The 144,179-nt window shown below is 38.4% G+C and overlaps 2 protein-coding genes across 4 annotated transcripts; one reads left to right on the forward strand and one right to left on the reverse strand.

Moving 5' to 3' along the window:
* Window positions 1-541: 541 nt before the first annotated feature.
* On the reverse strand, window positions 542-61,772 carry LOC309963658 (uncharacterized protein C9orf85 homolog). The gene is made up of 4 exons (XM_082842152.1): window positions 61,609-61,772; window positions 33,386-33,492; window positions 1,616-1,726; window positions 542-1,125 (listed from the first exon to the last, which is right to left on the reverse strand). Exons 1-4 carry the CDS (start codon window positions 61,708-61,710, stop codon window positions 978-980), a joined length of 468 nt encoding a protein of 155 aa, XP_082698278.1. The 5' UTR covers window positions 61,711-61,772; the 3' UTR covers window positions 542-977.
* A 455-nt stretch (window positions 61,773-62,227) lies between these two features.
* ABHD17B (abhydrolase domain containing 17B, depalmitoylase) lies at window positions 62,228-99,978 on the forward strand. Of its 3 annotated transcripts, none has more exons than XM_082842976.1 (4): window positions 62,228-62,802; window positions 90,920-91,389; window positions 95,344-95,523; window positions 98,454-99,978. In XM_082842976.1, exons 2-4 carry the CDS (start codon window positions 90,923-90,925, stop codon window positions 98,671-98,673), a joined length of 867 nt encoding a protein of 288 aa, XP_082699102.1. In that variant the 5' UTR covers window positions 62,228-62,802; window positions 90,920-90,922; the 3' UTR covers window positions 98,674-99,978. The 3 variants fall into 3 exon arrangements, with proteins under 3 accessions (XP_082699102.1, XP_082699104.1, XP_082699103.1); XM_082842978.1 differs by lacking the exon at window positions 62,228-62,802 and adding an exon at window positions 64,888-65,291; XM_082842977.1 differs by lacking the exon at window positions 62,228-62,802 and having other exon boundaries at window positions 90,658-91,389.
* Window positions 99,979-144,179: the final 44,201 nt, after the last annotated feature.

The raw sequence follows: 144,179 nt of genomic DNA on the forward strand, positions 1-144,179 counted from the left end.
CAAGTTTCATAATAATGAAATAAGAAGAGATACAAATTAACATGCATAGTATAAGTCTGTTCATATAAAGTTTGAAACCAATGCCTGCCACTTATTTTCAAATGGTTCAGCAAATAAAAAATATATCCATATATCTATTCAAATATAAAGAAAATGTGGCAAAATGTTAACAATTGTGAATCTAAGTGAAGAGCATACAAAGGTTCATTGTACTACACTGCTACTTTTCTTTAGGTTTGAGATTTATCAAAACAAAAAGATAGAAAAAATGTTCAAAAATCAGACAAAGCTAACTTATATTGTTTAGGAGTATTTTATTCACGTGGGTGATAAATGTATGATTTTTCTTTATGTGTTAAACTATACATATAGATTTTATGCATTTTTTTCTGTATGTAAATTTCATAAGCGAAAAAAGTTAAAAATGTGATAAGATACATAAAAACATTTTCAAAGAAAAACTGCTATATACTTGTTAAACATTATTATTGAAAAACAAACTTTTTGCTTTACAACAAGCAAGTGTAAGCAAGAGGGCTTTTGTTATGTGGGACATTAACCTGAGATCAATCTATCAAAAGGTACCTCCTGAGGACCAATTTTTGAGGCTAGCAACATAATAATGTCATCTGATTTTTCCATGAGATAGTTTCTATACAAGCATCAATTCTGAATCTTGCTTAATTTGATACTAGATAGTATATTCTTCTAAATAATTCCCATGAACTGCAATATGATACTCCAATACTCATTTTGGCAGATATACTAGCATATGCTACTTAAAAATGTATTATAAGAAAACTCTGGATGCAAGCTTTATCACTATTCAAATATCATACACAATTCATATTGTCCATGTATTTTCTATATGTTTTTCCAATGTCCTTACTAGTATTCCACAGTATTTTTTTTTAAACCCTCAAAATTAAAGTTGTTCAGAATTTCATGCTTCCAAACTGTCTTTTAATATAGTTATATCAATCCATCTGATTGTCTTCCTCTGTGTCATCTAAATGAATATCAAAATCTAAATCATCACTTTCTTCATTTCTTCTGCAGCTTCTTCTGTGGCTGGAATGTTGATTATTTTCAACATTTTCTGTCTTTTCTGGTTCTATATTAAACCTAAAGATGGAAGAAAAAAACTTTATTTCTCAGGATTTCATTGTTTAACTGTGTAGACTGAAAAGACTTTTACACTACATTTCTTGATTAATAGGAGCCTAATGAAATAAAGAGGAAAAGATCCTTGAAGATTAACTTAACTCAAGAGCCAATCAATTATAATACAGTTGTCAATAAAGTATGATCAAAGAAATTAACACATGATGTCCATTAAAGAAAAGAAGTTATATAATGAGTAATTCTTTTGTAATGTGTAATAAATGTGAACCTCATAAATATTTTAACTTTCTAAAAATGATGTTTCACTTTTATTATAATGATAGAAATATTTAACAATTAATTAAGATGTTCTTCCTGTTGGGTAGAACAACGTCTACATTAGTGTGACATTCTGCATCTTAAGACTCTCAGAGCAACTGAATGTTTCCTTAAAAGAAAATTCACATATTAATTAAAAGAGTAAATCCCAAACATAAAAAGAAATACTCACGGAATAACATCTTCTCTCTTTCCACATTTGGCACAAACTTCAAGATCACAGGCACATGGTCTACACATTATGTGATAAGAATCCTTCACTGTCTTTTGTAAACATTTAACACTAAAAGTAGAAAAGAAAATAAAATCTTAATTTTTTACTCATTATCTAAGGTTTATTTAATGAAATAAGGGGGTGTGTGGCTAAGTGTATAGCTGATAAGCCTCAATCTCAGATATTACTCTCATATGTTATTTAGATTAATTACATAGCATTTCTAGAGAACAGTGTACAGCTCAGAATAATAGTAGATTCTTAAAGCTTTTAAAAAATGTCATCTGCAAATATTAACAATTTTACTCCTTCCTTTTCAATTTGGATTCCTTTTATTTCTTTTCCTTATCTGATTGCTCTGGCTAGGACTTCCAACACTATGTTGAATAAAAGTGGCAACACTGGGCATCCTTGTATTGATCCTGATCTTAGAGGGAAAGCTTTCAGTTTTCACCACTGAGTATAACGTTAGCTGTGGATTTATCACACATGGCCTTTATTATGTTGAGAAACTTTCCCTCTATACCCACTTTGTTGAGAGTTTTTATCATATCATTGTGTGAAATGCTTTTTTTTGCATCTATTGAGATGGTCATATGATTTTTATCCTTCATTTTATTAATGTGCTGTATCATATTGATTGATTTGAGGAAATCGAACCATTCTTGCATGCCTGGAATAAACCCCACTTGATCATGGTGAATGGTCCTTCTGATGTATTGTTGAATTCAGTTTACTAATATTTTGTTGAGAACTTTTGCATCTATGTTCATCAGGGATAATGGCCTGTAATTTTCTTTTCTTGTGGTATTTTCTTTTCTTGTGGTCTGGTTTGGTAGCAGAGTAATGCTGGCCTCATAAAATGAGTTTGGAAGCATTCCCTCCTCTTGAAGAGTCTGAGAAGGATTGGTATTCGTTTTTTGTTTGTTTGTTTGTTTGTTTTGGAAGAGTTTGAGAAGGATTGGTATTAGTTCTTCTTTGAATGTTTGGTAGAATTTACCAGTGAAGCTGTCTGGTCCTGGACTTTTGTTTGCTGGGAGATTTTTGATTGCTAATTCAATCTCCTTACTAGTAAGTGAACTTTCAGATTTTTACTTCTTCATGATTCAGTCTTTGTAGGGTGTATGTTTCTAGGAATTTACCCATTTCTTATAGGTTGTCAAACGTGTTGGCATACAGTTGTCCATCGAAGTCTCTTAAAATCCTTTGTATTTCTGTGGTATCTGTTGCAATGTCTCCTTTTTCATTTCTGATTTGATTTATTTGAGTTCTCTTTTTTCTTGGTGATTCTAGCTAAAGGTCTGACAATTTTGTTTATCTTTACAAATAACCAGTTCTGAGATTCATTGATCTTTCCTGTTGTCTTTTCAGTTCCTATTTCGATTATTTCCAATCTGAAGTTTGTTATTTCCTTCCTTCTTCTAACTTTGGACTTCATCTATTTTTCTAGTTCCTTTAGAAACAAAGTTAGGTTGTTTAACATATATATGGAATTTAAGAAAAAAAAAACATGTCATGAAGAACCCAGGGGTAAGACAGGAATAAAGACACAGACCTACTAGAGAATGGACTTGAGGATATGGGGAGGGGGAAGGGTAAGCTGGGACAAAGCGAGAGAGAGGCATGTACATATATACACTACCAAATGTAAGGTAGATAGCTAGTGGGAAGCAGCCACATAGCACAGGGAGATCAGCTCGGTGCTTTGTGACCGCCTGGAGGGGTGGGATAGGGAGGGTGGGAGGGAAGGAGATGACGCAAGAGGGAAGAGATATGGGAACATATGTATATGTATAACTGATTCACTTTGTTACAAAGCAGAAACTAACACACCATTGTAAAGCAATTATACTCCAATAAAGATGTAAAAATAAATAAATAAATAAAGTTAGGTTGTTTAAGATTTTTTTTGTTTCTTGACGTAAGCATTTACTGCTAGGAACTTCCTTCTCAGAACTGCTTTGTGGCTTAACATAAAATATATCCTGGAGAATGCTCCGTGGACACTTGAGAAGTGTACGTATTTTGTTGCTTTTGGTTGGAATATTCCATATGTACCCATATAATATTGTTTAAAAGGCCATACTACCAAAAGCAATCTACAGATTCAATTCAGTCCTTATCAAAATTTCAGTGGCATTTTTCACAGAAATAAAACAAACAATCCTAAATTTGTATGGAACCACAAAAGACCCCAAATAGCAAAGCAGTCTTGAGAAAGAAGAAAAAAGGTAGTGGCAGCACACTTCCTAATTTCAAACTATATTACAAAGCCACAGTAATCAAAACAGTGGTACTGGCATAAAAATAGACACATAGATTGATGGAACAGAATAGAGAGCCCAGAAATAAACCCATTCATATACGGTCAATTAATTTATAAAAAGGAGCCAAGAATATACAATAAGGAAAGAACAGTCTCTTCTATAAATGGTATTGGAAAAACTGGACAGCCACATGCAAAAGAATGGAACTACACCACTATCTTACACTATACAAAAAAATTAACTCAAAGTGGGTTACAGACTTGAATGTAAGACCTAAAACCATAAAACTCTTAGAAGAAAACTGGCAGTAAGCTCTTGACATCAGTCTTGGCAATTTTTTGGAAATCATTTTGGAAATAAAGTCAAAAAAATATATATAAACAAGTGGGACTATAACATACTAAAAAGCTTCTTCACAGCAAAGGAAAATGCCAACAAAATGAAAAGGCAACCTACGGAATGAGAGAAAATATTTGCAAATCATGTATCTGTTAAGGGGTTAATAACTCAAATATACAAAGAACTCATATACCCCAAAGGCAAAAAAAAAAAAAAAAAAAAAAATCTGATTAAAAAATGGGCAGGGCTTCCCTGGTGGCGCAGTGGTTGAGAGTCCGCCTGCCGATGCAGGGGACATGGGTTCACGCCCCGGTCCAAGAAGATCCCACGTGCCGCGGGGCGGCTGGGCCCATGAGCCATGGCTGCTGGGCCTGCGCATCCGGAGCCTGTGCTCCGCAACGGGAGAGGCCACAACAGTGAGAGGCCCGCATACTGCAAAATAAATAAATAAATAAATAAATGAGCAAAGGATCTGAATAGACATTTTTCCGAAGAAGACATACAGATGGCCAACAGGTACATAAAAAGATGCTCAACATCACTAATAATCAGGGAAATTCAAATCTAAACCGAAATGAGATATCACTCCACACCTGTCAGAATGGCTATTATCAAAAAGACAAGAAATAACAAGTGTTGGCGAGAATGTGGGGAAAAAAGGAAAGTTTATGCACTGTTAGTGGGAATGTAAGTCAGTGCAGCCACTATGGGAAACATTATAGAGGTTAATCAAAAAATTAAAAACGGAACTACCATTTGATCCAGCAATTCTACTTCTGGGTATTATTCCAAAGAAAACAAAAACACTAACTTGAAAAGATATATTCATCCCCATGTTCACTGCAGCATTATTTGCAATGGAAAAGAAATGGAAACAACCCAAGTGTCCATTGATGGATGGATAAAGAAAATGTAATATATACGTACACACACACACACACACACACACACACACACACACACACAATGGAATATTATTCAGTCTTTAAAAAAGAAGGAAATCTTGCCATTTGTGACAACATGGATGGACCCTGAGGGCATTATGCTAAGGGAAATAAGTCAGACAGAAAAAGGCAAATTCCATATAATCTCACTTCTATGTAAAATCTTGAATGAATGAATGAATGAATGAATGAATAAATAAAATACCTAGCTCATGGATACAGAGAACAGATTGGTGGTTGTCAAAGGCAAGGGGAAGGGGGTGGGCAAAATGGGTGAAGGGGGTCAAAATGTACAAACTTTGAGTTATAAAATAAATAAGTCATCGAGATGTAATGTACATCATGGTAACTATGGTTAATAATTCTGTATTGCATATTTGAAAGTTGCTAAGAAAGTAAATCTTAAAAGTTCTCATCACAAGAAAAAAATTTTTGTGACTATGTATGGTGACGCATGTTAACTAGACTTATTGTGGTGATCATTTTGCAATGTATAAAAATATCAAATCATTATGTTGTATACTTGAAACTAACATAATGTTATATGTCAATTATATCTCAATTTTCAAAAAATTAAAATTTTTTCTGCATCAAAGGACATTACCAAGAAAGTGAAAACAAAACCCTGCTGAATGGGAGAAAATACTTGGAAATCATATCTGATAAGGAACTGGCATCTAGAATATACTAAAAACTCCTATAACTCAATAATAAAAAGACAAATAACACAATTACAAATAAACAAAGAATCTGAATAGACATTTTCCCAAAAACGATATACAAATGGCCAATAAGCACATGAAAAGATCATCAACATCTTTAGTCATCAGGGAAATGCAAATCAAAACCACGATAAGGAACCACCATATAATGACTAGAATGACTAGTATCAAAAAGAAGGGCAATAACAAGTGTTGGTAAGGATGTGGAGAAATTGGAATCCTCATATTGCTGGTGGGAAGTAAAAAGGTACGGTCACTTTTGAAAACAATTTGGCAGTTCCTCAAAAGGTTATAAATACAGAAGTATCACCTAACCCAGAAACTCTACTTCTAGATACATACCCAAGAGAATTGAAAACACATATGCACGCAAAAACTTGTACATCAATGTTCACAGCAGCATTATTTGTAAGAGCCAAAAAAGTAGGAATAATCCAAATATCTATCAATTGATGAATGGGTAAATAACAATATATATCCATACGATGGAGTATTACTTATTAATAAAAAAGAATTAAGCACTGATAAATGTTACAACATGCTTGAAAAAAATATGCTAAGTGAAAGAAGGCAGTCATAGAAGACATACATATTATATGATTCTGTTTATATGAAACGTCCAAAATAGGTAAATCTATAGAAAGAGAAAGCAAGGGTTGGGGGAATGTTTGGGGGAGAAATGGCGATTGACTCCTAATGGGTATGAGGTTTCTTTCTGAGATGATGAAAATGTTCAAAATTTGATGTGTTTGCAAAACTCTGTGATATATAATACTAAAAGCTGCTAAACTGTACACTTCAAATGGATGAACAGTATAGTATGTGAATCTTAATAAAGATATTTTTAAAAAGTCAAATAGAAATGTATTAGAAATAAGAAAGACATGGAGTGAAAGACACAAGAAATCTACTTTAAACATAAACAGGCATACCTCATTTTATTGTACTTTACAGATATTGCTTTTTTTTTCTTTCTTAAACAAATTGAAGGCTTGTGGCAACCCTGTGTTGAGCAAGTCTATCGTTGTCATTTTTTCCAACATTTGCTCACTTTGTGCCTCTGTGTCACATTTTGAATATTCTTGCAATATTTCAAATTTTTAAATTATTATATTTGTTACAGTTATCTGTGATGAGTAATCTTTGATGTTACTATTGCAAAAAGATTACAACTTGCTTAAGGCTCAGATGATGGCTAGCATTTTCTAGCAATATTTTTTAAATAAGGTATATACATTGATTTTTTAAAACATAATGCTATTGCATACTTAATAGACTACAATATAGCGTAAGCCTAAGTTCTACACGCACTGGAAACCAAAAAATTCATGTGACTCACTTTACTGCAGTGCTTGCTTTACTGAGGTGCTCTGGAATCAAACCCACAATATCTCTGAGATATGCCTGTAGAGAGTTAAAAGGAGAAGGGCAGGGGAAAAAAACAAATGCAGGGCTTCCCTGGTGGCGCAGTGGTTGACAGTCCGCCTGCCGATGCAGGGGACATGGGATCATGCCCCGGTCTGGGAAGATCCCACATGCTGTGGAGCGACTAGGCCCGTGAGCCATGGCCGCTGAGCCTGCGTGTCCGGAGCCTGTGCTCCGCAATGGAAGAGACCACAACAGTGAGAGGCCCGCGTACCGCAAAAAAACACACAAAAAACCAAATGCAAACACTAATCAGAAGAAAGCTACATTATTATTGAAATAGACTTCAAAGCAAAGAAAACTGTCAGGTTTAAAGAAAGGATATTACATGACAATGAAGGAATCAATTTTCCAAAAGCATGAAATAATCCTAAATATTTATGCACCAAAAAAGTGTGTTGAAATAAATGATGCAAAAGCATTGAACTAAAAAGAGAAATAGACAAATCCACAATTACAATTGTGGACTTCAACACTTCTCTCTCTGTAAGTGAAGAAACAAGCAGACAAAAATCAGTAAAGATATAGAACACCTGATTGATAGAAGCCTATCAATCAAACTGACATTTACAGAACACTCCACCCAACAAGAGCAATATATTCCCTTCAAGCACACATGGAACAGAATCTAATATAAACCATATTCTGAGCTATAAAACCAACCTTAACAAATTAAAAACAAAAGCCTAAAATTTATATAAAGTATGTTCTCTTACCACAATGAAATTAACCAGAAATCAGTAACAGAAAAACATCTGGAAAATGCCCAAATATTCAAAAATTAAGCAAAACAATTCTAAATAACCTACAGGTTAAAGAGGAAGTCACAAAGGCCATTAGAATACTTCGATTGAATGATAATGAAAACACAGCACCAAAATTTATGGAATGGAGCTAAAGATGCTCTTGGGAAATTTATATAAATAAATAATTATATTAAGCAAAAAGAACTATCTAAACATCCATCTTAAGAAAGAAGAAAAAGAAGAGTAAATTAAACTCAAAGTAAACAAAAGGGAGGAAGCAATATCAATGTGAACAGAAATTGATGAAATTGAAAAACAGAAAAAGAGAAAACCAATAAAATCCAAAGCAAGTTCTTTGCAAAGATTAATATAATTCATAAACATATAGCTAGGCTGATCAAGATAAAAAAAGAGAGACCACAAATAATCAATTTCAGGAAAGAAAGAGGGAACAATACTAGAGATGCAACAGATATTAAAGAATAATAAGAAAAATATACTAAAAACTCTATGCCTATAAATCCAACCACTTCATTGAAATGGACAAATTTCTGGAAAGACACAGTATAAAAACTTGCTTAAGATGAAATAGATAATCTAAAAACTCCTCTACCCATTAAAGAAAAATTTAGTTATGGTTAAAAACTCTCCCAACAAATAAAACTCCAGGCCAAAATGGCTTTAGAATTGGTGAATTCTACCAAACATTTAAGAGATAATACTAAATTTACACAAATCTTTCCAGAAAATAAAATAGAAAGAAACAGTTCCCAACTCATTTGATGAGGCCCTAACATCAAGATAAAAAAAAGACAAAATTACAAACGAGTATTGGTAATGAACACATGCAAGAAAATGTAACAAAATGTTAGCAAATCAAATCAAGCAATATGTAAAAAGGTTACACATCATGATCAAGTGGGGTTTATCTAGGGACATGAAAGTCTGATTCAATATTAAAATCAATAAACATAACTCATCAAATCAATGTTCTAACGAAGAAAAACCATATGATCATCTAGGTGCAGAAATAGTTATTTGACAAAATTTAACATCTATTCATGAAATAAGTTCTCAGCAAACTATGAATTGAAACTTCCTCAACCCAGTAAAATGCATCGAAAAAGAATCTACAGCTAATATCATACTTAAGGATAAAAGACTGGGTATGTTCCCCATAAGATCAGGAACAGGGTAAGAATATCTGTCCTCATCACTCCTTTTCAAAAACATACTGGAGGCCCTAGGCAGTACAATAAAGCCAAAACAGAAATAAAAGTCATACAGACTGGAAAGCAAGAAATAAAACTGTCTTCATTTTTTATCTTTTTATTTTTTTCCCCCACTGCACGGCTTGCGGGATCTTAGTTCTGTGACCATGGCAGTGAAAGCGCCAAGTTCTAACCACTGGACCGCCAGGGAATTCCTATGTCTTCATTTTTAAAAAAATTCACACAGAGAAGCCACAACAGTGAGAGGCCCGCGTACTGCAAAAAAAAAAAAAGAAAAAATTGTCTATGTAGAAAATATCACAGAATATACAAAAAAAAGTGTTAGAAATAAAATTGGGGCTCGGCTGCATGTTCGTGCGCTGTGCACCCTCCAGCCACTACATGCTGCTCTTCTCCTTGGCAACGCCATGGACCTGGGCCAGATGTACAGCTTCTACATCGGCCTCGGCTCACGCATCAACTGCAACATCTTCTCCTACGACTACTCGGGCCATGGCATCAGCTTGGGCAAGCCCTCTGAGAAGAACCTCTACATGACATCAACGCCGTGTGGCAGGCACTGTGCATCGGAAGTGAGAAGAAGTACAATCCTACAGCCTGTGGAACAAAAACCACATCCACAGAAAGATAGACAAGATGAAAAGGCAGAGGGCTATGTACCAGATGAAGGAACAAGATAAAACCCCAGAAAAACAACTAAATGAAGTGGAGACAGGCAACCTTCCAGAAAAGAAATTCAGAATAATGATAGTGAAGATGATCCAGGACCTAGGAAAAAGAATGGAGGCAAAGATCGAGAAGATGTAAGAAATGTTTAACAAACACCTAGAAGGATTAAAGAACAAACGGAGATGAACAATACAATAATTGAAATGAAAAATACACAAGAAGGAATCAATAGCAGAATAACTGAGGCAGAAGAACGGATAAGTGACCTGGAAGACACAATGGTGGAATTCACTGCTGTGGAACAGAATAAAGAAAAAAGAATGAAAATAAATGAAGACAGCCTAAGAGACCTCTGGTACAACATTAAATGCAACAACGTTCGCATTATAGCGGTCCCAGAAGAAGAGAGAGAAAGGACCCGAGAAAATATTTGAAGAGATTATACACGAAAACTTCCCTAACATGGGAGAGGAAATAGCCACCCAAGTCCAGGAAGCACAGAGAGTCCCAGGCAGGATAAACCCAAGGAGAAACACGCCGAGACACATAGTAATCAAATTGGCAAAAATTAAAGACAAAGAAAAATTATTGAAAGCAGCAACGGAAAAACAACAAATAACATACAAGGGAACTACCATAAGGTTAATAGCTGATTTCTCAGCAGAAATTCTACAAGCCAGAAGGGAGTGGCATGACATATTTAAAGTGATGAAAGGGAAGAAGCTAAAACCAAGATTACTCTACCCAGCAAGGATCTCATTCAGACTCAACGGAGAAATCAAAAGCTTTACAGACAAGCAAGAGCTAAAAGAATTCAGCACCACCAAACCAGCTCTACGACAAATGCTAAAGGAGCTTCTCTAAGTGGGAAACACAGGAGAAGAAAAGGACCTACAAAAACAAACCTAAATCAATTAAGAAAATAATAAGAACATACATATCAATAATTACCTTAAATGTGAATGGATTAAATGCTCCAACCAAAAGACACAGGCTCGCTGAATGGATACAAAACTAGACCCATATATATGCTGTCTACAAGAGACCCACTTCAGACCTAGGGACACATACAGACTGAAAGTGAGGGGATGGAAAAAGATATTCATGCAAATGGAAATCAAAAGAAAGCTGGAGTAGCAATACTTATATCAGATAAAATAGACTTTAAAATAAAGAATGTTATAAGAGACAAGGAAGGACACTACATAATGATCAAGGGATCAATCCAAGAAGAAACATAACAAGTATAAATATACATGCACCCAACATAGGAGCTCCTCAATACATAAGGCAACTGCTAACTGCTATAAAAGAGGAAACTGACAGTGACACAATAATAGTGGGGGACTTTAACACCTCACTTACACCAATGGACAGATCATCCAAACAGAAAATTAATAAGGTAACACAAGCTTTAAATGACAAAGTAGACAAGATAGATTTAATTGATATTTATAGGACATTCCATACAAAAACAGCAGATTACTCTTTCTTCTCAAGTGCGCACGGAACATTCTCCAGGATAGATCACATCTTGGGTCACAAATCAAGCCTCTGTAAATTTAAGAAAATTGAAATCATATCAAGCATCTTTTCTGACCACAATGCTATGAGATTAGAAATCAATTACAGGGGAAAAAACGTAAAAAGCACAAACACATGGAGGCTAAACAATACCTTACTCAATAACCAAGAGATCACTGAAGAAATCAAAGAAGGCATCAAAAAATACTTAGAGACAAATGACAATGAAAACACGACAATCCAAAACCTATGGGATGCAGCAAAAGCAGTTCTAAGAGGGAAGTTTATCACAATACAATCCTTCCTCAAGAAACAACAAACATCTCAAATAAACAATCTAACCTTATACCTAAAGGAACTAGAGAAAGAAGAACAAACAAAACCCAAAGTTAGTAGAGGAAAAAAATCATAAAGATCAGAGCAGAAATACATGAAACAGAAACAAAGAAAATAGCAAAGATCAATAAAACTAAAAGCTGGTTCTTTGAGAAGATAAACAAAATTGATAAACCATTTGCCAGACTCATCAAGAAAAAGAGGGAGAGGACTCAAATCAATAAAATTAGAAATGAAAAAGGAGAAGTTACAACAGACACCGCAGAAATACAAAGCACCCTAAGAGACTACTAAAAGCAACTCTATGCCAATAAAATGGACAACCTGGAAGAAATGGACAAATTCTTAGAAAGGTATAACCTTCCAAGACTGAACCAGTAAGAAATAGAAAATATGAACATACCAATCAGAAGTAATGAAATTGAAACTGTGATTAAAAATCTTCCAACAAACAAAGCCCAGGACCAGATGGCTTCACAGGTGACTTCTATCAAACATTTAAAGAATAGATAACACCCATTCTTCTCAAACTCAAGAAATTGCAGAGGAAGGAACACACCCAAATTCATTCTATGAGGCCACCATCACCCTGATACCAAAAACAGACAAAGATACTACAAGAGAAGAAAATGACAGACCAATATCACTGATGAATATAGATGCAAAAATCCTCAACAAAATACTAGCAAAGAGAATCCAATAACACATTAAAAGGATCATGCACCATGATCAACTGGGATTTATCCCAGGGATGCAAGGATTCTTCAATATACGCAAATCAATCAATGTGATACACCATATTAGCAAATTGCAGAAGAGAAACCATAGGATCATCTGAATAGATGCAGAAAAAGCTTTCGACAAAATTCAACACCAATTTATGATAACAACTCTCCAGGAGGCAGGCATAGAGGGAACTTACCTCAACATGATACAGGCCATATATGACAAACCCACAGCCAACATCGTTCTCAACAGTGAAAAACTGAAACCATTTCCTCTAAGATCAGGAACAAGACAAGGTTGTTCACTCTCACCACTGTTATTCAACATAGTTTTGGAACTTTTAGCCACAGCAATCAGAGAAGAAAAAGAAATAAAAGGAATCCAAACTGGAAAAGAAGAAGTAAATCTGTCACTGTTTGCAGGTGACATGATACTATACATAGAGAATCCTAAAGATGCTACCAGAAAACTGCTAGAGCTAATCAATGAATTTGGTAAAGTAGCAGGTTACAAAATTAATGCACAGAAATCTCTTGCATTCCTATACACAACTGATGAAAAATCTGAAAGCGAAATTAAGGAAACACTCCCATTTACCACTGCAACAAAAAGAATAAAATACCTAGGAATAAGTCTTCCTAAGGAGACAAAAGACCTGTATGCAGAAAACTATAAGACACTGGTGAAAGAAATTAAAGATGATACAAATAGATGGAGAGATATACCATGTTGTTGGATTGCAAGAATTAATATTGCGAAAATGACTATACTACCCAAAGCAATCTACAGATTCAGTGCAATCCCTATCAAATTACCAATGGTGTTTTTTATGGAACTAGAACAAAAAACCTTAAAATTTGTAATGGAGACACAAAAGACCCCAAATAGCCAAAGCGGTCTTGAGGGAAAAAAACGGAACTGGGGGAATCAGAGTCCCTGACTTCAGACTATACTAGAAAGCTACAGTAATCAAGACAATATGGTACTGGCACAAAAACAGAAATAGATCAATGGAACAAGATAGAAAGCCCAGAGATAAACCCACGCACCTATGGTCAAGTAATCTATGACAAAGGAGGCAAGGATATACAATGGAGAAAAGACAGTCTCTTCAATAAATGGTGCTGGGAAAACTGGACAGCTATATGTAAAAGAATGAAATTAGTACACTCCCTAACACCATACACAAAAATAGACTCAAAATGAATTAGAGACCTAAATATAAGACCGAACACTATAAAACTCTTACAGGAAAACATAGAAAGAACACTCTTTGACATAAATCACAGTAAGATCTTTTTTCATCCACCTCCTAGAGTAATGGAAATAAAAAACAAAAAATAAACAAATGGGGTCTAATGAAACTTTTTGCACATCAAAGGAAACTACAAACAAGACGAAAAGACAACCCTCAGAATGGGAGACAATATTTGCAAAAGAATCAACGGACAAAGGATTAATCTCCAAAATATATAAACAGCTCATACAGCTCAATATTAAAAAAACAAACAACCCAATGCAAAAATGGGCAGAAGACCTAAATAGACATTTCTCCAAAGAAGATATACAGATGGCCAAAAAGCACATGAAAAGCTGCTCAACATCACTAATTATTAGAGAAATGCAAATCAACACTACAATGAGGTATCACCTCACACCAGTCAGAATGGGCATCATCACAAAATCTAGAAACAACAAATGCTGGAGAGGGTGTGGAGAAAAGGGAACCCTCTTGCACTGTTGGTGGGAATGTAATTTAATACAGCCACTATGGAGAACAGTAAGGAGGTTCCTTAAAAAACTAAAAATAGAATTACCATATGACCCAGCAAACCCACTACTGGGCATATACCCAGAGAAAACCGTAATTTAAAAAGACACATGCACCCCAATGTTCATCGCAGCACTATTTACAATAGCCAGGACATGGAAGCAACCTAAATGCCCATTGACAGACGAATGGATAAAGAAGGTGTTGTACATATATACAATGGAATATTACTCAGCCATAAGAAGGAACGAAATTGGGTCATTTGTAGAGACATGGATGGATCTAGAGACTGTCATACAGAGTGAAGTAAGTCAGAGAAAAACAAATATCGTATATTAACGCATGTATGTGGAACCTAGAAACATGCTACAGATGAACTGGTTTGCAGGGCAGAAATTGAGACACAGATGTAGACAACAAACGTATGGACACCAAGGGGGGAAAGTGGGGGGTGGGTGTGGGGGGATGAATTGGGAGATTGGGATTGAGGTATATACATTAATATGTATAAAACGGATAACTAATAAGAACCTGCTGTATAAAAAAATAAATTAATTTAAAAAAATAAAATTGACAAGCTGATTCTAAAAGTTATAAGAAAAAGCAAAGTAAATATATTAGCCAAAACTATTTTGAAAGAAAAACAAGGTTGGAAGACTTTCTTAAGCCTGGATTTCAAGACTTATCTTAAAGCTGCAGTAATCAAGGAAGGCAGTATGGTATTAGTGAAAGATAGATACATACATCAATGGGACAGAATAGACTCTTACACATAACTCAACTGATTTTCAACACAGTACACAAAGGGAATTCAATGGAGAAAGTACAGACTTTTCAACAAATAACCATGGAACAGTTGGATATCCATAAAATTAACAGGAAATGGATCATAAACCCAATATAAAACCAAGAATTACATAACTTGTAGAGGAAAACAAAGGAAAAATATTTGTAACCCTAGGCAAAGATTTCTTAACTACAACAAAACCATCATCAATAAATCCTGATAAATTAAACAGATCTTCACCATACATTCACACAAAACTCTGTACATGAAATATTTATGGCAGCATAGTTCACAATCACCAAAAACTAGCAAACCTAAATGTCTATCAACCGGTGAATGGATGAACAGTCGGTGATACATCCTGATTGAATACTACTCAGCAATAAAACCGACCTAACCACTGATCCACACAACAGTGCAGATGAATCTCAAATCCACTATGTTAAGTTAAAGAAGTCAGCCTCAAAAGACCATATACTGTGTGACTCCATAAATATGACATTCTGCAATAAGGTAAAAGTATGGGGAAAGAAAACAGATCAGTGTTTGCCAGGGACTGGGAGTGAGGTAGGAGGAACTACAAAGTGGCATAAAGGAATGTTTGTGGGTAATAGAACCGTCCTATATCTTAATTGTGGTGTTTGTCTCACAATGGTATTCATTTGTCAAAACTTATAAAACTGTTGTTAAAAACAAAACAACTGCCCCCAAAATAGAGTCACTTAAACTAAGCCCCAAATCACCAAATTGAGACAATTTCCGTTTTGGTTTTCCCAGAAATGGAATTTTAAACCAATCAGGACTCATCTAATCAGCACAAGCTAAGTACTCTGCCTGATAGGCCCTCGCCACCCGCTAAAGGAAAGTGACCTTGCAGTAACCAATCTGCTTTTTTGTCTAGTGTGACTTTCTTGTTCCCACACCCTTCTGCCTACAAAAGTCTTTCATTTTCTACAGTTCCTCAGAGCTCCTTTCCATCTGCTAAATTGGATAAAGTCAATAAGATCTCTAAAATTCACTCAGTTGAATTTTGTTTTTCTAACACTGTATACTACAAAGGGTACATTTTACTGCATGTAAGAGACTTGACTAGGAAAAATGAATCAGAATTTTAAAAAAAACTTCACAATCGAAGTGAAAATAATTATGAAAATTTTTTGTTAAATAATTTGGTATGTTTTGTATTTTGACTTTCCAAAAAGCTTTACTTAATTACTTTGCAATAAAAATTAGATTAAAATATTATGCCATTAGAATACACACAAAATTCTAATAATACAAATGGACTAGGAAAAATTTCAGTGTTTTTTGGCTTCAATTTCTTTTTTTTAAATAATTTTAAAGGAAGTCTGTTTTGGTTAGATTTCTGAGGCTTCAAAGAAATTCATTTCTATTAATACGTTGTTTTATAACAGGGACTCCTGGGGTAAACTAATCCTTAAGTATTCAAATTGCTAATTCGTGGATAAAACTGTATTTGTAGAACTGTTAATGTTAAAATTTACATGTAAAATAGGCTCAAAAATGGGATATCCTGTTTTGGAATGCAGAGTTAAAAGATACCAGATTCTACATTTTCTAGCACATCTAATCCTCAAAACATTGACTTTTATCACTGGCTCAAACACCTGTGTAGCTTATTAAAATGCAGATTTCTGGCCTCCACCCATTATTTATATAATCAGAATCTTGGGGATGGGTTCCAAGAATCTGTCTGTTAATAAACTCTTAAAGAAATTCTTAAGCACATTACCACTGGAGAACTCTTGACCAGATCAAAGTACTACTGCCTAGATAGGGGGGTCTTTCAATATCCTTCAATATGGCTGAGAAGAGAAGGAATTTTTTTGCTGAAAGCAATTATGCTCTTTTCAAATTTAAATCCACTCAGAAAAACAGGTTGTAGCTCTGAGTATAAATATACCTATCTTATAAGGAGATACACACACATACACGTTTTTCAAATGACACGTTTCCTTTTTATAAACGTGAAATATTTGTGAAAAGGTAAATTATATACATTTTTAGACGTTTACAACCCTCCAGTTTCTCTGTCACAGAAGTGAGATCTTTGTGCGCCTTCAATTTCAAATCTCTTAACCTAGGCTTTATGTCTTCATGGGGAATACAGTGAGAGAAGACCTGAAAGTAATTGAGTTTCAGCCTCTTTTTCTCACCTAAATACATCACATTCGCCTAGCCAAAGAATCTTGATCTTAAGCATGAAATGGTTTAGACATTATTTTAATGATAAGAGATATACATTCCAAGTTGTAATAAAACTTGTGCAGTATCTTGAAACACCTTTAAAAATAGCTGTAAATTATTTAATCACTCCTGAGTATTTTTTTCTTGCAAAATGTGTAGTAAGGAAAAATTTGAAATTCACCTAAATACAAATTTTACCTAATTTCCCCTGAAAATAGCTACATTTTGAATATTTTGTGAGTTCATTACCAAGAGAACTCCAGAGATGTTAAAATAATGGTGATTTTGCCTTCTTTTCATTGCTCCATGAAATACAATTCCCAGAAATAATCAATCTTGACCATGCATATACCACAACTAATCATTTTAGTGGAAACTGTGCTCCAAAAAAAGCACAGGTTACTCCTATGAACCACGTTTACTAACAAAGGAGACAGTAATACACTTTTTTAAAATGTTATTATATTTACTTTTTTTATAATGAAAAACACAAAAGGAAAGAAAAAGTAATTAAAAGCTAAACAATGTTCACTACCTATTTAAGGATAAAAATCAGAGACAAAATTTGATTTTGAGGACCACTGTAAATACTAGAAAATATTATGTATTTTGAAAATAGCACTGATTTGGGATATCCTGATATCCTTGCCACATAATCATTGAAAGTCACTTTAACTTCTTTGAGTCTCATTCTTTACAATGGGTACTAAAAGTCCTGGCAACTTAGCATGAACAAAGACAGCAGCACCAAATTGTACTAGTAATCACTGTATGTGTCACCTCCACAAATTCATAGCTAAATAACAAAAATGAAAAACCCACAGACTTTCTAATGACATTCTTGTAGTATTAACACATTTTCTATTGTATAATAAAACACAGCAACATTTGGAAGATCTGTATAATTCAATGAACTAATATTTTCCAAATGAGCAAATGCATGATGTTACAAAAGCATGCATGAGTGAAAGATCCATTCAATTGCAAGACAGACCAATGGATTTTAGTATAACAAAGTGTTCTCTGATGTGGTTTCAGATTCTATACCATAACAAACCTTTAGGAAATTACCCTTCTGAGATCTGGTATGGTATCAAAGATGAATTTCTGCAATTATCTGGAAAAGGTTATTAAAATTTACTCATACTCTTTTTGAAATGTACTGTTTCCTTTTCCTTCTACTAGTCAGACACTAATGAAATTCATAGAAATATAAAACAATGCCACTTGTCTCACTAATATTTTTGTTTCAAAAGTTATTTTTTCATAAAAAGTTATTAGTATTAACACTTAATGGGCATGTTGCTTACATTCATATTATTTATTAAATAATTATTTTAAAATGTCTGTTTTCATATCTAATACAATAAATATCATTATATCTAATAAATATCATTAGATATAACCCATAAAAGCCAATATAAATCAAGCTATCAGGGCTTCCCTTGTGGCACAGTGGTTAAGAATCCCGCCTGCCAATGCAGGGGACACGGGTTCGATCCCTGGTCTGGGAAGATCCCACATGTTGCGGAGCAACTAAGCCCACGCGCCACAACTACTGAGCCTGCACTCTAGCCCGCGAGCCACAACTACTGAAGCCCGCCCGCCTAGAGCCCGTGCTCTGCAACAAGAGAGCCACCGCAATGAGAACCTGCTCACCACAACTAGAGAAAGCCCGCGCGCAGCAACGAAGACCCAACGCAGCCAAAAATAAACAAATAATTAATTTTTAAAAAACAAGCTATCTGAGCTCCTCAGTAAATTTTTTTTTTTTTTTGGTGGTACGCGGGCCTCTCACTGTTGTGGCCTCTCCTGCTGCAGATCACAGGCTCCGGACACGCAGGCTCAGCGGCCATGGCTCACGGGCCTAGCCGCTCCGCGGCATGTGGGATCTTCCCGGACCGGGGCACAAACCCATGGTCCCCTGCATCGGCAGGCGGACTCTCAACCACTGCACCACCAGGGACGCCCCTCAGTAATTTTTAACAGTATAAAGAGGTCCTGAGAACAAAAGCTCTGAGAAGTACTGATCTGGACAATAAATACCAATGGGAAAAGAACTGATCTGATATTTTTAGTAACTTCTATAATTAAAAGACTCATTTTACTCTGCCACAACTTTTCTGGTACTGCCTTCATTTCCTGGTTATATTATTACACTTTAACCTTTATCATAGTTCAGCTCCACTTGTAATATTCTGACAGGTGACAGCTAGGTGCTTTTGTAAACAGTGAGCTGTGATACTCCACTCTTGGTGTACAAATAATAGAAACTCACATTAACAGAGTTCTATAAAGTGACATTTCCTACAGTGGCTCCAAGTAACCTGTGCTAACACAGAAAGATCCAGAATCCATACTAAGGAATTATATCATATGCTACTTAGGAAATGTTTTTAAGGAAACAATGTCCCCAAATTCCAAGAACTTTGAGTAGAAGTTCTATTCACTTCCCTGTGTCCCTAAATGATGTATTTGAAAATACGTGGAGAGATTTTACCTCTTCTTATTGCAGTAGATTTGATTAGAATAATTCTTAAAAGATTACAAAATATTCACCTTTGACCAAGAGTAGTTTAGAAAAAAAAAAGAGAAAATGGAAACTACTGCTCAAAACTATTACTTGGAGCAGGTAATTTAAAATCAAAGCTTGCTGTATCAATCAATATTAATGTCAAAAAGTAGGCTTTATGTACAGATGCACTAGTGATGATAGTAATGAAAACTCTTCACTTTTACCTTTAAGTATTAAAGACCAAAGTTCTGGGCAAGAATAAGGTCAGGGTTTACAGTCACTGTATACTATAATATGATGCAGAGTGGCCTGTGACTAAAACTCCACTCTAGGACATTTTAATACTCCTGGAATGTGGTGACGTGACTCTCATATCACTGATTAACCATCAGAGCCTCAAACTATTCTAAGAAATGCTGGAGTTGAAGAGCTAAACCAAAGAGGCCAAACTGGCACTCACTGTCTTTCTCTCATATATAGTTTATTGTCACACACTGGTATACATGGAAGGACTGATCATACTGTAGTATATAACAATGTTTACTTTTGTTTGATAAAAGATCAAAAAAAATTAGTGATCAATACACTTTTTTTAAGGTTAGAAATCTAACCGCTAAACCAAAATTCTGTCTTGTTTTCTCTTTGTTAAATGTATACCCAAAGCAGATCTTTTTGACAAGGAACATTGATTAATGTTTATGAATCACCAAGATTATGTAACAAGAGGAAAGAAGAAATAAGAGCAAATGAATGAACAAATGACAACTTATGTAGAACCCAAAGACAATACATATAGAGACACTTTGAGAGTACCTGCATTGTCCATCAAAGAGAACAGGGGATTCTTGCTCATTTTCCCTCCATTCCCTGGTGCCTTCCTCATAGGGTTTCCTGTAAACATTGTTTACAGCACTCTACTACCTTTTCTAGATCTGTCTTTCCTATCTTCATCTTATTATTCCTCTGCAGTCTTAACTTGTGCCCTTTGGGTCTCTGTCTCCTTTTACTTACAACTAGCACTTCTTGCGACCTGCCAACAGAGTTACCTGTGGGCCCACCTCTCCTAACAGACTGTAAGTTCCTTGGTGTCACAGAGTCATTTTGGTATCTTCTGTAATACATAGCACAGTGTCTTGTACATTGAAGATGCTATTTAAAATAATTGCAGGGCTTCCCTGGTGGCACAGTGGTTAAGAATCCACCTGCCAAGGCAGGGGACATGGGTTCAAGCCCTGGTCCGGAAAGATCCCACATGTCGTGGAGCAACTAAGCCCATGTGCCACAACTACTGAACCTGCACTCTAGAGAGCCCACGAACCACAACTAATGAGCCCGCATGCCGCAACTACTGAAGCCCGCATGCCTGGAGCCCGTGCTCCACAAGAGAAGCCACCGCAATGAGAAGCCCGCACACCCCAATGAAGAGTAGCCCCTGCTCCCGCAACTAGAGAAAGCCCACGTGCAGCAACAAAGACCCCAACACAGCCAATAATAAAAACAAATAAATAAATAAATTTATTTAAAAAATAAATGCAAACTGAACCAAATTTTTTATCTGTTATCCCTAGCAATCCCATTTCTTTGTCAGAAAATAGCTATGTTTGGGATAATATCCTCCATCACTACCCTGGACTCTTCCTAGAGACAATTTTGTTCCTAACAAAACATGTAGATTACACTAAATTATCTTTCAAATACAGGGCAGGTTTCTTGGTTCTTGTAGGTCAAGTAAGGAAAATCTGGTTATACAAAATAAAGTTTTTTAACAGATATGTTTTCATTCTACAAGTGAAAATTTTGTGTTCGTTAATTTAAGGTATAGAAATGGTTCAAGTCATAGTGGATGACTTTGAGTCAAACCTTAGGGATCTGACATTAAAATGAAAGCCAGGGGCTTCCCTGGTGGCGCAGTGGTTGAGAGTCCGCCTGCCGATGCAGGGGACGCGGGTTCGTGCCCCGGTCCGGGAAGATCCCACATGCCGCGGAGCGGCCGCTGAGCCTGCGCGTCCGGAGCCTGTGCTCCGCAACGGGAGGGGCCACAGCAGTGAGAGAACGGCGTACCGCAAAAAAAAAAAAAAAAAAAAAAAAAAAATGAAAGCCAGGAATGAGAGATTATGAAAAAACAAACAAAAAAACCTCTGCATTCTAATTTTGAATCTGCTGTTCACTAGCTGTGCCTACGGTAAGTCGCCTAATTTTTCTAAGGCCACTTTTTCATCTGCTGCTCCTACCTCCATAGGGTTCTTACTAGAAGCCAATATATATAACAAAGCTTTGAAGACATGCAAAGTTCAGTACAAATATCTTAATTATCTACTTACTTAAGACACTATCAGAAAAATGGAAAAACGTATAGTACTAGGGTTAAAGTGAAATCTAGCTTTACGTGATCTTAGGCCAGCTCTAAGTATTTGAGATCTTTTCCTTTCCTTTTACCATGATTCCTCAAACAGTATCAAGTTCCTGATAATTCTCTGAAGAATTCCAGCAATAAATTCTCCCAAGTCTCACCAACAGAATATAATTTCTCCTTTTAAGGGACTTCTTAGCTTTCCGGCTTCTACCTTTTACAATTAAGATTCAAATCAGAAAGAATACATCATTTCAGTGCCCAAACAGTAAAAGTAAAATTGGGGGTTTCCCTGGTGGCGCAGTGGTTGAGAGTCTGCCTGCCGATGAAGGGGACATGGGTTCGTGCCCCGGTCTGGGAAGATCCCACATGCCGCGGAGCGGCTGGGCCCGTGAGCCATGGCCGCTGAGCCTGTGCGTCCGGAGCCTGTGCTCCGCAACGGGAGAGGCCACAACAGTGAGAGGCCCGCGTACCGCAAAAAAACAAACAAAAAAGTAAAATTGGATTTCTAAAATACCAGTAAAGGAGAAGGTTCTATAATAACAAAGCTATTTCTGCATCCCAGAGCACTAAAAGTACTTTACTGATCTAAGACATAGTCTCTGCAATGCCACTCCCAGTTCCTATTCATGGAAGTCATGCTGTCTGAAAGGAAAAAGGCACTCAACTGCAGGGGTTTCCCCAGCTATTCACAGTACACCTTTCCCAGGTTGATGGGGGATGAAGGCAGGAAGGGGAAGGAAAAGAAAGAGTCAAACTACAGTTGAGTCTTTACTATCTTTTAATTCTGCTTGGATTCTGACAGATAGCATACACTGTTAAACTATCTTCATCCCAATCACCTCTGCCATCACAAACTTACTTGAATTTCCAAATAAACTGCATATAGGTACACACACATCTAGAGAGAGGACCTGACTGACAATGAAGGTTTAATCATTAAATATCCTTTTCTCCTATTTTATTTTAGAACAATTTTTCTTCCTAATTTATTACATTCTTTGCAACAGTAAGTAACCAATTTTTCACTGGTCTGGAAACGTGATATTTAATAATGTATTTATTTCAATGAAATTGATTGGGATGTTGCCTAGACCTGGTGTAAAATTTAATTCACCACTTAAAAATTCCAACCCTTTGTGCTTCCCTGGTGGCGCAGTGGTTGAGAGTCCGCCTGCCGATGCAGGGGACACGGGTTCGTGCCCCGGTCCGGGAAGATCCCACATGCCGCGGAGCGGCTGGGCTCGTGCGCCATGGCCGCTGAGCCTGTGCTCTGCAACGGGAGAGGCCACAACAGTGAGAGGCCCGCGTACCGCAAAATAAAAAATAAAAAATAAATTCCAACCGTTTTTGCCAAGCCAATAAAATTTGTAAAATGTAATGAACACAACTGGTATAAACTTCACCTTCTATTTCCACCCAGTCTAATACCCTAAGTTAATAATAAAAATGATGGGGTTTGGGAGGTAAGATTAGAAAGAGCCTAAAAATCTATAAACCAGATAAACAATCCAACTGCTATGTTTATTTTAAATGGTAAAAATAAAAGAATGTATAGAAAGCCAGTCTTTATTTACCACAATAATATATATATATGCTATATACAGGTATATACAATATATATAATACATGGTGCCAGCGAAAGAAAGAAAAATAGAAAGAGAAAAATAGAAAAAAAGAAAAATAGAAAAACAGGAAGGAAGGAAGGGAATAAAAGCCAGTTGTCAGGCAATAAACCCATAAATTAAGCATCCAATTTTTACCAGTTTTTTTTTTTAAGATTTTTTTTGATGTGGACCATTTTTTTTTTTTTAACACTGAAGAGGCTATTAAGTATGTAGTATTATCTATAAGTACAAAGACTTTCCCAATCATGTCACTTAGAGATCATTTTATCCACTGCTCTGTTTGGCTGCCAGTCTCTTGTCTCTCTCCTCAGCAATGGTAAGGCGGATACCCTTTCCACAAGGAACAGAGATCCATGGTTTGTTGCCTTTGCCAATAACGAAAATGTTGGAGAGCCGGGTGGCAAAGCTATTGCCATTGGCATCTTTCACATAAACTACATCAAAAGAACCAGGATGTCTCTCCTGGTGAGTGATCATACCAATTCTTCCCAGGTTAGCACCTCCAGCCACAATTCACAGGTTACCAGTGTCAAATTTGAAGAAATCAGTAATCTTGCCAGTCTCCAAATCAATTTGAATGGTGTCATTCACCTTGATGAGGGGATCAGAGTAGCGGATGGTGCGAGCATCATGGGTTGATGTGGACCATTTTTAAAGTCTTCATTGAATTTGTTACAATATTGCTTCCGTTTTATGTTTTGGTTTTTTGGCCGAGAGGCATGTGGGATCCTAGCTCCCAGACCAGGGATCCAACCTGCACCCTCTGCATTGGAAGGCCAAGTCTTAACCACTGGATGGCGAGGGAAGTCCCCAATTTTTACCAGTTTTTAAGGAATTCAACTTTGTTCGTTAATCTGTAGCCATTTCACTATATAAAATATCACCAAGTCAACAGCCTTCTCTGGCTATGAAATATAATATTTATAAAATATAAAGCTTTTGCATTTCCATCCCAATTAATTTCGTTAAGCACCAATGTTTATTAGCACTGAGACAATTTTTCTATTAGAAGAGTCTACAATAAACAAAGCATTTAATTTTCAGATGTCCTGACATAAATATTTTCTTCAAATTTAAAAAAGGAAAAATTCTTTCTCTAATAATTTATTTAAAAATCCATTTATTTTTCCTTTTCACTTGAATCTGTTTATCTTTCCCATGCATGCAATATAGCTTTAGGCCCATAATGGCTCAGGGACCCCTCAAAGGTGTATTTTAATAACAGAAGCTGTGCTTCTAGAATGCAAAGAGCTGATAAATGTGCTCAGTTTTACAATACATCAAAAGGGAGGCAAGTCAAAATGTTCAAAACATGTGGATTGTAGAATTAGCCACCTAAACAATGGGTCTTCACTCAGACGCTATAAACTCAGATTATATGGAGGAATAAGGGTTCAATTTGGACTTGGTCACGGCATATTGCAAACATTATTTTTCAGGTATCTCACAGTGAAGTAAGTAGTATGCTCAGTTCCTAAGCACTGAAAGCAAGTACACCTTGGATACTTATGAATAGAATCTATCTATCTAAAATGTGATTATAACTCGTTCAAGGAGATTCACGTTACAGTGTTTGAGCAATGAACAAATACAAGTAATGAATGCCAACTCATGGACAAATAAAAGAATTCAGCACCAAGGAATGAGTGCAAGGTACTATCATGATTTCACCATTAGCTGGTGGATATACCTGGTGCTTTCTGTGCATTAATTTGCTTTCTTTGAAAAGTGAGGGCAGTGGTACTCTTTATTAGGCAGAATTTTAAGAGTACAATACTTCTTCCCTTTAAAAAAAAAGGGAGTTAACATATTTTGGCAAGTATGTAGAGAAATTTGAACCCTTGTGCACCACTGATAGGATTATAAAATAGTGTGATCACTATAGAAAAAAGTATGGAGAAGCCTCATGAAAACAGAACTACCATATGATCCACCAATCCCTCTTCTGCGTATACATGCAAAGAACTGAAAACAGAGTCTCGAAGAGATATCTGCCCAACAATGTTCATAGCAGTATTCAAAATAGCCAAGAGGGCTTCCCTGGTGGCGCAGTGGTTGAGAGTCCGCCTGACGATGCAGGGGACGCGGGTTCGTGCCCCGGTCCAGGAAGATCCCACATGCCGCGGAGCAGCTGGGCCCGTGCGCCATGGCCACTGAGCCTGCGCGTCCGGAGCCTGTGCTCCGCAACGGGAGAGGCCACAACAGTGAGAGGCCCGCGTAGCGCAAAAAAAAAAGCCAAGAGGTGGGAGCCACCTAAAGGTCCATCAATGGATGAGTGGATAAACAAAATGTGATACATACACACACACACACACACACACACACACACACACACACAATTATTATTCAGGTTTAAAATGGAAGGAAATTCTGTCACATGCTGCAGCACAAATGATCCTTGAAGACATCATGCTAAGTGAAATGAAAGTAAAAAAAGAAGACATACACTGTATGATTGCATTTATATAAGGTATTTAAAGTAGTCAAATTCAAAACAACAGAAAGTAGAATGGTGTTTACCAAGAACTAAGGAAAGAAGAAGAGGAGAGTTGTTGTTAAATGGGTTATACAGCTTCAAACTTGCAAGATGAAAAAGCTCTGGAGATCTACTGCACGTGTGATTATACATAACACTACCGAACTGTACACTTTTAAATGGCTGAGATAGCAAATTTTATGTTATGTGTTTTTCACCACCACAACAAAAATAGATAGATAGATAGACAACTTAAAAAAAGAACACAGTTGGTCTATAAAAGATTATCTTTAAGGATTTAGTTTGGCTAATTAAAAAAAAAAAGCTTTTAGTAAAGATGGAGCAAACATCTGGTTAGAGAGGTAAGCAATAGGGTAGCATGACCTGTTGAGCAACACCTCACTTTCTCCCCAATAGTACTACGTTTTGTTTTCTCCCACAGTTTAGAAGACCACCCCCATCCATTCCCCCAGCACACTACAGTAAACATACAAAAGCAAAACTTCTGGGGGGACAAAGTTCCACTTAGCTGCCTGCTGCTGGAGACCCAACTCTTCCCCACAAGTGCACTTGAAACATTCATGTGAAATAAGCCCTTTTAAAAACACTATTTTATTCATCTGAGCCAAGGGAGTAGAGATGAGATAGGGGAGAATTTATTTATTTAATGCAATGACGTGTGAAGAGATAAGGGTTGTACCAGGGCAGTCAGTGGAGATAAAAATTAAGAGGCAATATGTTTTAAAATTGTCAAGTAAGAAGTGCAATACCTGGGGACTTCCCTGGTGGCGCAGTGGTTAAGAATCTGCCTGCCAATGCAGGAGACATGGGTTCGATCCCTGGTCCAGGAAGATCCCATGTGCTGCAGAGCAACTAAGCCCATGCTCTACAACTACTGAGCCTGCGCTCTAGAGCCCGTAGGCCACAACTACTGAGCACACGGATCACAACTACTGAAGCCCGCGTGCCTAGAGTCCATGCTCTGCGACAAGAAAAGTCACTGCAATGAGAAGCCCGCACACCGCAACTGAGAGTAGCCCCCGCTTGCCGCAACTAGATAAAGCCCGTGCGCAGCAATGAAGACCCAATGCAGCCAAAAATAAATTAATTAATTAAAAAAGAAGTGAATACCTGGATGTGAGGACCAGGGGGAGTGACTTTGTTTAATGAAAAGCAAACATTGTTTTAGGCATAAAGCACCCACAAGTCATGAAACTGGCCAGACATCCCTAGAGCAATGTGGTTCCAAGGTATGGTACACCAGTTCTTCTCCTCTTCACTTGAAATATGTTTCGGATGAAATCTACTTTCAATCAACATTCTTCCTTCGGCATTTAAGGTCTTCTCTCCATTCAGGGCAGCTCCATTTTGGTCTGTAGCATTCAGTGGACTCCTGGGTAACCTTTTGTTTTATTCAAAAACTCTACAGCTGCAAAGTTTGAAAACCACTGAACCAAATACGTATGACATTTCAGTGGCTTGACCCTGTGGGTATCCACCTATTTTGTATGCAACACGGTTCCTCAACCACGACACTACGGCCAGGTCAGGCGGCTATAGCTTCGTTGTAAGGGCTGTCCTGGGCGCTGTGGGATGTTTAGCCTACACCTGGGCCTCTACCTCCTAGATGCCAGTAGCATCCCTCCCAAATTCTCTAGTCATGACAATCAAAAAGTCTCCAGACACTGCCAAATATCCCCTGGGAGGCAAAATTCTCCCCTCCCAGACTCTAATCTGTTTGTGGTCTGTTGCTATTTTATACTACCTTCTCCTTTCTCTTCTAATGGTTATGTTAAACATGAGCTAACACTATATTATTGGTGATTTCTTTTTAATGGGTAGGAAGAGAAAACAAACAGGCTAGAGACTCTAACAGATATGTGGGTATTTGCCTACCACATTTCAAAATTGACAGGAGAAAAAGGTTGTTTGGTTACCTGAAACACAAGGCATATGAAGTTTCTATACCTTAGGCATTTCAGGACCTAAAAGTAAAATTTGTCTAGATACAGGCATTTCAAAAAAAAAAAAAAAAAGCAGGACTATATATACTACTCAGCAGTAGGAAACTTCCATAAACAAGATAGGTGACTTATAAAAATTAATATAGTATTAGGCTCAGGTGAAGAGGGAAAAAGGACTTTTTGAATGAATAATAAAACACAGAAATCACTGTGGGAAAGTGGAAAAACGGAGCTTTGCAATAAGACAATTTGCATCTGAATCTTAACTCCATTTGCTTTACTTTCTTATCTTGGTAAGACATTTAATCCCTCTGAGCCCAGAATAAAAAAAAAGAAAGAAAGAAAAGAGCCCATTTCATTTCCTTACATTGCTTGAGGAAGGGGACAGTCTTTTAACCATCTGTATTTCTAGTACCCAGAAAATAATATAAATGTCTATACATGAGTTTTAAGTGAAAAATATCAAGATTCCTTTCTTCTTTTAAAAGTTATACAAATCACTTTATATTTTTAAGATTTCTTGCTTTTCCAATAATTTTCAGCTCCACACCTAAAATTATTTACAGTGTTCATGAATGGCTTGTGATTGACCAGGAATGGTAATGAATGGTTTTAATTTATCTTTGGGTTTTTTTTTCCCTCAAAAGTCAAAAACAAGACACTTGACAGAAACTAACACACCATTGTAAAGCAATTATACTCCAATAAAGATGTTAAAAAAAAAAAAAAAAACAAGGCACTTGAAAAATGAGGGGTTTTTGGGGTTTTTTTTGGCCTCGGTGCGTGACTTGCAGGGATCTTAGTTCCCCAACCAGGGACCGAACCCCACCCTTCACAGTGAAAGCGCTGAAAGTGCAGAGTCCTAACCACTGGCCCACCAGGTAATTCCCCTTGAAAAATGACGTTTTATACAAAAAGATTTAGACTCGTCCTGAACCACAATTCTACATCTAGCAGTAATCTTAATAATGATTATACCATTCAGGGGTCAAGGGAGATGTCTGTCATAGCACCACAACAGCCCTCCACCATGGAGTAGTGATTTCTCGCCTTCAAATAAAAAAACATGAGCCAAAATGATGGGGAAATCCTGGTACAACTACGCTGACCTCTGATTAAGTGACAGTGGAAAATAAGGATGGCAGCTCATCTTAGCACTTTTACAGAGATGAGAAGCTGTAAAAAACTAAGCATTATGTTTATGAGCCTTTCATTTTATTTCTATAAAGACCTACAGCTTTGCATACTCAATGACATTTAAATTATCTGATCATATCAAAGGGTAGTATCATATCAGTATCTCATTGTTCACACATCACTAATACGTGACATGCATTTTATCCCCTTCCCCTCACAGCCATCATCCCATCCCTCTCTAGCAAAAACAGTTTTCAACTCTTCCCTCTTTCAGCTAAAGTTAGGACATCTATTCTTTTCTTAAAAGTCTCTGGGAATGGTCCACGGCTGTTTTCAGTTATTGGAAGAAATTGTCATAAAGAACATGCTTATAAAAATCCTGTAGCACATCACCTTACTGAAGGAAAAAGAGAAACATGAAAATATTTTCTGCCACTTACAAACACCGTACAATTTTTGCTCCCCATGGTTGAATGAAGAAGTTTGAAGAGTTTAGATGTCAACCTCTGTTTCTTGGATCTAACTGTTTGGTATCAGATCCCATGGACAATGGAAATTTGCTAGATGTGCGTGGTTTTTGGTGATTCACACGCCAAACAAATGGGAGAAAAGGCATTAATTTTCCCAATATTCAGAATATTATCTCATTCCAAAAGAAATGTCACTTATAAACAGTACTTCCTCCTCCATTTTATGTTCTGCTGAACTTTTCTTTATGTACATCATTTGGTTACATAATTTGTGGCATGAGACAGACAAATGAAACAATGCTCAGCATTTTAACCAAAAGTAATATTCAGGGTGCTGGAAAATGAATCTTTACACAAAAGACACATCTAGTGTCAAAGTAAACTTCTCATATAAATCCTAACAAAGGACAAATTTAATTTATAAGTGATTAGCTTGAACAAAACATTTAAAATTTCAAAACAAGCTACGCTACTTTAAGCACTGTTCATCAATGGATTTAAAAACCTTATAGTATTGGTCAAGTTTTGATATGCAGAGACAGCAAAGTGTACATAGGTGATTTATGCTTTCTATAACACTCAATCTTGGTTTGGAGTTTGAAAGCTAGGCTTTCTAAAATGCCTAATATAATCTAAAATTCTAACGTAGCCTGAAATTCATGATATTCTAGGCCAGGCAAGTTGACCTCCTAAATAACGTGTTCAGACTTGTTTTAAACTAGCAGTTTCTTAGTCTCTCATAAGCTACCATTTTTGTATTAGCTTGGGCTTCTTTATCACTAGAGATCTTCCTTTAGGCTTTAACGTCTTGTTACCTGTACTTCGGTATTTGTATAATATATTTCCTTCATTTTGCATTCAGTGGGAGCTATTCTATGGCTAACCTCATCTGCTTCAGGGTGATATAGAACAGCAGCTCCTTGAGGTCCTCTTCTAGCTCTCATTTCGAAGACCTCTGAGTCACATACTACTGGCTATTGGCAACATCACCATGAGCTTCCCTGACTCCAAGGACTTCAATGACTCCAAGACAGGACAGAGTTGCTGACCTTTGGGTCCATGTGTCCACATTCAACCATTCTTAGGTTGTTGTGTTATAAGTTTTCTGGAACTAAACATAAGATTTGTTACTGTTTCCTTTTGTTTTTAACGGAGTCTTTCTATCTGAATAAAATATCTGTTCTTCTAGGAATTAAAGTATACAAGTTCTTCTGGAGCCATAAAAATATTAAGGCCATAAGTAATACACAAAAAGAATAAAAATTCAAGAGCTGTCTAAAATAACTAAGTTCAGAAATTCTATGGCATGGGACTTCCCTGGCGGTCCAGTGGTTAAGACTTTGCCTTCCAATGTGGGGGGTGTGGGTTTGATCCCTGGTTGGGGAGCTAAGATCCCACATGCTTTGGGGCCAAAAAAACCAAAACATAAAGCAGAAGCAATATTGTAACAAATTCAATAAAAACTTTTTAAAAAAAAGAAATTCTATAGCAAATCACAGCATCTGGAAAATGTATAATAATTGATATGATCTTTTATATACTGGCACATTCAATGAAGATAAACATAAAGGATGCAGCACAAATTAAAGATAACAGATTAAATTGCAGATAATGGATAAGGCACAAATGTTTTTAAATTATTTCCTTTGTTATATCATGAATCTACTAAAACTCTACAGCTACATAAATACTTACTACCTATAAAAATTCTTTTAGGAACTAGCACTACCAAGAGAAAAATGGAGACTGGTGATGAAATCTCAAAATACCTTTATAAAAAGAAAGACCTGTTGAAAATACTCAAAAAACTACAAATCTTGTATTAGGCCTATTAACTAAAACTACACAGTTTATAGTGAATCAGCATCTAATTTCTGTGGTAGGAAACAGAGTTAATCCATTCATGGAAATCCAGCACTGAACAGTACAAACAGTTGCCAAATTTCCCTACTGCTAATTTGGGCCAATGAGCATAAAACTTTAAAATTTTCTTTATAAGTGTTTTCTTTGGGGAGGAAATGCTAGAGAATACAAAGAAAAGACTGGAAGACAGGAGACAGAAACTTGTATAGCTATTTAAAAGGGGGTCAGCTGTACCTGTAATAAATACTAAAAATTTGCTCTGAAAAAGCAATACAGAAATAAAAAGCTGAAGTTAGTCTATCTTTACTTGAGGTTTTTAACCTTTCAGCATTAAAAAGAAGCATCTTAAGCAAACTAAAATGCCCAAACATTCAAAGCTGTTAAAATTCTCAAATAAACAAATTACCCCATAGCTTGAGTTAAAGATCCACAAAAAAGCTGACATAATTTTTCAATAGAAATAAACAGCAAAGGTTATATCATATTTATTTATTATTATTATTATTTTTTTGTGTGTGTGTGTGTGGTACGCGGGCCTCTCACTGCCGTGGCCTCTCCCGTTGTGGAACACAGGCTCCAGACGCGCAGGCTCAGCGGCCATGGCTCACGGGCCCAGCAGCTCCGCGGCATGTGGGATCTTCCCGGACCGGGGCACGAACCCGCGTCCCCTGCATCGGCAGGCGGACTGTCAACCACTGCGCCACCAGGGAAGTCCCATATTTATTATTTAGACTGACTTCCAAACTTTAATTAAAATTTCCTCCCAAAAAGGGAGAGGGAATACATTTAAGGAAGTTGCTACTACTGAATAGCTAAAAGTAAAATAAAGCAACAATGAACAAATGTATTCTAAATAGCTACTATATAGACTACCAAATTAAAACTCATAATTGTAAAAATAATATTGTACATATTAATGCTAATTTTTATATGTAAAATAATCAGTTTTCTCTTTTAGGCAGCAATTACCCTCCAATATGGCCCTTACTCAGCTGAGCCAAAGGATGTAAGGGAGCTGCACCAGCATGTACATAAAGCTGATAAAACAGAATGCCAAAATTACAGAGGAAGGGTAAAGGACAGAGAGGTGAGAAACAAAGTCCAGTGTCTCTTCATGTAGACCCAAAACTTCAAAGGAATGAAATTATAAATTATCAATCTAGTGATTTATTTATGATACTCAATCTAAGGCATTTCAGTAATCTTCATGGGTCAAATTAAAAGGTCAGACCCTTTTTAAGACCCCCTTTGGTAAAAAATATTATTTAATTTAGTAAATTAAATAGTAAACATTATTATCTCATCAGTGGGAGATAGAATTTTGCAAAACAAATTTTCCCTTCTCTGCCTTAAGTCTAGTCTCATTTTATGAACAAGATGCTATAAAAATGGTGCATTATTTATTTAGGGGAGAATGGGGAGAGGGGAATGGTGAATCCACCCTTTCAATCTATTTGCCTTCACAAGCTAGGATTCAGCATGTAAGATGAAATTCTATTCTGCAGGGAATGGAAATTTTTTCTCTATTCACCTTAATATTTATCTGGACACGATTTTGAAAATCAGGGAATGAAGTCATATACTATGATACTGATAGTACTGGTGAGGTAATTAAGAAACTTAACTTACCATTTTTTAGGCTTTGATAAGGGTTTGTACTTGCTGTATTTTACACGCCACTCAAGAACTTCTTTACAACGCTGACATACTCCATCATGAAGTTTTGCATTAATTTTCTTAAAAAGAAACAGAAAAACAAATTGAGAATTTCACTTGTGAGCCAGCATTACAAACCCCAAAAGGTACATGAGAAATTTAAGGTTTTTTTAATTTTAATTTTATTTATTTATTTTTATAAATTTATTTACTTTTGGCCGTGTTGGATCTTTGTTGCTACGCGACCTTTCTCTAGTTGCAGTAAGTGGGGGCTACTCCTTGTTATGGTGCACGGGCTTCTCATTGCGGTGGCTACTCTTGTTGCAGAGCACGGGCTTTAGGCGTGTGGGCTTCAGCAGCTGTGGCACGTGGGCTCAGTAGTTGCAGCTCACGGGCTCTAGAGCACAGCCTCAGTAGTTGTGGCGCGCGGGCTTAGCTGCTTCATGGCATGTGGGATCTTCCCAGACCAAGGCTCAAACCCATGTACCCTGCATTGGCGGGCGGATTCTTAACCACTGCGCCACTAGGGAAGGCCTAAGTGTTTTTTTAAATAGCAACCTAACTTCAACCTGGGTTAACATTTTATGGTATACTATGTATTTCTATGTACATTATCAATTTGGCTCTTTACAAAGGCAAAGATCCTTAACTGGCTGTAGCTCAGAATCATCTAGGGAGCTTTTTAATTTCCTGGAAGGAATATTTTAAGCACATCCCCATTGATTCTGATGCATATTTATTTTACAACTCAAACTGTATAGTTAAGATATATGCATTTTACTGTATGTACGTTATATCTCAAAAAAAGGTAGTAATAAAAAAGAAAGTCTAATTCATATTTTAAGACTACTGTTTTGACAATTCAAATCTTACCACTGAGAAATGAAAAATTAAACTGAGAAATTAGACAGTCCTGAATTGTCAGTCTGCAGGGGACAGCAGAGACTAAGAAACTTGAGAAAGGAGAGCCAGGGAGAAGCAGCTGGAAGCAAGAAGGTATTTGATTATTCAATTTAAACCTTTTGTATTCTCATGTAAAGATGTCTTAGAAAAGTTACCTTGCTAACCTGGTTTCTTCAAAACAGAAAATAAATATGTGCATGTGACTGTGGTAGAAAAGGGGCTTTATGAAGAAAATAAACATTTTTATTATAATATTAGTCTCAAAATGTGTTGCGAAATGAGGAAGGAAAATTTTTAAATGTGTCATGTGTTCTCACAACAGCTTTATATTTTATAACACATTTATTTGACTCAGGACCTAGACTATATATTTTCACTAAGTACTCTGGGAATTCTCTAACTTACTTTGGTTGTGGAAGCCTGGTCTTTGCCTATTGTTGGAATAATGAAGAAAGGACATTTTAAGTTCGCTTCCTTTGTTTCCTTTTTTAATTTCTCAAAAGGAGAAAAAAAAAGCATCCCAAAAGATGCAGATTCTTTGGGAGGTTATTTGATACTGAGTTAAAATCACAATATTTAGAAATCATCTGAAAGAAAACAAAACTTCTAAACAGCATTTGATATTCTTTAAAGTTCTAAACAAGAAGGTAAGATAATGACAAAACGTTTATTCAAAGAGCTATTTCAAGGGTATTTTCAAAAACCATAAATTAAGCTGTGAATACATTATGTATGAATTTAACGCTGTGGTGAAAAACATATTCTATTACTTATGAATTGTGTGTGGGGATTCTTTTCTTCCTGACCTAGAAGGAGAGTCCCTGGGAAGATAAATTCTGCATGCCACTATATTCCCTCTTTTCTGTGGTCCACTGACTGTTGCCAGAAAGAAGGAAGTCTGTGCCTAACACCAAACTCCTCTTCTTATCAACCTTGGCACTTAGTTATTGCATACAGGGCTTGCTAAGAAATATCCAGAATTAAGGTTCACATTTCATCTTTGACTCTCACTGCCCTCTGTTGCCTAGAATATCTTACCGAAAGCATTGCTTATATCTTCCTAACTCTAACAATAATAGAAACAAACTAATGACTTGATCTATGATTATAATATGAATGTGATATAAACTTTCAAATTAGAATGTTCTTAGAATGCACACCATTTTGTTACCTGCAATTTTATTATATACAACACACGCTACTTGTTAACTAGGAAGGATTATTTGGTTTCTTGCTTGTTTCTGTTCCAATTTCCGACCATTTCATCTTGATTTACAAAGCTGTGCATAGTTTGGAAACTGGTTTCTTTAGGGTGGATCGAGAGTAGAACAAAACAGGTCTTTGTGGGAACTTGTCCTGTATGCGATGTGTGAAGCAGTATAAATGGAGACGTTGTACAGCATCCACATGACCAGCAGGCACTACTACAAAATTAAACTTGATTTTCATGTGTTAAGAAATGAATGAGAAAAGAAATGAATGAATGAGAATGAACAGTACTTTCACTTAAAAATAATTGCAGAAAGAAAACAGTGTACCTTGCTTTACTGTCTTTTGGCAAACTAGAAAAAGTGAATTCCAGACAACTGCGCAAAGAAAGCCAAATCCTAGTTCTAGGAATCACTCTGCCTGGAGCAAAGGAGATGGCAATCTTACCTTACACCTATGTTTACAACTAACCCTGTTTTGGCAGTTAATTTTAGCATGTCCCTCATGGTAGAAGATAATAGGTTATTTAAGGTTAAGATTTAAGCATGTTCAAATATAAAATCAAAACTTAGTTTTATAAGTACAAAAGCCTTTAAAGATCATTTAGTTTAACAAGCTACTATCCAGATATCTAAAGGGAAAAAATCATCAGTGGAAGATGCCACTGGACTTAAGAATCTTAGCTAAAAAAAGAAAACCTTCTTTATCAATGAATACTTTTAAAAATTAGAATAGACTTAAGATGTATCAGAAGACACTCCTACTTCACATACACATAGTCTTAAAAACTGTCTAAGCCATTATTAATTCATACAACACATTTTATAGTAAGTGCTGTTATCCCTGTTAAATGTTGTTATCCCACAATGCATCAGTGGTAAAATACACAGCAATCCCCAAAAGAAAACTGGGTGAGGACTACAACCCCAAGAAGGCAGCAAGAGCAAATTGTAAATATAACATCTGTATCAATATGCTGATGCTGAAAAATATTTTATAAAATATAAAGTATCATTTAACAGAAGGAAGGCACTACTATGTTGGGGGGCAAGAATCTGAATAACATTCAAGAGCAACTAATATAATCTTTCGTTAGGATTTTCTGCACATCAAAATTCTTTCAGAAAGGCTAAAGGTAAAACAATGGCATATTTTACTTCCCTTCATTAATGGAAAAAAAAAATCAAATTCTCAAGAAAAATGCCAATTCTAATGGCAGCTTAATTTCCATGGAATGGAATGGAATGGCCTTGTTCTCTCCCCTGCCTTACCAAAATAAGGTATTTGCTGCCAATATAGCTACAACAGTGTTATTTCAGAAAATAGGAATTTTATATTTTAACTATATTTAAAAGTATATATTTTTAAATTTTCTAGTAACACTCCTTTATTCTAAATTTGGTTAGAGGATAAAGGATCTCTGAATTTAGGAGTAAGATATTATATGACTAATAATAATAATGTGAAAGTCTGTATTTTAGGTTGTGACTTTCAAATCATAAACTATTATTTTAAATCCTTTTAATATGGCTAGAACATTGTTGGGCATAAAGTATCTTATAAAATAAATACAACCAAAAATAGATGAGGGAGTCAGATTGAGGGAATAATGAGAGTTGGTAGCGAAAATTACAAAGCAGTCAGGAGTACAGCTGGGAAGTGCACTTGCTAGAAATCGGCCACAAGTGAGATGTGAGTTTTCTAGCAGTCAAAAAAACATGAGCTCTGCTCACCTACCTGATTCAATGTCTGTAACATGCCAAAAATCCAGTTTCTCAGAAGCAGCACAACTATTCTTGTCATTGAAACCCAAAGTTTCATTTTCCCAAAAAGGACACCATATAATACAGTAAACAATGCTCTCAAAAACATCCTTACAGGGCTTCCCTGGTGGCGCAGTGGTTGAGAGTCTGCCTGCCGATGCATGGGACGCAGGTTCGTGCCCCGGTCCGGGAAGATCCCACATGCTGCAGAGCTGCTGGGCCCGTGAGCCATGGCCGCTGAGCCTGCGCGTCTGGAGCCTGTGCTCCGCGACGGGAGAGGCCACAACAGTGAGAGGCCCAAGTACCGCAAAAAAAAAAAAAAAAAAATCCTTATAATTCAAAGTATTTCACAGAGCTGTTTTCTACCCTAGTTCTCAAAGTAGGCCGGTGTTATAGCATGCCAAACACAATGTAGTAAAAAAGTTATTTTCGGGTGTGCAAAGTAGATACAGAGGCCTGATATTCATAAGATCTATAGAAAAGCACTGCAAATCATAAGGCCATCTTCAATAAATACTTTCTCCCAAATGAGTTCTAAAAACATTAACCTCTATTACGAAAAATTCAAACATGCAGAAAAAAGTTAAAACAATAATACTAACGCATAGCCATATACACTATCTAGAGACAACTGTTAACATTTTATGTGTGTGTACACTTAAAATAAGTTGCAAACATCGAGACAATTCACCTGTCAATCATACATATCCTGGAAATAGACTTTCTCCTACTTAACCACAATACCATTACCACACCTCAGAAAAATGAAAAATAATTCTCTAATATCATTGAATGTAGCCTGTCTACACTGAAATGTCCTCAACTGCTCCCCTGCCCCCCCAAATCAGTATTCAAGTTCAGTTTGTTATCTCTCTTTTGATCTAGAAGGGTTTTCCTCTTTTACCCTCTATTACACTGATTTTTCTTCAATTATTTTTAAAAAAATTTTTGTTGGAGTATTGTTGATTTACAATGTTGTGTTAATTTCAGGTATACAGCAAAGTGAATCAGTTATACATGTACACTGATGTTTTTGAAAATACCAGGCAAGTTGTCTTTGAGAATATTCCACATTCTGTATTTGTAAGATTGTTTTCTCTTGGTGTAATTTAACTCATTGCTTTATGTCCTATAGTTCTGCAAGGTGGAAGTTAGGTTTAAAGGCTTGATTAGACCCAGGTTTAAGATTTTTTTGACAAGAATAGTTCATTTGTGCTGCTGCTATGTACTCCATGTTACTCCAAGTCAGGAGGCACAAGATGTCCAGTTCTCACCTAGTCAGTGATGAGAAATTTGACTGATCACTTGGTTAAGGTAGTGACTGTCCAGATCTCTTCAAATTACAAAGGTTAGCAATAATGTATAGGGGTCATGTCAATATGCTGTTCCACAATAACATTTCGCTTCATGGTTTTAGCATCCATTCAAGGCTCTTTGTCTGAATCAATCATTTTAAATGCTAACTCTATCATTCTTTCTACATTAATTAAATTTTTTTAAAAAAGGTTGACAGCTTAAGTCAGTTTTGAGGTATAATACATATAGAGTAAAATTCACCCAATTTAGGTGTATAGTTCCATGAATCTGACAATCAAAATATAGAACATTTCCATCCTTCTAAAAAGTTCCCTCATGCCCCTGTGTTGTCAACCCCCAGACAACACTAATTTTCAGTCTGCTCCTATAGTGTTGCCTTTTCCAGAATGTCATATAAATGAAATGATCAAGTATATAACTATTTGAGGAGCTCATTCCTTTTTATTGGTGAATGGTATTCCATTGCATAGATGTGCTATAATGTTTATTCATTCACCATTTGAAGGACTTTTTTTTTTTTTTTTTTTTTTTTTGCGGTACGCGGGCCTCTCACTGTTGTGGCCTCTCCCGCTGTGGAGCACAGGCTCCTGACACGCAGGCTCAGCGGCCATGGCTCACGGGCCCAGCCGCTCCGTGATATGTGGGATCTTCCCGGTCTGGGGCACGAACCCGTGTCCCCTGTATCGGCAGGCGGACTCTCAACCACTGCACCACCAGGGAAGCCCTTGAAGGACATTTTGAGTTGCTTCTAGTTTGGGGTGTTAATGAATATTTACATACAAATTTCTGTGTGGAAATGTTTTTATTTCTCTTGATTTACTATCTAAGAATGGTATTGTTGGGTTGTATGATAATTTTATGCTTAACTTTCTAAGAAACTAACAATTTTTCAAAGTGGCTATACCATTTTGCATTTCCACTAGCCATGCATGAAGATCCAGTTTTTCCACATCCTTTCCAGTGCTTGAAATTGTAAATATTTTTTTTATTTTAGCCATTTGAATAGGTGGATAGAGTTATCTATTTATGCTTTTAATTTGCATCTCCTTAATAACTGATAATGTTGAATATCTTTTCATGCACTTACACGCTATCATGTATTTTCTTTAGTGAAGTGTCTGTTCAAATCTTTTGCCGTTTTTTTTTCTTTTAATTGTATTGTTTTGTTTGTTTTCTCATTATTTTGATGTGAGGTTCTGTATATATTCTAGATACCTGGCCTTTACTGATACATACTTTGCAAATATATACGCGCAGGCTCAGCAGCCATGGCTCACAGGCCCAGCCGCTCCATGCCACGTGGGATCTTCCCGGACCAGGGCACTAACCCGTGTCCCCTGCATCGGCAGGTGGACTCTCAATCACTGCGCCACCAGGGAAGCCCCCAATCTGTGCTTTTATTTTCATTATCTTAACAGCGTTTTTCTAAGATAGAATCTTTTAAATTTCAAAGAACAATGTTTCGATTTTTTCTTTTACGGACTATGCTTTTAGTGTCAAATCTAAGAAGTCTTTGAAGAATCATGATTTTTACCTACGTTTTCTTCTGGAAGTTCAGTAATTTTAGGCCTTACATTTAGTCTATGATCTATTTTGAGCTCATTTTTGTACATGGTGCAAAATACTGGTAGGAGGTTCTTTTTAAATTATCTATGGGCGGGACTTCCTGGTGGTGCACTGGTTAAGAATACGCCTGCCAATGCAGGGACCATAGGCTCGATCCCTGGTCCAGGAAAATCCCACATGCCGCAGAGCAACTAAGCCCGTGTGCCACAACTACTAAGCCTCTGCTCTAGAGCCCGCTAGCCACAACTACTGAAGCCCGTGCACCTAGAGCCCGTGCTCTGCAACAAGAGAAGCCACCGCAATGAGAAGCCCGCGCACCGCAAAGAGTAGCCCCCGCTCACCGCAACTAGAGAAAGCCCGTGCGCAGCAACAAAGACCCAATGCAGCCAAAAATAAGTAAATAAATAAATAAATTTATAAATTATCTATGGGCATCCAAGTTCTAGCATCACTGAATTGTGTTTGTATCTTTGTCAAAAGTTAAGTATGTGTGAGTCTATTTTGGACTCAATATTCCATCACATTAATCTGTGTCTACTCTTTCTTCAGTACCACCCTGTCTTGATTACTGGAGCTTTAAGGTCTTGAAGTCAGTACTGTGTCTCCTCCAAATTTGTTCTTTTTCAAAATTGTTTTGGCTATTCTAGTTCCTCTACTTTTCTGTATACATTTTAGGATCAATTTCTTAATTGTAACAAAAAAAGCCTGCTATGGACCTACTAGAGAATGGACTTGAGGATACGGGGAGGGGGAAGGGTAAGCTGGGACAAAGTGAGAGAGTGGCATGGACATATATACATTACAAAACATAAAATAGATAGCTAGTGGGAAGCAGCCTCATAGCACAGGGAGATCAGCTCAGTGCTTTGTGACCACCTAGAAGGGTGGGATAGGGAGGGTGGGAGGGAAGGAGATGCAAGAGGGAAGAGATATGGGGACATATGTATATGTATAACTGATTCACTCTGTTATAAAGCAGAAACTGACATACCATTGTAAAGCAATTATACTATAATAAAGATGTTAAAAAAATTTTTTTTAAAAAGCCTGCTATGATTGCAATTAGGATTATATTGAAACCACAAATAAATTTGAGGGAGAATTGACATCTTAACAATACTGACTATTCCAATCCATCACCATTGCATTCCTGGGATAAACCTCATTTGTCTGAGGTATATTATCCTTCTTATTGGTGAATATAATATGCTAATATTTCACTGAAGATTTTTGTGTTTATGTTCAATGAGGGATATTGGTCCATAGCTGTTTGTTCATTTGTTGTTGTTGTTGTTGTTGTTTTTTGCGTTACGCGGGCCTCTCACTGCTGTGGCCTCCCCCATTGCTGAGCACAGGCTCCGGACGCGCAGGCTCAGCGGCCACGGCTCAAGGGCCCAGCCGCTCCGCTGCACGTGGGATCTTCCCGGACCGGGGCACGAACCCACGTCCTCTGCATCGGCAGGCGAACTCTCAACCACTGTGCCACCAGGGAAGCCCTGTTCATTTGTTTTAATAACGTCTCTGGTTTTGGTGTTTAGTTCAGCTGCTAGAGGATTCATATAAAAGGGTTAAAAGGACTTAAAATAGAAGTAAAGATTTTATATATCTTAGAAGAACACTAGAATATTAAAAGTCTTGTAGAATAAGCTCAAGTCCTTATTTTTAAACGTTTAAAAGTACATTTATATGTTAAAAGTGTTTTTTTGGTTACAAACCAAGAAAAAGTTTATCCTAACTAGATGGAGTTCAATTTCTTATAGCTAGCCTTTGGTTTATCATATTATATAACACTTTAGGAAATCAAATTTATCACTCAATAAATATGTACAGGGAAGGGGAAAAAACAGAGTTCAAGCTTCACGTAGATATCTCTTTTGTATTCTGTCCAGCAGTCTGTAAATTTTGTTCATCTCCTACCACCTCATTTGGTTTTACAACTAGTTCTTTCCTTTTAATGCTTTTTTTCCCCACTGTGTATTAACAATGGTATACTATATTGTATAATTTTCTTATGACAAGAATTTATTACTTTTGTAAATGAAAAATAACTTTACTGATCAATTTTATAGATTTAAAACAATATGAGCACTTATATATAAATATTCACATTGTAGAAATTTTTATAAAAATACAGATAAAGAGAAAAAGACAAGTCTTATCACTCAGAGATTCTATACTTTCCAGCATTTCAAGCATATATATTTATAGAAATTTGCACTTTTTAATGTATGCATTGCTTTATAACTTATCAATTTTTTTTCATAAGAGTACATATACTTTTAAAACATGTTTTCATTGGCTGTATTTTATTCTCTCAGAGTAATGCTTTCATTTACTTAACCTATTCTCTTGAGAGTTTGCTTGTTTCCAACTTCTGACTGAATACGTATATTTTTAAATGTACTATGTTATAAATATCAGAAAACTTTTAATGAACATGCAAATTCTCATTTACACAAAACAAGTTCTTATCTCATTTCAACAAAAGAGTAAAAATAACAGGAATTTTATCAGAGGTAAAAACTCATAGTAAAGAATAACTGTCCCTTTCTTAAATCAAGTACATAATTATTTGGACATTAAAGCAAATGTTTCCTAATATTGTCTATAAAAATTTGCTTTGTTTTTTTATCCTGGCAGTTAAAAAGTTAAAGAGAATAGAAGACATTGCCACTTTCCTTTTCAAAAAGGGAATTAAAAATCATTCTTGCTGGGAATTCCCTGGCAGTCCAGTGGTTAGGACTCGGCTCTTTCACTGCCAAGGGCCCAGGTTCAATCCCTGGTCAAGGAACTAAGATCCCGCAAGCCTCTCAGGACAGCCCCCCCCCCCAAAAAAAAAGCATTCTTGCTATAATCAACAATACCACAATTACTATAGATAGGACACCACTATTACATGATCCAGAATATTAATACTGAGTTCTAGTCTCTTAAAACTTTCAAACATACAAACTCTTTTTTAATGTAATAAGAAGTAATAGTCTGAATGTCTATTACTCTCAGAAATACCTTATTTGGATAAGTTACTGAGTCTTACTATTTTTATGTATTTTATTATTTCACAAAATGAGCTAGTTATATAAATAGACCAGAAATACTTTTGAAGTGAGTTCTCCTAATAAAATTGGTTTTATTGTCATTTAAGGATAAATAGAAGACCAAAGTTACTATACGCTTACTTCTTTTTAGGAAACTACATTGGTTTAATGTAGCTAATTAGAGATTAGCTCTCAACATTCATAAGCAAAATATTACCTTAGTGTTCTAAAATACTTGACATACATATATATATACATCACATACATAAACATTTCAGTTACCAATATTTGATTTTTCACTATATAAAATTCTAATTAAAAGATACCTAAGGCATAAAATGAGGTATCTTTCTACTGTAAGTTAAAATAATTAATTTTACTCCCTGAAGTCTAGTCCATCTTCCTCTCATTCACTCTGTATTCATCTTAAGTCCTTAAAACACCAATACCAAGCAGAGGAAAGTGAAAATATATACTAGAAATACTCAAAATTCTCCTCTTGTTCAACATATTTACAATACTAGCTTTTCTAGTCACGAAATAATATTGGATTCCCTCTCCCACTTTTTTTTTTTTTACTACTGAAATGTTTAACAAACGACATCTGCAAAAATAAACAATTGCATTTTCATCCAAAGACTGAATATAAAATGAGTTCTGATCATCCTAAACAGAGGACTATTCTCTCAAAAAGTGGGTAGAGCTATTGTCAGTTGCAATTATACAGAGAGGGTCTATGTACAAACTACCTACTGATTTATTTCAGCAGCCATGCAAACTACTCAGATTTTCACTGACAAGCTGAATGCAGACAGGCATTTAAAAGAAGCCACACCTGCCTACAGGCAGAAACATGCTGTTGCAATATTTTCTGGCAGTAGCAAAACCTATTAAGAAAGCAATTTTTTTTCCAAAGTATATTTCACTCATTTACTTTTAAGGAAAAATTAAAATAAATTGGCGCTGTAAATTTTAACAAGCAAATATTTCTGAAGGATTCTAACAACCAAATCACTGCACTGATAAACCAATCACATCTTTAAAAGGTGTGGTCAGTTGGAACAAAGAGCACTCTGGTATGAAGATTTTTAATTCTCTCCATCTTGTTCTAAAAGGAACAGTTCAGGAGGACATGTTATGAATGTTAAAAAGTATTTCCATAGAAGGACCCAAAATGCAATGCTAAGAACAAATTATAAGCAGAACATAGAATAATCTCCTAAGGACAAGAGAAATTTTGCCTTACAACAATTAAAACATTGGGAATTTAGTATTTTAAGATAATGTGCTTTCAATTATATTTAAGCCATCTTCATCATTAACTATGGGACTTTTTAGTAAATAAATAACCCAAGAATAACTTCTATAAGAGGAAATAGCATTATTGTCAGAGCAGTTTTACAGGAAGTAAGTTTTTTCTCCCTCAAAATTTTGCTGTAAATGGTCAAAATGTCAATGATTTTATCTAGGGATAATCTGTGTCGTTCCTGAAAAAAGATCCGCCTTACAATGTAGGATTGTACCCCAAACTCCATTTGCTCCTTCTTAAGATCCTTTGCTAATACTTCTTCCTCTGATTACCCCTTAAAATTATACATTCCTCAATATTTAGTCATCAACTCACTCACTCACCTGCCCACTCTCTCTCTGTCTTTTTCTCTCCTTCAACTTAGATGTCTACCAAGGAGGTGATACACTTTTCCTTAGAAAGAAAGTTGATTACTATAGTTGAAACACCACTGGTTAGTGTGAGAAGAAATAATAACAATAATGGTAATAATAATAATGACATTTATATAGTATCATCTTAAAAATCAATATTCACAGTTAATCATATCATTTCCTCATTACTATCTTAGGGATAAATAGTATTATTCCTATTTTACAGATGAAGGAACAAATCCAGACAGGTTTAACAATCTGCCTACAATCACACAACTACAAAGTCATACAACCAGGGCTCAAGAGCATGCTGACTCCAAATTCCATATTTTGCCCCACCATTCCATACTGTCTCTCTTTTAGAAACTAAATCTCAGGGCTTCCCTGGTGGCACAGTGGTTAAGAATCTGCCTACCAATGCAGGGGACACGGGTTCAAACCCTGGTCTGGGAAGATCCCACACGCCGCAGAGCAACTAAGCCCGTGTGCCACAACTACTGAGCCTGTGCTCTAGAGCCCACGAGCCACAACTACTGAGCCCACGTGCTGCATCTACTGAAGCCCCCGCACTCTAGAGCCCGTGCTCCACAATAAGAGAAGCCACTATAATGAGGCCTGCGCACCGCAACAAAGAGTAGCCCCTGCTCGCTACAACTAGAGAAAGCCCGTGTGCAGCAATGAAGACCCAACACAGCCAAAAATAATAAATAAATAAATTTAAAAGAAAAAGAAACTAAATCTCAGTCTGATTTCTAGTTTCCCCATTGAGAGCATCATTACTTGGGAAGATGCACTTTGATTTCCAATCGAGTAACTTAGAGAAATCTTTGAAACATACAGTGTTTGTTGAAATGTACAGTGTTGTCCAGAATAACCTCAGAACTGACAGGAAAACCTATGTTAGAGACATAGGTCAAGAGTCCAGAAGAGCTATTACTTAAGAAGCTTTTCCAAAGTTTAATATCAAAAGATATCACCCCTAAATGTAATTAATCCTAGATTCTCAGTCTGTATGTCTAAAGTCCCTTAATTCAGACATGGTTCACAGTGGTATTGCACTGTATAGAAACTATCTGTTTTCTACTCTGACTTTCTCATGGTCAGGAAAAATAGAATTTATAGAAATAGTTTATGGCCTTTATTCCTATTCCTGGAATTTAGGCCAAATCTAAACACTCTGAAAGCTGGGGAATTACTTCTTCACTCTTCCCTATGTTTTAACCCTGCCTTAGTTAAAAGGTCAAACGTCAGACCAAATCTCAATTAGCTATGGAATCTAAGATTAGGAACATGCTAGGAAATCTGGGTAATTTCCAGATCAGTGATACTCAACCTTTGTTTCTCCCTCTGCTGTTCACAACCCCATGTTACTCTCATCATCAAATACAGAAAATAGTACAACTTAATTAACAGGAAAGTTAATGAGTATTTGGGGGAAGCACAGGGAAGAGAGGTCCTGATACATTCTTTTCCAACAGAGGATGTCTCTCAAAACTAGAGGAGATAGAGCTAAATACATGTATTTCTAGCTTCTCGAGAAATCTTCTACTGTACTTATCATTTAACTCCCTGCTCGGTTGTTTACAGTTCTGGTCAATGTTCTTTTGCTTATGCAAGTTCTTGAGTGATTTCATATCTATGGGACGTGTCTGTACTTTGATCAGGTGTCTAGACAAAAGCATGCTTAGGGAAAGGTTATTTATTTACATGGTTTATTATAAAACAGGTCTTTTTGGTTTTCACTATAAAAATAATAGCAAACTAAATAATTTTTATGTAAAAGACTGCTATCATAAATCTATAAACCACATGCCTAATCCTTTATAAAAATTCTCCCTGCTGCTATTCTTAGCCACATTCCTGTGGCTAGGGGCAGGCATAATTATCTTCATTTTGCAGATGAGAAACCTGAGGCTCAGAGAATTAAGAGATTTGCCTGAGGTCACACAATTAATCAGGACAGCAGAGGCAGAACCCATAAAAAGATGCCTTTTAGTTTAGGGCATTCTATTAAAGTTACAAGTAGAAAGTGTTCCCCTATAGCTTTCAAGGTTTTCTAAATAGTAAAGGAAAAAAGAAAAAAAGAAAAGCACAACATTTTGCAGAGTAAAATTCTGTCTATGTTTTTGTCCTATGTTTTGACTCAAATTCTAACACTGGTATGTTCATTGTTTTGCAAATAGGGCCAAACCTGCTGGCTTGTTCCTAAGGTAACCTAGCAGTATTATATGTTATTTGCTTAAAAGGCACAAAACAAAATTCGAAAGTTAGAAAAATTCATTTAAGAAGGAAAATATTACCTTTGCTAAGCAATGTTCTAAAAGAGGAGGATTTACTTTTCTACAATGTTCTTCACAGATTTTCAACACACTGACACCTAAAAAATAAAGTGTAAACTGAAGTAGTGAGCTACATAGGCCAACTATGTATAATCCAATTGGAATGCAAAAAGCCCTACTCAAGCAGCAATTGTGTAGTGTCATGAGGCAACACGTGTTTTTAAAAGCACTCATTAAAAGTTAGTCACAATTTGAGATCCTGTCCAACCAGTATGGTATGCCCCAAGTTAGTGATCTTAAGAGACAAACTATTGACCAACCATTGTTTAGCATGTATTAAACAAAAAAGAACAATGATATTCATTTCCTTCTAATAGCATATTTTAGGAATTTATGGATTTAACTCTTCCAAGCATAATAATTGGCAATGTCCACAAACCAAATGATTTTATCTTTTAAAATAAATCAGCATTGCATGTCATTTACTTGGGTACAGGTATACAAGGACAACTGCCATATTGAAGCTAGTTAATTTCTTCAAAGATAGTTGCCTTGTTCTGGTCACACTAATATATCATAAGAATAGCCTGTATATGCTGACAATTGATTGAGGAGTCAAGTCACAGAAAATTAGGTTTGTGCCATGATTCGTTTAGTCTAGAGCGCAGTATTCACATGTGACTTACCTAACTTCAGTTGAGAGCATTTTCTCATTCTTAAAAAAGAAAGATATTTTTGATGACAAGAATATAAAAAAACTAAGGGATAAAATTAAGGTGTGTTCTGAAGTGAAGGATGCAAATCACCTGTAACAAAACGCTACTACATTTTATTTCCATAGTTTTTTTAAAATCTGAAGTTGTCCTATAGTTCTTATTTTATTCTCACATCAGCCCTGTGTGGAAGGAAGAAAGTAGTATTGTTATTTATTGTTATTCTAATTTGTAGAGAATTGATATAACTTACCTATGGTTACAGAGAGTGGCTCAGTAGCCATACAGGAAGGAATCTGAAGAGTCTACTCCTGCTTTGCCCTGACTCCAAGTTTAGGACTCCTTCCAACAGTCAAATTATAAAATGTATCACAGGTTAGAAGTAAGTACACCATGTACCGTGACCATCTCTCTGCTGTCTACAGGAACAATTCGAAAAAAGTACAAGCTAGTGTGTACTCAGTACTATGCTAGGCATCGCAAGGATTCAGAAGATTTACAATACACAGTTCTTTCCTCACAGTGCTTCACATCTAGTTGAGACAAAAGTAATGGGCATGAAGGAAATCTGAATAGTAAGCAATAGTATTGTTAAGAGTTAAAATAGTGTTTAAAACAATAGATTAACTGTTAGCTTCTTCAAACTGGGCTTTTGGAAGGATTTGGATTGAGGGGTAGGGGAGTCACTGGAGATTCAAGGCTGACTGGTAGCCTTGCAGATTTAAAAACTCTATTGTTTCATTCAGTCCCAACCCAATGGGACAAAGAGAGGGAGTTATCTATCTCTACTACTCAATGACAAATTTGCAAAGGTATCACAGAATGGGGAAGACATCTTATGTTTTCAAAGACCATTGTTAATCTTGTAAAATAAGTCCTCAAAAGGTTGCAGATCAAAGCCTAACGTGACACACGGGTTTAATTTAAAACAGCAGCAATTCATCTTCTTTCATACCTTCTTTGTACTTCTACCAGTCAAGTGTTAAAACCAGAAGTGGGATTTATCCACTAGTAGAAGCAGGAGAGACTGTGTACAGATGGTCACACAGCCCATATTTTTCGGCCTTTCCTGAAGGTGTCAATAAAATTTCTAGTTTGCTCTTACTTCTTGTACACTGGTCTTAACTCCCCAGCTATACTAAAACACCATGAAGGCCAGAACAAGGTCTTATTTTCATCTCCTTATTGCTTAGCACAGACACTAAATAATGGGCACTTAGACTTTAAAACTTTAATGATGGGGACTTCCTGGTGGCGCAGTGGTTAAGAATCCACCTGCCAATGCAGGAGACACGAGTTCGAGTTCTTCTCCGCGAAGATCCCGCATGCCACGGAGCAACTAAGCCCGTGCGCCACAACTGTTGAGCCTGCGCTCTAGGGCCCGCCAGCCACAGCTACTCAGCCGGCGTGCCGCAACTACTTAAGCCCGCGCGCCTAGAGCCTGTGCTCCGCAACAATAGAAGCCAACGCAATGAGATGCCCACGCACTGCAACAAAGATTAGCCCCTGCTTGCTGCAACCAGAGAAAGCTTGCGCGCAGCAATGAAGACCCAACACAGCCATAAATAAATAAATTTATATTAAATAATAATAATAATTGTAGGAAATGATTTTTTTTTAAAAAGAAGAAGAAGCCTTAGTAAAATTTGACTGATTTTTTCTTACTGGGTAGCAAAAAGTAGGCATTAATAAAGGTGTCTCTAGAGAATCCCTAAGATGAGTGTTAACTACCAAGATAAACCAGGATTTTTATTTAAATATACCAGGGAACAGCCAACGAAATCATCATGTGAGGGTCAAAGAACCATCCATGGTTCAATAATAAGGAGTTTAAATTAGAGCAACAGCATCACATATGTAAAAGTAACCATAATATTCTTTCATATGGATGATAAATGACAACTTATCCCATATGACTATTCTAACTTTATTAAAAATTAGATCTAGCATTATGTCCTACAAGCATTCACGTTTACAGGAAACATGATATCATATTACTATAATGTCTTGTGATAAGGGCTAATGATGGTATATAAAACATTCACAAATACAAGTATATACTATGATGTCAAGTATATTATTCAATTTGATGACTTCAAGAACATGAGTAATTTCAAAACAAACAAGTCAGCCACCTGGTAAGACAGGGCTGAGCATTTAATAATATATAAGTCTTTACAGAACAACAAAGCATTTAAAATAATCCCTAGTTTAGCTTGGTATTTCATATGCGTGTTGTAAACGGCCTTCAAAACCAGGTGCAATTAATATAAAGCTACAACAGAATTCTAATGCTGATGGGCCATCACTGAAAATTATTATACATGTATACTTCTATCACCTACAAGAAGAAATACTTCTTTGTTAATAACATATAACTCTGCCAAAGCAAAAACAAAAAAGAAAATGTGTCATACAACTCCGTTCCGTAAGGACAATTTGAATAATTACATTAACTTTAGAATATAAATCTAACTATTCCAATTAGAAATGAACTTGATAAAATATCTAAGAAAATATGCACCATAAAGTTCTAAAAATGTAATTCAACCTCATAAGTAGATAAATTGGAAGACATTTAGGACTGAGGTTGAAATAATCAACTCCAAAGCTAAAGGAAAGTTCAAATTTACTCTTGATAGTTTTAGAAGTCAAAAATCCTAAAGGGACCAAATCAATCACTTGGAAAATCAAATCACACCAATTTCTTTCATCCCAAAGAAGGATTATATCAAGTCGTGTTGTACATTTAAGCAGTTAAGATGATCCATCAGGATGCTTGCCTACATCCACTAACACTATTTCTGTAAAGAAAGGCTGGTCATCCAGGCACCTATAACTCTCTCTCCTTTGACTCCAAAAGCCGTGACTTTAAGGTTATTTAAAAATACTTCATATTCATCAAGATAATGGTTATTAGAGGAGAGAGTTGTGGTGAATAGGAGAGGTCAGTGACATTCTCTTGATCTGAGTTGACTGGGTTCAGTTTGTGAAACTTCATTGAACTCTATTATGATTTTTGCACTTTCTATATGTTGTATGTTATACTTCAACAAAAGTTTAATAAATGAAAATGCTCCATATTTACCTTTTTTCACTTTTTAGAGTAGTTACTAGTCTGAGATTCCTGAATGAAGGATTCATACCATACTCATCTTTTGCAGATGCTTGCTACATAACAATAAGACAGATGTCATGTCAATAAAGACAGATGAATTAACAAAGACCAACAATCAATTATACAATGTCAATAAGAACTACTTGATTTGCATTCCTTCATTCCAGAGCACTGAACTGCTGCTACATATTACGTAGTACACCATGAGTAGTTAAAAAAAAAAATGCTTGAGCCCCTCCCGCCAGAGGTAGATGGCATTTGTGTATGTACACGTAAGAGAGAGAAAGAAGCCAAGACATATATACTAATAACTAATAAGACATGCACTATATGTGTGGTGAGAGCAATAAATGCCACAGGGAAGGAGTGAGACATTCCAGTGGGATTAACCAGGAAGGGCATTACTGAGGGCGTAGTACAAGCATGATGAACATCTTAGTAAGATGAAGGAATGGACCAGCATTTACAGAATACTTAACACTGCATGCCAGGTACCATGTGAGCATTTTCATAAACCTTACTTAACTTTCACAATATAGCTAAACTCACTAAGATCTTGACTAGTTAAGAAATTTATCTAAGATCACAGAGCCAGTACATACTAGAGAATTTGACCTAAATCTTTTCACTCTAAGATCAATGTCTTTCTACCACACCATGCTGCCACTGTCTTGAATAAGAGCTTGATATCTGTGGCCAAAAATCCAAATCTGAAATCTGACAAAAACTGACAAAAAAAATTTTTCCTACCCAATGGATGAACTTCAAAATATTTTTATTCTTCAAAGTAACTGTATCTGGGCTTCCCTGGTGGCGCAGTGGTTGAGAGTCCGCCTGCCGACGCAGGGGACACGGGTTCGTGCCCCGGTCTGGGAAGATCCCACATGCCGCGGAGCGGCTGGGCCTGTGAGCCATGGCCACAGAGCCTGCGCGTCCAGAGCCTGTGCTCCGCAACAGGAGAGGCCACAACAGTGAGAGGCCCGCGTACAGCAAAAAAAAAAAAAAAAAAAGTAACTGTATCAAAACCCAAACAAAACAGACCACATCTATGTATAGGAATGATGGCCTAAATTGACAGTTTTGGAATTCTAATTCACAGCTTGAGATCAACCTATTCGACTATCCTTTTTGGTAAAAAGGTCTCAGTCAACCATAGTCTTCTAACAAAAAGCCGACTACCAAAATAATGAAGTTATGAAAATTAAGATAATTTAACAGTTGACAGTCTTGCTGACAAACTGAAACACAGAATGTGAGAAAAGGCCAAGAATCAAGGGTAATTCTTACATTTTGGTTTGAGGAACTGGGTAAATAGTGGAGTTGTTTACAGAGTTGGGAAGCACAGGAGGAGGAAAAGGTTTGAAAGAGAAAAATTAAGAGTTCTTTCTTTGCCATGTTAAGCTTAAGAAACCTTTTTGATATTTAAGAATAGAGGTCAAGTAGGTAGTTAAATATACAACTTTGCAGCTTAGGAGAGAGGTTGGCCTGGAGTTCCAGATTTGGAAGGTATCAGCATAAAGATGGTAAAGTCATGGACTGAGCTGAATGAAAAAAACTTTTTCAAGACAGTGCTGGAGAGGCAAATGCTGCTGATCAACTGAGTGAGATGAGTACTGAGCATTAACAAAGATTTGGCAACACAGAGATCGATGACCTTGACAAGGGTGCTTTTAGTGGAATGGTATGTACAAAAATTATTTAAATAGGGATAGAACAAAATGGGAGGTAAAGAAATGGGAGATCCAGGAGCTTTTCTTATAAAGAAGAAAGAAGTAGGGTGGGGCCAGAAAAGAACATGGGTTTTATCTAAGGAGGATTTTTTTTTTAATTGAAATAACCCATTACAGATGGAAAGATTGATGATGCAACAGAACATGGACAAATGAGAAGTCTTAGGCCTTTAAGTCCTAAGATAGGCAAGAAGAAATGAGCTCTAGGGTGCAAGGAAAGGGACCAGTCTTAGGCAGAGACAGGCACTTCATCCACTGTAACAGGAAGGAGAGTGTATGGGTGTAAGGCCAACTGGCCCGAGGCAGGGGAACACAATCAGATTCACAGGTTTCCTCAGACCGAAATTCTCCGGACCACCCAGTTCCAGGAACTGACCTGGGGACTTTGCAGCCGGCCCAGCCTTCCCGCCTTTCGAGGGGCGGGACTAACGGTCCCCTAGGATACCCGAAAAGACCACCATATAAGGAATACCCTGCACCCTCCCAGATTCACCACACCCCTTTCCCTTCTTCCCCTATAAAATCTTGCCCAACCCTCGCCCGGGTGCGACTTCTCTGGCCCCTTTCTCTCGGACCAGTGAACCTCGCCCGTTTGTTAAGATCCGACCTTACAATGGGTACAGATGCAGGTAGTTTGGTAGATATGATGGTGGATAGAAAGCTGGATCTAAGCAAGGTTAGGAGTCTGTCAGGTAAGTACCACAGAAGGAAAGAAGGATAAGGGATTTGAAGTACATGCAAAAGAGCAGTTGTACTGATAGAACATGGTCTCCAAGCTAGATGAGGGAAAAAAGGACATGAATGAGGTGCAGTGGAAAGTGGAAAACTTAATGCACATGAGCACCCAGTGGAGTTAAACAAAATTATTTGAGGAATAAGGAAACCAGGTAAGTAGACAGTGGGTTTTTTTGTTGTTCTTTTTGTTTGTTTGCTTGTTTTAAGTTTATAAGAGGAGCAGTTACCAGCAATGAGGTTTAACATTTGACCATGGGAATAGATTTCTGAGGTGGGGGGATCTAAAAGCTGTGAGATCAGATGTTTGATTATCCATGTGGCTGTAGCAATCACTAAGTCTAATGACAGGAAAACTGGAAAAGCAGTGAGCCGGGTACTAACGAGGAGGTAAGGATGGATCTGGAGGGGAAAATAGTCTGATGGCATGCATTTCAGAAGAGCTGGGGTTCTGAGCAAGGAAAAAATGGACTAAAGCAACAAATGGGAGAAAGGGTTCTAAATGAGGGGTTGAAGATGTGGGGTGAAAAAAACATCATTACTTAAAGACTATAGGGAAACAAGAGTTCCCAGGAATAGTCAGGGCAAGAAAGTGAACGAAATTTTATTTTCAACACTGTCTGTTTGATGATAGTAAACTATCAGTTCCAGGAGGCAAATTGGAAGGGTTAGGGGAGGGGACATTGAAAAGTTCAAGGATTGTATCAAGTTAGGATCTACATAAAGCAAATGAGTATAAAATTTCCCAGCAAAAATGGCCAACTTGGGAATTCTCGACACTAAAAATGCAACCAAAACAAATTAACAAACACCTTTTCTAAGCTTCATGAGAGCAGTTCAGTATCTTTCCAATAAATTCCCTTTTTGCTTAAGTTAGCAACTAATGAATCCTAATGATAATCACCTGCATGTAGAGGGCCTTGCATACATAGACAAGTTCAGAAGAGGAATGTTTATTCAATTCATTCAGTATATTTAAGTGCTATTTGGCCTGGAGTGATAAGGAAAATCTCAGAAAGGAATCTTAGGCATGTTAGCTATCCGTTTATCCCCTTTCTCATTTCATTTCTTCCTTTCACTAAAGTCAATGGTGAGAAAAAGTTCAATGACAATTAGGCTGGAGTGAGCGGGCAGCAGGGTTGCTCTGAGGACAAACACAATTCTCTGTACACCTGCCTGTGACCTCACAAAAACACTTGTGCAGGTGTGGAGAGTCCTATAGCTTAAAATAACAAATGCCGCAGCAGTCTGTAACTGTCATCCCTGAGGTTCCTTGTCCAACTGCGCCACTCCGTACTACACAGTGTTTCTCCAAACGGAAAATGACCCATTTGGGGAAGAGTTAATATACATTACGACTTTCTCTCTCTCAGGTGAACTAATTTACCTAGATGAAGAATTCTGAGAATACTTTATTTCTAACAGGGTAGTATTTAACTTTATGTAGAAACAAGTGTTGACAATGTAATTATAAAATTTTATAATCCAACAGTGAGTATGGTAGTATTCCTTAACACATAGACCAAATCAAGACAAATTAATTTCAGTTGTCATTCATTGTACATAAAATGAAATGTCTACAACATACGGTTGATGTAGAAAAAACCAACTGTAGCAGGCATCAAAAATAAGAAACATGCAAAATCAATTTATTGGCTTCAAGTGGAAGCACCTTGGGAATGTAGGTATAATGAAATATCCCAAAACATGGATGAGATTATTTTGTGTAAAAGACAGGGAATACTATACTTCAAAACATTCAAAATAGTGAATATTCACTAGCACTATGACTTTTATTTAGTACAATACTCTTATGTATCATAATGCCCCGCACACCATAGATTAAATCACCTTGTCAATTGAAAAAGTATGTTGAATTTAATAAGAAGTCAATTGGGGGGAGGATACATTTAATTTCAATCCATGTAATAGACAGCCTTGGTGAAATATATCAAAGAGCACTTCCCAATCTGGAAAAAAGATCAAAGGGGGTCCCAGGTGATCTCCAGAATGCCAAAGATGGTTACCTTGAAACTACAGTGGAATCTATTTCTGCCCAGCTGCAGATTTGTTTAATGGCTACTCACTCATTTAAACCTTAATTGTTGAAATCCATTAAGAAATAACACTTATTCCCATGACTGGCACTTCATAACTCATACCAAAATTACTCACATCAGAGATAACATAAACCAATCTGAGACCATTTCCTAAATTACAACATCTTTGGGCTAGAGGAGATAGGACAAAGATCCCATATGACTTGATTCCAAGCTACCTGAACAAAATGAGCCTTACCAATAGTATCTTTTCCATAGCAAGGTTTTATTCATTCATCTTACAGTGTCAGGCATCATGGCCAACTAAATTATTATGACTCTATCCTGGAGTCAATCTAGGAAAAGTAAGATCCAAGCTCAGTAATCTTTTTTTTGTTGTTGTTGTTGTACGTGGGCCTCTCACTGTTGTGGCCTCTCCCGCTGAGGAGCACAGGCTCCGGACGCGCGGGCTCAGCGGCCATGGCTCACGGGCCCAGCCGCTCCGCGGCACGTGGGATCTTCCCGGACCGGGGCACGAACCCGTGTCCCCTGCATCGGCAGGCAGACTCTCAACCACTGCGCCACCAGGGAAGCCCCAGGCTCAATATTCTTATGAACAAGATCCACTTTGTTTTTTGTTTGTTTTTTATTTTTTGCCACACCACATGGCTTGTGGTATCTTAGTTCCCTAACCAGGGATCGAACCCACGCCCTCAGCGGTGAAAGCAGCGTCCTAACCGCTGGACCACCAAGGAGTTCCCAAGATCCACTTTGTAACGACCATCTGTATTTCTCTTACAGAGAGACAATATTTAACTTAAGGGTCATGACTGGAGTTTGTAGATAAAAGCTTAAAATATGGGAAAATATTAGAAGACAACTATTAGAATTAATTTGACTTATGGTTAGCTAACATATTCAATATGACAGAATGTCAACCTGTCATTTGTTTTCTTTCTGGAGAAGTTAAAAAAATAGTTTTCTTTTTAAAACATACTGATAATAGGTAGTATTTCTACAACTTCCCCAAACAAAAAGCAAACAACAAAAACAGAACTTCATGACATCTGAGTAGTTAATCAGTCATTCTGCTGTCATATCTGTTTATAATTGAGGTAAAATTTATATCAGTGTCATGCACAGACCTTAAATGCTCAATTCAATGAGTTTCAATAAATGCTTGTGACCTTCATGTTTCCGTCACTCCAGAAAGTTGTCCTGAACCCCTTCCAGTCAATTCCCCCACCACCCAAGGCAACTACTGTTCAGATTCTATAGATGTGAGAAACACCTGACTTCTTTCCTTCCACACAATATTTTTGAGATTTACCGACATGCTTGCATGTGTCAGTAGCTTTTTTTTTAAATAGCAGAGTATTTCATTATATGATTGACACAATCTGTTTATCTATTCTCTGTTGAAGGATATTTGTGGGGGGTTTTGTTTGTTTTTTTGTTTTTTTTTGGCTATTGTGAATAAAGGTGCTTGTAAACACAGAATCCTGTTCTGCTGTATAAATGTAATCATATCACCTTAAACTTAAGACAGCTTTCTGCCTAAACTAGGAGCTGAGGGTCTTGAAGGAATTAGCATCGGCTTTCATACAAAATGAGTGAGGAGCCCCACCCCTGCTCCAGAGCCCTGGCTGATTAGATGGGACCTGCTCCAACCAGCCCATATCTGTGATATGTGACACTCCAGGGGGCCACACTTTATGAGAATAGACTCTTTCCCCCGAACATTTCAAACAGGTAGTGTTTAGGGGTAGTGTCAATAAAGCTCATCTCTGTTCCAACCCTAATCTGGTATCACATTGCTTCTATTATAGACAAAAACACAGTATTCAAAAACAACAACCAACACACAGACACAAAAAGGGACTTTTAATTTACCCGTTCTTTAAGGTCTCCCAGCACAGGCTATACCTAATCAATGCATAGCCAGCCACATGCTATTAATATAACTTTGGGCACATCATTCACCTCTGAGTCCTAATTTCCCAAGATGCAAAATGGGATAACTGTAGCACCTGTCTTAGGGTTATTTTTGAAGATCAAATTAGATAATACATATCAAGTATTCACAGATGCTAACATACTTAAGTACATAGCATTAGCTATTATTAACAAAACTTTATTTCCAAAACTATTTAGAGAGTATAACCTCAGATTTTCCTTTTCCTTTTCCATTTCAAGGTAGTAACAAGAGTTGCCCAAAATGAGTGTGTTCCCCCCAAAATTAATTCACATTTAACTGGTATTATGTAAACCAAAGTCTACAGCCAGGGAAGTTTTGGCTAAATAATTTTTTTTAAAGTGCAAAACATCTAAGTGTTTTATGCTAATGTACACTATGACCCCCTAAAAGTGAGATCTAGTATTGACCACGAAATTGACTTCTGCCCTAACAACATCATGTGATCCTGTGGCTCTAACACTTTCAGACATGCTAGTAAAAACAATGCTGACTACACATATGAAACAAACAGCATCCTTAAGAAGATAATATATGCTCTTCCCATTTCATTTAGTTAAATGCTATCCATCCTTCAGACCTCAGGGAAGCCTTCTTAAACCCTCCAAACTTACTCAAGACTTCCTGCTAGATACTCTCAAGGTTCCCTTAGACTTTTCCTTCCTAGCTCTTACTGCCATTTGTATTAACATACTCAAAAAGATTATTTGATTAATGCCTGTCACCTTGCCCACCAAACTATAAGCTTCAATTAAAGGCATGGCTGTATATTATGCTCAACCTTATACCCCTAGTATCTACCACAATGTCTGGTACCAAATAACTGACATGGAACAAATATGTGAATACAAGAATTCACTGCAACTTTATTTGTCATAGTGAAAAATTGAAAACAACTCAAATGTTTATTAATAGGAAAGTAATTAAATAAGCTACTCTACATATATATTATAGAATATTATACACCCATTAAAAAGAATGAGCTTAATCTCTATGTTCTGACATACTCAATTTTCTAAATGAGAAAGGGAAAATGCATTTTATTTCATATGTACTATATTGTGCATAGATGTCTAAAAACATACACATCTAACTCTTAACAGTGACTACATCTGAAGAGGAACAGGCCTGGAAAAAGGTACTTTCACTTTTACACTTTATACATTTCTCTGTTGTTTCAATATTCTTCAACAAACATGTATTTCTTTTCTAATTAATTTTTTAAGCTTTGAGCAACTGCAAGTCCACATAAATTATCATATGCTTTATGCTTCCACAAAGCAAAAAAACCCAACAGAACTGGGGCTAAAATGTGGCTTTTTCTTGGTCCAGTGTTCCTTCCACTACACATTATTGCCTTTCCAATAAGGGACACAAGCTTGATATCGATACAATCAATATTTTAGTACCAAATGACTAGAAGAGATTTAAACCTACTCCCCTCTCCACCTCACCTCTGCAAGTCATGAGAGGGCACTGCAGGCCAATGGCCATAGAGGCTTCTTTTAATAACCCCAGTGACGGGGAGGTTACAAAATTCTAGTGCATGCTCCTCACTATTAAGACAATTCCCTTATATTGAGCTGAAACCTATCTCTTTTACTTTGACCCGTTGGTTCAAGTTTGGCCATTTGGAATACGAAGCTTCTCTCCTCTTCTGGAATATATTCAAGTATATGAAGACAGTTATCACCTGTGTCTTTTTGGGAGTGGGTGCTTTACTTAGATAAACTTTCCAATAAAACAGCTGTCATTATCCAACTTCTAATTTCAGTCCTGACAAACTGCTTGGCAGACGAGGAGACGGAGAACCATCATGTAAGACTATGTCAAAATAATGAGGTACAAGTAGTCAATTGTTACTACAATCCTTCAAGGAGAGTTACAGAGAATCATGCACATCTTACCACTCCTTTATTAGATGTTGCTGAATAAAACATCTTTCTGGTATAAAGCACAGGAATGAAGACAGGGTCAGATGCTTCTGACAAAATCTTGGCTTTAGACAGCTACACATAGATGGTTCAAGAATTTGCCATGAATGCAGCCAATTATTAGTCCTCCATCAGACAGATGAACAATCAACCTAATGATCTTCCTCAGTAAAATATTTCTTGCTGTTTTTGTTAGAACCTCCAATAACAAAGCACCTGGTGGTTCTACCAATGGACGAATGAGACTTCCTCACTATTTAAAAGAGACAAAGGAATTAATGATAACAGTGATAAACAAAATGAAACTCAGGAACTGAACTTGAGACTCATGAAAACATTTCAGACCATAATGACATGGTTGTTAGATAACACCAGAAAATACACGATGAAAAGTACAGGAAGTCTAGGACGAAGTACTAGAACAAGAAGTACAAGTTGAAGAAGTCCTGTACTTAAAAGGACAACAAGCACAGTAAGCGACACTGTAGCTAAATACTTATTAAAACTGCTTTTTATCACTTGATGAAAAACAATCAGCAGTAAATGCTTGTGAAAAAACTTAAGAGTAAGAATACAGGGCAAGATAGACATCTATTTGGAATAGCACAGCTTTTTTACTCTGGTTTACCTATTGATGACAAGCACAAACTTGGGAAAGTCTTCCCAAACGTTGCTCCAGGTTTTCCTTCTGAATCTGAACCTAATTAAGGGAAAGGAGAGGTCCTCTGAGCACCCAATTGAAAATATCCCTCCTTATTCTTCTTTACTCAACTGTGATTCCCTTCATCATAATTTATAATTATATATCTCTGTGCTTATTGTCCCATGACCCAGAAAACCATAAGTTCCTTGAAGGCAGAGTCAACTCTTTTGAACACTGTATACACATGCACATGGGACCCTGTACATGAAAGATGCTCATTATATATCTGTATAGTGAAGACAGAAAGGAAAGAAAAAGGAAGTCACTGGTTACCATGAACTGTCACTTTGGGACTTCCCTGGTGATGCAGTGGTTAAGAATCCGCCTGCCAATGCAGGGGACACGGGTTCGATCGTCAGACCTGGAAGATCCCACATGCCGCGGAGCAACTAAGCCCATGTGCCACAACTACTGAGCCTGCGCTCCAGAGCCCGCAAGCCACAACTACTGAGCCCACGCGCCTACAGCCCGTGCTCCGCAATGAGAAGCCCACGCACCGCAACGAAGCGTAGCCCGGCTCGCTGCAACTAGAGAAAGCCCGCACTCAGCAACAAAGACCCAACGCGGCCAAAAAAAAAAAAAAAGTTACTTTTCTTGCGTAGCCAATGTTGGGAAATTTATCACTTGTTGGACACTAATGATCCAGATCATTTATATATATCATTTAACCTCTCAACAATACAGGCGGGTTTCTCATTTGAGACCAAAGTAAGACTCAGAGAAATTAAATATTTAATAACTTGCTTAAGCCACACACCTAGCAAATTTGAGCTCCAGTTTACGTTAACGTCAGGTTTATCTGATATGATGGCGGCTGCCCCCAAGCTGCTCTTGTCTTCAATTATCTCCCCTCCATACAGCTAAGTGAGGAGGGAGAAATACCTAACAGCAAATTAGTAGCTGTATTCAACCCAAGACCTCTGGCTATCTATACAGTCTGAATTTCCTTCCAGCTTAAAGAAATCTGCTAAATAAATATAAACAGCAAAACAAGCAGTTTTGCATTCATCAAATAATTTGATTCTCAAAACAATCTTACAAACGAGAGAGAAATTCCCATTATGTTGGTGTGGACACTGGGGCTAAGAGGGCTTAAGAGCTTTCACATTCTCCCTACAAACCTATGGGCCTGGGATTTTCCAAAAAGAAACAGTGACTGCATAAACCTGGTGCAACATTTGAAAAAGACACTAGCGTCATAATCCTCGTTTTCCTACTGCAAATATGTAATCCAAATGGGAGCGTTCAACGACTCAATTTTCCCTTTGCATTTTAGGTTTGATGAGGGTCCCGTTCATTCAGTACAATTAGTCAAATGTTGACCGCCAAATATATTTACAAGGAGACAACACATCCAGGTCAAAGAAAAGGCTACACTGCAGCCAAAACTAACTCTGGGCTGCGGTCCGCATTTGCCCTGGCCAACTCCTCTCACTTCCTGAGAGCCAACTCCTCTCACTTCCACTGAACCATTCCTCCCTGGAGTCAGATTTAGTGTAATAGCCAGGTTCCTACCTTGGTCTGAACACTCTTATCAAACTTGTCATTTTTGAAGCTAAACGTATTCTGGTGCCTCTGAGGCCTGGAACGAGCCACGTTCCCTTTCTGGGAGCTCATCGCCGAAACCACAACCACCTCGAGCTGGGACAAGGATGATGCAGCCAAGCCTAGGATACCAGGAACTATCTCCACGGAGTTCACGCTTCTGTCTCTGACCCGGAAGGAACTTAACCAGCATTTCTGCCTCCGCCTCCGGCATCCCACGTGACTCCTCGCGGAGGTCAAAGGACACCTTTCGGCCCTTCAGCTCCAGCAAGGGTCTTTTACTCAGCCCAGTCTCTACCCCTCCCCATCCGCGAAGCCTCTTTCTCAAACCTGGCGAAAAATCCCACTTTCTTCGAAGCGAGAATTCCCCCATTGGTCCGAATGTGGCAGTCCGCCCAAGTGAAGGGGAGGGAAAACTTTGCTCCTATTGGCTCTTCTTTTCCGCAATCCCCGCCTCCTGCCGACTCAGCTCGGCCTCTCCGGGCGCCCTACTCCTCTGGGCGGCTTGTGATTGGTGGAAGTCGGGCTAAACTGGACTGCGTCCAACCCCCGGCCCGCTCGCAGGCTGGAGTCCGGGTCAGCCTTGGCACTTTCCTTCAGTCAGTGACCAACTCCTAGCTTAGTGAGCTCTCTGCTAGCCCCTGAGTTCCCTTCCAGCCTCCTTCCCGCCACGAGAGCGAACCCCGCTGCGGGCAGGCCGAAGGGGAGCAAAGAAAGGAGGATTAAAAAGAAGAAAGACCTGGCTGGGTCTGGGTGGTGTCTGCAGTGCCAGAAAGGGAGGTGGCGGCGGCTGCGGCAGCAGCGACCACGGCCGCGCGGGACGTGAGGCCCAACAGCAGCCGACGGCGGCGGCGGAGGCGGCCGCTCCAGCGCCTCGCGCCGAGGCCGTTAGTCAGCAGAACGCGAACCCGTGTGGAGGAGCAGGGCCGGCGCGAGGCGAGACTCGGGAGCGCGAGCCGGCCCCCTCGGGCGCCGCCGTTCTTGCTCGTCCCGGCGCCGGGGGCTGCCGCCCTCGTCCCCCCTCTTTGGCCGGGCCCGCCCGCAGGCCGGGAGAGTCGGGCGGCGGCAGCAGCGCGGATCGCGCCTCGTAGAGGACAGCGCGGCGGCAGAGGTTCTCTCCTGGCCCTTTCTGCCTGACGCCTTGCCTGCGGCCCTCAGGTGCAGGTGCGTGGGGCCACGGGGGGCCGGGGCGCTGCGGCTGGGCTCGGGGAGGGGGCGCTAGGCCCGGAGCAGCAGCGCGGGAGGGACGAGCCCGGGCCGGGCGGGGGGAGGGGAGCGGGAGGCGTCTTTGTTGTTGGCGACTGGGATGCCTCTCGGCGCCGGCAAAGGCGGAGAAGCCACTCCCGATCGCGTCTGGGTTTTTGAGAAGATTCTCTGTTGGTTCGGTGAAGGGGAGAGGTAGGAAAGTCTTCGTAGTCGGTGAGGCTGCGGGAGTCTGGGGGCGGGAGAGGGACGGACAGACGGACTGGCAAAGGTCTTGGGTCCTCCTTGCAAAGAAGGGCCTCATTTCATTCCTTTGCTATTCTCCCTGTGGACGGAAAGATGGGTCCAGGTTCACATTTCGCTCCCTGGCTCATTGTGAGAGTCGCGACGCCTGAAGGCTGTCTCCTGGATGTCCTCGTGTGTGCCAGCCTAGACTTTAGCTCGTTTGTGCACCGTGCTTGGTGAGTTGTGTATTCTGGTCCGCCGCCGTAGGGTGGTTTTCTCTCGATGGTTGAACTCTACTTGTTTTCGAACTCTAGGGTAGGCTTATCAGGAATTGTTTTTGAATTGAAAAATTAGAGTTTTTCTTTGGCATTTTTTTTAACCCTGAAACGAAAAGTTAGATTGTCAAGTTAGATTGTACTGTCAAGTTAGATTGTACTGTTGTGAAGGGCTTTTGTAAAGAAGAGAGTTTAACCCTGGCTTCTTATTCAAAAAAAAAAAAAAGAAAGAAATGTTCAGAGCTTTGATCCGTGGAGATTTCTGCCAACGCCAGGATATAACTTTTTTAAATGACTCATAGATTTAAGTCAGCGTGAAGTGGATTTGTTAAGCAGAAGGATGAGTAACGGAATACAGGGAGGGTGACCTTTAAATTTTGGCTGTTAGCTTACAAAAAGGTATTCATGTTTAAAACTTTTCTGTAATATGCAGTACTTGATCCGTAAGATAATTCATTGAATTCTTTTTAAGGCTTCAATAAATAAAAAGTTTGGAAATCTCGCGTCATTTAAAACTACTAGTCATTAGGTAATGAGTCTGAGTAAAAAATCAGGTACATGTTGTAAGAGCATTCATCTGTTTACATTAACAAAAAGACTTAAAATAAAATGAACTTTTCTCTATGAAGAGTTTGTCTCATGTTTATAGCATAAACTCATTTGGGTGATTTATCTAATATCTAATCAGAGCCAATATTTTGATAATTATCATAATTGCCAGTGTTCTAATTTGGGTGCCCAACTCTTTGGTTGGGAGTAGGGGTGGAGGCTTACTTAAAGAAGAGCAGTGGAGATAGACATGTTTCACCTTATAAAAGAAATAAGGTCCCTGTTGTGCAATAATTGCTATATTACTTGAGATCCAGGAGGAAACCCTCACCTATATTTTGACCTGTCTTTTCTCCTGCTGTAGAATTAATAAGGTTAATTGTCAAGGATAGGATTAGAGTTTTAGCAGGCCTAGGCAGTTTTAATCTTGTCACTTGCTGTGCAGTACTGTAGTTGATAAGTGGCTTGTTTCCTTGAGTATCTTTGCCCATTTTGAAACGTGCATGACATCTGACAAAGAATTTTCTATTTCCTGTGACATACAGAATTGCCTTAAAGCATTATGGCAAAGTAATGTTTTTGGTAGTTTAATGAACACAGAAGAACTAGGCAGTTAGTGTCTGTTCCAAGTTTTGTCGCTGAATTGGTCTACAGCTCCAGGCAAGCTATCCCACATCTGAGTCAGTTTCTCCATCTGTAATATAGGACTAATAAAATGTGCATCTGCTCACTATGTAGAAAGGGCAGTGAGAACCAACAGTTCCTCTGGTTATGTGACGTTGATTGTTTTAGTTAATAAGAGTACTTTCTAATGCAATTTTGTTTTGGTATCATGAATTTCAGTTCCTTGGTGAAGAATTATGATAAAGAAACATAGTTATAATAGGGAGACTGTCTATCCATATGCCATCACTTAGGAAGTGATAAACTCAAAATTTCTCCATTGTTAAGAAAATATAATTTGGTATCATATCTTTAGAATCAGTGATGACAAGAAAATAGAGTGACAGATTGACTTGCTTGGTTTGTTTACTGATAGATTTTATTTCTAATATATCCAAGGTTTTGCTCTTAATTCTCAAAAATTACTCCTACCTACTCCTACCTTTCCTATCCTATTAAAGATTTCTCACATAGCAATATGGCTCTCAAACCCAGCCTTGTGAGTTGGAGAGGAAAAATGATGCTTTATGACTTTATTACAGATGAAATAAAGCCTAGAGAAGTTCGTTATTTGAATTGCCTAAAGCTACACAATTTGTAAGAACCAGAACTGAGACTTGAATCTGGGTCTTCTGACTTCTAGTCCTGAATCTTTGCTTTGGAGCAGTATTTTCCAAACATCTGTCTAGGCCCAACAGTTTTCGCCAACTGAGGTGAAATGAGAAATAATATAGCAATGTAAGTATTGATAATATACAATATAATGAATATTCATGCACTCATTACCCAGTTGGAAAGTTAAAACTACAAAATAAAGCTTCCTCTGTACTTGGTACCCCTCTTAAATCCTATTCCCTCTTTTCCCCACTCCCAACCGCTAACATGCATCCTTCCATTTATACTTCACTACATTCCTTTATATCCATGAACCCTATATGGTTTTTCTTTGATTGGTTTTAAGACTATTTAAATATGAATTTTGTATCTGTAGCTTGCTTTCTTCACTGATCATGCCAAGATTTATCTATGTTTATTCAGGTAGCTCTAGTTTATTTTTACTGTCATATGGTGTGTGTTTCATTATGTGACTGTATCAGGTTTCTGTTGGTCATTTTAGTTGTTTCCAATTGTTTGCTTATTAAACAGTGCGTAGGGAATATTTCGGTATATGTTTACTTAGGTGCATGTGCAAGGCTTCCTCTAGGGTAGTGGTTCTTGAACCTATATCCCATTTTTAAAGAAATATTTTACAACTTCCTCATTACTGTTAAAATGAAATTCATAATAATAAACTTACATTCATATTTTAAATAAAGTAATGCCCTGACTAAAATAAAGAAGTAATTTATAACAAAGTAATGTATTGCATTGTGTCAATGCTCAGGCTCAACCACACTGTAATCTTGCTACCAAGTGTGATAGTAGACCAGTAACATTAGAATTCTGGGAGCTTGTTAGAAATCAGAACCTCAGGCCCTACCCTAGTGATTCAGGTGCTGAATATTAACAAGATTCCCAGGTGAGTTGAGTGCACCTTAAAGTCTAAGAAGCACTGCTAGAAGAAATAGTGGTAGTAGATACTTTGCACGGATAGGATCACCATGAATAGGACAGCTGCTAAAGCAGATTAAACAGGTGTGTTGAATTGGCCATTCAAATACCAACAGAGGCACTGATACTGATAAGGGAGTTTCTGAAATAACTAATTTCAGTAAAGTTGGAACAAAAATAAAAGTGCAGTCTTCTCTCTTTACACAACGGTTGCATTCTTTAAAATCTTCACCTATATTAAAACAATACAAATATACTTTGTGTTAAATTCTATTTATTCATATTTGACCTTATTTTTTCCTTCTGTTCCCTTAAATGATTGTCCAGCAGAATGTTCAAAACTCATGGGACGTGTCACAGCATTATCTTTACACACCAAGTGTGCCTCGTGTCCCTGGTATCTATACAGTAGTACCCCCATTCGTTACAACAACTAAAAAGCCATTATTGAGAAAGATTGCACTGGGATACAAATCTAGTAGTAGATTGCTAGAACACAGGGTAGGAGCTGCTTCTTCAACTTGATTTGATAACTACCAGTTTTCTCTCCAGAGTGTTTGTATCAGTAATGGATTAAAGGGTCTGTTTTCTCACCTTCCAGATACTTTAGACTTGTTAAGTTTTGACATTATGAGGAGTATGAAATGTTACTTCATTGTAGGTTTCTTTTGTATCTTTCCCAGTTAGTCACACTGTTGAGAACACTTTCATTTATTTTTTGGCTATTCATGTTCCTTCTATGAATTGCCTATTCTGTTTTTCTACGGGTTTATTTTATTGATTTGTAAATGCTTTTTATGTATTCTGGATAGCAATGCTTGGTAGGCTTTACAGATATTTTCTAGTCATTTGCATGCCTTTTCACTTTAAGTATGGTATCTTTTGGTAACTAGATGTTCTTAATTTTAATGTCAAATTCTTCTATGATTTATGCTTTTTCTCTTTAAAGGAAATCTTCTCTATCTTGAGATTATAAAGATTCTGTTATAGTTTGTTTTAAAAGTTTTACTTTTTCACATGTAAATCTTAAATACACATGGAGCTATTTTTATAAATGAGGTGTTTGTGAATCTAAATTTACTCAGTAAAAATGACTACCCTTTATACTGAAATTATTTTTATGTTAATGTGTGCTTATGAAATTATAGTGATAGTATATTATATTTAGTTTGTAACACCCCTTTGTGGCAAAATTAAAACTTGTTAACTCTTGTCATTCCAATTTTTTTTTTTAATTTGGATCGAACACACACGCCCTGCATTGAAAGGCAAAGTCTTAATCACTGGCCCGCCAGGGAAGTCCCCAATTTGACTTTTGTAATAAAAGGTTTGGGAACCACTGCTTTTAGAGTACTCTGATTCCTTTTTTCATCTGTGTCTCACATTCGGCCTCTAAAACATCACAGAAAGTGAGCAGGTACTCTAAGGTACTAATCTTTCATCATTTGCATCTCCACATTTTACAGTTTGTTTTATGTGTCTTGTCATCACTTTTTATTCTGCCTAGAATTTTAAAAATGATACTTATTCTAATTTTTTAACAGAATTTCAGACTGAATTCAAATATTTTAATGTTAATTTGGCTCAGATGTAGGTCCTGTTTTGTTTTCCCAGGAATTAAAGGTGAAAATGGTTAAACAAGTCCTTGTTACAGTTAAAGATGAAAAGTGGGAAAGGAAGAATGGGCCGGTGTCTACTATCAGTCACTCTTCTAGGTTTGAGGGGTGCATCTGTAAACAAAATAAACAAAGATCCCTAACTTTCTACAGCTTACCACCTAGCAGAGGACCATACACAATATGCACAATAAATATCTAATATGTTAGAAAGCGATAAATAACTTCTAAAGAAAAGGTAGAGAATGGTAAGGAGGAAGTCAAACGAGGAAGTTTTGACCTATTAAATAGGTCTCCCCTTTGAGAAGGGGAGAATGAGCACAATGTGCAGTGAGGGCATTAACCATGTGGATAATCTTGGAAGAGTGGACAGAATATAGTCAAGTTAAAACTATGTTCCTGGCTCTCCCATTTAATAAGTTGTGTGAACTTGGACAAGTTGATTGACTTAACCTGAAGCCTTGATTTCTTCATATGTAAAGGGATGATAACCTGAGAAAAGTATTATTAAGATTAAAGGAGATAACAAGTAAAAGCCCCTACCTCCTTCCCTCCCTGCCCCAGCCCCCTGCCATGTAGTTTCATGTAGCACTCTGTACTTTATTTTTATGGCAATAGAGATAGGGGTCTTTACCCTTAAAAATACATACTGCTAAAGAAATTCTTTTCATTATGTCTGTCTTAGCATATTTAACTAATATTTATTTTTAGAATGTAGCCACAGTGAAAGAATAGGATTAAGAGAATAAGTATATGCTTGATGTAGGTCAGGATGAAGAAGAAAGAGACGTTGAAATAACCTCATTAACTTGGTGTAGGCAAGTCTCCATTCCAATCCCAACAAACCTGAAATAAAAGAAAACGCCTCCAGGAACAAAAGTAGAAGACATTATCAGTTTATCTAGTGCAACACATTTGTTTGGCTTCTGAATTTACATTATTCTTAAATGTGTTTTGAAAATTAAAAGCAGTTGAAATAATTCCTGTAATAAACTCCCCCCCCAAATTCCATCAGCAAACTGTAGCCTAGATTTTTTGTTTCTGATTAGTATCCTGCTTGGTGTACTGATAATTTTTCACTCTTTAGCTTTGCCATCTCCACCCCTAAAAAGTAAAAATTATTCTCCACACATCAGCTATTAACGAGAAAATAATGCCATTTGGTAACTTGGTTTGGCAAGCTTACATTTCATTCACAGCTTTTTAACAGACCTCACTGTCACTTTTATTAATGAAGATTTAGGGCGGTTAAGTTAATGGGAGTGGGGAAAACCTTTAAAAATTATGCATGGAAGACATTCTGATAGAATTCCCTAGGGTAGTTGCTTTCAATTTTTCATTTGTTAAAATCCATAAGAAGTTTTGCTTTCATGACCTAATACATGCATATGCACACACAAAATAATGTTGCACCTAAGATTATCTAAATGCTCAGTAGAATGAATGGAAAAGGAAGTACTCAGAAATAAGGATAGATGCCAAGAAGGAAAGAGGGTGGGGGAATCATGTATGACATGTTAAAGAGTTTAGATTAATCCAAGAGGGATATAAGACCTATTGAAAGATTTTAAACAAAAAAATGAAATCACTTGGCAACAGTGTAGAATGTGCATTAGAGGGGTATGAGATAGATACTACTGAGTGACTTTTTCATATTAAGTTGAAAAGTGGTTGAGCTAAGATGTGGCTGAGGGGATGGAGAGGTACCTAGGAGTTAGGCCTTGATTGAATGAGAAAACTGAAGAGAGAGGGAGGGAGGAGGAGGGAAGGAAATACAGATTTAGATATTCAGGGTCTATAGCTTAAGGGAGAGGTCTGTGCTAGAGATTTAGGTTTAGTTTTTTAGATTTAGACACCATCAGTGTATAAATGGTAGTTAAAGCCAGGGGTATGGCTGAGAACAAAAGACAGGAAGGCAAAAGACGAAAGTTGTCGCTAAAGCATAGGTTTGGGCGAGTTAAACAAAAGATAAGAGGACAATAAAAGGCAATTTGTAAATAATAGTAATAATAATAATAGTATAACCTTTGAAAGATCACCAGAAAAACCTAGATTGGAAGTTAGTTTCAAGAAGGAAAGGAGAGGATGATGGTGTTTAATTCCACAAGTGATTGTGTAAAAGGAAGACTAAGAAATACCCAATGCACTTGAAATTATGAGGTTACCGGTAATCCTAAATGGATCAACAACTTCATGATAGATGTTAGATCACAATTCATTTTGGCCCTCATGGGGAACAGTGGAAAATGAGAAGTAAAGAAGTTTGATTTTGAAAGATAGTCAGAGAAGGTAGTAGAATCTAGATATATACACTTTTTTTTTTTTTAAAGAGGAGACTCTTGAATATGTTTATAAACAGCAGAGATGGATCAGAAGAGCAGGAGAGGCTGAAGATACAGGAAACATCAGAGAGGATAACTGGTTAGGCAGGGTCTCTGAAGATGCTAGAGGCATTGGAACCCTCCAGAATATGTGTGGAGGAGTCGGTCCTGAGGGAGTGACACTTCGCACAGTCAGGATTTGATTGATCTCGAGGGTCCAGAAAGGGATTATAAAATACATGCCTGCATTTTCCAAGTAAAAAGAACATCTTTTCTGCATCTAGTATGGCAGGAATTTAGATGTCTCATTTCATGTTCCCAGTAACTCTGCACAGTTTACAAATAAGATTGAGGCTCAGAGAAGTACTGTGATTTGTCTAAAGCCGACACAACTTAGAAGGTAACTGAGCTGTGATTTGATTGCATTTATATCTAGTTTCAAAGCCCAGTAGTTCTAAAATTTTTTATTTTTGAGGGGAACAGTGAAATTTCCAAAAAGGGGGAAGGATAATGAGAGGCTACCAATTGAAGTTTTGCTCAGTACAATCACTTCAAAAATAAAAACTTAGTACCTATTACCATTTCTTAGTTTCTTACAAGAGTTTCATTTTTCACAAAAAAAGATATATTTTAATGTTAGAAAACTGTTGAAAGGATATAATCTCCAAATAGAGGGCAAACCTTTAAATTTATTAACTCACTACTTTTGTCCATAACTTTTCTTATTTTGCTGAAGAATGGTAAAAACTTGATTATAGGCCAGTACCAGCCCTCAAACCACCCATGCCAACAAAGATTCATGAAATGAAACTTATATATATACAAAAATATAGTACATTGTTACCATTGTATAACAAACTTCAGTTATAGCTGAATATTTTATTGTGTTCAAAAAAACTAAATATTGTATTTCCCCATATTAGAAACTTCTTTCATATTTTGTTTTGCTGCAAATTGATTTCTAAGGGTTCTCATTACCAAACTTGTACGAAATTAATAAAATGATAAACAAAAGCAACTTCTAGAAATTCAAAGCATTGATTCACAAACTGTTTCCTTTTGTAAATTTCTTAGATACTTCTGGGTTTTGTGTATTATGGCTTATTTTTTAAATTGCTGAAAGCCGCTGTAAATCTAAATACTTTCAGAAATAGAAAATCAAATTACTCTAACAGATATTTTGTACCATTGCTTACTACCCTACCTTGTCCCACTTTGGGAATATTATCCTGGATGCATATACTTATTTGCTTATAGAAGTGTAAATATTGCCTAACCAACTATAACAGTACATCTTTAATCAACACATGTGTATCTTATTTTTTTAGAGTTCCTATCAAAGTGAAGAACTGACTTAGTTCCATCTTCTTCTCTTTAAGTTTGAAGTTCTGCTTCTGCCTGGCAGAAGGCACTGGAAAGTAGTACTAGTAATACAGGGGGGGGGGGGAATCACTGTTCAGGGGCTTACAGTGGGGCACTGACTGATAACTTATCACTTAGGGACAATATGCTCCACCTGAGGGCTGCAGGAGTGAATCACTCAGTTACTTTTAAGTGCCCAAATCATTTAAAAGTGAATGCTTTAAGAATATAAATTCTTCCCACTAGCACACATTTCATCCCAAAAGAAACTGTCAGTAGCAGAGAATGTTCAGTTTTTGCCAATACAAAATTTAAATTAACTCTTCAAAGTAACTCATGAGTACTAGGCTCGCTAAAATGGCTCCCAAATTAATCAACTTGGAAGCATTTCAACTTTTTTCTTTTTGCCACCATTCAAATAACTTAAGAAAGGATTTTCTAGCCTTGTCAGAAGATACTCATGATATAACTTAATAAAGAAAAATATAGTATTATAGCTTTATAATCAGGAAAATGGATTTGCTATTGCAGTTAATGGGTATTAGCCAGATAAAACATCCCCAATTAGCACATTAGTAAAATGTACATGTGGTAATTATCCTTAACTTACTGGTCTGCTTATTTAACTACCTTTCTTAAGGATTTTAAGTATATCAGAAGGTGTTTTTTTTAATGCATAGAGTGCAATGTAAATAGAAGCATAATTTGTTAATTATTATGGTTTCCAGAAAGATTCAAGCCATAAATCACACACATTAGTGTTGTGAATCCTGGTTCAGAATAACAAAACAAAACCTATTTTAATTATATTTAGCATTATCTATCTCAGTTTATGTTCTGTCAGGTCTTTAGGTATAACTGAAAGTTCTTATTTTCTTTACTCTCTCTTTCATTTCATTAGTAAATTATTATTGATCAGGTGCTGCCTGTATACTGCTGAAGAAAACACATGGTCACTAACGTCATAGTAAAGACAGTAGGCATTAATCAATTAAGCACACATGGCAGGGATCACAATATTCAACTGTAAACGAAAAGAACTGGGTGCTATGAGGAAGAATAACAATTTAGATTTGAGGCTTTTAAGACGTCTGGGAAAAGTGGCATTTGAGACTGGAATATTGAGAGGTCAGAGGGAGCAAATGAGGCAAGTGTGCAAATCCTGACTTGGAAACAGCTTTCAAGAAACTGAAAGAGGGTGAGTGAGGGAGTCTGCAATCATAGAGGTGAAAGTATCAAGATAAGTTTGGAGGGGTAAGCAAAGGCCAGGTCACACAAGGCCTTTAAGGACCTGTGGAGAAGTTAGATTTTATTACAGGTACAGCGGGAAGCTGTCAAGGAGTTCTTGAGCAGATTACTTTGTAGGCTATGTAGAAAAGAAATTGTAGGTTAGGAGAACATATGAATGGAAGAAATTCACATTTACTCTCAAATATTTTCCATTTGTTCGTTTACTCACACATTCTACGTTGTTCCTTCTGCTGTGTTATTCTACATAACCCTGGTCACTCCTTTATTTGTAAAAGCCAGGAATTACTATAAAAGAGTGGAAAAGGTAACCTCAGTAAATCAGAGGAATTGCATGTGTTCTCATCTGCAATTAAGGATGAAAGAAATTGTTTTTCCAAATTGAACTCTCCGTTTAGTATTTATTTAGACTTTACAATATTGAGGTCGAGGTCATTGAAAACTACCTGTTTGATACTGTTTTAACTTAATTTCAATAATGTTCCCACAGGTTTCACAATTTTTGTTCTCTTTAAAAATGTTATACTTCAGAGGCTATTTTTATATTCTTGGTATTTTTAATAAAATAAACAATCAAATTTCTATAGGGTCAAGGAGAGGAAGGGAATTATATCCAGTTGTATAAAGAGCAACATTGTGAACATAGGATACAATGCCCCCCAAATACAGGCAGATTACAGAGGAGAATTAGGATTTAGCATAATAAAATATTCTTGCTGGAAAAGCTCTAGATGTTATAATTGAATCTTCTCACATTAAAATTGAGGTAGTTGGGGGCATAAGAGCTCATTTAAATAGAGTTGTAACTAGAACCTGAGTTCCCTAACTCCTCAGCTGGTGCTGTTTCTACCATTCCTTTACTTTATAAAAATGAGGTACGTATAATGTGAAACAAGACTTCTTCAAAAGGTAAAAATTGTATGCAATACCAAAAATCATTAGATGAATTTAATATTTCATGCCTAAGATGATATTTAGTAACCCAGTTGATGACATTTGAAAGGATGAGTGGACTACCCATCTTTAATGCTTGTTTTCTTCCTCCTCCCAAACAAGTATTTACACCAGAGATACACAAGACATGTATCTAAAACTAGCTCTCAGATTCTTCTCAAATCAAGTATCAAGGATTTGCCTCAACTGTTTTTGCAATCTTCTGTTCCCCTTCCCACCATCCCACTTTTCTCCAGTTGCATCACTGGGCATACAGCATCAGAAACATCATTGTTCTGTATCAGCTTTTACTAAAATACTTTTCAGACCTATTCTAGAAATTGTCTCTAAAAGAAAACAAACAAACAAAAAAATGGCTGCAGTATTTACTTTGTTTGCTACTTGCCTCATTAAAAGGAAAATTTAAGACAATTTTTATTAACTAAAATATCCAGTAAATCAAGATTACCTTTAGTTTATTTTGTGTGGGAGAAAGTTTTATGTGTTACTAATTTGGAGAAACAATTACCTTTAAATGTAGTCATGTGTTGATATTTAATTAAAGGATGTGGTTTATACATTGTGCACCATATAGCCATTTGTTAAATCTTCTGCTTTCTAAATAATGTGTGTTTGATGTACCTCCATGTAGCAGGTTAAAGAGTATGCCTGTTTGAGGTTTGTTTTTGAAAGCTTAAGATTTAAATAAAGTTCTTCAGTAGTACACAAGTTACCAAGTTACTGTGCTCTAAAATCATCAGTACTATCAGATTCTAATGTAATTCCAAGTCAGTGCAGGCTTATATGCAGTTGCCTAAATGACTGCATCATTCTTTATTCCATGTGTAAAAGAACTACAGTGGTTTTCTATACATTGTTAAACAGATTTATTTTTAAATTTCTCATTTATCTAATCCTCCCCTTTCCCTGTTTTTTTTTTTTCTTCCTTTCTACCATGTACCTTTGCCTTAGTTCTTTCTCAACTGTCATACTTTTACATGTATTATTCTCCTAGCCTGGAGGGTTTTCCCTCTGCTTTTGGAAGTCATATTTACTGACTTTTTAGTTCTAACTCCTTCATAAGGTCTTTCCTAAGTGTTATCTACTTTCGTCTGATTTCTGAAACTTAAAGTCTACCCTGTATTACATAGCATTTAATTTTTTATAAGATGAAAAGAGCCTGTAGAACATTAATTTATTAATAATATATATATTCATTCATTATAATACATTTAAAATACTGACAGCCAATTTACAAAAGAACACATGAATTTAAGAATTAAAAGTGACTTGAATGAATGTTACGCCAATTACCTTATTTTTTCAAATGAAGAAACATAAGAGTTAAATTACTTGCCTGAGGTCTTAAAGAATTAAAACTGACTTTTAGTCTGTTAAATATGTTGTTCTTATTTTCTTTAATTGGGCATTTAAACCTTTCTTCTTTGAAATAGTTATTCTAGTTCTTATCAGGCACTCCTGAAGAAAATTTGCACAAAACTTCCATGTTTGAAGAAATGATGGCAAAATGTTGATTTGTTGAGGCCAGGAAAGGTATTAAGCACAAGTTACAGTCATGAGGATTTATTACACACTTTCTAGGAGTGGTAGTATTTCTTCAGACCTTTACTTAACAGGTGAGTATAGCTAAGGAAAAGCAGCTGGCAACCAGGAGAAGAAGTGGTGGAGATGGCAGTTTATGTTGTGTTGATAGACAAACTGAAGGCCATATTAGTAAGAATTGATTGGCTTGTTACACAATCTATATAAGAGAGGCAATGATACTTGTTAAGGAATGTTGTACTTATATTAAGGCCTCATAAGTGCCAGCATTCCCCCCATATCCCTACTAAAAATATGGAGAAGGGATTGATATGAGGAATATACTTGTATGCTGCTTATGCAGTTCTGTGGTTCTTTTGTCCCAATGCTTAATGAAAATACCTCTTTCAAAATCATATCTATAGGAACACTTGAAATTGTACCCTGATCCACCCTGAAGCCATGTGGTTTTGTGTTTTTTTGTTGCCTGCTTAAACAGATTTATATGTTTCACTTCTATGTACTGCTTTATTAAATAATGGTAGGATAAAACTGACTTAATTTAAATAACCTAAATTTCACTCCTTCACCAAATAAACATTTTTTTAAAAGGTTAAATCTCAGAGCTGGTCTAGTGGAAGAGCCTGTTATTTTGAGAATTGATGTTTAATATATATATGCAAGTTTGGACTACTTCCATTTTCAATGGGAAGAATGTGCCAAGCTCTCGGCTTCTGTAATGCCACCTTGTCAGTGTTCTAATGCTTAGAATTGTTTCTTATTAACATCTTCTACCCCAAAATGGCAGTGTATCAGGATAACATAATAATGTATTTCTCTCAAGAACTGACATTGGACAAACACTTAGCAGGATGGTTCAGAGCTAGGTACTATTTAATCAATTCCATGCAAAAGCAGTTACTGTGCTATCAGCTTGGGTGTCAAACCTGAAAATTACCTTAGATACCAACAGCACTATTAAGGATATGTGTGGTTCTATGAACCCTGAAACTATATGCAAAATTTTTAGAAAAAAGGATCCAAAACATTTAATAACAGAGTGACCTGAAAACTCTCTTCTAAAATATCTGGTGGTTCTTGAGTTAGAATTTCTGTTACATAGTCATTTTATGCTTCTTAAGTCTTATTAACTAACCTACCTATACTTTGATTCTGTAAATGCTCATTTTGTCCCAGACTTCACTTCTGTATGGTTAATATTCCCAGCTCTATATTCTCCTGACTTCAGTTTCCTTTTTCCCTTTTGGCAGTGCACACAATCCAGATTACAATTTTGGTGGCGACTTCCTGACCTTGGAATATGCCTTCAACCTGGGCATTAAGGAACATTCCTAGCTTGTTGTTGTATACTGTCAGTACACAAAAACATATTACATTTCTATACATTAACAAAGAATTAGAACATGGTATTTTAAAAAAGGTTAAATAGAGAATACAGGAATACAAACACTCAGAGATTTCAGTTCTTCCCAAATTGATTTCTAGATTCAGTGCCACTCATCAACATCCCAGAGAATATCAAGTATCAAAGTTAATCCAAATGACAAATCCCCATCAGGTGGTTGTATAGTTGTTACTGGAAACTGATGCCACCTTTGAGAGCAGTTTGGCAGTCCATTTTGGATACATTTTAAGAAATAGAAATTTGACAATATTAAAGCATATATCCAAAGACTTCCAGAATCCTTGCATACTTGAAGGCCACTGAAATATATCACTTTCTTCCATGTAACAAGTACAATTTGCCTGTTTTAAACGTGACTTCATAATCTTCAGAAAAGAACATCAAAGCTGTGAATTTATAAATGCCAGTCTAGGTTTTACTTACTTTTTTGCCACCTGGTGGCCAAGACCACTTCCTTCCTCTTGCCCCAGGTACATAGTCTCATATTCTGAACACCCAAACAAACTTTTTTTTTTTTATGTAGTCTTAGATTTTTAAATTTTATTTGGTTTGGCTTTAGTTTGTTCTTATGTATGAAATGGGAAGATCTTTCATCCTTGTTCTTCTTTCTCCACTGGACTCGTTATATACTCTCCATATCCACACCATAGCGAAACATTTCATTCCCAATACTAATCTTAACTCAATGATTAAAAGCATGGACTCTGGGTCAAACTGCTAAGTATCAGTCCTGGCTTCACTACAGTGATCCCGGGGAAACTAAACTTCTCGGTTTTCTCATCTGTAAATTGGGCTGGTGGGGAGGATAATGGCATCTCTTTCATAGGGTTGTTATAGGGATTATTTATGAAGTTTTTTTTTTTTACAAGATCTAGCTATTTTGATAAATAAATATTAAAATATTTATTAAATATCTATTAAAATATTAAAATAAATAAATAAATATTTTGATAAATAAACACTAACTTGGCTTTTGTAACCTAGCAAAATATCATACCTGCAGGTTTAGATTTCTGAATGTCAAAAGTGATACTAATGTTTGATTTATTTTGTTTTACAAACTAGCTCAGCTATCATTGGCTTTTGAGTGACTTCTGTGTGGCAGCCATTGCTAGAAGTAGGTATACTTGAATGTTGAGTATATGCAATGAAGGGTATGTGTGAGATATGGTTCAAAACAATAAGGACAGAAATGTCCTTGTGGTTAGTAAATAGTTGGTAATTTACAAAGTGGTTCAGCTGATTAATTGTACAATAAAGAAAAAACATTTTTAAGCCCAAAAAGTCTGGCTCCTTTTGGAACAGGACTTCATGGGCCCCTCATATACATTTCCATGCTTTTAGAAGATACCTTTTAATAATCTATACAGACTAGAATTTAACTTTTTAGTGATAATTCACTGAGTAGTGCAGATATAAAATGTCTAAAATTTTTGAAGTTTAGGAGTTTGCAGAGTATATACTAAAATTTAAATTTCTTGAAAAATTGAAATAAAAAAGTTTTATTTTAGGAATATAAAATATTTTAAATATTTGACTGTATAATTTTCATATTCAACATATTAAAATTTAAAGTATATTTAACCCATATTTTAAAAATTAACTTTGAATTGTTAACCTAGTTTTGTTTTATTTTATTTAAATATACAGCTTGCTAGATACAGCATTTCTTTAGTTTGTTTCTGATAGATGGGAAGTGAGAAATAATTCAAACAAAATAAATCTACATTAGAATGAAACTAAAAATATTTTTATACTTTTTGAAACATTGTTTCTCCCCCAAAAGAAATGAAAGCAAGGACTTGAACATATGTTTGTTCACCCATGTTCATAGAAGCATTATTCACAGTAGCCAAAAGTGTCCAGCAGATTGATTAATGGATAAACTAAATGTGATATGTACATAAAATGGACTATTATTCAGCCTTTAAAAGGAAGGAAAGTCTGACACATACTGCAACATGATGAACCTTGAAGACATGCTAAGTGAAATAAGCCAGTCACAAAAGGACAAATACTATATGATTCCACTAGAGTAGTCAAATTCATAGAGACAAAAAGTAGGATGGTGATTGGGAGGGGCTGGGGGAAGGAGGGAATAAGGGAATCATTGCTTAGTAGTACAAACTTCCAGTTGGGTAAGATGAAAATGTTCTGAAGAAGACTTGTAGTGGTGATTGCCTAACAGTATAAATGTACCTAATGCTACAGAATTGTACACTTAAAAATGCTTTAAATGATCAATTTTATGTTATGTATATTTTACCACAATTTTAAAAAGCACATTGTTTCCCCCGGAGTGGCCAGGAGACACAGAGATCACTCATTTTGAAAAGCAACTGTGTAAAATAGGAATCTTTCACCCCCCTCAGGAATACCTGCACTCCCCTCCCCACATTGTCACTAGCCTATCCCCCTCCCCCAAATTACAACTCATTAATTTGCAAAATATAAATTAACATGCTTGTTTAGGTACTTTTTTAGTGGTGGGGGAAACTTCGAAAATCCCTGAAGTTTTTCAAATTATGTATTTCTTCACTCTTTTACATGCTAAGGAAGATTGAGTGAATTGAAGCTTTTGACCGTAAATGAAGCTTAATTGTAAAGTTTTAGAACTAGAAGAAATCTTAATATCTAGTTCAAACTTCTCATTTTATTTAAAAGGAGAATTAGATTTAAAGGGATTGACTTCCCTAAAGTCACCAACTTTATAGTTTCTGGACTATACTGTACTCGTTTGAATAATTTACTGGGTAGAATCCCTAATTGCATTACTGGACCAAATAGTTAAAGCTGTACCATGTTCTTGAATATTTGTAAGGTATCTTCTGTTCCCATTGAAAACGGTAAATAGAACTTTTTTTTTCCATAGGCAGAGGTGGATGGATGTATATGGGAGAGACTGATAGACTTGAGACTGACTCAAGTAAAGTACCCTATCCCCAGAAATCCTCTTTATTTTCATAGTTATAGGAGTTCTAAGACTGCAGCCAGTTAGTCCTGTTCAGACTAGAAGTCTGCTGAACAGCATGCTTACACAAATATAAAGGATACTCAATTTAATTCTTTGCTCATAAATATGAACAGTCAGTGAAGAAGCAGTCTAACAGCATGAAAATCAAAGATGAACAAACAGAAGGAACAAACATCTGAAAAACACAGATGGACAGAACAACAAAAATTTGGCTCATTTACTATTCTAAGAGAGATTTCAGAGGATATTGCACCCATAAACCAAAAAGTTGGGGGTTTTTTTGGGGTTTTTTTTGGCTGTGTTGGGTCTTCGTTGCTGTGCGCAGGCTTTCTCTAGTTGCAGCGAGTAGCAACTACTCTTCGCTGTGGTGCGCGGGCTTCTCATTGCAGTGGCTTCTCTTGTTGCGGAGCACAGGCTCTAGGCGGGTGGGCTCAGTAGTTGTGGCTCTTGGGCTCTAGAGCACAGGCTCAGTAGTTGTGGCGCAAGGGCTTAGTTGCTCCGCGGCATGTGGGATCTTCCTGGACCAGAGCTTGAACCTGTGTCCCCTGCATTGACAGGCAGATTCTAACCACTGCGCAACCAGGGAAGCCCAACCAAAAAGTTTTAATGTTAAAATTGATTTTATACTCTAGAATACCAAAGTAGCGATCTGTGAGATAAACTAGAAGAAATTACCTAGGAAATAGAGCAGAAAGAGAAGGGAAAAGGAAAGAAAATTTGTAAGTATAATAGTCCTAGGATTCCTAAATAGGAATTCCTGATAGAAAGAGAAAGAGGTGGAGAGGGAATTAAAAAACAGAAGAAAAATTCTTTGAGCTAAAGAAAAGTCTTGAGGCTTTAGATCAAAATGACTTGTTAAATACACAACAGAAAGAATGAAAACACATTTAGATATAGTCTCATAAAATTTCAGAGCTCAGGATAAAGAAAAATCTCAGCTTTTTTTTTTTGTGGAAGAGAGATGAGAATTACTTTAAAAAACAAAAATCAGATTGGTATTAGGAGTCAACATTGGATGCTAGAAGATGTGGGCCAATGATTTAAACTGGGGTGGAAATTTCTTTAAAAACTTGTAATTCTAAAGCATGCCTAGTTTGCCATTTGTGAAATGTAAGTAAGAACTTTGTTTTTAAATAAATATTTTTGGCTGCGTTGGGTCTTGGTTGCTGTGCGCGGGCTTTCTCTAGTTGAGGTGAGCGGGGGCTACTCTTCATGGAGGTGCGCGGGCTTCTCATTGTGGTGGCTTCTCTCGTTGTGGAGCACGGGCTCTAGGCGCACGGGCCTCAGTAGTTGTGGCTCACGGACTCCAGAGCGTAGGCTCAGTAGTTGCGCTGAGGCATGTGGGATCTTAACCACTGCGCCACTAGGGAAGTCCCAAAGTAAGAACTTCTTAAAATTGTACCTTAAAATACGCTTCATTTCCCCTAGGCCCTTGTGAGGGAGGGAGGGCAAATGCTTGGAGATGTATTCTAGCAAAACCAAACAAAAAATAATCCCACAGAAGAATTAAAACATGAGATTATGAAACAACAGAAGGATGATGAAAAGAAATCCTAGCTAGACAGACCCCTGGGCTTTGAACTGTCCCAGAACTTAATTGTTTCAGTTTAAAATAACTCACTGGGGACTAAGAACATCTTCAGAAACACAGATTCTGTTGCACAAATTCAAAGAATAAGAAGTTGGAATATATTAAATGTGATAAAAGCTTATGAACTTTCTGAAAACTAAAAAAAGGCAGCAGCTCTAGGAAAATTAAAGGCTCTTCAGAAAGTCAAATATGAAACAAACTGAAATGTGCCTTATTTTTGAGCAGTTGTCAGAGTTATAAACACCTTCACACTTGGAATTTAGTGACATAAAATATCCCACTACTTGGATGGCAGTGGATAACATTGTAAATACTTATTGTTACCCAGTTTAAAAAAATCAACCTATAGATAAAACAGAAAAATTTTATAATTATAAAACAAACTGCAAATGATATAAAACTTAATGTGAAGGTAATTGTATAGCCAATTATAATGGTATTTGATTACATAGGAAGCCAGTGGAAACTTCCTAAAGTTGATGGAACAAGAAATGGAGGGCTTCCCTGGTGGCGCAGTGGTTGAGAGTCCGCCTGCCAACGCAGGGTATGCGGGTTTGTGCTCCGGTCCGGGAGGATCCCACATGCCGCGGAGCGGCTGGGCCCGTGAGCCATGGCCGCTGAGCCTGCGCGTCCGAGCCTGTGCTCCGCAACGGGAGAGGCCACAACAGTGAGAGGCCCGCGTACCGCAAAAAAGAATATTGAATTCCTTTGACACCTTAAAACCGTGCATTAAAATGTATGGATAGTCTGATTGATTTGCATTCCTCGTTTTAAATAAAATGGCTTTTACATTAAGGTGGGCTTGATGTAATATTTTTGTCAAGATAGTAGTCTTCTAAAACAGTATTGTATAGGTAAACTCATTTAGTTCTGGATGGTTACATTGTTCAACAGGACCTATAAAAATAGCTTATATGTACTATGATGGAAAGACTGGAGAGGAAGGAGCTCCAACATTTAAATCTAGTATGGATATGAAGCATGTAAGTTTTGGTTCTGCATTGCCTGGGTTTAAAAGCTTTTAGTTCAGCACTGCCCAATAAGGACTTTCTGCAGTGATGGAAATGGCTTCTTCTACACTGTGCAATTTGGTAGCCACTAGTTAACATATGGCTAGTGTGGCTGAGGAACTGAATATTTAATTTTAATTACTTTAAGTAGCCGTATGTGGTTAGTGCCTCCTGTATTAGTGCAGTAAGAATTAAGAAACTAGGGGAAAACATAAGTACTGTAGAAATGGCTACATTGACCTATCTAGGAGTGCTGAGCCAAATTAGTTTGCTTGGCCTAGCGTATAGGCTCTTCAGCCTTAATTTCCATCTTCTATAATCTTGTCATAAATCCAGTTTCCTCACTTCTGATTCTTACTGTTTAACTTTCTTTTACTGAAGAAAAAATAAATAAATAACTTCATACTAACACTAGGATTGGGACTATTTTGGTACCTCTGGTAGACCTCAACTTTCTTCATGTGTCTAACCCCAACTTTTCTCACCAGCGGGAAAGGACACTTATTTTGACATACCCATTATGTTTTGCCTATTTGAGAAACTCCTCTAAATTTTATAAAACTCGCAATTATTAAGGCATCTGTTCAATTTACCAACAAAAGCCACGTTTCATAGGTGTTTTCAAGTGATACATTGGCCCAGTTACTAAGTATCTCTAGAATCTTATTAGTATTTAAAAATTATAACTATCTTTAAAAGTAACTGACATTGGGCTTCCCTGGTGGCGCAGTGGTTGAGAGTCCGCCTGCAGATGCAGGGGACACGGGTTCGTGCCCCGGTGTGGGAAGATCCCACATGCCGCGGAGCGGCTGGGCCCGTGAGCCATGGCCGCTGGGCCTGCGCGTCCGGAGCCTGTGCTCCGCAACGGGAGACGCCACAACAGTGAGAGGCCCGCGTACCGAAAAAAAAAAAAAAAAAAAAAAAAGTAACTGACATGACTCTTTAAAAGAAAATAGTTTTGCCAAATTTCTCCTTCCAATTTGAAATACAAAAAATATAGTGCCTTTAAAAAAACTTTTCCTGAGTTTTTAAGTTTCCATTCCTACGTAATACAACCCATGCGTTCTGTCTTCCAAGTTTTCCTAGCAAAATCAGCCAATCAAGTCCTTTGATCTCACAGACAGTGGAGTACTTCTGCTGCTGATTCTTATAATGATCTAAAAGAAATAAATACAACCTACCCCAAAGAGATAAGGGCTACGTAAGCTGTATTTCTACATAAGACATAAACAAATAAGAAAATGTGTTAAAGTGACATGTACTAAACACCTAGTTTCTAAGTAACATTTAGCAGAAATTTTGATCATTATGAGTATTTGGAATACTCTGTCTTGAGTGAAAAATAAGGCTGGTGCCAAACTTCTTTAATGGTGATTATTCAGCTTCTCTGTATACGTTGAACTCTGTAATACATATAGCTCTCTGAAAACAGTAACACATGTGGTTTCACTTGTTGCTGTACTTCGGTAAATGCTACTACAGATTACATGCTGGATATTAGGGTGGCAGTACCTAACTCCCTTGGTGCCCTCCAAGGATACTGCACTGAGCTTAATTTGATTTAGATACATCCCTAGGCTACTGAGCTGTATGTGATTGACCCGCTTTGTATAGTAGTATTATGGTGATTTCCTTTGGATTAGTCAGCTGGGATGTGTTGGGCTCATGGCCCCCTTGTACAGAACTAACCTAAAATCTGATTTTTTTTCCTGCTTTTTCATAGTTGAGTATCTCCTGTGCCATCGCTTCGAACTTCATTCTGATCTTTGCTACCTCTTGCTCTTAATAATCAAACATCTACCTCGTTTATCCATTTCTGGTGTTAGGCAGGCTTTGCTATAAATCTATTTTTATTTTTTCTGGTTTCTTCTGTCAGTTTAAAAAACATCAAGCTTTAATTTTTATAACCAAAGATAAGCATCAAAAATGGGTTGTTTTTACAGTAGCAAACAGACCAGTCTTTACATTTTGTGCAGTCTTCCCTTTTTTAGTTATTTTTTGTCTTTGAATGCTCAGATATTTGTTTATCTTAAAAAATTAATCTCTGGGAAGTGTTGCTGTTATTCTGAATCACTGGGACTTCTTGAAGCCTGATTGCTAAATAGATAGACGTATAACTAACTGAAAGTAGTAATTGTAGATTCTCTAGGTAACAAATTCTGACATTCTACAAAACAGAATATGTAATATTACTTCCCCAGATTTCCATGCATGAAGCCAAATTCAAAGAAATTCATCTTGGATTTTAGAATGTAGTTCTTAACATGAAATCTAGTATATCAAAATTTAAGCAGTTTACTGACTATACTCTAAATTGGGTAAGACTTTAAATCAGCTCAGATACTATTTAGAGTGAAATTGTCAAAATACCACACAAAATGAAGAAAAGTTATAAGTATTGATACTTTTAAAATGTTTTCTCTAAAACCTTTTTTAAAAGACTATTGAGAACTACTACTGTTCATTATGACAAAATCTTGAACCGTAAAAGAATCAATCAATTGTCCTTCGTAGATGGTAGTAATATGAGTCAATCTGCATTACCAAGAAATTATTACAAAAGAGTTGAAAGGGAGATTTTTTTTCAGTAAATGTTATTACATCAGGAATTAACAGAAGTCGTTTCAGTAATTTCTTCTGTCAGAAGAGAGAAAGGAGGGGCTTCCCTGGAGGTGCAGTGGTTGAGAATCCACCTGCCAATACAGGGGACACGGGTATGATCCCTGGTCCGGGAAGATCCCGCATGCTGCAGAGCAACTAAACCCGTGTGCCGCAACTACTGAGCCTGCGCTCTGGAGCCCGTGAGCCACAGCTACTGAGCCTGCATGCCGCAACTACTGAAGCCCATGCGCCTAGGGCCTGTGCTCCGCAACAAGAGAAGCCATCGCAGTGAGAAGCCTGTGCACCAAAACAAAGAGTAGCCCCCCACCACCATCGCTCACCGCAACTAGAGAAAGCCCACGCGCAGCAACGAAGACCCAACTCAGCCAAAAATAAATAAATTTTTAAAAAAAAAAAAAAAAAGAGAGAGAGGAGGGGCTTCCCTGGTGGCCCAGTGGTTGAGAGTCCGCCTGCCAATGCAGGGGACACAGGCTCGTGCCCCGGTCCGGGAAGATCCCACATGCCGCGGAGCGGCTGGGCCCGTGAGCCATGGCCGCTGAGCCTACGCGTCTGGAGCCTGTGCTCTGCAACGGGAGAGGCCACAACAGTGAGAGGCCGGCATACCGCAAAAAAAAAAAAAAAAGGAAGGAGATTATAGTATGTCATTTTATTTAAGGACATTATTTAACAGTAATCTTCCTGTTTTGCTGAGAAAGGACTCAGGTGTTCATCTCTTTTCCTTTGTCATTGAGCAGGAAAAAATTACCAGGAGAAGCAAGTTCTTAAATTATTATTTCATGCAATTTTAGGAACTTCCTCCTGCTATATAAGTGAAGTAACTCTGAGTCCCCTGCCAAAAGGAAAACCTTAATTTTCACAATGGGCCATCTGTTTAACATTGAGCTGACCTTTCATTTTGTGAATTGATTTCCAAAGGGGCAAGATTTCCTTCTCCCTGGACGAATGTTCTGTTCTGTGCTTTATAACACACTGAATGATTTCAGTAACTAGCAATGCTTTTCCTGCCTGAACCCTCCCTCATTCAGGTTCATACATTTTTATTTGATTGCTTCTATTCTGACCCATAAAAGAAACCTAAGTAATTGTCACAAAATATATTGGATTTCTTTCTTAACATGTGATTTGTAAACTTTTTTCCTTCTTTTGTGGGGGCTTCTGAGGTGCAGAGGGTTGAATTAATCTTAATAATTTACTAACTCATTCATCTAAAAAATAATTAGAAACCTCATTATGTGTTAGATACTCTGCATGGCACTAGAGGTCCAGAATGACCTCTTTTTCTGTTGCATTTTGTTCTCTATTTTGTTGATATCTACCATTAATTTTTTATTTCTTTGTGTTTACACTCCTTCTTGAGTTTTAACATGCTGATAAATACTCAAGGCCAGACATTTGTAATGAAAACTATAACTACTCTTCAGGTGTATCATAGTATCATTTTTATGCTGGTTATGGCTGACTTATTTAAGAGTCATAATGGGAATTCCCTGGTGACCCAGTGATTAGGACTCCATGCTTCCACTGCAGGGGGCATGGGTGCATTCCCTGGTCAGGGAGCTAAGATCTCCTGTGCTGCTTGGTGCAGCCAAAATAAATAAGAGTCATATTCATGCCTTTATTCTGTGTCTTAATCTTATCAATATTAATATTCCGAACAATTCAAGTGACCAGTGCCCTGGCACATTTTTACTTCTTAAATATTCCCTAACTCTTATTCCAGTCCCCTCCACATTGGTATTCTCCAAAGTTTTGATTCTGGATTATTAGGGATATACTTTGCTGCTTTTTCTTTTCCTCCATTGCTTACTTACCAAAAAAGACATTATATTAACTATTCTTTATTTGTCATATCTCAGATATCTCAGACTTTTCTTGCATTTCTTTTCCTCCTTGCTGGAGTTTTTCAAAGAGGGTCTTGACTTAGTAAACCTTCTGAGTTTTTGTGTGCCTGCAGATATCCTTATTTTATCCTCATATTAAATAGGTATTTTTTTTATTTTTTGTTTTTTGCGGTACGCTGGCCTCTCACTGCTGTGGCCTCTCCCGCTGTGGAGCACAGGCTCAGCGGCCATGGCTTATGGGCCCAGCTGCTCCGCGGTATGTGAGATCTTCCTGGACCGGGGCACGAACCCGTGTCCCCTGCATCGGCAGGCGGAGGCTCAACCACTGCGCCACTAGGGAAGCCCTAAATTGGTATTTTATCTGTGTGAAATTCTAGCTTCAAAGCTTTTTCCTTACTTTAAACTTACCCCTTCAGTGTCTTCTGGTTTCTAGTGTTGCTATTCAAAAGTTAGATGTTCATCTGATTCTTGTTCCTTTGTAAGTAATCTGTTCTTCCCTTTTGGAAACGTTCAGATTTTTGTTTCTGGCAGTTTTAATATTTACTGTAATTTGTCTAGCTGTGAAAGTTTTCTTAAATACCTATTTGGCATTCTGAGCTATTTCAATCTGAATTTTCTCTCTTTAATTCTGAAAAATTATTAGATTGTCTTTATTTTCTCCTCTCTTTTTCTGGAGGGGACTCCTACAGTGATATTGGTATTTCTACTGAAATCCTCCTTAAATTTTCTTTTATATTTTCCATCTCTTCATCCCCCTGAAAAATTCCATACCTGGGAATTCTTCAGCCTGATTTTCCAGCTCACCAATGTGTTCTTCAACTGTTATCAATATTTGTACCCAACCCATCAGTTTAATTCTTTATTTCAGATACTGATTTTATTATACCAGGGATTCCAGTTGAACTTTTCTTTCTGACACTTTTTTCTGCTTCATCTTTAAGTTTTCTCTCTCTCTCACTCCCTCCTTCTCTCTTTCTCTCTCTCTCTCTCTTTTTTTTTTTTTCCTGCGGTGCGCGGGCCTCTCACTATCATGGCCTCTCCCGTTGCAGAGGACAGGCTCGGACGCGCAGGCTCAGCGGCCATGGCTCACGGGCCCAGCCGCTCCGCGGCATGTGGGATCTTCCCGGACCGGGGCACGAACCCGTGTCCCCTGCATCGGCAGGCGGACTCTCAGCCACTGTGCCACCTGGGAAGCCCCTCTCTCTCTCTTTTTAAATAGGTTTATTATAACTTAGTTTAAATCCTTGTTTTGCCTGGTCCAAAAATTCAGCTACAAATTATTCAATTTGTTGTATGACCTTTGTGTACTCTTATAACTCTGTTTACCATCTGTGATTACTCACTGCCTTGTCGCCTCAAGATTTTGTTGTCAAGAAATAACTAGTAAATAAAATGTTTATATTCAGGTGAGTTATATGAAACAAATTGGATTTAAATTATCTAAATTTAACAAGATATTTCAGTGATTTATCAAGAATAAGATATTCTCCCTCAGTAATTTGCCCAACTCTGCTCTGATCATACTAAAACATAGGTTTATTTGTTTTATTTATATTTTCTATTGTGAAAAATTTCACATTTATAGAAAAGGAGAGAATAACTTTTTTAAGCAAGTCTATGTTGCTGCCCTATATCAGACCTATCATTAGGAAAGTGATAATTTCCAAGTTTATGTTATTAAGTGGATACCAGTTGTCTGGGTTTGAGGCAGTGGAGGTGGGAATAATTTCTTCTGCCACCATTAAGAAGGTCAGATTGTCTTTCATTTGACTTGACCCTGGCGTTGCAGCTTTTTCTCGTCTAATTTTTTCCTTTGGTGTTCATCTTCAGAATCGTCTCTGCAGCATTATATATGTTCGGTCAGCCAGTTTATTTCAAAATTACTTTATTATATAATACATAAAAGTCTTCACGTTCAAGTGGTAATTTACAGGAACATAGTATAACTATATACAGTTTACTTAATCAAGCTTTTAATATGCTCTTCAGGGTCAGCAGCTGATGGCGTGTAAGGTAATTGGGGGTAAGAAATGACCAGAGGTAGATTATTAAACGGATAGCACTGATATATTGTACCTTCTACCTCATCTTCTTTTTCCAGGTTATCTCCTTCTTTGTTTTTAGCTTTTTTGTTTGTTTGTTTTTGTTTTGGGGATCATCTCCTTTGGAACTGACCCTTTGAACTCCCTTCTCTGCCATCTTCACCAGATCCTTTATCCTCCTGACCAGGATAATAGATTTGTAGCCAAATTCTGTAGTAGACTTTGCTAATTTATCACACATTCTTTGCCTGCTAAGCCCGGGGCATGCTCTCAGAATCCTCCTCAGTACAACATGTCATGGAGCCAATTAGAGTTAGCACTAAGGATGACAGCTAGTTGTCATTTTTGTTCTATCTGACTCTTGTTCCAACCAGAGTAAGACATTAACTTATTCAGGCTATATTCATTTTGAAGGCCGAAAGGGAATAAAAATGGAATCAAGTAAAGGTGCTTCCCATTAGCCAAGAGACATTTTTCTGCCCTTCCCTTACTCATCTTTTAAAGCCTTTCATGTCACTCCTACTCTTCTCTCTCTGCTGTTTCTGCTTCTTCTTTCTACCTAATTAGTTTACACTGGGAAATTAACACATTTGTATTAAGCAAAATAAACCAGATTTTGAATCAGTAATTAATGAAAAAGGCATTCATTTCTTTCCATATGTACTCAACACTTTAGTCACTCTTCTGAGGTGATAGTTTCTCATTTTTTGGTAGGATGAAGTTCTTTTTTTCCCTATCCTTTTATTTAGATTTTTTTTGGAGAAAATTAGGTGCCATCAAACCTCTGGAAGGTGTTTGCTTTGAATGCCTTCTTCCTGGAACCTAAGCAATGGTCTACTGCTAAAAAGAGATAGGAATTTGAGAAAGGATAATTAGAAGAAAATGCTGGTAGGGCAAACAAGTAGTACTTTATTTTGTTTCTGAGTTAATATGAGCTGTGGATACTTTTAAAATATTGATGAAAAGGGCATAGGAGAAAGTGGACCATTTCTGAGTGTGTCAGCTCTACGGCCATTACTATGTTAAGTGCCTTAACGATATCATTATATTTGTTCTTCACAACCACTGTGTTCATTGTAGAGGCAGAGGCATTGGCCTCATTTACTTATGAAGACAGTGAGGGTCAAAAAGGTAAATAATTTGCCCAAGGGCACACGGCTAGTAAGTGCTACCACAACTCTCTCTGACTTCAAACCTTATGCTCATTTCCATCTAACCATTTACGAAATTTTCCTTGAGCAGATCTTTTTTCCATAATAATGCCTTCTTAATTTGGGCAATAATTTCATACATACATATATTCATATATACATTTTAATGTTTTACAGGTTATTTAGGCCATTGGCACTATGGCTAACATAATAGGCTTCTGAGACAAATATGGCTAAAATAATAAGCTTCTGAGACAAATAGTGTTTTGAGCCCTTGAAGCAGTGTATGTAGCCCAGTGATGTAGGACGATGACTGAGCCTGGTGTCAAATCCTGGCTCCCTCACTTCCTCACCTTGTGCAGGTTTCTTTTCTCAGACTACCATACAGGGTTGCTTAGAGGATTAAACATGCTAATATGCATAGAACCCTTAGCACAATGCCTGACAAATAGTAAGTGCTATTATTATATATTTACTATATTATGTTAAATCCCTAGCTTCTCACGAGATTCTGAGAATTTTCACTGAGTTACACAGAAATTAAAAGCTAACTAAAGATATTTCATACCTACTATGTTGTTATTTGTAGAGAAATAACAAATTTATACCTCTACTCTCTGGTAAGAGTATCATTTTTCATATTTTGGTTAAGTATTGTAAAATATCAACTACTGGGCTTCCCTGGTGGCGCAGTGGTTGAGAGTCCACCTGCCAATGCAGGGGACACACGGGTTCGTGCCCCGGTCCGGGAGGATCCCACATACCGCGGAGCGGCTGGGCCCGTGAGCCATGGCCACTGAGCCTGCGCGTCCGGAGCCTGTGCTCCGCAATGGGAGAGGCCACAACAGTGAGAGGCCCGCGTACTGCAAAAAAAAAAAAAAAATTCAACTACTATTTGCAACATGTCACATAGTATTTGAGTCCGTTTCCTGGTCAGGAATATTTGTCTCACCTCATGATTTCAAGCGTTTCTAGAAAGATGCCAAAAATCTATTTGGGAAAGCATACTTCATATAATAGTAGTAGACACTGTCCAGTAGTAGAATTTACTGGTGTCTTTTGTTTTAACTTTTATTGTATGCAAATGCAGAATGGACATTCAGTGATTAAAACATGACTATTCTTTTCTTTTTCAGAAGATGAATAATCTTTCATTTAGTGAGCTATGTTGCCTCTTCTGCTGTCCACCTTGTCCAGGGAAAATTGCTTCAAAATTAGCATTTTTGCCACCTGATCCAACTTACACGCTGATGTGTGATGAAAGTGGAAGCCGCTGGACGTTACACCTATCAGAACGAGCAGACTGGCAATATTCTTCTAGAGAAAAAGATGCTATTGAGTGTTTCATGACTAGAACCAGTAAAGGCAACAGAATTGCCTGCATGTTTGTGCGTTGCTCACCCAATGCCAAATACACTTTACTCTTTTCACACGGAAATGCTGTTGATCTTGGTCAGATGAGCAGTTTTTACATAGGACTGGGATCACGGATTAATTGTAATATATTTTCATATGATTATTCTGGATATGGTGCAAGTTCTGGGAAACCGACAGAGAAGAACCTCTATGCAGACATAGAAGCTGCTTGGCTTGCTCTTAGGACAAGGTAAATGGTGGTTGGGAATTGTTTTCCACATTTGTGATGGCTGATAAAATTGTCTTGTATAAGAATAGAATAAAATCTGTTTTTGTAACACATCTTGAAGTACTAAATAAAGATTATATTTACCAGTATAAACCTATGAAGAGTTACACTTTTAGATTGTAATTTTAAATTTTGTATAATAGCATAAAAGAGTTTGACAGCTTGTGTGTGTGTGTGTGATTTTCCTAAAAATGTAAGCCAGTGAAAAATGTTTGGTTTTAGAAACTTACTGGATTGTGGTATAAAAATGTTTATTCAAAGTTGCAACATTTCAAGGGAATGAGAGAAAACAGTGATTTAGCTAATCATTCTCTTGATCTGTCAGTAACAGAGTAAGAGGCTAGATTGTTAAAATCCTAAGGCAGGGTTTGCATCATTTTATATAATTAAAAATTAATAAATAGAAATAACATTAATCTTTGCTAGTCACAAAAATACTTATAAATTTTTCTTGAAAAAGATTGCAATTGTGTATACTTCAGTGTATTTTCTCATCAGTTAATGTACACTAAACAGAAAGATACCTTAGTACAAATTATTCTTCATTGTACATTAATAAGCTGCCTGACTTCCAGAGGTGTTTTCTTGTTTGTTTGTTTGTTTGTTTTTTGCCTGCGTTGGGTCTTCGTTGCTGTGCGCGGGCTTTCTCTATTTGCGGTGAGCAGGGGCTACTCTTCGTTGCAGTGTGCGGGCTTCTCACTGCGGTGGCTTCTCTTGTTGCGGAGCACGGGCTCTAGGCACGCAAGCTTCAGTAGTTGTGGCATGCGGGCTCAGTAGTTGTGGCTCTCCAGCTCTAGAGAGCAGGCTCGGTAGTTGTGGCGCACGGGCTTAGTTGCTCCACAGCATGTGGGATCTTCCCGGACCAAGGCTCGAACCCGTGTCCCCTGCATTGGCAGGCGGATTCTTAACCACTGCACCACCAGGGAAATCCCTCCAGAGTATTTTAGACTGAAGCTAGAGTACATAAAGAAAATCTACCATTCCTAATTTAATGTTTAAATATTAATGGTTTCAGTTAGTTGGGAAGAACTTTCTCAATTTCATTAGTAGATATAATCTTTTTTACAAAAATCTTTAGAAACATTTATCCCTCCAAGATGTATAGTAAAACTGTAGTCCCATAGCAGAGTTCTGTATAAAAGGGATTCTTAAGTCAATTGAAATGATATGAAAACAAATTTCTGACAAGTAAGAAAAAAAATAGATGGTAAGTAGTAATTATGGAGTTTAGGAGTGGGAGGGAGGCACGCACAGAGCGGTAAAAAGTTTATAAACTTAAAAGCTACCTTAAATGACCACAGTCAAAATATGCTTCGGTTATACTCCTGTCAGTCCCCTCAGGCCCGCAAACAAAACTGAGTTCCCCCTTTCAGATTCAACCAGTTGAATATAGTATATATAATACCTGTCAGGAAAATATGATAATTTTTTAATAACAGATTTATTGCAATATAATTCACATACTATAATTCAACTTCAGTGAATTAGTATAGCTTTTAAAGGTGCCAAAAGCAGATAGCCTTCATTATTAGTGCTTCCACCTAGCACAAAAGTATAAATTATTCAAGCAAAACATGTTAGTATCCAGTTAAGTGTTCTTTCTATGTTTATGTAAAAGAATCCCCTCTTGTTAGTGGTCAGCTTTATTATTTTTTTTAAATCTTATCAGATATCAATTTACAGGAAACTTTCTTCAGTGATTTCTAGTCTGGGTTAATTAATCTTTTTATACACTCGACCAGTATGAATGAAGACTAGGAGTAGAACAGATAGATTGCTACCTAGTCCCACGTACTAGTTTAGCATAGAATTTCAGACTTAAAATTTCTCTTATGTTGAACTCTAAATATGGTTGGAAGAGTTAGTAAGGTTAGGAAGTCTTGGGAAATTTTATTTAATTTTTCTGAGCCTCTGTTTCTTAGTCTATTTAATGAAGAGCTTGAGTTAAATGATCTCCAAGGTTCTTTCCAGTTCTTGAATTCTGTCATCTAATAAAATGTGTGTAATTAGAATTCATGCCTTTTATTTCGTTTACTTGATTAAAGTAAAAAAGAGCTTAAGTAACCAGGAAGGGAAAAAAATAATGAACTTAAATAATTATTATTTGAATAACCTCCCTTTAAGGATAATTGAATATCTATAGTAACCATGTTTCTGAACTTCTGATGGATCAACAGAAAATAAAGTATGAATATTCACTATGCAGCCTTTCCCCCACAGTATTTGAGCTCATTATCTGTGTGCTATAATAGAAAAGGCACTGGACCTGGAGTCAGGATACCTGGGTTCTAATTACAGGTCTGTCATTAACTTACTCTGACTTTGAACATCTGCTCAGTAAGCAGCCAACCTAGATTAGATGGTCTCTGAAGTCCTTTCTAATGTGTACTATTCTGAAATTCTGTTACTGCTTTGAGTCCTCTGATAGTAAATTGGCAGATGCTTCAGCTACTCTGGAGCCTTGCCATTGCTAGGTTTAGCCTAAAACCCATCGTTGCCACCCACAGTTCTGCTGTTCAGCTAAACAGCATCCATGCAGCCCCAAGTGTTATGCTGATGCGATGCTGCAAATGTTCATTTTCCTAATTTCTTCATTCCTATGAAGCTAGGTCTGTTGCAAAGAAAAAACCTTTTCTTTTTTTTATTTTTTATTTTTTTTAAGATTCTGTGTAGATAATTTATTTATTTATATATTTTGGCTGCGTTGGGTCTTCATTGCTGCGCGCAGGCCTTCTCTAGTTGCGGCGAGCAGGGGCTACTCTTAGTTGTGGTGCGTGGGCTTCTCATTGTGGTGGCTTCTCGTTGCGGAGCATGGGTTCTAGGCGCAAGGGCTTCAGTAGTTGTGGCTCACAGGCTCTAGAGTGCTGGCTCAGTAGTTGTGACACATGGGCTTAGTTGCTCTGTGGCATGTGGGATCTTCCCAGACCAGGGATCAAACCTATGTCCCCTGTGTTGGCAGGCATATTCTTAAACAGTGCATCACCAGGGAAGTGCAAAAAAAGCTTTTCTGAGTTTAGTTACATTTAGAGTCAGTCTGTAGTAGATGGAACCCAATCTTTGGGACATGGTCCAAATTCTTCTGTAAGACCGATTTGAAGAAACTATGGAGAGGTAATTAGCTCCTATAGTACCTCACTTACACTTGGCAGTAGTTTATAGTTAGGGCAATTATACTGTACACAAGTAACAATGCCTGGAACATAGTATATACCCAATATAATTGAGTTAGTGAGTTCATATATTTAAATCTGAATCATTTTTAAAGGAAGTATTCATAAATCACTGACCCATGTGGCTTTTGGAATTCTCATTCATTTATTGATCTTTCCAATCATTAGTCCATTTCTATGGGTAAATAAATGCAAATCTCAAGAAAAATAAGTAATTTGCTCTTGGCTAAAACAATACATATATTTTATTCATCATTCCATACTGTAACTATATGTTGCATTTTCATCACTATGACCAACTTCAGAAAATAAAATGAACCACTTTTAATGCCTAGAGAAATAAAGAACCTTTTTTACATTGAATGGAAAATAAACACTAAATCTCCATTAAACATCAGTCCATTAAAATATTAGTGACATAGTATGTTCCAAATATAGTCAATAATATGCTACATTGAATTGCATAAATGATTTAATAAATTCATTCCTTAAGATTAAAATTTTAAGAGACCTCAGCCATTATTTTTCCAAAAGATAGACTTGAAACAGATGAAATAATATAGATTTTATTGTGGCATTAAATATGTTAGTGATGACTAAGAAACTTAAGTTTTAAATATAAATTTATTGACATTGTCTCATTCTGTCATTCTTTTTTAAGAGTAAGTCCTTAGTAGTGATTGAACACTTCATACCAGTCTGACTCTCCAACTCTTTTTTTTTTTTAAACTTCTGGACTCTGTAGATATGGCATTCGCCCTGAAAATGTGATTATATATGGCCAAAGTATAGGGACAGTACCATCTGTGGATCTTGCTGCTCGGTATGAGAGTGCTGCTGTTATTCTTCATTCTCCTTTGACCTCAGGAATGCGAGTCGCTTTTCCTGATACCAAGAAGACCTACTGTTTTGATGCATTCCCAAAGTAAGTATTAATATTCAAATAGTTTAATTCGAAGAAACTTTTGAGGGAATTTTTTTCCATCACTTAAGGTATTCATGATACAGTTCACTCAGCCATGAGCTCCTATTTTACATATATTTTAGAAATTGTGGAAAAATTACTTTGTGAGGAAGGTGGTGGCAGGACATCTGTCAGAAGGCTGAAGTGTTTGAGCAATAGTAAGCCAAGTGAAAAGTGCTGAGAGCCTTATACCCCAGATGGTGGCACTAGTATTGGAGATAAGAGAGTGAATTTGAGAAAAAATTGATAGAACTGAATGTCAGACTGTATATAGGATGCTAAACAAAAGAATTTGAATATAATTCCCAGGTTTCTGACTTGAGCTGCTAATGGACGATAGTACCATCCAGTGAGGTGCATAATACTGGAGGAGAGGAACAAGTAGAGGGAAAATGAGACACATGTGCATAAAATATGAATGAACGGGGCTTCCCTGGTGGCGCAGTGATTAAGAATCCGCCTGCCAATGCAGGGGACATGGGTTCGAGCCCTAGTCTGGGAAGATCCCACATGCCGTGCAGCAACTAAGCCTGTGTGCCACAACTACTGACCCTGTGCTCTAGAGCCTGCAAGCCACAAGTGCTGAGACTGCGTGCCACAGCTACTGAAGCCCGTGTGCCTAGAGCCAGTGCTCCACAACAAGAAAAGCCACCGCAGTGAGAAGGCTGTACACAGCAACAAAGAGTAGTCCCCACTCACGGCAACCAGAGAAAAGCCCGCACTCAACAACGAAGACCCAACACAGCCAAAAATAAAATAAATAAAATTTTTTAAAATCTTCTGTAAAAATGAATGAATGATGTCTAATTAGTGATATCTGATTTACAAAAGAAATGAATTGTGAAAATGTTGAGTCTTAAATGAGCCAGAATAATTACTGCCCCCACAAAGTCTGCAAACATAAGTGTTAGACAAATTTAAAAGAAGGGCTACTTTTCCTCATGCTTCTCAACACAGGATGGTAGTTCCCACTAGCTCTTCTTCATTGTTACAAAAAAATTGACGGCCTATTTTTCTCAAAAAAAGGAAGGGAAGAAGTGACAGGGTAGCAAATTTCAGTCGTTATTTCCTTTCCCAAATTGGTAGCAATACAAAGATTCTTTGTGAATGATAGATAGGCCAAAGGCCAAGTCACCACGTGATTCTTTGTAAGAACAGCAAGGGTCATTTCAAAAACAAATTTTTTCTTCTTTAGCCAGTAAGGGGTTACTTTTGTAGGGAAGCATATGGGAGCATATGATATTATCACCAGAGCAGGCTGTGGGAGGTTTTTGGTTTTTAAATTTATTGGGGGTTTGTTTTTGTTTTAGAAAATGGTAGATTGGAAGGTATGTGCATTATACTTTGTAGCTGAATGGTAGGAATGATAGGGAGACAATTGGGGTAAACTATTGCCAAGTTACATCTCTGTTTAGCTCCCTCTTTCATTTCAGCTGCACCAACAGAGTATGCAGCACTAACAGTAAACTGTTTGAAAAAGATCATACGTTTCCTTTTTTATTTAATTCCTCTACTATTAAAGAGTTGACAACAAATAATATACCCAAGCATTTTTTCCTTACCAAATGCTGCCTTGAATTATTTCATTGATGATTGTCGTCTTTTTCAAGATTCTGTCCTCATTTTATAGTTATGCCTTGCGCCTCTTTCTATCAGAAAATTTTTAAAACTTGTTCTTCGTAAGGTTTTTTCTTTGTATTGTTTGTCTCTTCCAAGTTGCCCTTTTTTACTGTTTATTTTGATCCTTGTCTTATATGTAAAGTGACATCTCCTCTGATGTCTGATAATTCTTATTTGTGTGCTCATATGGAAGAGTAAGGAACTAAAGAGCTGAGCTGAAGTGTGGGGAATTAAGACTTGTTGACTGTGAGTTTCACAGTGATCTGGCCAAGCCAATTAGTTGGGGATCCCACCCCGATGTCAGTATTTATCTTTCCTCTTAAGGCAGATATATAGTCTCCAAAGAAGACTCTGACTACAACTATCTCTTAAAAGGTGGAGGCTTGGCTGCCAGCATTCTGGGAGCCCAGTAGGGAAAATGGGTTCATAGCAGACAACATGTATATGTTTACTTGCTATTTGGTACCTCTGCCTTAAACTGTGTCCGGCAATCCCCTAGTCCACAAACCCTCCAGTTTTAGGTAGAGGGCATTTACCCAGCTGCAAAAGGGAGGAAAGAAAAGAACTGGGGGGGCGGGGGCGGGGGTGCAAGACACTATTTCTTAAACAGACTTTGAACAAATTCTGTAGATTTGAATCACCCGCCTTTATCTGCATGTCAGTTCCTAGCCTTCTGGGGGTATTCCATGATATAAATTGGATTGGTTCTTCACTTTACCTTTCTGTCCTCTTAAAAATTATGTTTTCTCCTATACTTTTAATCTGTTATCTCACATATTCATCTGCTTTTCAGCTCCAAAATGTTATGTTTTATTTTATTCTTCCTATTTTTGTAGTAAATACCCAAAACAAAAATAATATTTTGCTTATCATTTTAGTAGGATATTGGGAGGGAGAAAAAAATATGAATGCAGAGAGGTATGAAGTTAGCACATAGCTGAAATGGTCCTTGGTTTCTTCCTCTCCTTGCAACCTAAGTTTCTGTGCTAAAATATCAACATTGTAGAAAGGCGAAGTAGGATGACTATAATGATTGAGTGATTCCCTCAAAACAGAAGTGCATGAAGTTAACGTTCTCAGATAATCTTAAGGTAGGGAGTAATGTAAAGATGACTTTTGAATCATATTTGAAATCCAAGAGGTATCTATCCCTTCTGAATTCATTCAGAGATGGTTCTGATATTTAAATTATCGAATATAGCACAAGAAAATTTTTTTTGTTTCCTTTTCATACTTAATTTGTTGACTTCTTTCCTCCTCTTTCCCTACAGCATTGACAAAATCTCTAAGATTACCTCTCCAGTATTAATAATTCATGGGACTGAAGATGAAGTCATTGACTTCTCACACGGCCTCGCATTGTTTGAGCGTTGCCAAAGACCTGTGGAGCCTCTGTGGGTTGAAGGGGCAGGTCACAATGATGTGGAACTTTATGGACAGTATCTTGAAAGATTGAAACAGTTTGTGTCACAGGAACTGGTAAATTTGTAAAATATTCTGAAAATTTGCATACTGGGTTTTCTTTCTTGCTGAACTGCACTCTTTGGTAAATAACATAAAACCTGAAGGTTTTGTTTGCAAATCATGTCAGTTGCCTTCATAAATGTACAGGTAATGATTTGTTAACAGACTTAATGAAGGTTTTAATTACCAAACTAGAAACTGGAAATAACAATATCATGCAGTCAGGCTATGTAATTTATATTTTTTCTGTGAATTTTTTTTTTAAACATCAAGATGAGTACTGTATGAAATTTTAATTCTGTAAGATCAAACGCTATGAAAGTATTGCCAAATGCTTTTGCATATCAGAAACAAATTTATAAATATTTTTAAAACATCTCAATGTACTAAATCTTATCCTGGTATACAAATGTAATATTCTTTCAATAAAAAGCTGTATATCTTAAACAATTAAAGTACTCAGAATAAACCGTATGAAAACATGCAAGTTCACTAAAGATGACCTAAACCCTGTTGTACAGGGATAGAGATTTAAAGGTTATTTTATTGTAAAATACATTGAATTTTCTGTATTCCCTGGTTATCATACATTTTCTCCTTTAAAAAAAAAAGATGTAAGTCTTAATTTTTATGCCATTTGTTAATTTACCCACTAGTTACCTTGTAAATGATAAAGTCACAATAGCACTGAATTTTAACGAGTTTTGATTTATAAGTTTGGTACTGTGAGGCAACTACTTAAAATTTTCATTTTAGTAATTTAAAAGGCATTTAGAGCTTCAAGAATAATTTTGTACGCAATGTTGTTTTAAATTTTGACTAATCTCGTAGAAATGCAATACTGTCACTGTTAGAAAACCTGAAAGTCCATTAGATGTTCTTTAAGACCACAAACAGACTGGCTATTTGATCCCTTTTCACTTTGACTATTTTTAAGAATAGGACCTGTTGTTTTGGATTACTATCTGAGAATTTCATGGATTTACTCCTGGATGCAGGAGATAAGAAAACATCATAACTTTTATATTAACGAATGTAGTGAAAAAAATAAAGCTCACACAAAAACTAAGTTGCCTTTCCTTGAATGAATCCTGCTTGAATAAAACAATGAAAGAAAAATAAAAATAAAATTAATGGTATGTAGTCTAATTTGTAAATGAATGAATATTGAAATAATACACACTGTGGATATATTTTAAGGCCTTATGTAGTTTTAATTGTTCTGCTTGTTCTGTGGTTATGTCTAAGACTATAGTGTATGACTCTCTTCAAAGTATATCAAGTATTGTGAATGCTTTGGTTCAGATGTGTCAAATTAACAGTAAAACAAAAATATGCCACTCAGCTGTGCTTGTTTTCCTTCTTCCATGCTCCTCACTCCCTACTTAGTACAAGGACTAAAAAAAAAAAATACCATTCATCTTTATAGTACATAGATCTATAGTTTCATAAATTTTATTATTCCTTCTTTCTTTTAGAGACATTTTTCCTTCTCAAGATTGTCTTAAAGCCTATACGTTTCCTTCTTTGTACAACATACACCCTAGAGTTTAACTGTTTTCTTTGATCACCTGGGAAAATCAAAATATTGATCACACTAATTCAGTATTCACTCATTCATTCAACAGATACTTATTGAATGTTTAAATCATTCAAAACCCTATGCCAGATAAAGATAGACATCAACCTTGTCCTCACAGCCTTCACAGTATAACTGAGACAGACACCTTATTGCACAAGTATTATTACTGTTTGTATAAGGCTGAAGGAGCTTTGTAGGGTATTATAATAGGTAAAAGGTGCTCTTGAGGGAACATGGGAAGAAGGGCAAGGAGGAGTCCCACAAAGAAGTGGTATTTGAACTGAGCTTTGAAGGATGACTAAGAAAACACTGGGCCTGGGTGTTCTGAGGGGAACAGTATGTGGAAGCCTAGAGGAAGGATGGTGCGTTTGAAATTAAGAACACCGGTCAGAGGTCAAGGGGAAATGATGGCAGAGGGATGAGGGTGGTGGCTGACAAGCTAGTTAGCGGCACAATCACATATGGTATCATCATTCTAGAAATAGTAGAAAAGCGTTGAAAAAAATATGAAACTACACTTGTCAAGAGCTTATAGATGAAAAATATTTGGGGACTTCCCTGGTGGTGCAGGGGTTAAGAATCCACCTGCAATGCAGGGGACACAGGTTCGATACCTGGTCCGGGAAGGTCCCACATGCCATGGAGCAACTAAGCCCATGAGCCACAACTACTGAAGTGTGTGTGCCTAGAGCCCGTTCTCTGCAACAACAGAAGCCACCGCAATGAGAATCCCGCCCAGCACAAGGAAGAGTAGACCCCGCTTGCTACAACTAGAGAAAACCTGCACGCAGCAATGAAGACCCAACACAGCCAAAAATAATCAATTTTTTTAAAAAAAACTATGGAGCAAAAACATAATTTAAGAAAAAAAGAAGAAAAATATCTAGAGATTTTAACTTGCTGGAAATAATATTTGAGCCAATTGTTTACAACCTGAAGTAAGATGATGGTGATGAAAAATTGATCATGGGGAAATAAATCTTATATACAAAGTGCTGGTCAAACCACATCTGCAATAATTTCAGGATGCAGTGACAGGATATTCACAAATTAGAGCAAATCCTGGGGTGTTTTACCAAGTTGGGAAGAATCCCATAAACTGAAGCCCAAAGAATAACTGAAGGATTATTATCACTAAGGAATGATAGCTGTTTTCACATATTTGACAGGTATGTACAATTTACCCTTTTTGGCTCGGTGTTGCAAAAAGTTGCAAAATGGCAGATTAGAGCTCAGGGTAAGAGAATTTATGGCTCTTTGTCCATCAAGGAAAGGGATCACCTCTGAAGGATAAATGAGTATGTTAACCGCTGGAGTAGAAGCTGAATGACATCTGACACGGTGCTACAGAAGAAATTTCAGATTTAAATGAGAAGTTGAGCTACATGGACCATCTTTAAAGTGCCTTTAAGATTTTATATTCCATTTGGAGTTATACCAAATCAAAGGATTGCCTGCTCTGGCATCTAGGAGAAGGACAGTATGATGTAGAATTGGCAATCGGATCTGGGCACTCTTCTCAACTGACAGTAATTAGATCTGTGACCTTGGCAATTCACTTCTTTGGACCACAACTTCCTACTAGAAATGAAAAGATGGAACTGATTAATCCCTTACATTTTTAATGTAATGTGAAAATCTCAGCCCCACTCATATGTAATGACTCATATTAGTTTTTAACCTTCCTTGACTAGAGTAGCCCCAATAATATATTTCAATATGTGGCTTTTGTGCATACCATCATTGTGCAATTTGAATAGCAATGTTAATCCTGGGATAAGGGTCAGCAGTGTACATAACTCCTACAATATCTTACAATGAGCAGAATAAGAACTTAAATAAATTGATTTATCATCTTCACACTTTCCCCAGACTTCTAACTTAATAAAAATCACCAGTTCTATATTCCAGCTAAGAATATATTCCACAGTAGTTTTTTTCTTGGTGATTTCTATAAATATATACGTTTTGCTCACTTTAAGAAAGCTTAATAAATGAAAATGAATTTTTAATTGTAAACTGAGATCAATTGTCATGTAAATAGGATGTTCTTGGTGCAAGCAGACATTCTATACGGCAAAAACTTAACTTCAAAAACAGCTATTGTGGGAAGTCAGATAAACTCTTAAATCTTAAAAACTTTAGACAATAAAGCCTAATCCCTTCATTTTACAAGTGAGGAAGCCCAAACGAGAAGTTACTTTGCCAAGGTCTACAATCTAATTGTCAAGAGTTGTACTATCTCTCATTATCTTCTCTTAACCAAATTTATCTGGACTAATATATCAATGATCATTTTGAGCTATAATACAGCATAAACTTATTTGCTCTCCAACATTAATCATAACTATTTTTTAAATGGCTCCTAGAGTTCTCCATATCAGCTAGTTATTCATTGAATAGCAAATTGATAGGTTGTATCTTTAACATTTCTCAAATTATTTCTATATTTAAAGTATTTAACACTAATCCATTTTACAAGGCTCAGTAACAGCTATTTGGTGTGTTAAAACCTAGTGAAGATGGTAACTATAGTCACATGAATAAACAATCAAATGTTTACTTCAGCAGCACATTTACGACAAATTATAGCATGCCAAGAATAAGCAGTTATGTTGAAAAAAAGCATCAAAGTGGTTGTTACTAGTTGGTGATGGATGGGCTTTAAGTGTGTTGTTTTGGTTTAAAACAGGCAGTATGTTTAAATACATGACAGCATGTTGTGTTCTAACAATAATGTATATCCCAAATGTCCAGTAACCAAAAAAGGAATTATGCATATGATAGCTGGAATTGAGTTATAATTTGCAGAATGGAGAGGTCTCTACTGCATCTATAAATGGTTATGCCTCTGGCTGAATTGGTTGAGTAATGCTAAGGAAGGAAGCAAATACCTCTATCCTGGACGTGACCCACTTGACAGAGTTTGGCCGGGGTGGGATGGGGGGAGAACAGGAAGTAAAGCATAGAGTCTTTATAAATATCAGTGAGCTAAAGTCTGTTAAACTGGTTATCACATTAGAAGCCAGATGGACCTTAAATTATTTTTCTCCCTCTATTTCCTCCTTTAGGCCACGTACTGAACTTGCATAATACAACTATAACACTCCTAGAAAAAAAATTTAATAGTATGCTTTAAGAAATGACATATTAGAAAAATTGGGAGAAAAGCTGTTTTAAAATAATTTGTGATATTTTGTACGTGCTGATAAAAATGCAAATTTCAACTATTGTACTACTTGATTAATTCAGAGTTGAATTTCTTTTTCCAAAATTACTGCTTAATGCAGTATATTAGTTGAGGTAATAAAGGTAGCAGGTAGCTTTATGAATATAGGGCTATCTGAATCAAACATTTTAAATGTACTGCTCTTTTTCAGATTACCTGCAGAGTATGGTGGATTCATAGACTATAAATCAAAACTTTCAACTTCTAATAGCATTTTACATTATAAATATTAGATGGAAAAAAAATCTTATTCAGATGAAACTTGTATTTATATTTAAACACTTAATTTCAAATTGTGTAAGTTCAGTTTTAAAGCTTTGGTAAAGTAAGAGGCTATATTACTTCACCGAAGTTTTACATTTTGCTATATTTTCCTAGTTGGTTTGAATCTGAAAATCTTGAGCCTTCTAAGTCCACCAATAGAAAATAGAATGGGCATATGGGAGCGAGACATGAGAAAATAGCTTATATATCTCTGAATATATGTGATGCTATCAAAAATGATAATTAAACTTGAAGTATCCAGTGTAATATCAACTGAAAAAATAAAAATATAAATGGTTATACCTCCATAAAATAAAATGTAAATTCCTCTGGAATAAAACCAGAAGAGAATAAATACAAAGAAAAATTATTGTGTTGAGGTAATAGGATTGTGGGTGAGTTTTTTCCTTTCCTTAGAAAGGTAACTTTTTATGTTGCTATGTTTTTGTTTGTTTGTTTGTTTGTTTGTTTGCGGTACGCGGGGCTCACGGGCCCAGCCGTTCCGCGGCATGTGGGATCTTCCTGGACCGGGGCACGAACCCATGTCCCCTGCATCGGCAGGTGGACTCTGAACCACTGCGCCACCAGGGATAGTTTGATAATTTTTAGAAAGAAGTTTGGCTTTAAAAATGCCAAGATAACAGGAGAAGCAGCTCCTCCCAACCAAGAGGCAGCAAACAAGTTCCCACATGCCATTAAGAAAATCATTGAGGAGAAAGAATACCAATATCATTGAGGAGAAAGAAAAAATGCCACAAAGGACATTTATTAGTAAGGAAGAAAAATGGGCACCAGGATTTAAGACAAGAAGGGATAGGTTACTGTTTTGTGCAAATGCAGTTGGGTTTATGTTCCAGACTGCCCTTGTCTATAAAGCTGCTAACCCCCAAGCCTTGAAGGGAAAATATAGATACCAGCTGCCAGTCCTTTGATTGCACTACAAGAAAGCCTGAACAACGAGAACTGTTTTTCTGGACTGGTTTTATTGATGCTTCGTCCCTGAATTCAGGAAGTACCTTGCCAGTAAGGAACTGCCTTTTAAAATTCTATTGATATTGGACAATGCCCCTGACCATCCAGAACCCAATGATTTCAACGCTTGAAGGTGTCAAAGGCACCTTCAAGGCACCTTGGGGGTCTACTTGCCCCCAAACACAACGTCTTATTCAGCCTTTAGATCAGAGAGTCGTAAGGACTTTTAATGCTCATTACACATGGTACTCTATGGAAAAGGATTGTCAACACTATGGAAGAGAACCCTGATAGAGAGCGCATCATGGAAGTCTGGAAAGATTACACCATTAAAGATGCCATCATTATGGAAAAAGCTGTGAAAGTCATCAAGCCCAAAACAATAAGTTCCTGCTGGAGAAAACTGTTCAGATGTTGTGCATGACTTCACAGAATTTACAACAGAACCAGTCAAGGAAATCATGAAAGACACTGTGAATATGGCAAAAAAGTGGGGGTGAAGAATTTCAAGATATGGATATTAGAAAAATTCAAGAGCTAATAGACACCACACCCGGGGAATTAACAGAAGACAATTTGATAGGGCAGGCAGAGTGCTTCTGAACCAGTACCAGACAATGAGGAAGAAGATGTAGAGGAAGCAGTGCCAGAAAACAAACTGACACTAGACAACTGGCAGAAGGGTTCTGATTATTCATGACTGCTTTTGACTTCTTTTATGACATGGACCTTCTATGATATGGGCACTGAAACTAAAGCAAATGGTGGAGGAAGGATTGGTACCATATGGAAACATTTTTAAAGAAATGAAAAAGCAAAAATCAGAAAGAAATTACAGTGTATTTGCAGAAAGTTACACCAAGTGCGCCTCCCTTTCCTGCCTCCCCTCACACCTCCTCCACCTCTTTTGCCTCTGTCACCCCTGAAAAAACAAGACCAACCTCTCCTCTTCCTCCTCAGCCTACCCAAAATGAAGAAGATGCAGATGAAGACCTTTATGATGATTCACTTCCTCTTAGTGAATCGTAAATAATCATTACGCCATATAGTTAAAAAACTTATCTGTTGTGTATGAGTGTCTTCATGTGAAAGTCTAATAACTGTACGACAAGAACTGTATGAGACGTTTTTGTGTCATCATTATCATTGCCTGAGTATCCATCATATAGAACATCGTGTGCAAGACTTGTATTGAAGTGGATAGCCTATCCTTACATAGGCATAAGGTGAGTAATATTTAATATAAAATTAATAATGTGTTAGTTTTCTTACTGTTTTATGACTTTGCTTTCAAAGAATTACACTACTGTACAGTATGCTTCTCTCTCATATTTGGAGAAAATACATATCAGCTTATCATCACAGGTAAGTGGGTTTTTTTTAATATAACTGTTTCCAATACTGTATTATGAATAGGACCATAATACTGTATACCATAACAATTTTGATAACAGTTCACTCATTTGTGTATAGGCTAGTCTACCTTGAAGCAACTGTAGCGATTACACTAGGCTACCATAAAGCAAACATATTGCTGCTTCTTTGTTATCAATGCATGAATCGTTATACCTGTAAATAAATACGAATTTCTTTCTCACATTATCTTTTCAGTTTTGATATTTAGTGTTAGTAATACATATAACATCTACAGTGTTTTGTGTCATATAAGACAATACTGATATAAGTATTGGCAGAGAGATGATTCATCTTGTAAACTGACAATATAAACCTGTGGTATCAATAAAGACAGTACAGTACGGTACATGTATTTTCTCTTCCTTATGATTTTCTTAATAAGCCAGAAGTGAGCTGTTTCCTTTTAAGTGATGCAATGTTTTTCTCTAGGTTTTTTCAAGATTTTCTCCTTGTCTTTGCCTTTTAGTGTTTTGTATTATGATGTGTCTATTTGTGATCTCTTTGCATTTATACTTGGAGCTTGTTGAGTTTCCTGGATGTGTAGGTTATTGTTCTTCAATAAATTTGAGAAGTTTTTGCCATTTTTCAAAAGTTTTTTTTCTTTCTGTCCTCTCCTGGTACTCTCAGTTCCAGGGCTGCAAAGATTACAGAATTAGTCATCTGCTCTTATGTTAACGAGCCCCAGGCTGCTTTACTTTTTAGATTTTTATGTTTGCTTTCCAATTTCCTCTGTTGTCCTTTCACTGTCTTAACTGTCACTACATGCTACTGTGAGCTTGTTTTTTCTGCTCTAACTTGCTGTTTCTGTGTTTCTATTCAGATGATCTAGGATATCAGAAAACTGAACTTATTAAATTATGTCTAAATTAAGAGCAACGTGGCTCCGCTTAAGGCCCTGACTCTGCTATGACCTACAGCCAGACAGCCAAGACCAAAGCTACCCCCACCCTGAGATAAGAATTAGTTTCTGGCTGCCCAACGGATCGGATTCTATCCAGAAGATCTGGATTTCTAGGGCTGGCTGCTAGGAGCTTGCTCTCTGGTGAATGTTACTGCTGTTATCTTCTATGTTTCTTTTTTTTTTAAAGTCATGAATTTTCAAGAAACAGAGCAACATACCATTTCCAACTTTTGCCAATGTTGAAACAGTAGCTTCTAAATGACTTACTACCAATCTGAGAAACCGAAGAGAACATATGAAGTGGTAGCATGCATCAACCAGCCTTGAGCTTAGCACTAATTAATAGCCATCATTGACTGGAATGATGGATTTGAAAGTGCTCTCTTTAGAATCATGAAGACGAAAGGTTGAGCTATTGCAAACATCAACGAACATGGAATAGAACTGTCGTGGTCCTAACGCGAGTTGGAAAAGAATTTCCAGACACAAGGCAGAATGTAAAGAAGATAGAATTTATTAGAGGGAAAGGTCGCTGCCAGAACTGCGGGCAGATTTCCTAGTAGTCTGGGAGAGTGAGCCCAAACATGTGCTATTGATCAGTTTTTATAGCCAGAAAACAAAGGAATGGTCCGAGGTGAAAATTTCGTTTACTGATTAGTCGAGGCACATATACCTTCCTTCTATAGGGTGGGAGTGGGACTGGCCAGATGCCTTTCCTAGTTTGGGACAGGTCCCATGGCCCAGGTGGGCGTCGCCCAAGTGGGCTCAGGAATTTCGTAACCAGCGCAACATGGTGGGTAGGGCGATTAAGAGTCCGGTATCCTTCCAAACAAAGCTACATAATTAGAGCAAGGCAGGGTAAGTATGAGTCCAAACACCTTGCCAATTAAGGAATATTTTGCAATTCATGAGATACTTAAAGAACAACTTTGAAAAAAAGAAAGAAAAAGACTCGGTTAATAGTTAATTTGAGCTTTTCCGGGCGGCGGGGACGGAGGAGGGCCTGGCGGGTCCGCGCGGCCTCGGGGCCATTGCCCGGGTCCCCGCCCAACCCAGCGCCCGCCGCCGTCCGAGCCCTGCGCCCGCGTCCCCGTCCAGGGTCGCGGTGGCCAGAGGTGCGCCCGGGGCCGCGGGACAGGCGGGCGCAGAGGTCGCTTGTGTTGCGGGTGGTGGTGCGGAGCGGATCCGGCGCCTCCGCGGAGCATCACGGGTCCGGGGCAGGGGCGCCACGGCCTGCTATGCTCTCCGCACTTTCCCGGTTCTGAAGCCCCCAGAACACGGCTAGGCAGCAGTAGTTTAATGGGGAGTTTGCCTGCTGGGAACTAGGGGCCTGCTGGGGTCTCAGTTCTTGGCTGGCCCCGAACACGAGGTTGCCAGGCGTGTGACGGCAGCAGGTAGGAGTGAGCCGCTGGTGCGGTGATGAGCAGGGAAGTTAGGATGGCGGCTGTTGGCCTGTGAACCTAGGCAAGAACGACCAGCCAACACAACCCAGACCAAGGTCCGTAGGCCCAGCTCGGTCCTGTGCGGCTGGTCAGTGGAATAGACCTGCAGGTGTGGCTCTTGTCACTCTAGGACTGGCTTTGGGACAGATCCTGCTGATGAGGCCAGGGCACCGTCCTCAGTTCTCCAGGAGAGTGTGCTGGAGTGGAGCCGGGGTGGCGGTGGGGGGTGGGGGGGTGCGGGGTGTGTGTGCCCGACTCAGCACGGCGGCCACGCAAGTCCAGTCTGCTGGTAAGGGCAGTGGGGAGCCGGGGGAAGTCATGGCCTTGGGAATGTCCTCTGATGAAAAAGAACCTGCAGGCTTATAGAATAACTTTTGTGTGGAACGTTGGTGTGCTGAAAAGCAGTTCTGTGTGCTTTTCCCCCTTGGTGTGGATCGGCAGTTCTGAGGCAGCAGGCGTGATACAGAAGTGTGAGCAGAGACCGTCTGGAATCCCCAAACTCCAGGGAAACTAGAGGTGACAGCCAGCCTAGTGAAGAGGACAGGAGTTAGGGGGCTGGTGGCAGCCCACCAGGTGCCCCTTGTCTCAGGGCCCTAATCCTGGCTCCAGCCGGGTGGTCAGGGGAGCTGCAAAGTCTTCTGGGTGAGCAGAGCCCACAGTCCTGAGCTGTTCTTCTCTGTGTTTGGGTCATCTCCCCCCATCCAAGGGGAGAAATCTAGATGAGGTTTAAGAATTAGTGCTTTAAGAATGTGGATCTCATAGTTGAAACCTCGGAACACATGTTTTCAGCACAAGGTGTTAAAGTGAACGGAAGGATTCAACGCCTTTTCAAGGAGGGTGTCTCCATGTGGGCAGAACTAGAGAATAAATGGGTCTTGAACTTAAAAAAAAAAAGTTAATTTGAATATGAGTAAATAGTGTAGAACTGCTTTCAAGATGCTGGAAACAGGCTAAAATGGGGGGGAGTGTGATTAGGAATTCGTTTTGCCTCTTTAGCACTCATTAAGCCCTTATTTTGGTCACATTTTGTCTCTGTATTTTTGTGCTTCAGAGCCTAAGAGAAATAAGCAAAAATAATGATTAAAAGAATGTAAAAGGACTCGTAAGGAAAGCTAACAGTAGCTGTTGTGGCTGCACCATTGTTTCAGATCCTTTCCAATGTTTCCCAGAAGTCATCTACTCGAAGCCCCCCTCCAAGAACGCTTAGAGTAAGACAGAAGAGCTATTGGACACTGTACTATCCCTTTTGATCCTACCAGTTCGAGGTAGTTCTCTAAACGGGGTGTTATGCAGAACATTGTTTAAAAAAAAAGAAGATTGGGCTTCCCTGGTGGCGCAGTGGTTGAGGGTGTGCCTGCTGATGCAGGGGACATGGGTTCGTGCCCCCTCAGGGAAGATCCCACATGCCACAGAGCGGCTGGGCCCGTAAGCCATGGCCGCTGGGCCTGCGCGTCCGGAGCCTGTGCTCCGCAATGGGAGAGGCCACAACAGTGAGAGGCCCGCGTACCGCATAAAAAAAAAAAAAAGATTCCCAGAGAGACAGATCTGCCTTCCAAGAAGCTATCTGCTACCTTCTTATCTGTTAGATTGAAAATCTCTGAAAGGCAGAGAATGTATCTTCCCCTCTTTATATATCTTTACCTTTCTTGGTAACTAAAAGCTCCCTGACACCTAAATTAATATAAGGGAAGAAAATGTTCCAAGGAGGTAAGACTTTTCCTTCTCTTCATTTGAAAGTTTTATAGAATAGCCTCATAATTCAGAGCTGTGACTTCATATTTTCCGTTTCTTTAAATTATTACATTAGAGAAGAAAATAGCAAAATTAACAGTACAAGGGGAGAAGAGAGGGTAGGTAGGTTTTGAAAACTCAGACATACTAATGAATCTCTTGGAGCCACAGTTTCATCATCAGTTAAAGGGGATATTAATAGTATTCACTCTGTTGACCTTGGAGGTTTACTGTGAAGATTAAATGATAATCCTAAGTGGGAATATTTTTAGTGCTCTAGAGGAATATAAAAGTATAAAAGGTTATGTTCTAAAAGTGGATCTCTATCTAGAAATGAAGAGGGTCAGGCCATGAACTACTTTTAGATAATTTTTAGGGAGTTTTTATTCTTGATAATATGCCAATTTACAAATGAATTTGCAGCGAGCAATCTGAGTCTGTGCAACTCTGTGATAAAAGCTGGCTCATGTCTTACTTTGGTCATATTTATATGACAGAATCTAAAGCAACCAAAATTACTGTCTGTTGCGCCTTAAAATAATGGTCCTACCAGGAAGGCAGCAACAGCTGGATGAACCATAGCAAATGGGAGCAAATGCACCTTTTGTCTCCTCCAGTCCTTCCCTGCTCTTGTGACACTTTGGCTCCAAAGAGTCCTATTGTCCCCAAACATGCTGCCTTTGTGTTCTTAGTTTTGAGAGTTAAACTAGAAAGGCTGGAGGCAAGACAAATAACACTGGGTCAGCTGAAATAGAAATCTCATGATTTTGGAAAAGATTTACTCCATAATGGTAAATTCTTAGTGCTCACTTAAAAAAAAAAAAATCCTGATACATCTTTTTAATCACAGTGCTTCTCCACTGATATAAAAATTATTCAAATTTAATTTGTTAGTGGTTTGATGTTTAACTTTAAAGATTTAATAAATTACTAGCATGTTAATAAACAATAAGATTTAATCTCTTTTATGGAGGATTGAAATATAAACCCTCTAATTTCTAAACATAATATTATATTTCCCTTTATAAGGAAACAAAAATATGACTTACAAGAAACTCTGCAAGTTCTTTTTTTTTTTAATTTATTTACTTATTTATTTTTGTCTGCGTTGGGTCTTTGTTGCTGCTCCTGGGCTTTCTCTAGTTGCTGCAAGCGGGGGCTACTCTTCATTGCAGTGCGCGGGCTTCTCATTGCGGTGGCTTCTCTTGCTGTGAAGCACGGGCTCTAGGTGCACGGGCTTCAGTAGTTGCAGAACAGAGGCTCAGTAGTTGTGGCTCGTGGGCTCTAGAGCGCAGGCTCAGTAGTTGTGGTGCACGGGCTTAGTTACTCCGTGGCATGTGGGATCTCCCCGGACCCAGGGCTCGAACCTGTGTTCCCTGCATTGGCAGGCGGGTTCTTAACCACTGCGCCACCAGGGAAGTCCCTGCAAGTTCTTATAATCTGTGTCCTTTGCTTTCTCATTATAATGTGTTGGCAGCAGGGTCACTCCTTTGCATTATCCAAGAACAAGTGGATTTGGATGCAAGAATTTTTTGAAAGAGCAGTTCAACCCAGAAGTGACAATCCCATTAAAAGGGTTGTCCAGGCAGAGTTACTGTTTACTTAGCTACCCTGAAACACAAGCTAATAAATACAAAATCTTCTTTCGGCTGTCCTAGAGTTCTCCCAATGCTTCTCAGTGGTGACTTCTTTGAAATAAGCTCATCTCACCAGAACTTGTAGAAGGGGGAAGGAGGAACACTTTGATTTAAACTATTTAATGAAGCAAATATTTCTTCTATTACATAATGTGACATAGCATAAATGAACAAATTTTATTTGATTTAAACTCTATCTATACATGGCTTATCTTTTCCAATTACAATTGATATCTTTTTTTTGTTTGTTTGTTTTAAATGAGGTTCTAATATGCTGTTCTAGCTTATTTCTCAGAGGTTTTTAGACTGGGGGGTCCAAAAATGTTCTCCATCCCCCACACCTCCTGAATTTTCCTGCTTCCATGCCTGTCCCATCAAAAAAAGCTGTGCAAATTCACAAAATAAGGAAAACTGGAACTTGGAATAATCAACTCGGTATAAGAAAAGAAGCATTTTTTAAATTATGAGAAATTCTCAAGAAGGAGATAAAATGTATTCATCCTAAGGTGTTCAATACAATTGACAAAGTTACTTTTTATACCTAGATTTTCAGTCTGCACAATGCTGCTTACATCAAAGAAGTATTTGATAATATGTGAAAGAGCTTTTAAGTTTATTGTGCTGTATCCATTCTGATGATGATGATTAGAGAAAAGTGAGTATGATGACTGTGTATAAAATACTCCATTGATGCTTCCAATAAGATGCTGTTGATGCCTCACCCATATGATCTCACCCTACCACTTCAGTGCACACAGGCTCAATGGCCAACTACCAGCACTTGTATTTATTTCCTTGAGGGCTTTCTCTTGCTACCTGAGCCAAGGTTGCTATCCAATTGGCTAGAAACAGCCCTCAACCAAAGACTAACCAGAGCTTGGGCACACTCCAGTTGCCTTGCCCTCCAGGTAGGATAACTCTGAGCTGTGTGTCCTACACAGGCTCCCAGAATTTCCACAGAGGGATTAAGGGATTAAACTCCAGTCACCACAGTCCTAGCTGGCATGATTTCATAAACTTTATTGGCTATATTTTCCCCCCTGTCTCACTTCCTTATTCCCCTCCAGGGTCTCCTTCATCCCCCAAAATAAACTACTTGCACTCAATTTTTTGTCTCAGAGTCTACTTCTACTTTTAGGTATTCCTAAAAAGATACTGCCATTGCTCAAAATATACTTGTAGCTCCTAGAGTCACTGAATCTTGGAAATCACCTACATGGAAGGAACTATAGAAAAGTTGTACGATGGAAAGGAGGAGGACTTTGGACCAAGAAATATCCACATTAAAATGATTTTACTAGCTGTGTGACTTTGTGCAATCCTCTCTAAACCTCAATGTCCTCATCTGTAAGTGGTTGCAACATAACTGCTGACCAGCTTTCTTTACTGGGTCTTCTCAAGAATCTAATAAGATAATACACATGAAAGGATAGATAGATGGAGAGATGGATAGATAGTTAGATATTCATACAAAGATTATTATTGTACCAGTTGAAATTGGAATAAGTGAGAAAAGAAGGCAATCCAGGTCTGTGGCAGGTGGTTCGTTGTGGGATAGTGCTAACAGACCAGCTAGATTTAAAACAAAGAACTTGTTGGCAGACTGGGAAAAATAATGTACAGTACTTTATTTTTTTAAATAAATTTATTTTATTTATTCATTTTTGGCTGCACTGGATCTTCATTGCTGCACACGGGCTTGCTCTAGTTGCGGCGAGTGGGGGCTACTCTTTGTTGCAGTGCACAGGCTTCTCATTGCGGTGGCTTCTCTTGTTGCGTGCAGATCACAGGCTCTAGGTGCGTGCGGAGCACGGGCTCTAGGTGTACAGGCTTCAGTAGTTGTGGCACGTGGGCTCAGTAGTTGTGGCTCACGGGCTCTAGAGCACAGGCTCAGTAGTTGTGGCGCACAGGCTTAGTTGCTCCACTGCATGTGGGATCTTCCCGGACCAGGGCTCGAACCCATGTCCCCTGCATTGGCACGTGGATTCTTAACCACTGGGCCACCAGGGAAGTCCTGGCTTCTCTTCTTTAATCTTACCAGTCTTTCACATCTCATACTTGTTCTGGCAGTGGCTAAGCATGAGGACCTTACCTTTGCAGTCAATGTTCCTTGACCCTGGCAGAGCTAGACAATATTCATCCAGTGCTCTCACTGCACAATCTGTGGAATTTCCAATGCTTGCCTCAAGGTTTCTGTGAATTCTGGGAGATTATGCTCTCTAGTGACCACCCTGGCTCTGAACTCCTCTTTCTTCAGAATTGACTCAGTTATAGATTGTCTTTCTTTGCCATGCACAGCACCTCTGTTTCATATCTTGTTGATCCAGAGATAGAAGTCAGCTTTTTTCCTTGATTTACACACACACACACACACACACACACACACACACACACACAGACACCCTACACACACTGAGGCTATGCTTCCCCTAAGATGCCCCCAGCCAGTGAGTGCACAGTGAGGCTATTAGAGCGAGCCATTCTTGCCTGACATGGGACTTCTCAATTCCCATGAAATTTGCTAAGGGATGCCCCCGTTGACCTGGCCAAGACTTTCTCAGAACTGTGCTGCAGTAGGAGGCTCATCCTACAAATTATTCCTTCTGGTCTCCTCTCACGGTTATCAGATCATCACAGTCTGAAGGCTCTCCTTGCCTACTCTGCCCATCTCCCCCTTATACTAAATGTCTTTCTCCCCAGTAAATCTATTGCACATGTAATTTCATCTGCTTCTTGGAAGACCTGAACTAAGATACTCCTTAAAAAGAACTATGGTACCAGCATTTAAGATCATCATTTTTCTCCATTCTGCTACATAGGTATAATCCTGGAATCTCTTTGCTGATGTTGGTTCATGAACCCCCTCCAGAGCTTCCTGGGTAAAATCTGAAACCACCCCCCATATGCAGAGGGCAGGAAGAGACTGAAGAAAGAGGCCGACCACTCTTGATTGGAAGGCGGCAGGTTCAATAAGCAAGGGAACTTATTTACCAGGCCTGTCTTGGGCCACTGAAAGATGAGATCTCTGCACCCGCCCTCCAAATCTTGAAAGTTTCTGCAGAAACTTTAACTGTATTCAGTCATGGACCCAGTCCTGATGGTTTCAATACCACATCATTTTTGTAAGGCTGTGTCCTTGGGCAGCTTCTAGGACGGGGAAGGCAATCAGAGTACACGTTCCAAGGATATGGAAGGGGGTAAAGTCGACCAATCAGGTCAAACTGGCAGTCACACTTTCTTGATGACATCCTCCAACAGCTGATGATATTTGGATATTATGAATTATATGTATTTGTATATAACAGATTTCATTTGTCCGTGACAACCAGATTAAACCCAGTTTAATGCCCAATCACCAAAGTCAAGTAACAGCCAATCTTCAGACCTTACTCCTCTCTCCGAAGCTAAATTAGCAGCTTCTGTCTATACTTGCTTCAGAAGTCGTTTTTCGGGCCATGCAAAGCTAGTGGTGGTTCTTGGGACTTCCCTGGTGGTCCAGTGGTTAAGACTCCACACTTCCACTGCAGGGGGCAAAGGTTTGATCCCTGATCAGGGAACTAAGATCCCACATGCCATGCGGCACGGCCAAAAGTAAACAGATAAATAATTAAAAAAAAAAAAAAAAGAGCTAGTGGTGGTTCTAGAGGCTTACTCTGCTGGTGCCCAATTATTAGAAACTTTGCTGGAGCCCTTAGGCCAAGGTTCTTAGTGCCTAGCTCCTATGGACAACCCAGCAGTCCTTCCCGTAAACAACCCATAAACTTAGTCTTCTGAACCTTACAAACCTGCAATTCTTCTCCCAGTTTTTAGGAATATATCCATCTTCTAAAATAAGATTATTTACCTCTTCTACCTTTGAAGTACACTTCCTTCATTTTCTCCCACTTTTAGTCTCCTTAATGAATTCTTTAAAAACAAAGATCCATGTAGCTGTCCTCAGGGATAAGCCCATCAATGGCACAAAGGCTTGGCTGTCCTTCTGGAATCAGAGGGTGCTGGTGTTACGGACCCTCCTGAGTCAGTCCCCAACAAGCGTCCTCCTGCCTGGTGTCCTTCGAGACCGAATTCAGTTCAGAAGCAAAGGAAAGCGTTATTCTCTGATCAAAGAATGGAGAGGTAGGAGTTCTCACTCTACAGCACACACTCCCCCGACAGGCTGTGGGCGGGGCTCCTTTATAGCGATCTCCTCAGTGGGGAGGGGAGGGGGCCGAGTTCTCCCTGGGCAGGCACATTTGTGCGGCCCAGGCTCTCGCGATGCCAGAGGCTGCATCGGCGTGACTCCTGGCCTGCCGCCGCCATCTTGAATTGCAGTGTCGTGCGCACCACTTCTGCGCACAGTCGGCTGAGCTGAGGTGTTGCGCGCCGCTGTTTTGCACCAGGAGCTCTGGTCTGAAGTGCCAAGTGTGAGGCCTCTGTATGCAGCACCCTGTAAGCAACTGAAACTAGACTAAGCACAAAGGAAAAGAAAAAAAGGTTAGACTTTATTACCCATATTCTATTTTTATTCCCCTGGAATTGTTAATGGGCTTTGCCAGAGACAGATCCCTCCTGTGTGTTGCTCCTCATTCTTGAAGGGCACTGAGGGGCTCAGGTCCGTCTTCTGTTACTACTTCTGTTCCATTCCACTTAGGGATGCGCTGGTCTTGCGGGCTGCCAGTTTTCCATGTTTTTAGGTTCACTCAGTCTCCTGGCCAGAAGGGGTATAGGGCCAGGTCGTGGGTGCAGGCAGCACCTGGTCACCGTGTACCGTGAGAGCTTTCAACGTTTCTCCTGCCTGGAGGGCATACTTGAGTTGTTCCATTTCAAGTGGGTTAAGGTGTCCCTTTTCTCAGGCTTGGGGAATGGGTCTACCATACATGAGTTCAAATGCACTTAACTTTAACTTATCCCTTAGGGCTAACCGCTTGCAGAAAAGGGCAATCAGAAGCAACTTAATCCAATGTTCTTGAGTTTCCTGACATAGCTTGGCTAAGGCCCATTTCAAGGTCTGATTGGATCTCTCCACTTTCCCCGATGGACGGTTGAGGTCTCCAGGCTGAGAGCAAGGTCCGTTTTATGCCCAGGGTACTTGTTATCCCCTTTATCACTTGAGACACAAATGCTGGACCATTAACGCTTTATAGGATCCTGGGAGCTCAAACCTGGGGCTTATTTCTTTTAGTAATGCCTTAGCTACTTCAGCTGCTATTTCAGTTCTAGCTGGGAATGCTTCTATCTACCCAGAAAATGTGTCTACTAGTACCAAGAGATATCTGAAATTGCCCAGTACTTTCGGTAGGACAGTGAAATCAGTCTAACAGTCTTCTCCAGGATATATCTCTCTGGTCTACATGGGCCTTCTCTGGGGGCCTCTGAAGGGTCTGGTTTGGGGGTGGTTCATTGTGCAGTTGGGGCATGTCTCAACTACCTGACTGATGACACTTTTCATGCCAGGAGTTACCATGACCTCAACTAATCAATTATATAGGGCTTCTCTCCTGTAGTGAGTTCCTTAATGAGCCTCCCTGATGGGCTTAACAAGCTGCAGTTTGGGGAAAATATTGTTCATCAACTAGCCACCCATGGCCTCCTAGATCTCTACTGAAGCTCCATTTTGGGGCTTTGTCTAATTCTTCCTTTGTGTATATTGGAGAATTATTAGATGGATCTGCCTTCAGGCTATGAGGAGTAGTATCCAAGTTACTTGTTCTAAGGCCGCGTCCTTTTGGCAGTTGTGTCCACCTTGTTGTTTCCCTTTATTTCCTCTGCATCCCCCTTTTGGTGACCCTTACAATGAATTACTGCCACTCTTTTTGGAAGCTGTACTGTTCCTAAGAGCTTCAACATGTTTAAGCCATGTTTCACCTGTTTATTCTCTGCAGTCAGCATACCTCTCTCTGCGTGTAGGAGGGCATATGCAAACCAGGAATCTGTGCAAACATTTAAGATCTTCCCTGACCTTCAAGGCTGGGGTGAGGGCTGTCAGTTTCATCTTTGGGGAAGAAGTCCCTGGGGGTAGGCTTCTTGCTTCAGTGACTTGAGTCTGAGACCTCACTATGTATCCCACTAGCCTTTTCCCCTCTCCCATCTGTGAACCATTCCTCTTCAGCATTTGGGAGAGGCTCACTTCCTAGGTCAGGGCGACTGGAATAGATCATGTCTATGGTTTCTATACAGTCATGCTCCAGGGACCCCATTTCTGTGGGGAGCAGGGTGGTAGGATTTAGCATATGGCAGGTTTTTATGGCAGCCACTGGGTTGTCTAAAAGCATAGCCTAAACTTGAATCGACCTTCCAGGGGATAGTTATTCTGATATCTATTAGAACTTACTAAAGCCTGAACCCGATGTGGAGTCCATATAGTGATTGGCTGACCAAATGTTGTCTGTTCGGCCTCTTTTAGCAGGGCTGCAGTAGCTGCTACTGCCTGCAGGCAAGAAGCCAGCTCCTTAGCAGTTTGATCTAATTGTTTAGAGAAATAAGCAATCACCTGAGTAAGTGGTCTCAGCTTTTGAGCTAATATCCCAAGGGCAATTCCCCTTCTCTCCTGAATGTAAAGATCAAAGGGTTTAGCTAGATGGGGGGGGGGGGGCAAGGCAGGGATCTGAAGTAATTGCTTTTTCAATTCTTGAAAGGCCCCTTTGCATTCTGAATTCCATTCAAAAGGATCATCATCCTCTCCTTTCAACTTTTCATATAGGGGCCTACCTATTAGACCATAGGTAGGCATCCAGAAGTGGCAAAACCCAGCCATCCCCGGGAAAGCCCCTAAACTGTCTTGCAGTTTTAGGAGGGGTGAGGCTGCAAATGGCTTCTTCCCTTTCCTGGGGTAGGTTTCTCTGACTTTCTGTGAGAATGAAGCGAGTCTCTGTGGGCAGTTAGTACAGATCCCTTTGCCAACTGGTTGACATTGGAGGGCAACAGCTAGTAGGTAGGTTTGCCTCTGGGCCGTTTTATCCTCTGACTTTTCCTCTATATCTCGGTTATTAAACACCAGTAGACAACCTTGACCAGGCAAGAGATAGGTAGGGGTATCTGGTTTTATTTCCAGTTTCTGAGTTTATGCCTAATGTCGGGAGCACTTTAGGAATTGAAAATGAACTCAGGACTGCATTCCCTTCCAGTGACTCAGGGTCAGGGCTAATATAGATTTGGAGGCATTCCCTGAGGCTGTAGGAATGCTGAACAGTTTTCTGTTGGCTTCTGATAGATTTCCTTTATCTTATGCCAATTGGCAGGTTTCTTTCCTGCTGCCTGGATTCCCTTTAGGATGATATTTTTATAATTGGTCAGCCTCTGTCTTCCCACCCCTTACCCATGGTCCTGGTGATCCCAGTTGGGTTTGTAATCTGGGACCACTTGATTCCTTGTTCCGAAAATAGCATGACCTGCATTGTTTCTGTTCTCTTTGTCTGCTTCCTCCCAGGCTTTTGACTTTTCCTCCCCTGTTAAGTGTACATCGAGGAGGCTCTGGATGTCAGCCCAGATGGGGTCATTGGTCTGAAATGTTCCCCTAATTCAGGAACCCCTTTGGATCTTCCCTCAACCCCTTACCATGATTTTTCCAGTTATATAGATCAGAAGTGCAAATGGGACATGTACCTGGATGAGCCTTCCTTTATCCAGGGACCTGCCTCAAAGGGAGTACTTTTCCTGGAGGGTCCTTGGATTACCACAACCATTTTGAAGGCCTTTGTTCTAATGTATTGCCACAAAAAACTGAACAGAGGGAATTTCATCCCATTTCTTTTGTCTCCAGCATAGCAGGCCCAATTGTAAAATGGTGTTTTAATTTAGAGACCCATTAACTGGCCAACTTTCCCAATGTCCCAGCTGGTATTGGAGCTAGGCTGTATTACATAGGAAGATTAAATGTTTTAGGGTTGGAGGTGATACCTGAAAAACTTCCGGTTCTGCAGAATGTACCCTAATGGGCTCCTTCGGTGTGGTGAATGTTTGATTTCCCATACCTTAGATGTTCTGTTTTGGACTTGTTTCAAACTACTGAGGGGGGTGATTGGAGTGATTCATTGGCACGCAAATGCACAAGATTTTACCCAAATAAGGTTTCCTGTTCAGGAAATTTGGAACTAGCACTAAAGTGTTAATGGATTCCTCAAAAGACCAAAATAGGAGGTGTCCAAATGGCGTGGGCTCTGATATAACTGGGGGGGGGTCCCCTTGAATTTGTAACAGCCATGCTTGAGACAGTCTCTCCTCAGTCAGACCATCCCACAGGAGGTTGGACAGGACCACCTCCGGGCCAGAGCAGCTTAGCCACGTTAGTTCCTGACCAACTTGGTCCATTAGGGAGAGGCACAGCTGTGTGAGGTGGGAATGTTCTCTTTCCTCCTTTTGGCCAAAAAGGAGAAGTTTTTGGATTTCTTGGTGGGTGAGAGCTAAAAGCATGAGGGATCCCCATGGGATACTCACCAGTTTGCTGTGGAGAGCCCGTGGAATCTCAGTCGATGAAGACTCACCCAGGCTTCACCGCACAAGCAGAGGAAGGAGGAAGGATCAGGCAGTGGGTGTTGCGTGTTCTTGCCAACAGCTCACACATCTTCCTGCCACTCAGGTTCCTGGTCTTGTGAGTGGCTCACACGGCCCCCCGTAACACTTCAGAGCAACTAGCGCTGACTGGAAGAGGTCAGGTCACAACTTGCATACCTACCTTGGGATCCTTCTGCACTTGGGCTTCCCCAGTGCCTTTTCCTGAACTTGGGTTGAGTATCCTCATTCCGTTTTGTCAAGGAGGTCCTTATTACCTGGGTTTTTTCCTGGTCTCTCCTCTTGGCCCACGGGGCTGGCCACTTTCCTTTACTAAACCGAAAGTGACTATGGAGAATGCTACTGTTGGTCAGGGAGGAAGGCAAAAAGCCCTGGTGCAGCTGCTACTGCCTTGTACAGGGGTCAAGAGGATGGTACTGGCTCTGTCTTGTCCACAGTACGCCACCATCCTCAGGTATCCAGTACTGCAAGAAGGCCAGCCGGAGGCAGTGGGTAGAGATGTGTTAGTTACAGCCCTCGATCCCCAATGATGTCACAGTAATTCCTTCAATGGGGTGCAGTCCAGATTACTCTGGGGGCTATGCTGTGTGTGCACCACACAGGGTCTTCAGGTTGCTGGGCAGAATTGCTTTGGATTTGGATCAAAGCTGCTGCCGTTCTACCCCATCAGAGTGTACTCAAAGGTGAGAGTCAATCATTCTCACCTAACCTTCAAACCTCCCTAACCTTCTGGTGTCCTCCCCCTGGAGCCAGAGTGAACCTGGAGCCCTGTGGGTGGGTGCAGGCAGAAGGTCCACCCTTTTGTAGTCACCAAATTTTGCTACCGACCCTCCTGAGTCGGTCCTCAGCAAGGGTCCTTCTGCCTGGTGTCTTTTGAGCCAATAGAACAAGACCAAGTTCGGTTCACAAGCAAAGGAAATCTTTATTCTTTGAGCAATGAATGGAGAGGTGCAAGCTTGCGCTCTAGAGTACACACTCTGTCCTACAGGCCATTGGTGGGGCTGCTTTTAGGGTTCTTGTCAGCAGGGAAGGGGGATGAGTGCAGCCATTTTGCACTAGGAACTCTGGTCTGAAGTGCCAGGTGCAAGGCTTCTGCACACAGTATCCCATGAGCAAGTGAAACTAGACTAAGCACAAAGGAAAAAAAAAGGACTTTATTTTATCACCCAGATTCAGTATTTCCCAGGAATTGTTAATGGGCTTTGCCAGTGACACTGGTGGGTAATAATCAAAGGCTAAGAAAAACAAGACAGGTACTTTTACAGTAGGTTACTTTGCCCTACCAAATTTTTAATAAATGAACTTGCTAAACACATTTTCTTTATTACATCTCCTTGATGGTAGACATTTGAGCAAAGAAAATGTGGTAGTATCATAGCTTTAAGTCTCAGGAAGCCCCTAGTGATACAAGCGTTTTTTTTTTTTTTTTTCTGGCAGCCATTTGGTAGGAGTTTTTAGTGTTTCTGACACAATTGGACAGGGGTAGAATTAGTAGACAACAGACACAATTACATCCAAAAGAGACCTTGGGTATTAATTAGGTCAATGCTCCCAGCCTCACAGATGAACAAGTGGTAATCCAGAGAGGTCAGGTACTGGTCCAAGATCATAAAGTCAATTAGTGTTAAGGCAACAACTCTGTTTAAGTCTCCTGGCTCAGAGCTGTGGAGCTGTAAGCAGAGGACGTAAAGTTATGCAGAATTGGTTTTGTACTTGTTTTCTGGGAAAATTGGGACATTATTATTTATGTAACCTCAGTCTTCTTTCCATCTTTAAACTTCACATTCTAATAAATACCTTACAGAGTTGTTCCGAAGATAAGATGAAATGAAAAATGAGATTACAGTGATGTGCTGGTAAATGCGTATCTGTTAACTCTTGGAGTTGATGGAGGAGCCAGAATTTGTAGCATTTGATGATTTCCATGGTATAAATATTCCTCCTGTTGTCAATCTCAAGATTTCAACAGTTTAAAAACTGGCTGGCAAGATTCCTGAATATTTAACAATTGACTCTCACAAGCGCATATGAGCTGTCACAGGCTGGCTCCAGCAAACCACTGAATACAGAACACTTGGCATATAATAGACACTCAATAAGTATTAGTTGCCCTCTCATCCTCACAAGGCACAAGTTCCTTCTACTATCTGTGTAACTACGGTTTCATGAACACTATCTCTTTGAACTTCCCAAGAAATGACAGTCGTTGTAATCTGTGTAAATAAAATGAACTCTCTCATATGACGATGGCTGCACAGCATCTCACTGCTTTTGAGGCTATATTTGAAATGGTCTTTCTAAGAATACAGAATGTGTGAAGTGCCCAGAATTCACCTTACAGGACCCTTGTGATGTCCCAAAGGGATAGGTTGACATGGTCTGGAGCAGCTAAGACTGAGGTAAATTTAAAGCCTGGGGAGGGACTTCCCTGGTGGCGCAGTGGATGAGACTCCCTGGTCCCAATGCAGGGGGACTGAGTTCGATCCCTGGTCAGGGAACTAGATCCCACATGCATGCCGCAACTAAGAGTTCACATGCCGCAACTAAGCGTTCACATGTCACAAGTAAGGAGCCCATGTGCTACCTGGTGCAACCAAAAAAATAAATATTAAAAAAAAAAAAAAGCCTGTGGAGACCATAAAGCAGAAGAGAAATGGGAATTTCAAATAAGAATCTTGAATGAAAGGCAGATGCTCTGAATTATAATTGAGTTCTTTCTCACGTAAGCAACTCTCTGTAACATACTCCAGGATGGGTAAAAGTGACACGTTTATTTACTGTTTCTTTCTTTTTTTTTTTTAACATCTTTATTGGAGTATAACTGCTTTACAATGGTGTGTTAGTTTCTGCTTTATAACAAAGTGAATCAGTTATACACATACATGTCCCCATACCTCTTTCCTCTTGCGTCTCCCTCCCTCCCACCCTCCCTATCCCACCCCTCTAGGTGGTCGCAAAGCACTGAGCTGATCTCCCTGTGCTACGCGGCTGCTTCCCACTAGCTATCTATTTTACGTTTGGTAGTGTATATATGTCCACGCCACTCTCTCACTTTGTCCCAGCTTATCTTTCCCCCTCCCCATATCCTCAAGTCCATTCTCTAGTAGGTCTGCGTCTTTATTCCCGTCTTGCCCCTAGGTTCTTCATGACCATTTTTTTTCGTTATTTTGTTGTTGTTGTTTAGATTCTATTACTGTTTGTTAATGATTCCCTTGAACAATTCCAGATAGGGCAGCCGTCCTATTTGTTTGTTTGCCTGCTTGCTTAAAGATGCACTATGAGTGTCCATTTCTCGCCAAGAAGGAGTAACTGGTACAGAATGGCCCTCCCACTGTAAACAGCTAGAAAACTGGACAACATATATGAAACAACTGTTTTCAGACATTGGGACCACAGTGTACTCAAGATTGTGGTTCCAAGAGAAGAGAAACAATTGAAGTGAGCCCTCAATTCTCCTGGCTTTCTGCCTGGATGTAAGGTTGCCAGATAAAGTATGGAATGTCTAGTTAAATTTGAATTTCAGATACATAAAGAATAATTTCTTAGTATAAATATGTATAAAAATGTAATATTGGATTTTATTTGTTAAATCCAGCAACCCTACCTGGAGGCAATTTTTTTTTTTTTTTTTACATTTTGGCTCGCCACACATGGGATCTTAGTTCCTGGACCATGGATCTGACCCGTGCCCCGTGTGGTGGAAGCAAGGAGTCTTAACCACTGGACCACCAGGGAAGTCCCCTGGAGGCAATTTTTAAACCACAATAAAGAGGGAGAAAACTCAAGTGGAGCATGCTAATTTCACTAGAATGAGGAGACAGAAATCTAGTTTGGTGAGGCTGAGGTGGCTGGAATTTGCAGGGCAGAATAGTGTAGGGGAGCAAACTGCACAAGGAAAGCGCCCGAGACATTTTCACAAGGGTTCCCTGGGTTCCTTGGCTGAATACTACTCTTTGTACGCATAGAGCGAAATTCTACAAGGCCAGGCGAAGAACAGACTGAGGAGTTAACACAGGACTTGGGAACATTGGAATTCCAACCATCCAGGTCAGAGAGACTTTTTTATTTTTTTTAATTTTTGTTGGAGTATAGTTGCTTTACAATGTTGTGTTAGTTTCTACTGTACAGCAAAGTGAATCAGGTATAGGTATACATATATCCCCTTTTTTTGGATTTCCTTCCCATTTAGGTTACCACAGAGCATTGAGTAGAGTTCCCTGTGCTATACAGTAGCACAGTAGGTTCTCCTTAGTTATCTATTTTATACACAGTATCAATAGTGTATATGTTAATCCCAGTCTCCCAGTTCAGCCCACCCCCTCTTCCCCCTTGATATCCATACCTTTGTTCTCTACGTCTGTGTCTCTATTTCTGCTTTGTAAATAAGATCATCTATACAAGTTTTTCCAGATTCTACATGCATGTATTAATATATGATATTCGGGGCTTCCCTGGTGGCGCAGTAGTTAAAAATCCGCCTGCCAATGCAGGGGATACGGGTTCAAGCCCTGGTCCGGGAAGATCCCACATGCTGCAGAGCAACTAAGCCCATGGGCCACAACTACTGAGCCCACGTGCCACAACTACTGAAGCCTGCACACCTAGAGCCCATGCTCCACAACAAGAGAAGCCACTGCAATGAGAAGCCTGCACACCACAATGAAGAGTAGCCCCCACTCACCACAACTAGAGAAAGCCCATGCACAGCAATGAAGAGCCAACGCAGCCAAAAATAAATAAAATTTAAAAAATTAAAAATAAATACATAAAAATATATGATATTCATTTTTCTCTTTCTGACTTACTTCACTGTATGACAGTCTCTAGGTCCATCCACGTCTCTACAAATGACCCAGTTTTGTTCCTGATTATGGCTGAGTAATATTCCACTGTATATATGTACCACATCTTCTTTATCCATTCCTCTGTTGATCGACATTTAGGTTGCTTCCATGTCCTGGCTATTGTAAATAGTGGTGCGGTGAACATTGCAGCGCATGTATCTTTTTTTTTTTTTTAATTTTTGAATTTTATTTTCTTTATTTTTTTATATGGTAGGTTCTTATTAGTTATCCATTTTATACACAGCAGTGTATACATGTCAATCCCAATATCCCAATTCATCACACCACCACCACCCCCCCCGCCACTTTCCCCCGTTGGTGTCCACGCATTTGTTCTCTACATCTGTGTGTCTATTTCTCCCCTGCAGACCAGTTCATCTGTACCATTTTTCTAGGTTCCACATATATGTGTTAATATACGATATTTGTTTTTCTCTTTCTGACTTACTTCACTCTGTATGATAGTCTCTAGATCCATCCACATCTCTACAAATGACCCAATTTTGTTCCTTTTTATGGCTGAGTAATATTCCATTGTATATATGTACCACATTTTCTTTATCCATTTGTCTGTCAATGGGCATTTAGGTTGCTCCCATGGCTTGGCTATTGTAAATAATGCTGCAGTGAACATTAGGGTGCATGTGTCTTTTTGAATTATGGTTTTCTCTGGGTATATGCCCAGTAGTGGGATTGCTGGGTCATATGGTAATTCTATTTTTAGTTTTTTAAGGGACCTACATACTGTTCTCCATAGTGGCTGTATTATTTACATTCCCACCAACAGTGCAAGAGGGTTCCCTTTTCTCCACACCCTCTCCAGCATTTATTGTTTGTAGGTTTTGTGATGATGGCCATTCTCACCGGTGTGAAATGATACCTCATTGTAGTTTTTATTTGCATTTCTCTAATAATTAGTGACGTTGAGCATTTTTTCATGTGTTTGTTGGACATCTGTACGTCTTCTTTGGAGAAATGTCTATTTAGGTCTTCTGCCCATTTTTTGATTGAGTTGTTTGTTTTTTTGATAGTGAGTTGCATGAGCTCTTTGTATATTTTGGAGATTAATCCTTGTCAGTTGCTTCATTTGAAAATATTTTCTCCCATTCTGAGGGTTGTCCAGAGAGCCTTTTTTGAACATCTGGGGCCATCAAAGTAAAGCTGAGAAGGGTCACACCTTAGTAGTAAGGCTACAGTGGCCCCAGAATAAAGGCAGTGCTAGACCCACTGTAACAAAGCTTTAAACCAAGTCTCAATAGAATCAAGGTGAGCTGCTAGTAAATTAACTACCAGCCAGAACAAATTTATACGTTTGTTAAAAAGAACAACACAATCTCAACAGCAACAATATAACATTTATAATGTCCAGCATCCAATCAAACGTTACTAGACATGTAAAAAAAATCTGGCCCATTACCAGGAGAAAAATCATAAGCCAAAAGTAACAGAAATGATGGAAATAGCTAACAAGGGATATAAAAGTTACTGTAAATATGTTCAAGAATTTAAAGGAAAACAAAACGAGAAGAAAATTAAAACTGTAAAGATATAAATTGGGCAAATGATTTACCTTCCTAATGCCACTTCACTTGAGGCTGATAGTGCACCATGAGGACATAGCATCTAATAGCACATGAAGGCAGGAAAACAATGATCTGATTTATCATCCGCTACAGGACATCCATAGAAAAAGTGGGAATAATCCAGACAAGGGTAATCTTGAGTAATTACCCCAAAGTGGGTAATTCGGAGAAGATTGAATTTCTCCTAAAGAGTTCATTCTCAAAGTTTACAAGAAAATAGTCAAATCTCTACCATAAATCATGCAAGAAAATGCAGATTCAAATCTGAAAAATAAGCTTTTGCCCAAAATCACTCCCTCTGTTTTAGAGACAGAGATAGGTGTTTACAGAACCTAGTTTACATCGTGATTGGAGAGGAAGCAGGAAGGAATGGGGCTTTTACAAATTATTTTGCAGATAGCCTTTTTAATGTTTTCACCTCTATGTTACAAGCAAGTGTGTTGATTTGTTTTGTATTTGGATTATTCAGCTATTTCAAATGCATGTTAAGAAAGATTCATTGATGCTTTTTAATCAGAATAAAAGAGAAACATATTTTTGCTGCTAAAAACACTAAATTTGTATCAAAAAAGTTTTGACTTAGGTACTATATTATTCTCTATAGCTGTTTTCTTTCCAACATTCCCCTTGAAACACATGAAAAAATATGTCTTATTTTAAATTTTACCTCTTATCTCTCCCTTTATTCCTTCACTTTCCTCTCTTTCTCTTTCATTTGAATCTCATTTAAAGTCTTCTAAGTCAACAACAGAAAATTTTACCAAGTTGTTATATCATTCTAACTTGGAAAATAAAAATAAACACTAACCACCAAATAATCCATGTTTATTATCTCATGGCGAAAAGTGAAATCTCTTGTATCAGGAAATAACTGACTGATTTGTTGATTCATCGTGAGGTTAAACAAAGTCCAACCTGTTCTGACACAGCTGTGTTGGTAGGGCAGGGCTAGCCAGCTTTGTTTATTTAAATTAACTGATTAAGGGACTTCCCTGGTGGTGCAGTGGATAAGACCCTGCGCTCCCAATGCAGCAGGCCGGGGTTTGATCCCTGGTCAGGGAACTAGATCCCACATGCATGCCACAACTAAGGAGGCTGCCTGCCGCAACTAAGGAGCCCGCCTCCTGCAACTAAGACCCGGTACAACCAAATAAATAAATCAGTGTTAAAAATAAATTAATTAATTAACTGATTAAAATTTGGGCCCCTCAAAAAGTATGTTTTAAAAAGCATGTGGTAGGAACAGTACCGAGAGACTACATTTTCTCCTATTGCCATGCTTCAGCTCGGTTGGTGAATAAAGTAAGAGGGCATGCAAGGACATTCCCTTGTCACTATCATGTCCAATATGACATTGGATTACATCATATTTTTAATTCAAACACAATTAGTCATGGCCAAGCCTTATCATTTTTAAACAAAACTTCAGAGAATGAAGAGATTCTGAAGAAGATGCCAAAAACCAAAATCAAATTCAAATCAAACTGTTTGCCACTGACCTTAGCAGATTCAGATCACACTGTCTTGGAAGGGACTAAAATCTCCCAGATTAACCTGTTTTGAGAACAAGATGAGAAACCAACTGAACCCTTGCTGAAAGTCTTTTGCAAATATCCTGAAGGTTGCCACAAACCTTCAATTTGTGAAAAATGTAACATGCTGAAGCATGATAAAACAAGGTATGTCTGTACTAAATAGTAAGTTAAATAAATAACAGTAGGGGCTTCCCTGGTAGCACAGTTGTTAAGAATCTGCCTGCCAATGCAGGGGACACGGGTTCGAGCCCTGGTCCGGGAAGATCCCACATGCCGTGGAGCAACTAAGCCCGTGTGCCACAACTACTGAGCCCGTGTGCCACAACTACTGAAGCCCGTGCACCTAGAGCCTGTGCTCTGCAAGAAGACAAGCCACTGCAATGAGAAGCCCATGAACCGCAATGAAGAGAAGCCCCTGCTCGCCCCAACTAGAGAAAGCCTGCATGCAACAACGAAGACCCAATGCAGCCAAAAATAAATGAATAAAATAAATAAATTTTAAAAAATGTTTTTAATAAATAAATAACAATAATTTATTTTTAAAGTTCACATCCTAAGTTTGCTCTCAACCTGTTTAGAAATTGGAAAACATTTTTAGTTGTGATAGTTGTGAAAAACGAGTCATACTGGTGGCTTATGAAACAAAGTCTCTCCTCAAAAATCATCCCCTAAAACCACTTCAGTGGCTCACCGCTTGAATGTGTTGTTACTGTGTATTTGCTTAGCAGATGTAAACTTCTCTGAAACTAAGCTATTAATCCTCAAGTATTTTTATACCTAGTAAACCTAACGCTATGACAGTGATGCTATAAAGCAATGGTCTTAACCTTTTTTTCTTTTCTTAATGTGACTCACCTGACTGTAATTGGTTTCTGTTTTTCTGTTTTAGGGCTCTTTCTAATGACAAGACTCAGTACAAAATCCTCTCCTCCTTGCTGCATGCAGGATCTTGTTCCCTCACCAGGGATTGAACCCATGCCCCCCTGCACAGGGAGAGAGGAGTCTTAACCACTGGACCACCAGGGAAGTCTCTGCACTAGGTTTCTTAAATCTGTAAGTTTATGTCTTTTGCCAGACTTGGGGAATTTTTGCAATTATTTCTTTAAGTACCTTTTCAGCCCTGCCCTTTTTCTCCACTCCTTCTGGGATTCTGATGACATGACATGAATATTGTATCCTTTGTTATAGTTCCATGGGTTCCTAAGGTTCTATTCATTTTTTTTCCTGTCTATTTTCTTTCTGTTGTTCATATTGGGTAATTTCTGTTATTCTCTCTTCAAGTTCATTGACCCTTTCCTCTGGTCTCTACATTCTACTATTGATCCCATTGATTGAGTTTTTATTTTGATTCTTGCATTTTTTCAGTTCTAAAGTTTCCATTTGGTTCTTCTTTATATTGTCTATTTCTTTGCTGAGGTTTTTTATTTTTTCATTGGTATTAAGTATGTTTCTAATTGCTTGTTAAAGCATTTCATATGATGGCTGCTTTAAAATCCTTGTCAGATAATTCCAGCAGCAACATAAACTTGGTATTGGTGTGTGTTGATTATCTCGTCTCATTGAAGTTAAGATTTTCCTGGTTCCTCATGAGTGATTCTCAATTGTATCTTGGACAGTTTTGCTATTATATTATGAGATTCTGGATCATATTTAAATCTTCTCTTTTATCAGGTCTTCTATGACACCACATCAGTGGAGGAAGGATGGTGATGCCTTATAGTATTACTGTCAGGTGGCGTGGAAACTCAAATTCCCCTCTTGGCCTCCACTGAACCCTGGGAAGCGGAGGGGCATCTCATTATTGCTGGATGGGAGTGGGAGTTCAGACTCTCCACTAGGCCTCTGCTGACACTACAGGGGGCTGGGAAGCCTAGCTTTGGATGGAATGTGGTAAAGTCCCAGGTTCCCACTCAGCCCTCTCTGATACCACCTTGGTAGGGAGGGGTGACTCAACCGCTGGGTCGGCATGGAAGTCCTGGCTCTCCACATAGTCTTTACTGACAACCTGGGGCAGAGGTTGGGGGTAGTCTCATTCCCATATGGTGGGGATAAATGTTCCACCTCCCCACTGGTGGGGGGAAGAGAAGTGCCTTGTTATAGCTGGCCAAGGACATACTTTTCTGTGATGTTTGGTTGCAGTAGAGCAATTATTCTCCAAAAGTTTTTTGTTTTGTTTAATTAATTTAATTTAATTTATTTTATTTTTGGCTGCGTTGGATCTTTGTTGCTGTGCGCGTGCTTTCTCTAGTTGTGGGGATCGGGGGCTACTCTTTGTTGTGGTGCGCAGGCTTCTCCTTGCGGTGGCTTCTCATTGTGGAGCATGGGCTCTAGGCGTGTGGGCTTCAGTAGTTGTGGCACATGGGCTCAGTAGTTGTGGCTCACAGGCTCTAGAGCGCAGGCTGAATAGTTGTGGCGCACGGGCTTAGTTGCTCTGCGGCATGTGGGATCTTCCCGGACCAGGGCCCAAACCTGTGCCCCCTGCATTGGCAGGTGGATTCTTAACCACTGTGCCATCAGGGAAGTGCTGTCCAAAAGTTTTGTTTTGCTAGGCTGCCCCTTTCCTTTTCCAGTAGCTAGAGAGAACCGATTTTTCTTGGGGATTTTTTTGTCTACACTTGTTGGCTTTTCCAGGATGCCTGCTTCTCCAGAACGCAGTCTGGTCTATCCCAGGCAAGAAGGAAACCCACATCCCCATGTCCTTCCATTGGTCCTGAGATCCCTGAAGGTCTACCTTCTTCCCTTTACATGTTAGAACCTTCTTATATTTGTTTTATATACAGTGTCAAGGGCCTTTAGCTGTTCTTAGCCAGAGGAACAAAGAGATGTGTGTTTACTCCATTTTGTCCTGGAACTGGAAACTCAATATCGGATTCCTACTCTCATTACCATGGTATCATAAGTCAATGGTTCCAAGAAGGACAATGAACATTTGAGCCCATATACTTTTTTTTTTTTTTTTTTTGCGGTACACGGGCCTCTCCCGTTGCAGAGCACAGGCTCCGGATGCACAGGCTCAGCAGCCATGGCTCACGGGCCCAGCCACTCCGCAGCATGTGGGATCCTCCCAGACCGGGGCACGAACCCGTGTCCCCTGCATCGGCAGGCAGACTCTCAACCACTGAGCCACCAGGGAAGCCCCGAGCCCGTATACTTTTATTGCTAATACCCACTGCCCCTAAGTTCCAGTACAACCGGGTGGATGTAAAAAGTTTTACCTCAACACCCAACCCAACAGTTTTCCCCTTCTAGTGTCAGTGCAGCGGGTGGGAAATGAGACAGTTGTGGTGTCAGAAATCTAAATTTCCCAGGTGTTGAGTTGTTTGCCTCTGGCTTGGGAAGTGTGACTCACTAGCTATGCTTCTTCAGGGAACGTAGCTGCCAAGACAAGATCTCTGTTCTCTATCATGAAGGCTCCCCCTGCTTTCATGGCATTTTAGAGCTTAACTGACACTTCATCTCTGCAGATAAATTCTGTGCTGGGGCAAGAGAAGGAACCATCACTTTTATAAATTTCAAATGTACTCTGTAACAACCAACACAAGCACTTCAAGCCTTGAAATCCTTGCTACTGGCACACATTTCATGTAGCAATTGGGGCTGCCACTTAAGGATTGCAATTTGTGCATTGTACAAAAGCACCCAGCCAATGGGACAAAAGGGAGTTAAGATCCAACCCAGGCTCCTCTTGCCAAATCATGTACCCACATGGCTACATCACTCAGAGGGGGTGCCTTTTTCAAATTTGCACAAAGGCTCCCTATAAGCAATCAGCTGGGCTCTGAATCTAACAATAACAGTATTGCAGCATCTCAAAAGAAATACTCTCTTGTATTCCATAAACTCACTATACATGAATATTCAATGGATACTCATACATAATTTATGTCATCACTTCAAAATCATTTATTTTCAGATTTTCAAGCCTATTAAAATGAGCTCCAAATCATCTGAGGTAGGGGCCCATTGCAAATTTTGGCAAAGGGTCAAATTGGGTTTTTAAATGTATTTCCATTATCTTCCTGGGATTGCAGCTTCCCATTAGTGAGGGTTGTTAATTATCAGGTGCCGGGCAGATAAGGCTTTTCTTATCTAGGCTTTTCTTTTCTTATAAGCTAGGCTTTCTGATTGGCACAATCCCCTGTCTCTTAGCTGTGAACAAAGCCCTCTGCCTTATCCCCTCTGATCATGCAACATCAGTATATGCTTCCAAGGCAATTGAATATTCCTGCCATCTTGGAGTGGCTGCAGCATTGATTAAATCTGGATACTGCAGGTTGAAACAGGAAACTAAAGAGTTGTAAGAAGAGGCCCATTATTTGTCTACTTAACCAACCAGCTAGTGGTCACTTAGTGGATATATCTCTTATTACTTGGATCAAATAAGCTTTCTAAAATATATTGGTCTTAGTCTTAACTATAAACCAAATAGTGATTTAGATGTAAACAGTCAGCTCACATCAAGACAAATAACAAGAGAGCACCAAAGCACACCTTGGTTTCTTTTTTTTTTTTTTTTTTGCGGTACGCGGGCCTCTCACTGCCGTGGCCTCTCCCGTTGCGGAGCACAGGCTCCGGACGCGCAGGCCCAGTGGCCATGGCTCACAGGCCCAGCCGCTCCGCAGCATGTGGAATCTTCCCAGACCGGGGCACGAACCCGTGTCCCCTGCATTGGCAGGCGGACTCTCAACCACTGTGCCACCAGGGAAGCCCACACCTTGGTTTCTTAATCCACAACACTGACCCTTTGTTTCTTGGCTTCATCAAAATATTAATATTTTGGAAAATATTACTATTTTAAAAAATGAAAGCAATGATGAGCTGGTCACCATGCCAAAAGCACTGAACTGGGCTCCATGCTCCTCTTTGCCAAAGCCATTTGATCAGTTCCGCAAATCTCCCAACACCACTGCACGCCAGGGTCCGTGTTCACTAGATGAAGAGTTTAAGCTAGCCCTCAAACACTCTAATTTTTATACATCCCAAACAAGTACAGCTTGAGTGTGCAATGTCCTCTGAGTTGCTTTTTCTCTTTTAAACATTTGCTATAATTTTCCTAATACATTGAAAACTTTTTTCTCCTTGATGTAGAAAATGATTTCCCATCTGCTAACTCTCATTTTTCAAATGTACTCAATTCTAACAGCGAAGACAAGAATTCTATAAACAGCCACACCCCTTTTGCAAACCACCATGTCACAAGGAAGGTTCTTTTTTGAAATTGCATTGTAAATAAAAATAAAATAAAATTTGGAGACTTGCTGTAAGTTTTCTTTTAGTTGTTAAATGTGAATAGAATAGATTCTTTATTATCCTCCCATATAATATATCCCATTGTATAAGTGTAATATATAACCTTGTACCAAAAAAAAATGGTATTTTGAAAAGCAGATTAAATCACAGAACTTGGTTTATATGGCTCTCTAAAATGTTTGTCATAAGTCTATATATTGTCATATGACTGGACTTCCATTATTAAAGTGTTTAGTTTTTAAGTGTTTGGTTTGGAAATATTCATTCAATGTGAAGGATTAAAACAAAACAAGGGCTTCCCTGGTGGCGCAGTGGTTGAGAGTCCGCCTGCTAATGCAGGGGACATGGGTTCGTGCCCCGGTCCGGGAAGATCCCACATGCAGCAGAGCGGCTGGGCCCGTGAGCCATGGCCGCTGGGCCTGTGAGTCCGGAGCCTGTGCTCCGCAGCGGGAGGGGCCACAGCAGTGAGAAGCCCACATACCACAAAAATAAATAAATAAATAAAAATAAAACAAAACAAAACTCATTAAAAGGCCAGGATCCTGGTCCTCCTTTGCCATATGCTATGAGATCTCAGTTAAGACACTTACTTTCCCTGGTTCTTTGTTTCCACATCTAGAAAGTGAAGAAGCTAAATTAGATGCTTTATTAATGGCTTACAGTCCTATAACTGTCAGATAGTTTTTGAACAGTTCATTCAGGAGTCTCAAAGCATTAGAACAGCTAATAATTACTAATTTACAGATGAAAAAACTGGAACTCAAATAAGCTAAGTAACTTGCCCAAAATCACAAAACTAAACTGTGGAATAGCTAATCCCTTACCCAGGCCTGTCTGATTCCAAAGCTCATGCTTTTAGCTCTACCTCCAATGGAATTCTCCACTTTCAGGAGGAGAAGAAGCTCTGGTTTCCATAACTTTATAAAGGATAGGACATAAAATCTATATGCTATAGAAGAGCCGCCTTGGAGAAAGTACTGGACAGTTTGAGGGTTGGCCTCTATATTTTGTCCTTTGAATAACTGAGACAGTAGCTCTCAAACTATGACCTGGACCAGAAGGATCAATAACACCTTAAAAATTGCCAGAAATGCAGGTTCTCAGGCCCCACCCCATGCATACTGAATTAGAAACTCGGGGAATGGGACCCAGCAATCTGTGTTTTTACAAGCCCTCCAGGTGATTCTGTTACACACCACAGCTTGAGAACCACTGCACTAAGATGTATGACCTTGAGAAAGGCATGCAAGAACTCTGAGTTCCAGTTGCCAGCTCTGAAATCCTATGGTCCTTCTATGACCTAAAGTCTGAATTATTAAGAGGAAGATAGATCAGATTCATATCCTTAATTCTGAAAACTGATATCCAATAAAGGGAAGAAGGGGAAGGCAGATGAGGACGAAGAGGTCGACCTTTTGTATAGCCCCCAATTAGTCAAAGCAGCAGTTTTATTTGTGATGATTTATGGCAGTGATGCCTGTGACATCCCAAAATAGAACATCTTTTTTGGAGTCACTCTGAATGCATCTAGCTCTTTGGGAATTTAAAAATTTATTAGGCAACTTGGAGTTCAGCTCAAAGAAAGACAGAATCTATTTAAAATATGCATTCTGTTTCTTTAGCCCTGCTTTAAGCCTTCAGGAGACAGTTTCTGGGAATGGAGTCTAATAGATCATTTTTGCAAAATGGAACAAAGTAATATCTCACTTCCCAGGAGTTAAAACCTCTCCCCACACCCACACCACCCCAGGAGGTGACATATATCTCGGAATTTATTTCAAGCAGAGATGACATAATCAGCTTTCCAGGTAGCTTCAGGAACTTACGTTTCCCCAGCTTAGGAATGACTCAGCAGATGGCCTTAAGTACCATGCTGGCGCCAAGGGTCATATTTTCATTATTTATTAAACATTTTACTTGCTCACAGCCTAAGTCCCTGTAACTCAATTCTCACATTGTGCATGCCTTGGGTCAGAAACCTCTTCATTAGGCCTAGCCCTGAGGTTAGAACAAATGCCATTTTTCACTTACGAGGCTGAAGCTACTGACCCATCATCAAAATATCTGGTGCCTAGTAACCATTCAGTGAAATGTCTGTCAAGTGAAATAGTGAGTTAAAGAAAGTAGTGCCCAGGCTTCAGTTTAATTTATAAATAACAGTAATGGTTGTGCACCATTTTGAACACAGCCTCTTACTTACTGCTTTCATAATGGAGAAGGACATTAACGTGTTCTGAGCACTTATTAACGTCCTGAGTACTTTGTGAATGTCTCATTTGATCCTCACAGCAAGTCCAAGGTTGGAGTTGTATTGTCCCATTTTGTAGGCAAGAAAACTGAGGCTGAGATTCCTGAAATTGTACAGCTGATAAATGGCAGAGCCAGGACTGGAACTTTTTTTTTTTTTTTTTTTGCGGTACGCGGGCCTCTCACTGTTGTGGCCTCTCCCGTTGCAGAGCACAGGCTCCGGACGCGCAGGCTCAGTGGCCATGGCTCACGGGCCCAGCCGCTCCGTGGCATGTGGGATCTTCCCGGACCGGGGCACGAACCCGTGTTCCCTGCATCAGCAGGCGGACTCTCAACCACTGCGCCACCAGGGAAGCCCTGGAACGTAATTCTTATCCTACTTTCCATGCTGTCTAATACTGGACTTAGTATGAAGGCAAAATGGCTCCCTCAGAACTAGGGTTCAGACTTTGGCCGTGAAACAGGTTGATAGTCAAGAATCATAGGTCTGTGCTCGCTTCGGCAGCACATATACTAAAATTGGAACGATACAGAGAAGATTAGCATGGCCCCTGCACAAGGATGACACACAAATTCGTGAAGCGTTCCATATTAAAAAAAAGGAATCATAGGTCCTACCTTTAAATAACAACAGAGACAACTGATTATGCCAGATAAATGGAGAAATGAGTAAAACCATACTTTTAAAATCAAATATTTTATACATATAAAATAATTTATGGAGATGTCATATACAAAATATGAATAAAAATAGGTAAGTTATAAAGAATATAATAAAATAAACACATATGTGCCCATCACCCATGTATATAAAATTTTTTCATATATATGTAATATATATATAAAGAATCTCTTTATCCAGAAATTACCACTGTCTTAAATTTTTTATTTTCCCCTTGCTTTTCTGTATGGTTTTATTACATGTCTATGTATATGCATGTACAAAGTATTTTATTAACTTTGTTTTTAACTTTACATATAAGGTATTATACTTCAAGTATTCTTCTGCAACTTGCTTTTTTAAAATTTAACATTATGTTCCCGGATTTATCCATTTTGTCACATAGAGCTGTGGTTCATTCATTTTTACTGATGTATAGTATTCTATTGTATGAACATACCTTAATCTATTCTTTCTGTCAATGGGCATTTGGATTGTTCCCCGTTTTTGACCATCACAAATAGTGCTATCATGAACATCCTTACATATCTCCTGAGCATTATGTTACTACCTAGAAGTAAATTTCTGAGTCACAGAGTATGCACATGTTCTCCTTGATAAGGCAATGACAAATTGTTTTCTAAAGAGTTTAGACCAGTTTACACTGGTATCAGCAATAGCTAAGTATTTATATATCCTCTCAACATTTGATATTGTTATACTTTTTCATGTTTGCTGGTCTGGTAGGTGGAAAGTGGTGTCTATTAGTTTTTATTTGTAGTTCCTACATAATTTATTTGGTTGAGCATCTTTTCATGTGTTTATTGGCTTTTATGATTTCCTTATCTATGGAGTACATACAGTTCATCTCTCTCTTTTTTTTTTTTTTTGGCGGTACACGGGCCTCTCACTGCTGTGGCCTCTCCTGTTGCGGAGCACATGCTCCGGACGCACAGGCTCAGCGGCCATGGCTCACGGGCCCAGCCGCTCCACGGCACGTGGGATCTTCCCGGACCGGGGCACGAACCCGTGTCCCCTGCATCTGCTGGCGGACTCTCAACCACTGTGCCACCAGGGAAGCCCTCTCAACCCTTTTATACTGAAATGTGGATGTGGAATTGGAGATACATGAGTAGTGCCAAGATAAATGAATGAGTGGAAGAAGAGAAGACAACATGTTTGAAAGGCCAGAAATCAACGAGAATATGGTGTATTTGAGAAACCAACAGAAATTCCATGCAATATGTTGCTAAAATGCGAACTTTGACTTTAAGGTAAGAGAGATCTGAAATTGAAGCAGGTTCTACAACATACCACTCTATAGTAATTTCAAATTAAACATCCAGAAACTAGTTATTTGACTCCTGAATTCCAAATGAGGGAATGATTTGTGGAGATGATTTTTTGGAGAGAGAGTTATTTCCTCCAACCTCTCCAAGGGGGAGGGGAATGCGGTGCTACCTTTCATCTTGAGATTAGAGGGGACTTCCCTTGGATCAGTAGGAGGATTTAATATGTACCCTGAGGAGTTTAGGGGGCGTGGTGGACTGATGTCAACTCTTGCTTTAAAAACTGGAGTCATCTGCAGTTACAGAGCCAGAAGAGAGGTCAGCAGGCAGCAGCTAGACTTCTACATTTGGTGAGGCATCTTTAGACAATATGAGCCAGGGAAGAAGCTTAACCCTTTCCTTACCCCTCCTCTCTTCCCTTGCTTCAACCCGCTGGTGGAATCAGAAACCAGGTTTAGCACACTGGAGTTGGGTGGGAGAGGTGGGAGCACCATGTGGGGAAAATGAGAAGAGACTAGGACCCACCCTCTTCTTCCATTAGCAACCGGCTCACACTGGGCTCCAGCGTGGGGGAGGGGCACAATTCAATTTTAAATCAACTTTGAGTGTTTTCAGTGTCATATGGGACTTGATGTTTTGAAATATTGAACTGAGAATGTATTGACATTGGAAGTGACCATAATATTTTCTATCACCCAGTAGGGAACCAAAAAGTTATTGCAACTGCTGGTTTTTTCATCTAAGTGTGAGAGAAGAAACAGTCACATGAAAGGTTAAAGGGACAGTGGGAGACATATTGTTTCTTCATGATGTTCTGATTTTCAAAAATGATATAACTAGAGAGCAGCAAGAGAAGAGATTGTAAAGAAGGTGGCAAGGACCAGATCTGAAGCAGAATGAATCACAGGAGGATTTGGGACTTTCCCATAAAAGCCCTAGAAAGCCATTGAAGAGTTCTAGGTAGGGAAAATCTGTGATCAAAACAGTGCTTTTTGAAAAATCCTTCTAGTTTCAGAGTAAATGATGTCTTAAAGGGCAGCAGGGGCAGGGGTCACCCAGAGGAGGCCATGGTTTAGGAAAAAATATGTGGTGGTTTGGTCTAGATTAGTGGCAGTGAGAATAAAAGAAATGGAAGGTTGTGGGAGAGGTAATGAGCTTGAGATTAATTGGTGATGGACCTGATGTGGGAAGTCAAGAATGAATTCTGCGTTTCTGATCTGAGCCACTAAGTTATCAGCAGCGCTATTTCCAGAAACTAGGAATTCTTTTGATCCTTTACTCTTTTGGGAGGTATATAGGGGCAGACAATAGTGTCTCCATCTCACTGATGTGGTGACTAATATTCAAGAAAACCATGTAATTTGCTGAAGTCCACATAACTCATTACATGCTGAGAGCTGTCGCTGGCTTCTTGCAGCTTCTACTTCAGATGACAATACTTGAACTAGTTCTTTTTCTTTTTTAATATAAATTTATTTATTTATTAATATTTTATTTTTGACTGTGTTGGGTCTTCGTTGCTGCCCACGGGCTTTCTCTAGTTGCAGCGAGCTGGGGCTACTCTTCGTTGGGGTGCGCAGGCTACTCAGTGTGGTGGCTTCTCTGGTTGCGGAGCACAGGCTCTAGGCACGCGGGCTGCAGTAGTTGTGGCACGCGGGCTCAGTAGTTGTGGCACACGGGCTTAGTTGCTCCGTGGCATGTGGGGTCTTCCCGGACCAGGGCTCGAACCCATGTCCCCTGCATTGGCAGGTGGATTCTTAACCACTGCGCCACCAGGGAAGTCCAAACTTGTTCTTTTTTTTTTTTTTTTAATGCGGTACGCGGGCCTCTCACTGCTGTGGCCTCTCCCGTTGCAGAGCACAGTTTCCGGACGCACAGGCCCAGCGGCCATGGCCCACGGGCCCAGCTGCTCTGCGGCACGTGGGATCCTCCCGGACCGGGGCACGAACCCGTGTCCCCTGCATCGGCAGGCGGACTCCCAACCACTGCGCCACTAGGGAGGTCCCAAACTTGTTCTTTTTGATTGCATTTAGAAACAAACGCCCCACCATAGGTGAAGTTAAGAGTGTAATTTAAAGGAAGAGAGAAAGAAACTGAATTCTCATACAGTCCTCAAGCTTAAAAACATTTATACATTCAACAATTTCAGCAAAACATAATTATGCTTCTTAGAATCATGGAACCATTTCATGAAACCCTGGATTTTAATATAGTTGAGAAAGCTCTGAACTGGCCTTGGTAACATTTGGTTCTCTTCCAGCCACACCATTCTGCAATTTATCTTTTAGAGCATTATCTCTTAAACCTTAAGTGCATACAAATCACTTCGGGATCTTGTTACAATGCCAATTCTGCTTTAGTAGGTTTCGGGTGGGGCTCAAGATTCTGCATTTTTCACAACCTCCCAGGAGATGCCCACACCGCTGGTCTGACTTTTGAAAAGGCAAGATTTTATTTTAGATGAGCCCAGAACTTCTCAAAGCTCATGTGGACACTGAAAGAGATCAGAGGGAAAGGACTGAAAGGAATCCCAGAAATGTAATTATGTTGGGGATAAACAGATCTAACCCTTGCAAAATGGTGAAGTAGACAAACTTTGCCAGGCCTATTTCTCCACTTTTCAAATTCCTTTCCTCATTCAGCACCTGCCCACTGCTTAGTCCATCTTTCTACAGATTAACTCACTAATCCTTGCCTAGGGGCAGACTGGAAGGTGTTTTTTCCTGTTTCCCGTCCCAGGAAGCTGTATTTTCCACTGCACTTTCAAATTTCTAGACCCAAAGGATAATTAACTTTATTATGTAGAATGAGAGGTGATACTTTGATATTTGGGGGAAGGGGTCCCTGCTCAGCCCTCCTTCAAAGCTGACGAAGACCGATCCTGGAGAAGGGAAGAGGCCACCAGTTCAAATGGCTTGTCTCATAGGGAATATTTTATCCTGCTTAATTTCCCCTGCCTCCTAGAAATCAATCTTTAAGATATGCCAAGTATTAAAAAGGAAAGAATTTCTCTCCAAAGAATATCTGTTGGCAACTCTGCCTATGCTTTTCTTAGGCAGAAGTGATGTGGAGGGTAGGGACATTGTTGAACTCTCAGTAAGTTAAGGGATAAACAGGTGGAGATGAATTGGATTAGACTGAATTGTTCCAATTAATCATGCTGAATTTAGAGCCAAGAGATGTTAGGTTCTGCTCTGGGTTTGGCCATTTACTGTGACCTTGGACAAGCCATTTCACAGCTTTAGTTTCAGTCTCTTCACAAGTGAAATGAAACAACGGGAGAAAATGATCTCTAGGTTTCCTTCTTGTTCTAAAAACTGTGTCTGAAGCTGTTTCAAGTGAACTTGAAAAAAAAAAAAGATAATTTTTACGCTGCCAGTTTTTTACACTGGCTGGTCATCCAAATCACCTCGGAGAGCTTTTTAAAAATACAGGTCTTCTCCTACCCTGTTCTGATCATAGATGCAGCCTTGGAAACTATTTCATAAAGTTCTTCAGATAAAGTCTGTCCATCTGATCAATTTGGAAATCACTAAACCAAGCCACAAGGCGGCGACTGAGAGATGCTGATTTCCATCTGAATAATTTAAAACCATTTTGAGTATTAAAATACAAATAAAATTGGTTTGCCATTTCTATATCTAATTTTACTTCATAATTTGAAATAAATTTGTGGTTGAAAGCGTCTCTTACGTTTTGGTATTTTGGGTTTAATTTTCTTCCATGTGAGCTGAAGCTATATTAATATAATATATATATAATTTCCAGCATTACATACATAAAATTAATATAATCTTTAGCATTCAAGCTAAGGTTGGAGGTTTAGAGAGTGACAGCTATCTCCTGATGTGAATGAAGGATAAATGTTCCAATTTTCTAAGATAATCTCTTGACCCATAGTTCCCACATTTCTCTTGCTCTTTTTTTAATTGCAGTATAGTTGATTTACAATATTGTGTTAGTCTCAGGTGTACAGCAGATTGATTCAGTTATATATATATATACATTTTCAGATTATTTTCCATTATAGGAAAGATACTGAATATAGATGCAATAAGATTATTGCAAGATATTGAATATTGTTCCCTGTGTTATACAGTAAATCCCTGTTGCTTATCTATTTTATGTATAGTAGTTTGTATTTATTAATCCCGTATTCTAATTTATCCCTTCCCCCCTCCCCTTCCCCTTTGGAAACCATAAGTTTGTTTTCTATGTTTCTGAGTCTGTTTCTGTTTTGTACAATATATAGATTCATTTGTATTATTTTTTAGATTCCACATATAAGTGATATCATATATTTGTCTTTCTCTGTCTGACTTACCTCACTTAGTATAATATTATCTAGGTTCATCCATGTGGCTGCAAATGGGAATATTTCATTTTTTATGGCTGAGTAATATTCCATTGAGATATTAATATAGACATCTATATCTGTATATTAACATATATCTCACATCTTCATAAACCAGTCATCTGTTGATGGGCATTTGGGTTGTTTCTGCACCTTGGTTATTGTAAATAGTGCTGCAATGAACACTGGGGTACACGTATCTTTTTTTTTTAATATAAATTTATTTTATTTTATTTTTGGCTGCGTTGGGTCTTTGTTGCTGCACATGGGCTTTCTCTAGTTGCAGTGCATGGGCTTCTCATTGCAGTGGCTTCTCTTATTGCGGAGCACGGGCTCTAGGTGCACGGGCTTCAGCAGTTGCAGCATGTAGGCTCAGTAGATGTGGCACGCGGGCTCTAGGGTGCAGGCTCAGTAGTTGCGGCGCACAGGCTTAGTTGCTCCACAGCATGTGGGATCTTCCCGGCCAGGGCTCAAACCCATGTCCCTTGCATTGGCAGGTGGATTCTTAACCACTGTGCCACCCGGGAAGTCCCCATGTATCCTTTTGAATCATGGTTTTCTCCAGATATATGCCCAAGAGTGGGATTGCTAGATCATATGGTAGCTCTATTTTTAGTTTTTTAAGGAACCTCCATTTTGTTTTCCATAGTGGCTACACCAATTTACATTCCCATCAACAGTGTACCCTTTTCTACACACCCTCTCTAGCATTTATTTGTCGACTTTTTGATGACGGCCATTCTGACCAGTGTGAGGTGATTTCTCATTGTGGTTTTGATTTGCATTTCTCTAACAATTAGAGATGTTGAGCATCTTTTCATGTGCCTCTTGGCCATCTGTATGTCTTCTTTGGAGAAATGTCTGTTTAGGTCTTCTGACCATTTTTGATTGGGTTGTTTGTTTTTTTTGACATTGAGTTGTATGAGTTCTTTGTGTATTTTAGAAATTAGCCCCTTGTTGTTGCATCATTTGCAAATATTTTCTTCCATTCCATAGGTTGTCTTTTCATTTTATTGATGGTTTCCTTTGCTGTGTTTGTTTGATTAGGTCCCATTTGTTTATTTTTACTTTTATTTCTTTTGCTTTGGGATACCAATCTAACAAAATATTGATATGATTTATGTCTGAAAATGTTTTGCCTATGTTCTCTTCTGGGAGTTTTATGGTGTCATGTCTTATAGTTAAATCTTTAAGCCATTTTGAGTTTATTTTTGTGTATGGTGTGAGGATGTGTTCTAACTTCATTGATTTACATAAGGCTGTCCAGCTTTCTCAACACCACTTGCTGAGGAAACTGTCTTTTCCTCATTGTATATTCTTGCCTCCTTTGTCATAGATTAATTGACCGTAGGGGTGTGGGCTTATTTCTTGGCTCTCTATTCTGTTCCATTGACCTATATGTGTGCTTTTGTGCCAGTACTACACTGTTTCATTTACTGCAGCTTTGTAATAGTATTGTCTGAAGTCTGGAAGGGTTATGCCTCCAGCTTGATTCTTTTTCTCAGGATTGCTTTTGTGGTTCCATATAAATTTTAGGATTATTTTTTCTAGTTCTGTTAAAAATGTCACAGATAATCTGATAGGGATTGCATTAAATCTGTAGGTTGCTTTGGGTAGTATGGCCATTTTAACAATATTAATTCTTCTAGTCCAAGAGCACAGGATATCTTTTCATTTCTTTGCATCATGTTCAGTTTCCTTTATCAATGTTTTATAGTTTTCAGCATATAGGTCTTTCACCTCCTTGGTTAGGCTATTCCTAGGGTTTTTTTGCTTTTGTTTTTGGTGTTTTTTTGATGTAATTTTCAACAGGATTTTTTTTTTTTTTAACTTTCTGATATTTCATTGTTACTGTAAGGAAATGCAACAGGTTTCTGTATATTAATCTTGTATCCTGCTACTTTGCTGAATTCATTTATTAGTCCTTATAGTTTTGTGTGGAGTCATTAGGGTTTTCTATATAGAGTATCATGTCATCTGCAATTATCATCTTCCCTTTTATTTCTTTTTCTTGTCTGATTGCTGTGACTAGAACTTCCAATACTGCGTTGAACAGAAGTGATAAGAATGGGCATCCTTGTCTTTTTCCAGAATTTAGTGGGAAGTCTT

Source organism: Leucopleurus acutus (assembly GCF_964270905.1).
Source record: "Leucopleurus acutus genome assembly, chromosome: 7".
Lineage (NCBI taxonomy): Eukaryota > Metazoa > Chordata > Mammalia > Artiodactyla > Delphinidae > Leucopleurus > Leucopleurus acutus.

Bases quoted from the DNA above. Each gene is read 5' to 3' on its own strand.
- ABHD17B (XM_082842976.1), top strand. From the start codon at position 90,923: ATGAATAATCTTTCATTTAGTGAGCTATGTTGCCTCTTCTGCTGTCCA. The intron at 91,390-95,343 runs GTAAATGGTGGT...TGGACTCTGTAG, and splicing joins TGGCTTGCTCTTAGGACAAG to ATATGGCATTCGCCCTGAAA. The intron at 95,524-98,453 runs GTAAGTATTAAT...CTTTCCCTACAG, and splicing joins TGTTTTGATGCATTCCCAAA to CATTGACAAAATCTCTAAGA.
- LOC309963658 (XM_082842152.1), bottom strand. From the start codon at position 61,710: ATGAGCTCCCAGAAAGGGAACGTGGCTCGTTCCAGGCCTCAGAGGCAC. The intron at 33,493-61,608 runs GTAGGAACCTGG...TTTCTTTTTAAG, and splicing joins ATAAGAGTGTTCAGACCAAG to AAAATTAATGCAAAACTTCA. The intron at 1,727-33,385 runs GTAAGTTAAGTT...TTCTACTTTTAG, and splicing joins TTATCAAAGCCTAAAAAATG to TGTTAAATGTTTACAAAAGA.